At 47.6% G+C, this 144,179-nt stretch overlaps 1 long non-coding RNA gene across 1 annotated transcript; it reads right to left on the bottom strand.

The window, feature by feature from the left end:
* Positions 1-48,366: 48,366 nt before the first annotated feature.
* Positions 48,367-133,540, bottom strand: LOC138296006 (uncharacterized). The gene is made up of 4 exons (XR_011203727.1): positions 133,116-133,540; positions 131,273-131,522; positions 49,870-49,929; positions 48,367-48,548 (listed from the first exon to the last, which is right to left on the bottom strand). It is a non-coding gene; the product is annotated as an uncharacterized lncRNA (long non-coding RNA).
* Positions 133,541-144,179: the final 10,639 nt, after the last annotated feature.

Below are 144,179 nucleotides of genomic sequence, written 5' to 3'. Positions count from 1 at the left end.
ATAATGAAATGCTCTGTTTTAAGATATTGAAATTGTTTAGCAGTTTTTAGGGGCGAGCACAAAGCGCTCAGTCCCATGTTGTAATCTCTCTTTGGGATTCAAACCACACCCATGGCACGCCAGTCTCTTTCATTGGGTCGTGAGCTTGCCTTTTAAAATCTGCTTGCTTTCATTAGTGAAAGGCATGCATAAATCATGCTTTTTCTGGTGTCTAGCCCTCCTTGAGCGCAGCGACAAAGTACTGAAAACATACATGGCTCCACGTTTTCCGTCCAGTTTCTGGACTACTTTTTCTCTTTTTTTCACAGCGCGATCTCGCTTGGCAGAAGTCGAGCGCTTTGCATGACATCGACCCTGTTGCATAGTTAGTTGCACTTTTGCCGGTTACGTAGATAATGCACTTTTGCCGGTTACATGGATAATTGCACTTCTGCCGATATGTTTCACTACGAGTGAACTTTTATTTCCCTTTGTGTGTCTGCTTTGTACTCATGGCGGTCGTCAGCTCGCTTATGTGAAACTTTTACTTTTCAGTTTATATGGCAAGAAAAGTCCAGTTAGTTATGTGAAACTGTTTTATTTTCATTTTCAATTTATGTGGCAAGAAACGTCCAGTTAGGAGTTTACAATGCTAATTGCTCTAGCACAAGCAAACGTGAGACCCATTGCATTGCAAATGCTTGTTTAAAATGTTATTAACCTTGGGCTGTTTTGTCTTTAGATGTTTAGGTCAGGTCATTAATTCAAATACGAACAATTTGGCCGTGCACATATTGTCCTTGCTCAGTTTGCCCGTTTAAGTACCTCTCCGCAAAAAGAATGAACATACAGGCCCATACCATATGAACGAAGGACGATTTGCCTACTCTACATCTGAGGCCTGTGTGTACACGTTGTTAAATTATTTCAGTGTTAGATAGCTGTGATGGATATAAATCATTTTGATTAGCTTGATTCTTGCATTTGTGAACACCTTGAGGAGGACTATTGTTGTTCCAATAATTCCTCCCTCAGCTCACTCTGCCATTTCTTCCTTAGTTCCTTCAGATCACTTTGAATTGTACCCCTAATCAGTACAAGTGTGCAAAACTTAATTGGCCCATGTTTGGTCATCTTATATCCAGCAGCAGCTGATGCAAATCTCAAGGGGGAGGGGCGTGGGGAAACAACGGTGAGCCAAACACATGCGCACTTAGTGCACTCCTCTCATCCTACCCCCTCCCATGGCCAAGCCCCACGCCTCCATTCACATGATGACTGAGCTAGCAGCAGAAAATTGAAACAATAATGAAATATCTTTTTACTTTTTTGCTGCTGGCTCTTAGCCAGTGGGGCGACACTCCTCTGCCATTGTAGAGGAGCCATTGCAGAGGAGCCGACCCTGCTTACATTGTCTCATTAATCTAGGTGCTCTGACAAATGTTATGTAGGTCAAGCATTATCCCACTTGGATTCTGTAGTCTCTCTCGAACCTTCAAAAAAGTTCTGATTTCCCCTGTGGCATGCCTCTCTGCACTTACCAGGAATTTAAAATTACACCCTCAGTGTTGATGAAAACTGTAGGACTGGAATACTCAAGCCTATTCTATGCAATGATTTCTTGTTTGAAGCTCACCTTCCTTAAAATGTGAAAGTGATTCACTAGTTTAATGGAATCAAATTCTTTCTCATTATTAATAAAGGCTAATGCTAACTCTGGATATTCCAGGAATACTGTCAAGAATATGAAAATCCTCATTATGTTCGGGGAGGTGCTCCTGCCTTGAACAATCAAGCTCTGGTCTCTCCAGTATATAACCAGTCCAAGGAACATCAGCAGTAAGTGTGAAATTAAGGGGCTCATTTACAACCCCCTTGCATTACCGTAGTATCATTTTTTGGGATTCTAATGCAGCGAAAACAGTCCCCCACACAGTGCCGCATTTATACACTGGCGCAATGGGACCCTTGTGCCAGTTTGGAAACCCTTGCACCACATTAGACCTGAGTCAGGTATGATGCATGCAAGGGAGGAGTTTCCCTGCTAGGTGGTCCGCAGGAATAGTGCAGTGAAATTTACCATATTTCACTGCATCATTATAGCGTCATTCTTTAACGCCTCCTCAAGGGCAGGCTTTAAAGTGATGCTAAGCTGTTTTAAATGTGCCTCCCTGAGCTTTGCTTGACTAACATCAACATTTTTGACACTAGTTCAGCAAAGCACCACAACTGTGTCAGAAATTCAGATGCCGCTGTGCTAATGAGCGTCATGGTGCGCTGTACTGTAAATACAGTGCTACCATGGTGTTGATAGGGGGATGCAGGGCGATGCAAGCAAACTGGAGCATCTTGAACAATGCACCAGTTTGTTGTAAATGAGGCTCTAAGACTTTCCTTAGTATTTTTCTGTCTAGATTGAGCACTGGCAAAGGTCGATATGATGAGCTATCCAAGGGGCAATAAAAGACCTTTGATACTATTACAATAACAGCTTCATTGGTGGTGGGAGTGTTAGCGCGTCTGACCTTAATAAGTAAACTTACAAGCGGACTCGAATAGGTCGATTAACCTTTTGACTCGTAATTAAGATGTTCTTACCACAGCTCCAGTACATGAAAATCAATAGTCAATAACCAATACACAATATCAATAATCAACAACAATCAATAACAGTAATAATCAATAGAGTCAGTAATTGCCACGCGCCATGACCTTTCAGTCATGAATAACCACATCCTTTTAGTAGAAGTTAGAATATTTATTTCCCTATATTAACAATGCTAAGGTCATGTAGATTAATCTCAAAATCAAATGAAACACATACAGAAACATTACTGGCTGCCCAAAGCGTCGAAAGAAACGTAATCTATTCAAAGCTTGAACTATAACACATTCTAAGGTTATGATACAAATTAATAGCAAAGTCAACTGCGTCAAAGTGTTTACATACATTAGAATTCAGCGGAGAAAATCATCAAGCATTATTCCTTATTAGCATAATGTCATTAGTGAGGATACTCAACTAACATCAGATTAGCATCAGCATGTTGGGCTTCAAGCAAAACAATTTAGTAACACAAATTTGGAAAAACATCTAACTATGGCTCTATTAAAACAGTGCAGTTGGTACCCAGAAAGGAAAAGCAAATATGCATAATAATCAGCAGTCTATTACATAATACCTATCCTCAGTGTGAATCAGCAAGCAGAGTCAGTCTTTGTCCTCAGGACATCAGTTGATCAGCATGCTTCAGCATTAAAGCTAAAAAAATGCAAAGTCTTTACTCATTAAAGTTAAGCATATCTCTTGTCAAGACGCACAAGAAAATATTGACCTTCCCCAGTCAAAGATCTAGGTTTAATCCATCGTTCTTTTGCTCACCATGCCACCCCAGTTTGAACCCAGCCATATGCAAATCAGTCTTGACCCTGTTCCTCATGGGAACAGTCCAGCCCGAACTGCTAAGTCAGGTCCTCACTGGACCAGAAACAAGCATCCTGGAACTAGTTTCAGGGTTTCACCCTTCATCAGCCAGGCTAGATTGAATCCAGTGGCACAGTGTGCAAGGGACCCACGCCTGGGCATACCCTTCCCACTTAGGGCAACTTTAGCAACACAAAAGGATGATGGACGGAGTGCTGAACAATGCAAACACTCACCCCCAGTCACAGATCTGGGTTTAATCCATCGTTCTTTTGCTCACCATGCCACCCCAGTTTGGACCCAGCCATATGCAAATCAGTCTTGACCCTGTTCCTCATGGGAACAGTCCAGCCCGAACTGCCAAGCCAGATCCTCACTGGACCGGAAACAAGCATCCTGGGACCGGTTTCAGGGTTTCACCCTTCATCAGCCAGGCTAGCTTGAATCCAGTGGCACAGTGAGCAAGGGACCTACGTCTGGACATACCCTTCCCACTTAGGGCAACTTTAGCAACACAAAAGGATGATGGACGGAGTGCTGAACAATGCAAACACTCACCCCCAGTCACAGATCTGGGTTTAATTCATCGTTCTTTTGCTCACCATGCCACCCCAGTTTGGACCCAGCCATATGCAAATCATTCTTGACCTTGCTCCTCATGGGAACAGTCCAGCCCGAACTGCCAAGCCAGATCCTCACTGGACCGGAAACAAGCATCCTGGGACCGGTTTCAGGGTTTCACCCTTCATCAGCCAGGCTAGCTTGAATCCAGTGGCACAGTGAGCAAGGAACCCACGTCTGGACATACCCTACCCACTTAGGGCAACTTTAGCAACAGAAAAGGATGATGGACAGAGTGCTGAACAATGCAAACACTCACCCCTAGTCACAGATCTGGGTTTAATCCATCGTTCTTTTGCTCACCATGCCACCCCAAGAGGAATAGGGTCAAGACTGATTTGCATATCACTGGGTCCAAACTGGGGTGACGTGGCAAGCAAAATAACAATGGATTAAACCCAGATCTGTGACTGGGGGTGAGTGTTTGAAAAGTTTCAACACTCCGTCCATCATTTTATTTTATTTTGTTTTGTGATGTTGCTTTGTCCTTTAATGTCCTTTAATGTACTCATCATCCAGCTTGTCTGGTAACAATATTGTTGCAGCTTCCACTCGAGTCAGTATCTCCATTGTTCTCCTCCTGAGAAAGTCAGTCTCACACACATTACACACAAAATGTGACATTAGCAAGAACAGCATCTTCTATCAGTCGGTTCTCATAAGAACTTTCAGTTATGACCACATTAAAGTAATGCAAAATGGAAAATCACAGTTTAACTCTCTAGGACAGCCATTTATTAAACGTTAAGAACTACATTTTTTGACATGAGGCCTGGCAAGTAGGCCAAGACCTTCTGTAAGTTAGGGCCTACAATAGATAAAGCTAGGACATAATGCATAACCTTTAGTATGACATATTACTACATTAGTCAAACATATATTCAACATTGCACAGTATTAGACTATTGATAAGTACAATTTGTGAACAGTGGTGGCCACTCATCGTAATCACATTTCAAATGAGTGCATTAGTTTTCTATTTTATTATATTTTCTACACAAACCCTTTATTCAGAATACATGAACACTCATTAATAATTTTTATTAAACCACCTGCGCTAACAGGGGTAGGATGTTCTTGGCTACTCAAAAGTGCTGTCGAATTCAGCCAGCCCATTACAGCCAGTCCCCCTTCGTTGTGACTTGTTCCAATATTGCCTGTTTGAGTTCAGTCAACGTTTTTGGGCTCTGCAGCATTTCTTTTTGTTCATGTTTTAATACATTTCAATCAGTACTTTGTACATAATCATTAAAGAGCAAGTGTGAGTACAACAGTGCAAAGTATTGGACATAGACCTCATTGATGTCAGACTCTGTATGCAGTATTTACCATTCAGACCCTCAAATTGCTGATATCGTTGTATGTGACTCATCTTCATGAGCCACTTTACCAAGTAGTGTGACAGGCTATTACCCCTCAGAATGTACGCTAGCCACATATTCTCAATAATAAAAAAGGCATAGCCTACATTGCAGCTTTGTGTGGTGATCTTTGGCATTAATTTCACTTTCATGGAAAGTTAATCTGCAGCGAAAGTCTCCATGCTGTTTAATACATGCAGATCCCTGTTTATGTTTTAATATAAATGTACCTTGTATAGACTTTAAATGCTTCCATTTCAATTAATGATCAATCAATCAATCAATCAATCAATGTATTTGTAGAGTGCACTACCCACCTGTAAGGATCTCAAGGCGCTGAGGGGACGGGGGGTGCTGCTACTGCTCGAATAGCCAGGTTTTGAGGCGTTTCCTGAAGGTCAGCAGGTCTTCGGTCTATCGTAGGGGCAAAGGAAGGGTGTTCCAGGTCTTGGCAGTGAGGTGGGAGAAGGATCTGCCTCCGATGATCGTTCTTCGGATGCGGGGGACAGTGGTGAGAGCGAGGTTGGTTGAGCGGAGTTGGCGGGACTGGGTGTAGAAGGTGAGTCGTCTGTTGAGGTAGGATGGACCGGTGTTGTGGAGCACCTTGTGTGCGTGGGTGAGGAGCTTGAAGGTTATCCTTTTGTTGATGGGGAACCAGCGTAGGTCTCTCAGGTGGAGAGTGATATGGCTGTGGCACGGGGCATCGAGGATCAGACGCGTGGAGGAGTTTTGCATGCGTTGCAGTCGTTTGAGGAGTTTGGCCGGGGCTCCTGCATAGAGGGCATTTCCGTAGTCAAGTCTGCTGCTGACGAGGGCCTGGGTGACTGTTCTTCTTGTATCTCTGGGGATCCATCTGTAGATCTTGCGGAGCATGCGGAGGGTGTTGAAGCAGGATGAGGAGACAGCGCTGACTTGCTTGGTCATGGAGAGTGTTGAGTTTAGGATGACGCCCAGGTTGCGTGCGTGGTCTGTGGGTGTCGGTGCTGCTCCCAGATCGGTCGGCCACCAGGAGTCGTCCCAGGCTGAGGGGTTGGCGCTGAGGAGGAGGACCTCCATCTTATCTGAGTTCAACTTCAGTTTGCTGTTCCTCATCCATTCGGCAACGGCCTTCATTCCTTTGTGGAGGTTGGATTTGGCGGTGAGGGGGTCCTTGGTGAGGGAGATGATCAGTTGGGTGTCGTCGGCATAGGAGATGATGTTGAGGTTGTGTAGCCGGGCGACGTGAGCAAGCGGGGCCATGTAGACGTTGAATAGTGTAGGGCTGAGGGATGATCCTTAGGAGACGCCGCAGATGATCTTGGAGGCTTCGGATAGGAAAGGGGGGAGGCGCACTGTCTGGGTTCTGCCCGAGAGGAAAGAGGTGGCCCACTCCAGCGATTTGTCCCGGATCCATGCGTTGTGGAGGCGGGTGCATAGGGTGCGGTGGCAGACGGTGTCGAAGGCGACAGAGAGGTCCAGGAGGATGAGGGCCGCAGTTTAGCCGTTGTCTAGCATGGCCCTGATGTCGTCGGTGGCGGCGATGATGGCAGTCTCGGTACTGTGATTGCTGTGGAACCCTGACTGGGATGGGTCCAGGATGTTGTTTTCTTCAAGGTAGTGGGTCAGTTGTCTGTTGACGATTTTGTCGATGACCTTGGGCGGGAATGGGAGCAGGGAGATGAGGCAGAAATTCTTGAGGTCTCTCGGGTCTGCCATGCGTTTCTTGAATACGGGATTGATCTCAGCGTGCTTCCAGCTCTCGCGGTAGGTCGCGGTCTCGAAGGAGATGTTGATGACTTTGCGGAGGTGGAGTGCGATGGTGGCGCTTGTTTTGTTAAAGATGTGGTGCGGACATGGGTCTGACAGAGATCCAGAGTGGATAGTGCTCATGGTTCTGATTGTGTCGTCTTCGTTCACGTTGGCCCAGACAAGCAGGGGGTCGTAGTTGAGGGTGGGAGGAGAGTCTGAGGAGTCGGTGGTTGGTGGGGTGGTCTGGCTGTTGAAGCTGTCTTTATGATTGTATGATGGAAGCACGAATGCCTAAACCTTGCATGCAAGAACAATGCGGTCTTAAGAAAGACTGCATCTTTACTACGCATGCCTTTAAAATGAATTCTATTGTAAGAGCATGTATGGCAAAGGAAGATGCGAGGTAAATTCTCCCCCTTGGCTCTAACATCCCACCCCAGCCCTTAAAACGACCCCTGCCCCCCCTGAGTCATAAACCCCCACAGCCCTGAGCCCTAAAACGGATCACACTCTGCCCTTGAAACTACTCCAACTCATGTCCTAATGCTTAAAAGCTTGCACCCTACTTAAAACTACCCTGATCCCAGCGCCCCCACCCTGAGCCCTAAAACTGTCTACAGCCCTGCAACTTGCCCCTTCCCCCAGCCCTGGACCCTAAAACCCTAACCCACCCACCCTAATCCCTAAAGAAAACCTATTCCACCCCACCCCTAAAAACTAAGCTACCCCGACCCCCCACCCGCCCTGAGCACTAAAAAAAATACCCTGACCCACCCTGAGCCCTAGAACCTTCCCTCTAATAAGTAAACTACCCTGACCCCCCACCCACCCTAAGCCCTGAATCCTCCCCACCACTAAAAACTACCCAACAACCCTGCCCCAATCCCACTTACCTCACTGCGTCCTCTCCCGACCCTTCCTCCTCTTCTCTCCACCTTCCTCCTGCCCTTCCTTAAACCTTCCCCTTCCCTAAAAATTAAACTACCCACCCCCACCTTAAGCCCTAAAAAAAGAAATACCTAAACTCCTCCACCCCACCCCAAAAAAAAGAAAAGCCAGACCCCCACACCCTAAGCCATAGCACTAAAAAAATACCCAAACACCTTCACCCCTGCCCCTAAAAAAAATAGCCCAACCCTCCCACCCACCCCATGCCCTTAATCCACCCCTCAAATCTATCCCTCAACTCTTCCCTAGCCCCACTTACCTCACTGCATCCTCTCCTGATCCACTCTGCCTTTTTCTCTGCCTTAAGCATGCATATGCGTAGTTCAGCATATGCCGGTTAAGACACAGAAAAAGGCAGTCGTTGTTGCGGCAAGCGTGGTTACGCTTGCATGGGAAATATCTGTGTTGATCACAACGTGTTGTTTAGGACGTTTTCCTCAATGATTGTATGATGGAAGCACGACTGCCTAAAGCGCGCATGCCAGAACAACGCGGTCTTAAGAACGTCAGCATCTTTACCACACATGCCTTTACCACACATGCCTTTACAACAAATTCTGTTGTAAAAGCATATATGGCAAAGGAAGATGCAAGGTAAACCCCCCCACCCCTGTTCTTGGCCCTAACACCCACCCCAACCCTTAAAAATCCCCCTCCCCCCTGCTGTGGGTCCTAAACCACACCAACCCTTTGTCCTAAAACGGATCTCACTGTGCCACTGAAATTACCCGACTCCCCTCCTAACGCTGTTTGGGACGTTTCCCTCAATTAATATGTCACCCTTGGAACCAGCATTCACAAGGAAGTAATTTATTATTTAGTTTTATGACAGTTGCCCTGTAAGGCACCTTAATTAGTATGCTCAACTGAGGCCACCATCTGGGGATGCAAGTGTGTGGTTTACCTCCGTGCAAGGACGACAACATAAGAATGTGATTTCAAAAACATTTAGCTAGATAAGTGACGTTTGTTCCTTCAACTGCGTAGTGTAGAAAAACAGGTCAACATGTGTGGGAAGATCATTTCGGGAAAATATTAGGAGTATTTTCCATTTAGAAGGGTACTCAGCTCTCCGTGTATCGATCAAGCTTCACCATTGTGCACGTGTTAACAGTTTTCCAAACAGCTTCCCTGCAGGTACATGGCGGGTGTGACCCATACTTCTATGTGTTAATCATACCATTTCAATCAAGTAATAGCACCATGTGGTGTTGCTTCAGGAGAGTAAACATACAGTTCTAGAAATGCCACTTGCATCGTTTTTGGTGCATGCAAGTGAGGCTATCTGGCTACAGATAAGATGGCATCCAAAATGGGCTTTAAAAACTACTTCAACAATATAAAACAGCCACTCTAACTTTTCTACTACAAAAATTGCAGAGACCGAAAACAGGCCTAAATAAATCTTTAACATTGCATCGAGCTTTTTGGAATTTAAAACACGTGCTCATCTGGTCATACTGACCCCAATGATAGGCCATGAGATAAGCGATTTTTCAAGATACAAACAAACCTTGGTCCTACCCCAGCCTCGCCCACCGTTACCCTCCCACTGAGCCCACCCCAACCAATTCACTGATGTTGTTCTCATCACCTAGTGAAGAAGAACTGAAAAGCCTCCTTCTATTGTGTAAATCCGGCTCACCATAAGACCTATGCCCCCCAAATACTGAGACAAATTACAGAAGTCACAGGGCTTGTCTATGCAAAGGTGTTCAGAACCTCCCTTCAGACCGGCTTGGTTCCTCTGATATGGAAACAAACCAGTGTCACCCTGCACCCCAGACGTAGTGGGACCTCCTTCCTAGTATGCGCAGCCAAAAACCTCACAGTTCAGCTCAGAAGCATAGAAACTGAATCTGCCTTCCGCAAATCCCTAAAAACATATATGTTCAGCCACTCAAGCCCTCTCGCCTCTATCCCCCGCTACTCTTGGGGCAGTGCCAGGGCATTCAGTTGTGAATAGTTGTTTGCACTATACAATTAACATCATTAACATCATTCATACAGACCCAACACTTGTATTAGATTACAAAATAACTGTCTCTCTAACAAATCATACCTTCCTTCTGTGTACACATGTTGTTTCTTAGCCAGAAAGATGGCCCCAGTGCACTTTTACCAAATCAAAAGTAGAAGTTTTATTTATCAAAATTTACCGCATGGGACGGCTCCTGGTGGCCCACCGCCCTAGGCCCGCACCCAACCCACGCACGCAACCTCAGCATCATCCTCGACCCCTCCCTCGCCATGACACAGCAAATCAATGCTCTAAAATCCTCCTGCTTCAACACACTCTGCACTCTAAAAAAATCCTTCAAATGGATTCCCCCAGAAACCAGAAAGACAGTCACCCACACACTCATCAGCAGCAGACTAGACTACAGTAACGCCCTCTACGCCGGCACCACGCTCAAACTCAAATGCAAACTCCAGAGAATCCAGAACACAGCCGCTCGCCTCTTCCTTGGCCTCCCCCGCCATGAACGAATCTCACCACACCTCAAATCCCTTCACTGGCTCCCCATAGACAAGAGAATCACATTCAAGATCCTCATCCACGCACACAAATCCCTCCACCACACCGGCCCAACCTACCTCAATGAAAGAGTTAACTTCCACACTCCCACACGCAACCTCCGATCAGCCGACCTCGCCCTAGCCACAGTCCCCCGCATCCAACGCACCACCACAGGAGGCAGGTCCTTCTCCTACCTCGCCCCCAAAACCTGGAACTTCCTCCCCACCAACCTTCGCAAAACCAAAGACCTACTGGTCTTCAGAAAGAACCTCAAGACATGGTTGTTCGATCAGTGACCCTCCCTGCCCCCCCCCCCGGTCTCCCCTCCCCCAGCGCCTTGAGATCCTCACGGGTGAGTAGCGCGCTCTACAAATTTCTTTGATTGGTTGATTGATTGAAGGGGCATTTATTGAAGCAAAGGAAAGTGGAAATTTCTCTGCCTCAACAGGCGCATATCTCATGCCTTTTTTAGAGTGCCCATGCCACTGCTATTCCATGTTAGTAGTGTATATTCATGTGTTTGGGGCATCTTTATGTACTAACATGTCCACATCCAACACCTCCGTGTTAGTCATGTTCCTACTGTTAGCCGAATATAAAGTTCCTAATTTATGCAGCTTATAACCTGTGGCAAGCATCCTAATTATTATGAGCAACTCATGACAGCTAGCAGTAATGAAGATGTTCAACTCAATAGCAAACTTCATTAACATGAACCCCTCTCTCAGGATGTGACTAGAACTCGTCTGGAGCCCAAGCACATTTTAAAACCTGTGAAAATCTTAGTTACCAACAAGTGGTCTGGGAAAGGGAAGTTCAAAAGAAGAAGAGAGAAGGGACAGAGAGCTCAACTGTGTGGCTATCTCATGGCTACCACAAGGCCAGGGCCCCACAGGATTCACTCTATTCATACAATTAAGTTTTTGACAGAAAGTGCATACCTGATCATTGGAGAACATTACACTGGAAACATCACCAGCTCAGTTTATTACAGTTAAATAAGGTCACCTGCTGAGAGGGCATAATGTTTAAAGTGTCTGTTTAGCAAACGTTTTTGTTCAGTGAAATGAAAAATCTCAAAGTGGGAATTTGTTTAATGTGAACAATAAGTAAATGAGCTTGAAGGATAGGAAGTTATTTTCCTACACGTGTAGTTATTTTACATTTCCCCAGCCAATTTATTGCATTTCTACCCTCAATAGAGGCGTAGTCCTGGTCACTGTGACCCTGTGGGGGGCAAACCACATGTCACGGGTTACTGTCGGCGGAGTCAGTGGCAGCGCCAATTAGAGTGGGAAAGCTGCACGTTTGGCAAGGAAGGAGGACCACATTCCTTCCACACTGCTAAACCTTAATGTCTTAGCTGCTGGGCCTTTCCCCCACAGTGCTGAGCCCTTTTTTGGCTATTTGGGGTAGTTCACGCTTAGGTCTTCATAACTTTTTGTCCACATAAGCTATCCATGGCAAATTTGGGTCCTTTTTTCCAACATCCTAGGGACTCTAAAGGTACCCAGAGTTTGTGGGTTCCCTTGGAGGAGACCAAGAAATTAGCCAAAATTCAGCAAAAATGTTGTTTTTTCAAAAAAATGGGAAAAAATGGCTGCCGAAGAAGGCTTGTGTTTTTTTCCCTGAAAATGGCATCAACAAAGGGTTTGCAGTGGTAAAATCACCATCTTCTCAGCTTTCAGGAACAGGCAGACTTGAATCAGAAAACCACATTTTTCAACACAATTTTGGCATTTTACTGGGACATAGTCAATTTTTACTATTTTTGGTGCTTTCATCCTCCTTCCAGTTAGTGACAGGAATGGGTGTGAAACCAATACTGGATCCCAGAAGGCTAAGCATTTCTGAAAAGTAGACAACATTCTGAATTCTGCAAGGGGTCATTTGTGTAGACCCCACAAGGTTTTCCTACAGAAAATAACAGCTGAAATAAACAAATATTAAAATTGAGCTGAAAAAAACAGCCATTTTTCTCCACATTTTAATCTGTAACTTTTCCCTGCAATGTCACATTTTTTTAAAGCAATACACCATTACATTTGCTGGACTCCTCTGGTTGCAGGAATATATAGGGCTTGTAGGGTCATCAAGATCCCTAGGTACACAGAGCCAATGAATGGGCTGCACCTTGCAATGGGTTTTCATTCTATACCGGGTATACAGCAATTCATTTGGTGAAATAAAAAAGAGTGAAAAATAGGTATCAAGAAAACCTTTGTATTTCCAAAATGGGCATAAGGTAAGGTGTTGAGAAGCAGTGGTTATTTGCACATCTCTGAATTCCAGAGTGCCCATACTAGCATGTGAATTACAGGCCATTTCTCAAATAGACGTCTTTTTCACACACTGTCTTACATTTGAAAGGAAAAAATGTAGAGAAAGACAAAGGGCAATAACACTTAATGAGCTAGTCTGTGTCCCCCCAAGTCTCCTGATAAAAATGGCACCTCACTTGCGTGGGTAGGCCTAATGCTCGCGACAGGAAAGGCAACATGGACACATCACATTTTTACATTGAAATCTGATGTGCTTTTTGTGTCTAGCTGTAGATTTTGCCCTCTAGCTGAGGCGGCACCTAGGGAAACCTACCAAACCTGTGCATTTTTGAAAACTAGACACCTAGGGGAATTCAAGATGGGATGACTTGTGGGGCTCTCACCAGGTTGTGTTACCCAGAATCCTTTGCAAACCTCAAAATGTGGCCAAAAAAACACTTTTTCCTCACATTTTGGTGACAGAAAGTTCTGGAATCTGAGAGGAGGCACAAATTTCATTCCACACAGCATTCCCCCAAGTCTCCCGATACAAATGGTACCTCACTTGTGTGGGTAGGCCTAGCGCCTGCGACAGGAAATGGCACAAAACAAAACGTGGACACATCACATTTTCCTAAATAAAACAGAGCTGTTTTTTGCAAAGTGCCTAGCGGTGGATTTTGGCCTCTAGCTCAGCCGGCAACTAGGGAAACCTACCAAACCTGTGTGTTTTTTAAAACTAGACCCCTATGGGAATCCAAAATGGGCTGACTTGTGGGGCTCACACCAGGTTCTGTTACCCAGAATCCTTTGCAAACCTCAAAATGTGGCCAAAAAAAACACTTTTTCCTCACAGTACAGTGACAGAAAGTTCTGGAATCTGAGAGGAGCCACAAATTTCCTGCCACCCAGCGTTCCTCCAAGTCTCCCGATAAAAATGGTACCTCACTTGTGTGGGTAAGCCTAGCGCCTGCGACAGGAAATGCCACAAAACACAATGTGGACACATCTCATTTTCCTAAAAAAAACAGAGCTGTTTTTTGCAAAGTGCCTAGCTGTGGATTTAGGCCTCTAGCTCGGCCGGCATCTAGGGAAACCTACCAAACCTGTGTATTTTTGAAAACTAGACACCTAGGGGAATCCAAGATGGGATGACTTGTGGGGCTCTCACCAGGTTTTGTTACCCAGAATCCTTTGAAACCTCAAAATGTGGCCAAAAAAACACTTTTTCCTCACATTTTGGTGACAGAAAGTTCTGGAATCTGAGAAGAGCCACAAATTTCCTTCCACCCAGCGTTCCCCCAAGTCTCCCGATAAAAATGGTACCTCACTTGTGTGGGTAGGCCTAGTGCCTGCGACAGGAATAGATCACACAGCGGTCAATGTTGGTCCTTACATGAGGCAACTGTTGACCCTGGGGTGATTCATTCCTGACGCAGGCACTAGATACAGGCACTCAAGTGGGGTAGTCTTTTTATCAGGATGGGTGAGGAATCACTGGGTGGTAGAATTTTGTGGATCCCAGCATATTCCTGTAGTTTGTGTGACAGAAATGCAAGAAAAATAGAGTTTTTATTCAACATTTCAGCTTTGCAGGGTATTCTGGGTAAGAAAACTTTGGGGAATGCACACAAGTCACACCTCTGTGGACTCCCCCTGATGTCTAGTTTCCAGAAATGTTTGGGTTTAGTATGTTTCCCTATATGGCCGCCGAGCCCAGGACCAAAAACACAAGTGCCTGCCTTACAAAACCAGTTTGTTTTGTGATAGATAATTTGGATGTCTCCACAATACGATTTGGGTGGTGGAATTTGGGGCTGAACTAAATTGGGGAGCTCCCAAGAGAGCACTCTCTCTCTGTGCTTGCCGCCGCATTCACCTGCTCTCTGGGTTGGGCTAACACGCTATTGCCCCGTTGCACAGACTGTGCTTGTGAAGGGACAGCAGGACTGTCCTCATCACCTACCTCATAATTACTGGAAGAAGGTTATTGAATGGGACTCCTCCGACTGAAAATTCACTCCTAGAGTTTGCACCATTGTCCTATCCCTCAGATGCTGTCTCAGTATCTGCTGTCTTAGTCTCTGATCCTATGTCAGAGCTGTCCTCTATAACCCAAGTGAGGGCGTCAGCAGCAGTCATCCAACGAGATGCCATCTCTGCTACTGGCTAATCTGTTGCTCTAAAACACTTGCCTACGTAGGCAGTCACAAAATTGCTGGTGTGTGTGTGATACCTGCAACAGTAGAGGTCACCTTAATTGCGCTTCTTCCCTCAATCAGCACGTTCTATCAAGACACTCAAAAAATACCTTGTCACATACCATTAGTCACAGTCTTTAGCACCTCCCGCGCCCAGTCCAACAATCATTATTGGTGCTCCCACTCCCATGCCCTCCTCCTCGGATTCCCTCATTACCACCCAGCAAAAGTGCCCTTCATCTCTCCATAGCTGCCCCCCACCCCCGCACATACATTTCATTTGTATTATAGCGCAGGTAATGGCTGACTTTACTAATGTACTCAACTATTTACATAAAATACAGATTTGCTCTTTGCAATGGGCATATAAACGTTCTGCGCTTCTTTTTGGCACTAAAACTGCCACTAGACAAAAGTCTGATCCTTTTGTAGCAGAAACATAATCACAAGACTTACTTGACTTTTTTATTGCTGCCTAAAAGCTACAGTTGAAATGCGTCAGTTGAAGTCTGTGCGTTGCTTTGAAGACGCAAGCTGCAACTGCAAGTCACTTTTATATGTGGGTCTGGTTTTTCTGGGGGCCGATTGCAGCCCCCAGGGAAACCACACATGCATTGACAAAAAAAATCTATCTATCTATCTATCTATCTATCTATCTATCTATCTATCTATCTATCTATCTATCTATCTATCTATCTATTTATATAGATATATCTATCTACATAGATAGATATATCTATCTACATAGATCTATCTATAGATAGATCTATATAAATATATAGAGATCTATCTCTATCTATAGATATATCTATGTAGATAGATACATCTATCTACATAGATAGATATATCTATATATATATAGATCTATATATATATATATAGATCTATATTTTTTTTAGTAGTTGTGTGGTTTCCTTGGGGGCCAAAATGGCCCTGCCCACGGGTGACCCCCTGTCAATTTCTTTATTTTTTTAAAAAGAAATTAGCCCCAGGGGACACCTACCTTCATGTGAAAAAATATGCCCGGGGGGCGGGGGGGCATTTTCCAAGGGGGCCAACCCCCCCAAGTGAAATCCCTGGAGTCTAGTGGTGTTTCCTGGCCCTCAATCGCAGCAGTGCTGTGATCGAAGGCCAGGAAACACGTTCAGGAAGGCCTCGTGTGAAAGGGGAGAGTCTCCCTTTTCACACAAGGCCTTCCCGAATGTCGGGAAAGCCGTTTGGGACCGTTTTCCCCATCGGAGCAGGAAGCGGTCTTGCGGCCGCTTCCTGCTCCATTGGGGAAAACAACACTGTGACGTCAGCGCGCCGCGACGTCACAAAGGGGTAGGTGGGGGGAGACACAGAAGATCTTCTGTCTCCCGGGTTTAAAAAAATAAATAAATTATAATTCTCGGGTGCAGATTTGTAAAGATTTTTTAACCCCTTCCCTGGTGTCGGCCACTGGTCGTGACCCACACTGAGTAGTTTTTATTCTTCTTCTGCTGAGCCAGGTCGTTCTGCAAGGGCAAATACATGACATGTGAAGAGATGGGGAAATTCTGTCTCAGGTGTGAAGTAATTTGGACTTTCCGTTTGTGGACTTTGGGGATCAGGACATTTCTGGTATCTTTCCTCAATGTGACAAGCAGTCTGAGCCAACCCTCCCTTTGCAAGAAAAAGTATGGTCCTTTATTTTAAGAGAGTGGATAGATCTTGATCACCTGACAGATCCCAGATTCATACAAAGTGTATCTATTGGAAGATGGAAATTTGATTTGTCACATGGTAAGAAGATGAACAGAATTCTGGTGGTGTTACAGAAAAAACATTTGCAAGTCCAGAACATTCTTATCTGCTGCTGTAGACAAGAGAACTGAGGTGGTGCTCAAAGAGGGCAGGCCAAGTCTTTGGTTAATGACTTTGAAACTCTTACGAATTTAATTCAATAAGGTACACGTTGTTTGACTTCTAAGTTTTTCTTTATAAAGGAAAGACTCAACTGTCATTTTTTAATTTATCTTCCCAGGATAATCGCAGGCAAGTGAAAAGGAGAAAATGTTTTCAGCCTCGATCTTCTTAAAAAAATAAGTATTTTTCTTTGAAATCATGATCTCAAAAGAGTCAGTACTCCTGACTACCTGTCATTTAGAGGTAGTGTAAGATCCATTTGGAGGACATATACAAGACTTCCTTTCATCTTGGTTAGAGGGCTATTGAGGTACTGAGTATTTTACCACAAGGTTTTACAAGGTTTTATGATCAAATTCGCTACCAAGCCTTCAGAATCGGTATCCATCCCTACTCATGCTTCAAACACTCCAAGCAAATTAAAGGCACTTTGGAAAGGACATTTGAAAATTGTTGAGTGAAAGTAATGGTTCTGTTTCCGGTGCAGAAAGCATCAGGAGGGTACAAACCTTTGTTAGGCCTAAATACAGTAGAAAATGGGCAAAAACCATCCATTTCAAAATGAGTTCCTTACAAAAGATTGTCACTTTTGTTCAGCCAGGCGAAATTATGGTGAAACGTAATCTCTGGGACACATACCTCCATGTACCAATATTGAAAGAGCATCTACAGTATGTAAGATTTGCAGGACAGGGTCTGCGTTTTCAGTTTGAAGTACTGTCTTTCGGCCCAAAGTCATCCCTCAAGTCTTTACAAAAATTATGGCTCCTTTGATGTTTCGTCTGCATTATAGAGATATTTCTATAATCCTTATCTCGGCAACTGGCTTGTGCATGCCCTTTGAAAGGATATTACATACGAACATCTTAGTCATGTTATTTCTCTTATAAACAGTCATAGATTTCTGAGAATGTGGGAGAAATTTATCATGATTCTCAGATTCATCGGTATGAGATTACAAACCAAGTAGGGATTAGTTTCTCTTTTATGAACAGAGTATTCAAGTTCCAAGCATATATTCAAAGCTTGGGTTCCCCAAGTTCCAAGATCTGATTGCAAATACAACGTGATATGGCAGATAGAGGAGCCATAGTTCCATGGGAGAGATGTCATTTGGGAATTTTAATCTGCTATCTCCATGCATGGTGGGATCTTAAACTTTTGAATCTCCAGGCACTAGTTTTGTTAACCAAGAAAATGAGTGAAGAACTTGTTTGGAAGTTGATCATCTAAAGAAGGGTGTGGTTCTCCTTCTTCCCCCTGTAAGTTTATTCACAGCAGATGCCAGTGGATATGGTTGGGAACCCCATTAGACTCAGAGGAGACTCTGGGCAGATGGTCGCCTCTAAACAATTTACAGTCTTCCGAATGAAACAAAATGGGAGTGGTCACATTAGGCCCCTTGAAGTTTTCAGATCAAATCAGAATGACTTTGGTGGTGGTCAGAACTGATAATCCGGTAACAAAGCATTATCTGAACAAGCAGGTAGGCACCGGAGTACCATTTCTAGTGGTTCTATATGTATAAATTTTTTGCTTGGCAGAGCAGAACCTTTACTCTTTTACTGCAATAGATATCAGGGGAGTCAAGACTGTGGTGGCAAACAGACTCAGTTGAGTCTTTCCATCATCACAAAATGCTCATATCAGCCCAGCTGTGTTCAACAAGATTTCAACAAAAGTGTGTTCTGTGAGAAAGTAGCCTCTTTCTAGCATGATTACCCCCACTTTTGGCCTGTTTGTGAGTGTGTTTCAGTGTGTTTTGCCTGTCTCACTGGAATTCTGCTAGCCAGGACCCTAGTGCTCATAGTTTGTGGCCGAATATACGACGAAACAACGACTGCAAAAACAACTACTGCCTTAACAACGAGGTCGGAACACCAACCTCGTTGCTACTACTAATGATTTTACCACGAATGCCTTAACAACGATATTTCGTTGTAAAGGCATTCCTGATAAAATCATTAGAAATAGGCACCATTCACCCTACATCCCTCACCCCACCCCCCAACCCCACCCCAAAACCTAAAACCCCCTGACCCCCACCCACTCCCCAAAACCAAAAACGCCCCACCTCCCCAAACCCACCCCAAAACCGAAAACCCTGTGACCCCCCACCCACTCCCCAAAACCAAAAACGCCCCAACCCCACCCTAAAACCTAAACCCCCCTGACCCCCCACCCACTCCCCAAAACCAAAAACGAACCACCCCCCCAACTCCACCCCAAAACCTAAAACCCCCTGACCCCCCACCCACTCCCCAAAACCAAAAACGCCCCACCCCCCAACCCCACCCTAAAACCTAAAACCCCGTGACCCCCCACCCACTCCCCAAAACCAAAAACACCCCACCCCCCCAACCCCACCCCAAAACCTAAAACCCCCTGACCTCCCACCCCCTCCCCAAAACCTAAACCCACCACTTACCTTCGCCAAGTCCCTTCTTTGTACCTTAACCACGCATGTTCGTTGTTCAGAACATACGTAGTTAAGGCACAAAAAACCGAAGTCGTGGTTAAAAAAAGCGTTGTTGCGCTTTCGTTAACCACGACCTTCGTAAAAAAAAAGTTGTAAAAAAGGATGTTTCCCTTTGTGGCCTAATGTGCATGCCTGTGTAGTGCCTAACTGTGTCACTGAGGCTCTGCTAATCAGAACCTCAGTGCTTATGCTCTCTCTGCTTTTAAATTAGTCACTGTAGGCCAGTGACTTCACTTTACTAAGTGTGAGGGCACCTTTGCACTGGCAAAGGTGCCCCCACATAGTTCAGGGCCATTTCCCCGGACTATGTGAGTGCGGGGACGCCATTACACACGTGCACTACTTATAGGTCAATACCTAATATGTAGCTTCACAATGGTAATTCCGAATATGGCCATGTAACATGTCTAAGATCATGGAATTATGTATTGGGGGCCAATTCCATGCATCCTGGGGGCTCCACCATGGACCCCCAGTACTGCCAAACTAGCTCTCTGAGGCTTGCACTGCAGCTACAGCTGCTGCCACCTCACAGACAGGGTTCTGCCCTCTTGGGGTCTGGGCAGCGCAGTCCCAGGAAGGCAAAACAAAGCATTTCCTCTGAGAGCAGGGTGTTACACCCTCTTCCTTTGGAAATAGGTGTTACAGGCTGGGGAGGGGTAGCCTCCACCAGCCTCTGGAAATGCTTTGAAGGGCACAGATGATGCCCTCCTTGCATAAACCAGTCTACATCGGTTCAGGGACCCATTCTCACCTGCCCTGGTGGCAAACTGGACAAAGGAAAGGGGAGTGACCACTCCCCTGTCCATCACTACCCCAGGGGTGGTGCCCAGAGCTCCTCCAATGTGTCCCAGACTTCAGCCATCTTGCTATGCAAGGTGTGGGGGCACTCTGGAGGGCTCTGAGTGGCCAGTGCCAGCAGGTGACTTCAGAGGCCCCTACTGATAGGTCCATACCTGATAAGGTAGCCAATCCCCCTCTCAGGGCTATTTAGGGTCTCTCCTGTGGGTTCTCTTCAGATTCTGCTGGCAGGCTTCCTTCAGGAATCCTCTGCAACAACGTCAGCATCCTCTGACCTCGGATCAACCGTAGCCTGCTCCAAGAAACGCTGTAACTGCAACAAAGTGTCTACAAGAGACACTTTTCTTCAGCAACCTCAGCTCCAGGTCAGCAACTGCAACAGTTTCCAAGGTGTGCATGCTCTGAGGACTCCCTGTCTTCATCCTGCACCAGAAGGACTGAAGAAATCACCTGTGGAGTGACGGAGTCACTCCCCTGCTCTAAGCAGACACCTTCCAAGGTGATGACCAGTACCCTGGGACTCCTCTCACGGTGACGGGCGTGCTCCTAAGGACACAGAGGGTGGACATCATTGACGTAGACTGTCCTGAGGTCCTGCTGACGCAATTTAGAGGAGGTAAGACCTTGCTTTCTCTGAGAATGATGGTACCCCTGTGTTTTGTGTCTTCTTCACCTCCTGAGGCTTCTGTGCACTATTTGTAAAATTCCTTTGGCACATCCTGGCTCAGGTCCCCAGCACTCCACCCTGTGACACTCAACTCACTGAGTTGTTCTCCGGCAGGGTGGGACCTTCTTTTGCTGTGCTGCATCAACTGCATTTTGCACCTCCTTTGAACCCAGATCCTGTGGCTTCTGGGGGTGCTGGCTGGCATCCTGAGAGTTCTCGAAAGTGCTGAGAGCCCCTTTTTCCTCCTCACACAGAGTTGAGGCCCCCAGATCCTTCCTGGGTCCATCCAGCGCCATTTTGATGAAAAATGAACTTTTGCCGTAGCCAAGGCTTGTTGGCACCTTCCAACGTGAAATCTCATCTGCAACGATCTTCACGCCGTGGGACATCTTTTGCATCATGCAGGAACCCGCTGGCATCTTCCTAGGGTGCATTTCTGCAGTCTTCAACTAACCAGGGACTCTTCTTTTGCACCCTATTCTGGGTTGGCAGGGGCTCCTGTCCTTCCTGGAACTTCGTTCGACTTCTGGACTTGGTCCGCTTACTTTGCAGGTCTTCAGGTCCAATAATCCAGCAGTTGTTATTTGCAGACTTGGTTGGCTGCAGCAAAATCCCCAAAACGAGGTGTAGTGTGTCCTAAGGAAACTTGCAGTACTTTACCACTGCTTTTCTGGGCTCTGGGTTGGGGTAATTTACTTACCTTTACTGTATTCTTACTCTCGCAGTGATTCTCAACACACTACACTTGTCTAGGGGGGATTTTGTGATTCACATTCCACTTTTTTAGTATATGGTTTGTGGTGCCCCTAGTCCTATTTTCTCCCATTGCATTCTATTGGATTTCCTACTGTTTGCATTGTTCTATGACTATTTACTTGTCTAATTTTGGTGTCTAGTGTATATATTATGTATAATACTTATCTCCAGAAGGAGTATTGTCTCTAAGATATTTTTGGTACTGTGTCACCCAAATAAATACCTTTATTTTTGGTAACACTGAGTATTGTCTTTACTTCTGTATAAGTACTGTGTATTGTGTAACTATAAGTGGTATTGCATGAGCTGTGCATATATCTCCTAGTTCAGCCTAAGCTGCTCTGCTATAGCTACCTCGATCAGCCTAAGCTGCTAGAACACTACTACATTCACTAACAAGGGAGAACTGGACTTTGGTGTAAGGAGTAAGTACCCAAGGTACCCACTACAAACCAGGCCAGCCTCCTACATGTTCTCCTCAAGTATATCTTTTTACACATCTCAGAGCACTCTGCCTGAGATTCATTTCAAGGCTTAAGACACTGGAAGCTTTGCTATTAGATTCCATGGCTTGTCCGTGGCCAAAGAACCTACTCTGTCTCTTTTTCCCAATCCCTTTCATAGCGAGGGTTCTTGTGAGGATGAAGTGAGATTAAACCGAAGGTGGTGATGATATTTCCTTTCTGGTCCCACTCTTCCCGGTCCTCTCTTCTTCATAAGATGGGGTTGGATATGGAATGGGTTCTGTGTTTTTTCCCATCTCCCTTATTTGACCCGGTTTAAGCAGGGATATAATTTCTTCGCTACATTTGGTTGCTTGGAGGGTGAAAGACTAAATTTGCCAGAGAGGGTGACTGTCTGAATAGCTGGCCTTTGCAATCTATGCCTCTAGAAGGCTTTCATCTCTTCAACCCTATGCCTGCCATCAGTCTAAATTTCAGTAATGGTGTGCAAATAATGACTGTGATTAAGGCACAAACTGCAGCCCATCGCTTTAACAGGCAGGAATTGAGACACTATCAATATCAAGACAACTACACAAACACAGCTAAACTCCACAACTCAACGCAATGACATAAAATGCATACTAAATTGCATCCACAGCACAATATCACAAACATCACATCATAAAATGATAGAACAACAGTAAAATATTTCTTAACAACATTTGGCCAAGGCCAATCAATATCTTTGCGATATGGGGGACTCCGAGGCCCAATTTCATATTCTGTAGGGTGCCCATCATTTTACGTTAAACCACTGCTAGTAGTACTCCCTTCCTTTCCTGCTGTGACAATGACAGAGCCAACACTGCACTGCAACCCATTATTACTGGTGTGTTATTCTTCTGATATTTGCATTTATTTGTACACTTCTTTTTTCCCTGTTTTTTAGAATACTGGCTTCACTGTGCATTCATTCAGATAAGTCTTGTTCCCTCCCTTGTTATATCTCTTGCCTCTGAGGCCTTTCCACAACCCTCGTCACCATGTCCGGATGAAGATCCCTCCTGTTTCCTCTCTGCTTCTCTGGTCTACTTATCATGCTATCTCCTCAATGCCCTGTCCCTTCAGTGACACTCAATCACAATAGTGACTTGATATTATTATACCTATGCATAGAGATTTTAAATATTACAGAAACTGGCTATTCAATGGATGCCCCTCAGTCATAGAAGTCTCATCTTCCAACAAAATTCTATACCTAGCCTGTCCCATTAGGATGGGTATCAGAATTGCATTTTTATAGAGATTATCTTTCTAAAAAACATATTTTAGCTAACATTGCCAATTTATTAGAATCTCTTCTCTTTTTTAACAAACTGTTTCCATCGGTCTCTTATACTGGAACCTTGATCTATCACTGACACTGCTTAGACACTACTTCGGCTCTTTTCTAACTGAGAACCTGTCCACCATATCATGAATGTTTCTAAATTTTCCCTTGCTACTTCTGTATTTGCATTGATGTTCTTCAGAGGCCAGGTGCTGCCTCACTATTGGAATCCTGACAGATCCTGCTTCTTACTCAACTGCTCTCTTCCTCCATTCCACCCACATTGTAGATTCTATTTTTTGGCTTTCAATTTTATTTGGTTGCTCTCCTCACAGCTGCTTGTCTGGACAGATTATTTTGGTGTCCATTTCACGATCTGTACACTTGATGATATTAACCTTAAACTGAAATCCCTTCCGGTCGGCCTCTCCAGGTCCTTTTACAAATTTATGCAACAGTCCTTTATTTCTTCATTTGCCTTCTGCCATTTTTGGCCGAGTAGTTCCCTGGATGGCAGTGATAACGCGTCCCAGCTTTGATAATTTACTTACAATGGGACTCGTTTTAGGCCAATTCATCTTTTGACCCTGATTGGAGACTCCTCAGGACGAGATATCTATTTAACATCCCAACTGATCAATAACCAAATCAATATTTGCAATAACTAATCAATAACACTAATCATTGACATTTAATAAGAATGAAACACACCATGACCTTTCAACCATTGAATAACCACACACATCTGGTTCGATTTTGGATATTTATTCCCTATTAGTTACAACCTACTAGCATATTCATTAGTCTCAATACCAATAAGCACATAAAAAAAACTACAATATAACAACTCGAATAAGATTTTATCAATGCAAAGATCATGAACATTAGAACAAAACACAAAGTCAACATGTATCAAACTTTAGCGAAGGATTATTAGTACATTATTCAACAAAGCAAAGATTCAGTCATTTGCCTATTTGCACCCGATTTTAGTGATCTCCTTAACTAACCTCTAATTAGCATGAGCATGTTGGGCTTCATGCAAAACAATTTAGTAACATGAATTTAGAAAAACATCTAACTATGGCCTCTGTCAAAAGAGCAGTTGGTACCTAGAAAGAAAAGGCAAACAGACAATTACAATTTATCATCAGATTGTTACCAATCCCAATGGGGCGGCATACAGTGACAGTCTTCGTCCTCAGGACAGCAGTTGATTCCCCATCAGCCAGGATAAGCAGGTAACGCTCAGCAAGGTATAGCAAAGGCTCTTCCCTCATAAGGAGGAGAAGAAGTGCATATCAGGCAGGGGGTAAAGTGAGGATGGTTTAAAGTAAAAGACAAAGGGGGTCATTACAACATTGGTGGTAAATGCCGCTTACCGCCGTGCAGAAGACCGCCAACACACCGCCGCGGCCGTGGAATTCCGCCACAGCTATTACGACCCACAGCCCGGAATCCGCCAAAATCCAGACACCCACACAAGTCCGCCACACCAAAGGTCAGTGATAAACTGGCGAAAACAAAACCTCCACCGTCACACCAACAGGAATACACCCACACTATCACGACCCACGAATCCACGCGGAGGTCTTTCAACCGCGGTATTCCATTGGCGGCGGTACACACCGCCGCGATCAAAATACACACACATATCCAAAACACTACCACATTGGACAATTACAAATACACACACCTGATACACATACACACACCACTCCCACACATCCAATACAATATAAAACACACACCCACATCACCCACAAACCCTTACAACCACAATTGCTACTGAAGGCCAGAGAGAGACACCACCATCTACAAACTAGCATCCACGGGCACCCCACCATCACTCACACAACATCCACGCACAAAACACCTCACACCCCTAAACATCACCCCACACATCACAACACACACAAACCCACACATCACCCACACCACCCCATGGCACCGCAAAGACACCCCAGGTTTTCTGAGGAGGAGCTCAGGGTCATGGTGGAGGAAATCATTCGGGTAGAGCCACAGCTATTCGGATCACAGGTGCAGCACACCACCATAGCTAGGAAGATAGAGCTATGGTGCAGAATCGTGGACAGGGTCAACGCAGTGGGACAGCACTCAAGAAGACGGGATGACATCAGGAAAAGGTGGAACGACCTACGGGGGAAGGTACGTTCCGTGGTTTCAAGACACCAGATAGCAGTTCAGAGGACTGGCGGCGGACCCCCACCTCCTCCCCCAGAACTAACAACATGGGAGGGGCAGGTCTTGGCTATACTGCATCCTGAGGGCCTCACAGGAGTAGCTGGAGGAATGCACTCTGGTAAGACAAATCTTTAACTACTTCATCCCCCACCCTACCTGCATGCTATCACATACCCCCACCCTCGACCTCACCCCCATTACTCCAATTCCTCACACATGTCCCACTATCACAAACCCCACATCCCAACACCAAGCCCTGCATGCAACAACAAAGCATGGACACCCATTACCAATGCATGGCCACTGCACATACCCACACACACCCCTAAACATTTAGCACACAAGATCCTACACAACAATGCAAGCACTGGGGTACAGGGTCACCCACCCATTGCACACCATGGCACACACAGATGCAATAATCATGCCTTTACACCCCTGCAGGTCCCCTACCCAACGTCACAGGACAGGAGGTTCCAAACATGTCCACTCCACCCACAGAAGAGGCCCACAGTGATGACAGCAGCTCTGTCCAACTGGATCTAGATGACCAGCCGGCCCATCTGGGACCTCGGGACAGTCGGTTCCCCTCACACTGGCACAAGCCACAACAGAGCCTCCCCCCTCTGTAAACACCAGCACAGCACCCACCCAGCGGGCCCATACCTCTGTCCCCAGGACACGTCAAGCAGCAGTGTGTCCACCACTACGGGGAACCCAGGCTAACCCACCACCCCAACAACACCAGGGACCTGGGGGCAGTGGCAGTGGGCACACGGTTCAGGGGACAGAGGCACAGGAACACAGGGGAACTGGGAGGGTTGATGTGCGACAGGGGGAGGACAGGCCCAGGGAACCCACTCTCCACGAGGCCCTCTCCAACATCATGGGAGCCTACCACCATTCCCAGGAGACGATGGCAACGGTAATGGCCAAGTTTCAGGAGACCCAGCGCCTGCAGGAGGAACAGTATTTAGGGTTCAGGGAGGAACTCAAATCCTTCAATACCACCCTGGGAACCATTGTAGGGGTGCTGAAGGAACTCGTCAACATCAGGAGGGACACTGTGGCACAACAAGGGGCCCCTGACACTAGCCTGGACGATGAACTGCCCACCACCTCCGCCGGCGCTAGTGGACAGGAGGCACCGCCACAGGACCACGACACCAGCACCCTACCCCCTGCAGATGGGGAACCACCCCGCAAGCGGTCCCTGAGATCCAGGACAAAGACAGAGAACAATGCCAAGACCCCCGCCAAAAAATGAGACCACCCTGTTTGTCATCCTTCTGTCACACTTTGTCACCCTGTCCATCCTTAAACTGCCCCAGCTGCACTTCCTATGCCCCTTTGGACAATGCACCTGTGAGACTAATAGACTGGACATGGACATTCCTCCACCATCACCCCTGACCATTTTACAACACCCTCCACCATTTAGCACTTAAATAAACACCCTTAAATCACAAAACTATCTGGAGTCAGTCTTTGCTTTCGGAAATGTGTATTTGCAATAACTGTGAAAAACTGCTATATCCATTGTATGTCACACAGCTCTAGTCCATGAGGAAACAAAGCAGATGTCACACACTGGGACCCACATCTGTGAAATTGAAAGGGAAAGTGACAACTTAGGGTCCATACACTGGGTGAAAGTGACAGACAGATGAGAGGTAGAACAAGGGTATCAGATGTAGCAGGCAGTGATGTCTTCTTACCTGTGTCTCACTGGAAGTATTGATGGATCATTGTGTTTCTGTTGTCAATATCCTCTTCTTCTGCTTCCTCGTCTTCACTGTCCACAGGCTCCACAGCTGCCACAAGACCTCCATCTCGACCATCCTCCTGCAGAAAAGGCACCTGTCGTCGCAAAGCCAAGATGTGAAGCATACAGCAGGCCACGATGATCTTGCACACCTTCTTTGGTGAGTGGAATAGGGAACCACCTGCCAGATGGAGGCACCTGAACCTGGCCTTCAGGAGGCCGAAGGTCCTCTCTATAACCCTCCTAGTTCGCCCATGGGCCTCATTGTAGCGTTCCTCTGCCCTTGTCCTGGGATTACTCACTGAGGTGAGTAGCCATGACAGGTTGGGGTAACCAGAGTCACGTGCAAATGTCGAGGGAAATCTGTTAGACACACACTAACTCTTAGGGATATACCCAGACACCTAGTCACACTGTATAGGGTCCATGTACTCACCTAATAGCCACACACAGTGCCTCTGGAGTTGTCCCATCACATTAGGGATGCTGCTATTCCTCAGAATGTAAGTGTCATGCACCGAGCCAGGAAACTTGGCATTCACATGAGAGATGTACTGGTCGGCCAAACACACCATCTGCACATTCATTGAATGGTAACTCTTCTGGTTTCTGTACACCTGTTCACTCCTGCGGGGGGGACCAAGGCCACATGTGTCCCATCAATGGCGCCAATGATGTTGGGGATATGTCCCAGGGCATAGAAGTCACCTTTCACTGTAGGCAAATCCTCCACCAGAGGTAAAATGATGTAGTTGCGCATGTGTTTCAGCAGGGCAGACAACACGTTGGAGAACATAGGCTGGGACATCACTGATGCTATGGCCACTGTCGTCTGAAAAGACCCACTTGCCAGGAAATGGAGTACTGACAGGACCTGCACTAGAGAGGGGATTCCTGTGGGATGGCGGATAGCTGACATCAGGTCTGGCTCCAACTGGGCACAAAGTTCCTGGATTGTGGCACGGTCCAGTCTGTAGGTGACAATTACATGTCGCGCTTCCATTGTCGACAGGTCCACCAGCGGTCTGTACACCGGAGGATGCCGCCATCTCCTCACCTGCCCCAGCGGACGTGCTCTATGGAGGAGAACAGCGAGCAGAGAGTCAGCCAACACTAAGGTACGAAAACACAACTTTATTCCACAAATTTTTAAATCCGCTATGTGCCTGTCTTAGTGTGTATGCAAGGCCTAGATATGTGTGACGCATTTAAAATTGATGCCATGTGGCCCCCTGAAATGGCGGCTGCCTGACCTGTAATGTGGGACAAGGGGAAATGAGGTAACTGCGCTGGGGTTGTAAACCGTCGCGGTAGGCAGTCGAAGACCGTGGCGCAATCCTGCATTGCTTAACATTGGACCCTATGGGTCCCAGGAGCCAATGACGATGTACGCCGGCGGTGACGGTACGCACCGCCGCGGACGTGACCGCCATTCTCTCTCTGTTCACTCACTTGATACCTGATCTTCGACAGGAGAGGACCTACACTGCAAGTGCTGCTGTGAACTCAGTCTGGAAGAGATAATGGCTCATGTGTCTGGGGAAAGGGCCCCTGCCTTCAGCACGGAGGAGTTGGAGAAACTAGTGGATGGGGTCCTACCCCAGTACACGCTACTCTACGGTCCTCCAGACAAACAGGTAAGTACACTGTGAGCATCCTGTATGGGCAATGCCTGTGTGGAGTGGTGTGGATGGAAGATAGTGGGGGGGAGAATGAGGCGTGTATGAAATGACGGTGAGTGGATGTGCGTCATGGCAAGGGTAGGGATGCAGGCCAATGACTGTGACGGTGCGGACGGTTATATCTTCTCCTTTTCCCCTGTACTATTCCTGTAGGTCAGTGCCCACCAGAACAAGGATATTTGGCGTGCCATCGCCAAGGACGTCCGAATCTTGTGGGTTCACCACAGACGGAGCACCCACTGCCGAAAAAGATGGGAGGACATTCGCCGCTGGAGCAAGAAGACGGCAGAGGCCAAGCTGGGGATGGCCTCCCAACGTGGGAGGGGTGCCCGTCGCACCATGACCCCCCTGATGTTCCGGATCCTGGCGGTGGCATATCCGGAGTTGGATGGGCGCTTGAGGGCATCACAGCAGCCACAAGGGGGTGAGTACACTCTCATTCAGCTGATTCAGCGCGCATTGGAGGTGTCTGGGTGGGGGAGGTGGGCTGTGGGTTCCCCTAGACCAGGGCGTGTTTAGTAGACAAAGTCCCTTAGTAAGGCAGGCCATGTGGCACCCCCCCACCTGTGTTCAGAGGCAACTACACCTAGGCAGGCTCCTGTGACTTCCATGTGTGCAGCAATCGGGCATAGGCCTTGTAAACCATGTCCCTGTGATTAATTAGGGTAGTCAAAGTGCACAGCGTGTCTGTAGTGTCCGCCAACGGTAGCGATATTGCATGCACTGAACATGTCTTTCTTCTGTCTTCCCCCCCTTTTTGTGGTCTCCCTGTTCTTGTTTGCATTAGCATCATCAGACAGAGGAGCAGTGGCACCGGAGCAGGAGGGAGCTGCATCCCACATGGCCCTGGAGGGCGACACAACGGAGTCTGAAGCCACCAGTGGGACGGAGGGCGAGGGGAGCTCCACGGCGGGGACGGGAGCTGAGACCAGCAACACAGACTCCTCCTCTGATGGGAGCTCCCTTGCGGTGGCGGGCCCCTCTCTGCCCCCTGCATCTACAGGTACACCCGCCGCCCCCCCTACCAGCACCGCCCTCCCAGCAGCCCCTCGGCGTGTGTCCTGTGGCCGCTCACCCAGGAGGGTGGGCATCTCCTTCGCCCCAGGCACCTCAGCCCCTGCCCCTGTCATCCCTGCTGCCCTCAGTGAGGAGGCCATTGACCTCCTAAGATCCCTCACTGTTAGGCAGTCTACCATTTTGAATGCCATCCAGGGTGTAGGGAGGCAGTTGCAACAGACCAATGCATACCTGGAGGGCATTCATTCTGGTCAGGCAGCCCAACAGCGAGCTTTTCAGACTCTGGCCTCAGCACTGATGGCAGCCATTGTCCCTGTGTCCAGCCTCCCCCTCCAACTTCCTCCACCCAGCTTCAATCCCCTGTACCTCAGCCTATCCCAAGCACACCATCAGATCTGCATGCACACACCTCAACACACAAGGGAAGCTCTGGCAAACATAAGCACCTCACATCCCACAGGCACTCACACAAGCATCATACCCATGCACACATACCAACATCCACTGCCTCCACTGTATCCACCTCCTCCTCGTCTCCCTCCTCCCTCCCTGTCTCATCTCCACTCACACCTGCATGCACTACATCTTCAGCCACTATGTCCATCACCAGCACACCCATCACCACACCCCGCTCACGTGCACTCACCACCCCCTCTACCATTCACACATCCCCTGTGTCCTCTCCCAGTGTGTCTGTGAGCCCACCTCCCAAGGTACACAAATGCAGCCACACACCCACCCAACAGCCATCCACCTCACGACAGCCTCCAGCCCATGTACCTTCACCCAAAGCCAGCAAACGTACACCTCCTACAACCACTACCTCTTCCTCCACTCCCAAACCCCCTCCATCTACCCGTCCCAGTGTGTCCAAAAAACATTTCAAGTCCAACCTTGACCTCTTCCCCTCACCATCCACACCTCTTCAGTCCCCTAGGGTCCGCCTTTCCAGGTCCCAACCCAGCACCTCAGCCACCACATCACCGGGAACAGTGGTGCCAGCAGTAACCGGCTTCTGGAGTACGCCAAGCAGCAGGGCAGCCAGTGTGCCAAGGAGCCAGACCATGGACAGTCCTCCACCTCAGAAGCATAAAAAGTTGGCCACTGCCCGGCGGGAGAAAGGCAACACATCTGGCACCAAAAGATCTCCCAGGAGTACAGTTGGGAGTGGGAAGACAACTGCGCCACCATCCAAGGTGGGGAAGGGGCACAGAAAGAAAGGCAAGTCGCCGCGAACCTGCACGGCGGACAAGACCGCCACCAGCACCGCTGCCAAGGACACCGCTGCCACCAGCACCGCTTCACAGGACACCGCCGCCACCAGCACCGCTTCACAGGACACTGCCGCCACCAGCACCGCTGCCAAGGACACCGCCGCCACCAGCACTGCAGGCCAATGAGCGCAGAAAGCTCCGACGCTACTGAGGCCGCCACGAGCAGGTTGTAGCACTCTGGGCACAAAGCCCCCTCCAGAACCAGTGGAGAAAGACATCCACTACCTCTGTCCTTGGCAGGATGAAGCACTCTGGGCACAAAGCCCCCTCCAGAACCAGTGGAGAAAGACATCCACTACCTCTGTCCTTGGCAGGATGAAGCACTCTGGGCACAAAGCCCCCACCAGAACCAGTGGAGAAAGACATCCACTACCTCAGTCCTTGGCAGGATGAAGCACTCTGGGCACAAAGCCCCCTCCAGAACCAGTGGAGAAAGACATCCACTACCTGTGTCCTTGGCAGGATGAAGCACTCTGGGCACAAAGCCCCCTCCAGAACCAGTGGAGAAAGATATCCACTACCTCAGTCCTTGGCAGGATGAAGCACTCTGGGCACAAAGCCCCCTCCAGAACCAGTGAAGAAAGACATCCACTACCTCAGTCCTTGGCAGGATGAAGCACTCTGGGCACAAAGCCCCCTCCAGAACCAGTGGAGACTGTTATCCACTTGAGAGACTGTGGCTTTGTACTCCCCAGGATAAAGCAGTGGGCAAACCACCCACTTGAGAGACTTGTGAGACTGTGGCTTTGCACTCCCTAGGATAAAGCAGTGGGCAAACCACCAACTTGAGAGACTTGTGAGACTGTGGCTTTGCACTCCCCAGGATAAAGCAGTGGGCAAACCACCCACTTGAGAGATTTGTGAGACTGTGGCTTTGTACTCCCCAGGATAAAGCAGTGGGCAAACCACCCACTGAAAAGACTTGTGAGACTGTGGCTTTGCACTCCCCAGGATACAGCAGTGGGCGTGGAGCCCCCTCGTGGATCTGGCGTTGTGCACTTATCCGGCTGATCACGGTTAATATGAGAACAAGCAGCTAGGCCCAAACCCTTGCTAACTAAGGCCTAGTGAGCAATTTAGCAAAACCTTAATACATAACTCTCAATGCTAGTACTAAATCATAAATGAATACATCATTAATTCATTATTGATCAGTTTCATTAGTCATCGTATAAATTGGTGGCCACTCCCCGTGGGCACATTTCAAACGCGTGCATTAGTATTATTCTAACACATCTTCTATGTAGCTTCATTGTACATTATTTTGCAAACTTTTCATGTTAATATTGATTATAATAGGTCACACTCCAATAGCAATGATACATAGTACGGCACACCTAACAGAAACTTATTATGAATAATCAGTCTAGATGAAGAGTTTTTCTATGAATTAGATAATATGGGTAGAAGGTTCCTAGCTCGGGGCTACTCGAATAAGTTGGTTAGGCAGGCCCATCGCAAAGCCAAATCCCTAAAGAGATGTGACACACTAAAGAAGGATAACATCACTAAGAGGACTGATCAACCTAATACAGTTCGATTCATTACAGAATTTAATGATGCTTCATTGATTTTACAGAAATGCATGAATAAACATTGGAGTTTATTGTCCCAAGACGAATCACTGAAGGATATGTTGCCAGAAAGAATACCAGGAGCATTTCGGAGGGGCAGAAACTTAAAAAGCATATTGAGTCCCAGTTTTACTGCTGATCCTCCTGAGATTACATGGCTTTCTACAAAAATGGTCGGTTTTTTTAGATGTGGAGGTTGTGGAGTATGCCGCTGGGCCTGTCACAATGTGAAAGAGTTCTCGGATGGGACAACACAATTTAAGATCTGCTCAATGATCAACTGTAACACTACCTTTGTTGTATATATCATACGGTGCAAATGCCTGAAGATTTATGTAGGCAGCACAATTCGTGCACTTAAGATCAGAATTGGTGAACATGTGAGAGCGCTTAACAATGTTGACATGAAATATCCATTAGTGATACATATAATGAACTGTAACTCACAGACCAATCACAAGAGCTTTTAATTTTTTGGGTTAGAACACATCCCCAAAGATCCGAGGGGCGGCAATAGAGAACTAGCCTTGCGTCAAAGAGAGGCACTCTGGATTATGAGATTGAGGGCCGTGGAGTCTGGTCTCAACTCTGATAGGGAGCTGGAATTCTTCCTTGTAGAATAAGGAGGTTACCTATGCATCAATGTTATTTCAGGTTAACTCAATTATTCATTATTATTGTCATCTGTTTTCTTTTTTGAAATAGGATGTGCTGTATGGTGTATATCTGTTTCCCATTTCCTCATGGTTTATGGGTCTACAACATTGAGTTATTAATCAAAATCCTTCAACAAAGTCGGTAGGGTTTCTATTATACTTTGTTCAATCTCATACAGCTGGGAGAAGTTGGGTATTATTTCAATTTGGCTCCAGCATCAGAAGAATACATTTCTTGGTTTTCAAACCAGAGAGCATTGACCCGTTTAAGTGGGACTAGGTGAATATAGCCCAATTGCTCTGTTCATAGAGACATTAGAGTCTGGAAGGTTATATATGAAAAAACGGTTGTTGGGATGAATTGAGCTTATGGCTTTCAGAATCCCAGGTCATAGCCTGGCCTGGCTTCCCTAAGGTGGATTTACTGTGTTTTTCTCACTTGTAAGGGCGCCTTGGATTGTTTTCTTGTCTAAACCTTATATTCCTTTAAAAAATTGTTTACATTTAAGTGCACATTGTTATTACATAAAAACCCATTTTTTCTTGTTAATTAATTTTTCGTGGAATTTTGAACTCTTGAATTGTGGATTGAATAGGTTAGCATAGCCGGTGAATATCGGTGTTCTCCCCTGATATATTACGAGGTTACTCCGATTTTTGCAATCAATGTTAGTCTGTTTTTCAGTTTCATGTTGGTGTTTGCGTGTTTTCCGTTAGTCCGTTTTCTATTTTTATGATATCTTTTACATCTCGACTTCCGGGTCTTAGACGCCAGGCTTGGGAGTCGCGCACTCGCGTTTCTCCTATCTTACCGCTTTGGGAGTTGCGTACTCGCTTTTCTCTCTCTCTCTCCGTTGTTGGGGGTTTGTGGAGCTCATGGTGTTCGAATTTCGATACGGTAAGCATCGGTGCTTTCATTTTGTTTTATGAGGATGTTTGTTTTGCATGATAGATGACCCGGCTTTGGTCCTGTATTGTGTAAGTTAAGAATCTTTTCGGCAGCTTAATAGCCTTTTCTTACGATTTATTGCAAATGATGTTTTAATACTCAGGTGTCCTCTCTTTTTTACGTATTTAGATCAACAAATAGCTTTATGTCACATTTTGGAGGTCGTTCTTGGTTTAACATTATATTTTTTTAATGTGGTGTGCAGACTACTGTAAGGGGTATGCCATGTAGTTGCATTTATTTTGTTTGATTTCATGCTAGATCTGGAAGTGTAATAAAGACTGGTGTACCGGATACTTACTGATTCATGGATCCGATACCTGCATTTGATGTGTGAAACCGTACATTGGAGTATATAAACCGTGTGACAATAGGTAATCTTATATGTAAGCTTTTATAGACTCACTTTCACTTTGAGTATTTCTTGAGTAAGTAGATGTAAATAGCATTATTTTTTGTTTTCCAAGATCACTACCTACTTACCAATTGGTATCTCATGGACTTTGTTTGATGACGGTTGAAGTTGGTCAACCTTTTTGAGGATTAGGAGGTATAACTTACATACGTTGTTGCTTGTTAATTAACACAGTGGTGTTCTCTCACATGAATATTGGAGCTTGTGGCTAGTGCACGTTGGTGTTTGTTGTTCTATCGACCATATATTTTGTTTTTTTCAAGTTTAATACATACGATTTATGTACCTACGGGTAGCTAATACCCATTTCTATTTCCCTGGTTCTCATTCCACCCTTTGTTTTTGTTTTTGGGACACGTTTATCAGACACAAGACATTATGCGGTTAACATTTCGGTCATCTTGTTTGGGCTCTATTTGGAGTGTATACTAAACCTCTCTTTCCTTTTGATAACTTCAAGGACTAAGTTCTAGTATTTTGGTTACTAACTCAATGAATATATTTACAATTTTAGCCCTGAAGAAGTCGTTTGGGATTGGATTGGAGTTTTCCCAAGACGAAACACGTGTTGGCTTGAGTTGTATCATTATGGAGGTGTTGTCAAACACGGCTTGAGTTGTACCATTATGGAGACATGTGTATACTTATGAGGAACAACTATTCAGAACACTGAATAAGAATGGACTTTTCTAATATGTATTAAAAGTTGATGCTTGACTTTGTTTAATTATTTATTGATTATTCATAATAAGTTTCTGTTAGGTGTGCCGTACTATGTATCATTGTTTGTTGGGTTGTTCAAACCTGTAAGGGTTGGGGGTGTTCCCTTGTGCAGGCACCCTTGTTTTCCTTGCTTTCTTGCTTACTTGACCTGAATTTATGCCATTTATGATCCTGAGCGCCTACATAACCCCAATCTTTCACCCCACTATTAAAGTTTCACACTCCAATAGCAGTATCCCTCTTTAAATATTAAGTTACTTTATTTGATGGCTCCTTTTAAATCTACTCAATTGCTCACACCTGAAACTCCGTCCCATGGTATACTGACGACTTTGCTAAATACTTGGAATGCTCTGCTTTTCTGACTGTGGTCAATCAGACTAGGTCGATTCCCTTGCCACTCTGAAATCAAATAACCAACAAAATAGGCTTGTTTAATCTAACAACACAACTCATGAGATTTACAAAATCATTACATTATTTATTCTGTCATCCTGCTTAACAACCATCATCTCACCTTCTGAAGAGCTCTGGTGCTCACTCTTGGATTTCTTCTACGATAAAATTAATTCTATTTACTCTTTTTCATGGGTGAGTGCAAAGCGCTCCGTCCCATTCTGTAATCTCTGTTTGGGCTAACAACCACGCCCATGTTACGTCAGTCACTTACATTGGTTCGTGGGCTTGCCTTTTAAAGTCCGCTTGCTTTAATTTGTGAAAGGCATGCATACGTCATGCTTTTTCCGGTGTTTAGCCCACCTAGGCAGCACCGGTAAATTACTGAAAACATACGAGGCTCATTGTCTTCAATGTGGTGTCCGGACTACTTTATCTGTTTATTTCCACGCAGCGGATTGCGCTGCGTTTCTTTTCTTTACAACGCTAATAGTTCTAACTCGTTTATCTTAGTTCCCAGGCTTGGCTTTTTTTAATTGACCTCTTGCTTGCTGTTGAAGCATTTCTTTGTTGCTGGTGTTATTTAACAATCTTAAAAGTAAAAGCGCCTCTTGTTCCAACCATGTTAAGCTAGGGAAGGGTTTATTGTGAGCAGGATGAGATCTAAAGATAACCCAATCTTGTGCCATTTCTACAAATAAAGAGGACTCGGCAAGCGTCAACAAGGGTCGAAAGCACCCTGAGGCTACATTGCAAGCCTATGTGATGTTACAAGCTGTTAGCATGCTCGAGTAGAAACAGCGGTGGAGCACAACATTGCTTTTGATCCATGTTTCAGGAAGCTACCCTTTTGTTCGTGAAGCTTCCCTTTAAATTTTCATGTGTTGTTTGTGTGTTTTTTTGGCAGTAAAGGCTGAGATAGGAGAGTGTTTAAGGTGTAGCACGTGAGTAGTTTGTTTTGGTTTTGTGCATGAGGCTCGTAGGTTTCGCACCAGCAATGTTGCTGAAGCTATTTAGCTGTACTTCCTGCATGAGCTGAAATGCCTAACATTGTTAGTGAAAAGATTTCTATTTGCTGATACAAAACAGTGTTGTGTACTGAAACCAGCAAAATCCTCATTTAGGAAAAAAACAAGATTTTTTTACTTTTTGTCTTTCAGGTGATTGCTAATTACATTGGGCATCCTCGTGAACTGCAAGTAAGGGCTGGTGCGAATAGTGCTAGTCCTTACTTAGTCCACATTGTTATATTGTGTTTCGATAATTTCTTCATTGTTATTTATTTGGGTTATAAAGGTTTATTTCTGGGCACATTGGCTTATGTACTTTACAATTAAAACATTATACACATGTACTCGTATGTGTCTGCGTAATTGTCTTTCACCATTCTACTAGGGGATTGTTTTATCCCTAGCCCCATCAGAATAGCTTCAGTGATAGAGATGTTCTGGACTTCAGTGCTACTGTTGCATTTTGTTGTGTATTGCACCCTCCTTATTTGTGTCATTACACTACATTGCTAACACATTTCAAACACACAAAACAATTCCACAACACACCAAATACCTCCAATCCACACCACAGATTTCCACATCATGCCACACAACTTAACAGCACACCACATAATTCAACTCCACAACATGCCAAACCACAACACACAATAGTATTCCACATAATTAACTCCATAAAACACAACCTCACCCTACATAATTCCAGGAAACGTAATGCCATTTAATTACTATCCACAAAATTCCACAGAACACCATGCCACATATTTCCACTACACAACCTCACACCACACAATTCCATGCCACACAATTCCACCACAAACAATTTCAATACAACTTATCTTTCCCTCCCACTTCCACCAACCCTGTCATCTCTCCCCCGCACACCCACTGTCCCATCTCATCCCTCTCTCACACTCCCTGCCTCCTCTCCATACTGCATGCTACCCTCCTGTACCTCCTCATGCTGTGCACTGGTCCACCTCATCTCCCCCCCACCTCTTGGTGTCCCTCCCACTCATCCCTTTCTCTCTCTTGTACTTTATCTCACCCCTCTCTCTTGCTCTCTCACACTCTCTTCCCACCTCTCTCATGTGGTTGACTTCAGGTTTTCGAGCACAGTTTCAATCCTGTGCCTTTTCAAGGTCTCTGTCCCTCAAACCCAGGCTCACCTCCTCCTCTTGGGGTGTCTTCTGCATACACAGGCGCTCCCTCTTTATGTGTCTGTGGACTGCTCTACCCTTCTTTCTCTCTTTTTCACACACTCTTTCTGCATCTATGTATGGAGTTCATTCACCACTTCGTGCACACACTACCTACCCCTCTCTATCTTCCTTTTTATCTATTCTGTGCAGCTCTCACCCCTATTTATTCACCATACTACATAATTCCACAACACAAATACACTACACACCACACAATTCCACAACTAACAATTCCAATCCAACCCACATAATTCCTCTCCACACCATGTGCATCCACCCCTCTCCAAACCAAAACACATGGGTAAAAGACATTGGGGGTCATTTTGACCTCAGCGGTCTATTTTAAAGACCGGCGAGGGACCGCCGTGCGGAAGACCGCTAGTGGTGGCAGTTTGCCGTGCGGCCTATTATGACCGTTGGCAGCTCTCTGTCCTTTTAGGGGGGTGGAGGGTTGTTGTGTGGGTGCATGGGGGTGTGCGTGTGTGTATGTAGAGGGGGTATGTGAGTGCGTGTATGCCTGCGGGGGTGTTGTGTGTATGGGAATGAGTGCGTGTATGTCTGTATGGATGTGTTGTTGTATGTTTGAATGTGGGTGTGCGTGTATGACTGTATATGTGGATGTAGGCATGTATGTCGGCGTGTGTGCGTGTAAGTATGTAGGTGGTGCCTTCGTGCGTGTCGTGTGGGTATGGGTGAAGTGATGTTGGGGGGTCGGGGTGGGGAGGGGGGCCCTGCCACCTTTGGGGGGTGGCAGGGGTGGTGAGGGGGTAGGGGAGGGAGTCGGGTGGGGGTGGCGGGTGGGGGAGACCCCTATCAGTGCCAGGGAAGGAATTCCCTGGCACTGATAGTGCTTACCGCCATGGATTTCATGGCGGTTCAAACCGCTGGAAATCCACGGCGGTAAGCCGGGTCCAAATACCGCCGGCGGTATAGTGACGGCTGCCGGGCTGGAGACCCAGGTCTCCAGCCTAGCGGTCGTCTCCGCCCTGGCGGGAGGAATGGAGAACCGGCGGATGACCATGGCGATAACCGCCATGGTCATAATTCCACAAAGGAAGACCGCCAGCCTATTGGTGGCCTTACCGCTGGTTCTCCGCCTTCCGCCAGGGTCATAATGACCCCCATTGTCATTGGCATGTTAAGCATGACCTATCACTATCTACCACTCAAGTAGAGGTCAATACGTTATATTAATAAATGGCTAGAGCACTATGATGTCTGTGTCTGTATATGCTGTCACATAATTACCCATTTATGAAGAAACACGCAGTGCAACAGCTCAGCATGCTCTGCTGTGCAGCATCAATTCAAATATGCAGGCATGTGAACTTGTCACAGAGCATCAATGCATCCCTCTACTAACCTTGGTAATGCCTAAATATATGACGGACCTCACCAACATTGCCACACAACCTGCATGGTGTTGGGTGTCCCTCTTGCTGGTCCTAATGCACATTTGCAGGAAGGAACACATCCTGCTGAATCTGCTAACAGGAATGCTGCCTGTCACTTACAATGTTTGATGATGATTGCAACCCACATTACAACTAGTCCACTATAGGTGTACTACTATGTCTGTCCTTAGTACCACAACTACAATGCCACCCCTGATGTCATGTCCCAACATGATGCAACCACACATCAAAAAGTCTCAAAATGTATCAGTCCGCCTCCCAACACATGTGTATTTACAGAGTGATGGGAGTGGGTGGGCTTTCCACATGCATACTCCTAGCCACTTAGGCCCAGATTAGTGACAGAGTGGTGCAGTGCGGTGCAGCTCCAAAAATAGCAGCGCTGCGCTGTGCCACATTTGAAATGCAGGGATGCACCATATTCACAGGAATATGGCTCACCCCTGTGTTTCCCCCTGTGCCCGCGCAGAATGAAGCTGCATGCGCCAATGCAGGCATCCATGCACCATAGTGCAAGGTTGTCTCCAATGAGGAGATAGATTGTTCATGTGCAGGAAGTGACACCTTTCAGTACAGAAACAATCATCCATGGCATATTGCTAATGATATGTGCGCTGCAGAGTGCAACACACATAAAAAAAGCAAAAAAACAAGGAACAAAAGCATTCCACCTCATTTTGCCATGCTAACGCCACCCCTGGGGTGACATCAGCAATTGCTGCTACCACAGATGTACAATTTCCAGCAAATCTAGGGCAGCATCTAAAGCGATGGAGTTTGTGGTGGAACGGCTACTGCAGCACCCATTGCATGTTGCTTGGACGCAGAAAACTGCGTCGGAGGGGCCCGTATTTACAAGGAGGCATAACAACTACAAAAGATGGAATCCCACCTCCTTGTAAATATAGAACAGTGAAAAGCGCCACTGGAGCATTGCAAAAAGTGACTCTCCGGTGGTGATAGAGCCTTGTGAATCTGGCCCCTAGGGTCATGTGTTCTAAATCCTGCACCACACAACATAACAATGAACCATCTTGTGTGTGGGTGCAAACAGGAAGGTCTACCTTCCACCAAAACAACACTCAGTCCAGCAATGCAGCCACCTTTGCAGCAATGCAACAAGGAATGCTGAGATGCATGGATTATTGTTGTTCTGCAGGAATGGAAAAAATCATGTTTGCTCACATACACAGAATGTGGTTGAATCTCACAATGGGAGGTACAGGATGCTGGACACACCAAAAGTGGCTAGGAGGATGCATGTGGACAGCTCACTGAATACCATCACGCCAACCATACACGTAGGGTGGTAGATGAGACAGTTACTAACTCAAATATGTGTAAGAAAAATTTCCAAGTATTTCTCCACAGCGCCACTTGTGGTGGGAGCTCACATCCGGAACAACTCCCATGGCTTCCAAAGTAAACACTGTCAAGTCAATGAAAGGGGTACATATGTCGAAGACAATGTTCAAACAATCAATGTGTAACACAATGGAACTGAGGACTGGAAGATTGTGCAAATGGTAACTACACACAATTGATGTTCAGGTAGTACAGTGCACCATTAGGGGCTCACAAATGTGTGCCTTGATGTGGGGGTCTGTACTATGTCACTGAGTCAACACTAGCAAGTAAATGATGAGCCTTGTCAACAGGCACTACAGTCAGATGTTGACCTTTCATTATCCCATTGCAGAGGATGATGCCTTACCTCCTGCGGACCTGCCTGTCCTGGATTTTAAAGATGATATGGACAACCAGCTGCCGACCATCAATGATGACACTCTCCAGGATGTTCTGGGTTCCATCCAGACACCATCTCCAGTGGCAGAGAGGACACACAGTGTTTTTCGGGCTCTCCACATGACCCATCCAACTACCAACACACAGCACCGACCAGTCCTGCTACTGCCCTGAACTCTGAGGACCCAAACATTACCTTTCGGAGTTCAGCGGTAGGAGTCCAGCGGGAGCTGACACAGCCGGTGCTGGTGGAGATGGAGACCATAGCGAGCAGCCTAGAGGGAGTTCAGAGGTGCCTCAGTCCAAATAAGGACAACTCTGGTGCCATCAGAAGCACCCATTCCCCGCTACGTGGACTCCAGCAGTCCCTGGCCAACATAGCTACTGTTATGACAGAAGCTTGACCAATTGTCCTCCCAAAGTGCCAGCAGCATGACTGATACCAGACTGGGGGCTATACAAAAGTCCCTGGAGTCCATATTGCGGGATGTGGCCTACCTCAGTGAAAACATGGCTGCCTACCACTGTGATGTAGCAGCGGTGTTGCGAACCTAGTAGTTCCTCTTTGCTGCAGTGATGCTCTATGCATTCCCACAAATGGTAGCTGCTGGGACCTTTGATTCCACATCTCTATCCCCTGATGTGTGTGTGCCCCCCTCAACTTCAACAACAGCACCACCCATGGCACAGGAGGCACCACACACATCAGAGGATGAAGATGTGGAAGGAACAACATTCACACGAAAAACCACCCGGTAGCTCCAGTCTGTACCACATATACAGTATCTCTATAGTTCTGTGCTTAAGATCATGCCAGTGTTGTGACAGCTGGCAATGTTCCCTTTTCACTCTACCACTGTTGACTTATCATGTATGGACTGTCATTGTACAATTCCTACCTATTGTCAATTTGTGCACCTCCCCACTAATGCACACCTCTCCTACACATGTCTCATGACATGTCCCTCACCCTTAGACTCTGACTAAATATTCAATGGCTTGGGATCTCTCATGGGTTCAGTGAACAGTACATTGGACATCACTGGAAACAAAATTTGCACAAGTAAATAAATAACCAAAATCATGTGTCCTGCTTTTTTTCAGTGTTCCATCAACTCCTATAAAATGTATGCATTGTGTGAAGCTATGTCAATGAGTACAGAACCAAATGACATGTGTGGCTTACCATCAGACACAAAGGCACACACTAGGACTCAAACATGATAAAGGTGATGTTAGAAAGGGGGTCTCTAGTTGGCAGAGGTATACACTCTTGTCCAAGTAGGGATCACAATCCTAGTCAGGGTAAGTCACACACAATCCAAATTATCCTGTGCCCACCTTCTGGTAGCTTGGCACTGAGCAGGCTTAACTTAGAAGGCAATGTGTAAAGTATGTGTGCAATAAATCATACAGTAGCACAGTGAAAACACCACAAAAATACACCACACAGAATTAGAAAAATTGATGATATTTATCTCAATAAAATAAGGTCACAACGACAAAGATTCAATAAGCACAAGTTGAAATATCACTTTTAGAAATGTAAAAGAGTCTTAAATCTTAGAAATCAATAGTTGTATCTTGGTTACATAAAGTACCTCGTTTGCGTAAAAAATAACATGCGCGAAGACCGCAGAGGAGATGCGTGGAAAAATAAGGTGTGCGTCAGATTTTCCAATGTGGCACAGACATTGCGTCATTTCTTTCCACACTGCAAGGTGCTTGCGTTGTTTTTCAGCGTGCAGTCTTAGTTCTTCACTGCGATACGGGGATCTTTTTGATGTCAAGGGATGATGGGGGGAAATCCTGGATGTGTTGGAAGAAGGCACGGGCTGGGCGTTGATCCGGCAGGTGATGCGTCGAATTTCCCATTGCAAGGCAGGCGCTGCGTCAAATTTACACTAGTGAAGTCGGGCTGTGTCATTCCGGTTATGCTGTGCAGCGATTTCTCAGTCACAAGGCAGGCTGTGCATCGTTTCCAGCAGGCCGTGCGTTGATCTTCGGCAACAAGGAGTTTCCTGAAGAGATGAATTATTTTTGGCCCTAAGACTTCAGAAAACAAGAGGCAAGCTCAATTCAAGCCCTTGGAGAGCACTTCTCAGCAATGTCAGAGGCCAATAGGGCAGGATGGCAACAGCAGGGCAGTAGTTCTTCTTAGCAAAGCAGTCCAGATGAGTCCTTTGGGCAGCCAAGCAGTTCCTCCTGACAGGTTGCAGGTTGAGGTCCAGAAGTGTTTGAGTTGGTGGGGTCAGAGACCCAGTTTATATACCCAAAATGCCCTTGAAGTGGGGGAGACTTCAGAGAGTGGTTTTGAAGTGCACAAGTTCCCCTTTCAGGTGAGTCCTGTCTGCCAGGGTCCCAGTACGGGGTTTGGAAGTCCATTGTGGGAGGGCAGGCCACTAGCCTTTGAAATGTAAGTGTAAGACCTTTCCAGCCCAGGAAGACCCATTCAATATGCAGATGAGTGCACGTGTGACTGAGTGTCCTTTGTTTGTGGTTGTCTGGGTGAAATGCACAAGGAAGCTGTCAACCAGTCTAGCCCAGACGTTGATTGAAGATGCGCTGTAAGGCAAAGATGTTTTTTAAGTGCAGAGAAATGCTCACTTTCTAAAATAGTAATAGAAAATCGAACGTTACCAATAAGCAGGATTTTTTATTACCATTCTGGCCATTCTAAACATGACCTGGTTACCCCTTTCAGATGAGAATCTGCCACTCAAAAAGTATAGGAGGGCAGTCCTGATGCTAGCATATGAAAAGAGCAGGCTTTCACAGCAGTGGAAAACAAATGTAGGATTTTTTCAATACCAGGATGTGAGAAAACAGGGCTGATTGCAGAGGCCCCCTAACTTTTTGCCCCCATTTTCCACTTTTTGCTGGTGTTTTCCTGACTCTGATGGTGCCCTGGGTGCTGCTAACCAGTCCCAGGGCCTGTGCTCTGTGTAAAATGGATACGCAAATTAGGCTAATTATAATTGGCTAAGTTAACCTACCTATAAGTCCCTAGTATATGGTAGGGCATGTAGGTTTAGGGACCACAGCATAGGTGCTGCACACCTAGGTGCACTGCAGAGGTGCCCAGTGTCATTTTAAAGGCAGGCCTGCCTTGCTGGCTGCTTTTAAATTAAAGTTATATGCAAATTCGACTTTGGAATTAAAAGTAGTTCCAAAGTCTTAAACTACCTTATTTTTACATATAAGTCACCTCTAAGGTGTGCCCTATGTGCTCCTAGGGCTGGGTGCCATGTAACTATAAGCAGGGACTTTATAAAAATAGATTTATAAACCCTGGTGAGGTAAAAACAGCCAAATTCGTTTTTCCTTCATTGAAGTAAATGGCCTTCATAGGCTAGAAGGGGGAGACTTTGTTTTAAATTTTAAAGTCTCCTTAAATGTTGCATACCAAGAATTTGGTATCAAATTAATTGTTGTAATAAATCCCACAACTTCCAGTTGTGGGATTTAACATAACTTGTTCAGGTAAAAAGTTGTAGACTTTACCTAAAAAGTTGCCAATTTCAGCCCTGCATTGTTTTTGCTGCTGTGCTCTGATTGGCCAGCCTGCAGCAGCTTAGCCGAGCTGCCTTGATGAGGTGTGAAGTGGCCTGGCTTCACACAAAGGAATGTGCTTGTGGGAGAGAATCTCCCCTCAGTAGATGGTGAGTCAGGAAGGGAGAGGGCTGCCAAACTGGTCTTCAAAGGCAGAGAAAGACATTTGGAGCAACCAGCAACACCCCCACATCCTGCAACCCCAGACAACTAGGTGCCCCCTTGATTAGATTAGGAGAGGGCAGGAGAGGGGTGTGTTTATGATTTTTAGCCACACCAGTGGGTGGGCTCAGCCAGATGTAACCTCCAAAAATCAGATTCAGCCATGTTGGATTTTTAGAGAATGTTGCCCACTGGGATGGATTTTTGCCACACTTCCCAGGAAGTGGTCATCACAGGGGGACGACCCTGTACCTGATTGGAGAACCAGGACCCCCCTGCTTTTCACCCAGGAGCAAGGATAAAACTGGCAGACCTGCACCCACACCTCAGATCCCCACCAGATTTCAACAAGAAAGAACTAAAGGAGAAGAAGGACTGCCCTGCTGGACCCCTGGCCTGCACCTGGAACCTGCACTCAGAAGGACTGCACCAGCTGCACACTTGGGCTTCACCACAAGAAGGACTTTGCCTGGCTTCAACTGGTTCAAGGAGGGACTCCCTGTTTGCTACAGGTGAAAAATTGCTAACCAGAGTCCCCTGCACCAACTCCTGAAGAAGGCGACCAGCTGACCACTGCCCAGTGGCCAAAAAGGAGTTTGCGCCAGGTGCATTCTGGGAGTTGTAGTCCGCACCCCCCAAGGACCATCTCAGAACTTCTGGACCCTTGGGGTGAGCTGTGGACCCCAAAAGAACCTTAAAAGAACATCTGGGTGAAGCCCCGGAAGTTTGGAGAAGATTTGAGAATTTTTGTAAAAAAGCTCCATAGAGGGACCGACCCGCCGCGGAAATTCTAGCCGGCTTGCCTCAACCGCGACCCGGCCTGATTTGGTGGTTCGTCCCGGTAAAGAAAAATCTCCGAAAAAGAGACTAAGTCCGAAGGTAAAAAGTTGACCGGGACCTCCCAGCCATCGTATCTGAGAAGGGCTCCATGGACGTCGGATCAAGATCCAGGTTTACCCCGGTCGAAGGATTTTCACCTCGAAAAAACGACTAAGTCCGAAGGTAAAAATCTCCACCGAGGAATCCAGCATCGCGTATCCGGAGAAGGGCTCCAGGAGGTCAGATAGGACTGGCAGGTTCGTCCCGCTGAAGAAAATCTTCAAAATAAAGACTAAGTCAGAAGGTAACTTTTTAACCGAGGCCTCCCGCGACTTGTAGCCGAGTAGGGCTCCAACGCGGTCGGCCTGAAACTTTGACTTTGCCCCGGTCGAGGTGCAACCAGATGACCCGATTGGCGCTTTTTGTTTCTAAGCTCTAGAAAAATAATAATTCTTTAAAAATTCATATCTCCGGTTCCCTTTATCCGATTTTATTCGTTTTGGTGTCATTTTAAAGATAAAAATATAATCTATTTTTATGAATTGGTTTTGGATTTTTAAACTGTTTCCTGTGTTTTATTTAAATACTGTTTTGTGATATTTGAATGCTTTACACTCTGTCTCCTAAGTTAAGCCTTGACGCTCGTTGCCAAGCTACCAAGGGTTGAGCTGGGATTAATTTACTGAGACCTAACTGTACCTAAGTGGAGGTTGGTGGCTTGTTGCTAGGTGTAGGTACCTACCTGCCTTGGCAATAACCCCTTTTCCAACACAGGACATATAAAACACATATCTACATGTCTTGCCTTTTACCTATATTGCACGCTGCCCTATGGGTTACCTAGGACCTACCTTAGGGGCGACATATATGTAGAAAAAGGGGAGTTATGGCTTGACAAGTACTTTTAGATGCCAAATTGAAGTGGCTGTGAAACTGTACACACAGACCTTGCAATGGCAGGCCTGAGACATGGTTAAGTGGCTACTTATGTGGGTTGCACAATCAGTGCTGTAGGCCCACTAGTAACTTTTAATTTACAGGCCCTGGGCTCATGTAGTGCACTCTACTAGGGACTTATAAGTAAATTAAATATGTCAATTGGGTATGAGCCAATGTTACCATGTTTAAGGGAGAGAGCATATGCACTTTAGCACTGGTTAGCAGTGGTAAAGTGCGCAGAGTCTTAAAACCAGGAAAAACAGTGTCAGAAAAGTGGAGGGAGGAAGGTAAAAAGTTGGGGGATGACCACCCTAAAGCTGCCAGGTCTAACAGGTGACCAATAGTATAGCAGACTACAATCAACTATCTGAGGCTTCAAAGCATGTATCAAACAGAAATCCATGCAAGTTGACATATGGCATGTGTGGTTCAAAACACAAGTGACTGGAAATTTCCCTGATGATTGTACCTGCCCAACAAATATGTGAGAAACAGAAGAGGCACATGTAAGACTGTGAGGGGCAGCTGTTAGTTTGCCAGTATCCATTCCCCAAATAGGGTGGAGTTTAATCTGCTAAACTTTTCAAGAATGATTGTTACAGACCTTAGGGATGACAATTGATGTTACATTATTTCCTATCAAAGAATGTGTATTCATACACAATTTGAGTGTCAGAAACTGCGCTGAAAACTGTCCCGAGTAGCTGATGTCATACTGCAACCGATCATACAAACAGTCAATCATCATGGACACCTTATTATCTAAAACTAACTGGATTTATTGGTACTTAAAAACACAACCTATACTAACTTATCTTTACTTACCCCTACAGCTATCTATCCTAATATAAACATATCTCATACATGTAATGACACACAATAAACATTGTCCCCCATCACCCTTAACAGACAATAGACGAGTAGGACAACATGAACTAAAGCTACACATAGATTAACTTAACCTGTAGCCTAAACAAATACATGTAAAATAATGTATTTTTTAATTTTAATTTTTTTTACACAGAGCCCCATACATAACCCCTGCCCGAAACCCCTAACCAAAAATAAAAAACACCCCCAACTATACTATCAATGTCATACAACTAACGTAATCTACGCTATCTAACCCACCCAAAAACTCACTAAAACTATTTACAATATGAAATAGGGGACGGGGAGGAACTGGGAAGCTTTGCATTTTCTTATTCATAGCTTTTAATGCTTTTTCTTAATGTACTTCAATTGTTTGTAATTTCTGGCAACTTCTTGCTCCAGATTGGCCAACCTGACCTTTATATCTGCCATGTCCCTTTGCATGTCCGCCTCAAAGCTGGAGACTGTGGCAGCTGGTGGTGGCTGTTGCTGGGCTGCTGTCGAAGTTTGTGCTGTGGATGTGGAGGGGGTGGGACCGGCTGAGGCACCCCTGACCCTTGCCATAAAGCTAGATGTTTTTTTGGTGGTGGTTGCGGCCTGTTTAGGTGGTCCCCCAAGTGGGAATGCCTGCCAAGACCCCAATGACTTTTCCTTACGATATCTTTTGGCCATCTTCCGGTAACTCGCTTGCATTTCCAAAACATAGCAGTAACGCTCTGCCCTCTTCTCAAATGCACGCTTCAGTGCTGGGGTCATTGTGGCTGCTAAAACATGAGGAGAACATGACATAAAAAACTGCATTGGGTAGAATAACCATGCAATGAATACAGCATCTTCAGATGACACATGTTATCAACCAGACATACTACAACAATGTCAAGATCCAAATCAAAAATAAACTGCCTACCAGGTATCTACGGTAACATGTTCATGTCACAGGGATAACGGCTATCTAATGTTGCACATTAGGGCCCAGTTTTAAGTTGGACTAGTTCCCCCTTGCGCCACTTTAGTTTCATCATTCTGGTGAGGCTGATGTGGCCCAACAAGGCCAAAATCCCTGTGACATAGCGTTAATTATGCCAAGCATCATATATGCAAGGTAGGGTTCACCCAATAGGGGGTGCTGCTCAGAGCAGCCATTACAAGGGGAAACATGATTTTTTCCAATGGGGTCCGTGTATATTTCAGGGTTAGTGTTAATATATTTTGCGCTAAGCCTGAACAGTACATAACTATTTCTACAAATGTTACCCTATTGTCCCCTACCCTGTTGCATGGTGTGACGAATTTGTAATGCGGGGCACCCATGGAGAATGTAGGGGTCCGCTAAAGGGCAGAGGAAAAGTGGTGCTACACTAGCTGCAGCGTCAGTTTCCATTAATATTAACCTACTTGTGAACATGCCTTTTTACATCTCCTAAGTACCAGGTAAACACTCTCCATGCACATCTCATACACGTGTGATGTGGCCATGCTCACTCACAATTATCATGATGGGTAGATCATGCAGGTTAATCTGCACACATCTAATTTGCTACAATCTGTAGACATGTCTCACATCCATCTGGAGAAGAGCTTAAATCTTTATGTGTGCTCAACCGACTGCTGCCCATCAAAAAAAGCTTCTTGCACGGCCAGTGACTCACTTCATTTCTGAAGAGTAGTGAAGCACCAGTGGTGCAAGTATCTCATTGATAAGCCCCCTAGAGACCTCAACACATGTACATAATTTGTACCATGTCCAGAGTAAATTAATGCAACGTGTGGCACACAGTGCAGCAACATGTGCTGTGACAAATATGTTGGCAACAGCCATGCAGTTCTAAATACCAGCACCTCTGGCACATATCTTGACTGACATCACTGTGTTTGTGGACATAATTACCTTTTGCTAAGACCCACAATTCCATTGCAGCACACGTTGGCACATCCTCAAAATTACATCAGACATGATGCCGATACCCAAACTTAGATGATGGTATTTTAATTGACACCCATGCCATTTTTGACATGGCTTTGCACACATCATACCCTCTCACACACAACCCTAGACCTACACGTGACAAAAAAGGTGACACTAACTGGCTGCAACGTGGTCTTCAAACCAGGAAACCTCTTCAACAGTGTAGGGTGGAGGTCCACCTGCAAGACATGACAGGAAAACAGCTTTGTGATTGTTGAACAAATAAAAGCATGGACAACTGTTGCACATTCAACTTGTTTAGCTGAGTAAGCTAGTGAATTTAGTGTTAGAAATTAACAACTGCCAACTATTTCATGTGTGTCAGAAAGACAAAGGGCCAGATTTAAAATGCCCTAGCACCACCAGAGCGTCAATTTCAGTGACGCTCGGGTGGCGCTTTTCACAGCACCATATGTACAAGGAGCTGTAATGGCACTTTTTGTAGCGTAACGCCTCCATGTAAATATTGGCCCGTATGACGCAGTTTCCTGCATCAGAGGGGCGTGCAATGGCAACACCCATTGCTTTTGACACTGTCCCAGATAAAAGAGATATCGCAAATTAGTAGCAGCGCCAAAAACAAACACCACCCCAGGAGTGGTGTTAGCATGGCAAAACAATGAGGAATGCTTTTATTCCTCCTCTTTTCTTGCTTTTCTATGTGTTCCTAATTCGACGGCACACACAGAAGAAGAAAAATGCCAATGATGATTGCTTATCTGCAGGAAAGCATCCCTTTTTGCACATGTACAATCTTTTTTAAATGACGCTTTAGCACTACTATGTGCGCTGTATTTTGCAGCACACATAGAAGTTGCAAAACACCATTGTAGATTGTTTATATGCAGGAAGGGATACCTTCCTGTGCATAAACAAACACTCCCCTCAACGCAGACACACTTGCACTATGGCGCAAGCATGCCTGCGTTGGTGCAGGCAGCTTAATGCAGACGCACTCTTGGAAATATGGTGAAGCCCTGGGTTTAAAAACTGACGCAGCGCGGCACTGCTGAAGTTGGCACAGCACCACGTTGCACCAGTTTCTTGAATATCTGGTCCATAGTTAGCCCTAAATACCGTGTACAGATATGAGTGGCAGACATATATACAGGTTTCAAATACATTTCCCTGGTGGGTTTCCACGCCAGGGAAAGGCTGGCGGAAGGGGTGCACCTGCACTGCCCATGCACTTGGCATGGGCAGTGCTGGGACCCCTGTGCAGTGCCCCATCGCGCAGGTCGGGCAGTGATCTGCGCGACGGGTTCAGCTGCACCCGCTGCACAGAGGCATTTGCCGTCAATGTCCCGGCCACGCATTCTTGCAGGCCGGCGGGCGGAAACAATGTTTCCGCCCGCCGGCCTACAGGAATGTTCATTATACGACCGTAGATCCGGGGGCGCTGGCGGTCAGTAGTTTGATGATGAGGGACTATGTCATTATGGTTGCTCTTAGCATGTTTTGTACCATACATGCAGGCACTATACCTGCAAAGTGAAAATTGGCATTTTGATAACAATGGAATTGTCATGTAACTAACCTGCCTTAGGCACAAATACAAGTTGACTCCAAAAAAAGCACAGTGTAACCAACTTGATTTAAAGGCTATTTTTTCGTGTGCCACCTACGGCAGGAATACACACCTTGCATTCTTCAGGTCTGGCGCTGCCATCATGTGGCACCATGCTTTCAAACTGCCACAAACCTTGCACTGGCCAAAATTTACCATACATGCAGGCACTATACCTGCAAAGTGAAAATTGGCATTTTGATAACTATGGAATTGTCATGTAACTAACCTGCCTTAGGCACAAATACAAGTTGACTCCAAAAAAAGCACAGTGTAACCAACTTGATTTAAAGGCTATTTTTTCGTGTGCCACCTACGGCAGGAATACACACCTTGCATTCTTCAGGTCTGGCGCTGCCATCATGTGGCACCATGCTTTCAAACTGCCACAAACCTTGCACTGGCCCAAATTTGACATATGGTTAGGTAATAGTTGCCTCCATTAGCAACATTACCTTCAAAAACATAGACACAGATGTTGCATTATGAGGTGTTCTTGTCATGTCACCCTGCACATACATGACTCAAGGCACACACACATACACCCATGACTAACAATACTCCTGCAAAATGTTCATCATCACTTAAACATTACTTAGCACATTTTCACAGTTGTAAGGACCATGATGGACATGAACATTTGTGTCTGGGAAACATGAAACCTTACACCATTGCACATGTGTGTACAATATTTGGCACTTTATTATGTATATGTAAGACAGTAAGACACAAAGGGGGTGATTCCAAGCTTGGCGGGCGGCGGGAGCCGCCCGCCAAGCGGGAAACGCCAGAAGACCGTACCGCGGGCAAAAGACTGCGGCGGTCATTCTGGGTTTCCCACTGGGCTGGCGGGCGACCGCCAAAAGGCCGCCCGCCAGCCCAGCGGGAAACACCCTTCCACGAGGAAGCCGGCTCCGAATGGAGCCGGCGGAGTGGAAGGGGTGCGACGGGTGCAGTAGCGCCCGTCGCGAATTTCAGTGTCTGCTAAGCAGACACTGAAATTCTAAGTGGGGCCCTCTTACAGGGGCCCCACGACACCCCATCCCGCCATCCTGTTCCTGGCGACCGAAACCGCCAGGAACAGGATGGCGGGATGGGGGTCGGAATTCCCATGGCGGCGCAGCAAGCTGCGCCGCCATGGAGGATTCCCACGGGCAGCGGAAAGCCGGCGGTACACCGCCGACTTTCCGTTTCTGCCCGCGGCTGTACCGCCGCGGTCAGAATGCCCAAAGGAGCACCGCCAGCCTGTTGGCGGTGCTCCCGCGGACCACGGCCCTGGCGGTTTTTACCGCCAGGGTCAAAATGACCGCCAAAGTACTCAAAGAGGAATGTGCAATTTGTCTGTAACCAGTGCATTGCTGAGCTTTCATAGATGCCGGTAGGTTGTGACACAGAACTTCCTGTCCTGACCCTTGTCATTACCTGCTGTAGTTATCCTTATGTCCAACTGTCATGCACATGCAAATGAGGATGTTGCAATGTAAAAGGGGTACTTACCAACAGGTCCACCAAACCGAATAAACAGGTGATCTAGGAGATCTTGCTCATGGACAATGAGGTCTGCCCACCGGTGTTTAAGCTGGTGGTCCGCCCACTCCACTGCAAAGATCCTTTGAAGCTGGTACAGCACCTTGCCCCCCGCAGCTTCCTTGCCTCTGCTGGATAGCCCTGAAGACCCGGCAACCCATAGCCACCATGTTGAGGAGGTAGTGGCGCACCAACCAGATGAAACCTCCCAGTTCATCTCCACTCATGCGATGGGCTCTCCCATTCTCCAACATTTGCAGTTTCCCTCCAATGCAAAAATTATAACCCCCAAAAAAATAAAACAATACCCCACCTAACCCCAAATAGCCCAACAAACTACACTACCCCACGACAAACACCTGATAATTCAAATACAATAACAGGACAAAAAACTGCACAAAACTTACAAATCTAACCAATTGGACTTGACATAGACAGGAAACAGCACAAAACTCTTAAAAACTGTCACTCCTCAACCAGCACCAGCTCCACACAACTTCTCACAACCACAGACTAGAAGATTGTAAAATAAAAGTGAAAGTAAATTCACTTTACCATGCTTGCAGCAAGGAAGTACTGTAACATCACTTCCCAGGAGTATGTGACACGTTTAATGATATGTGTTGTTTGTTTTATGCATGACGGCCATGCATGGATTTTTTCCATGAAAGCTGACAAGGCTGTCGACTTACCAGGAATGCGTGGATTTTGGAGGGAAGGCTGAGACGACAAGACAGTTTAGATGCGCATGGTGCCAGGCGTAATTTTAGTGATTTGTGATGTATGGATAAGTATCATGTTAGAAATGGGGTCTTTGGTTGGCAGTCAGGTTACCCCCTGTCCAAGCAAGGACCCTCACTCTAGTCAGGGTAAGGAGAATCACCCTCAGTTAACCCCTGCACACCCCCTTGGTGGCTTGGCACAAGCAGGCAGGTTTAACGTCAGAGGATAGGTGTAAAGTTTCTGTACCAACACACACAGTAACTCAGTGAAAACACTACAAAATGACACAACACAGGTTTAGACAAATAGGAAATATTTATCTCAACAAAACAAGACCAAAATGACAAAAATCCAATATACACAAGTCAAGTTATTAATTCCAAAACCAAAAGAGTCTTAAATCCTTTTGTAAACAGTAAAACCACTGTTAGCGTTGAAAAGTATTTGGGTAGCGTCAAAATGACACACACAGGCGAGTGTGCATCAAAAAGGTTAGAGATGCATTAATTTGTCACCTGCAAGCAAGACCGTGCGTCGTTTCTCCTCCTCTGATCGGGTCGGCATGTGTCGTTTTTCCTCTCCGCAGGAGAGCGATGCATCGATCCGGGCAGCACTCGGGTCCGGGCAGGCGTTGCGTTGTTTTTCCGCGCCCAGCAAGGTTTGCGTCAAAAATCGTCCTGCACGGTATCCGGAAAACCGCGCTGTGTGGGTTGCGATTTTACCAGCCTCCGTTAGCGGTGTGGTGTGTCGTTTCTCCATCCACGTGCATCGATCTTCCAGCCACGCTGCAGGCGGTGCGTCAGTTTCAGCCGCGGAGCCAGCAGCGCGTCGTTTCTTCAGCCGAGTCTCGGAGGTTTGTGCGTGGATTTTCAAACTTGGTCTGCCAGTTTCACCTGTCACGGCCCCAGGAACTGGATAGGGCACCACTTGGCATGGCAGGAGTCTCAGCAGAGAGCCCAGGTGCTGGCAGCAGAAGTCTTTGATGGCCCTGAGACTTCAACAACAAAAGGCAAGCTCAGGACAAGCCCTTGGAGATTTCTTCACAAGCAGGAATGCACAACAAAGTCCAGTCTCTGTCGCCTTGAACAGGCTGAAGCAGCAACTGCAGGATAGCTCCACAAAGCACAGTCACAGGCAGGGCAGCACTTCTCCTCAGCTCTTCAGTTCTTCTCCAGGAAGAGGTTCCTCTTGATGTCCAGAAGTGATCTAAAGTCTGTGGTTTTGGATGCTCTTCTTATACCCATTTTGGCTTTTGAAGGAGGCCTACTTCAAAGGAAAGTCTCTCTTGTTTGTGAAATCCCTCCTTGCCCAGGCCAGGCCCCAGACACACACCAGGGGGTTGGAGACTGCATTGTGTGAGGGCAGGCACAGCTCTTTCAGGTATAAGTAACCAATGCTCCCCTTCCTCCTAGCACAGATGGCTCATCAGGATATGCAGGCTAAACCCCAGCTCCCTTTGTGTCACTGTCTAGAGAGAGGTGCAAACAGTCCAACTGTCAAACTGACTGAGACAGTGAATCCACAAACAGGCACACTCACAGAATGGTTTAAGCAAAAAACACAACACAGGTTTAGAAAAATAGGAAATATTTCTCTGAACAAAACAAGACCAAAATGACAAAAATCCAATATACACAAGTCAAGTTATAAATTTTAAAACCAAAAGAGTCTTAAATCCTTTTGTAAACAGTAAAACCACTGTTAGCGTTGAAAAGTATCTGGGTAGCGTCAAAATAACACACACAGGCTAGTGTGCATCAAAAAGGTTAGAGATGCGTTAATTTGTCACCTGCAAGCAAGACCGTGCGTCGTTTCTCCTCCTCTGATCGGGTCGGCATGCGTCGTTTTTCCTCTCCGCAGGAGAGCGATGTATCGATCCGGGCAGCACTCGGGTCCGGGCAGGCGTTGCGTTGTTTTTCCGCGCCCAGCAAGGTTTGCGTCAAAAATTGTGCTTCACGGTATCCGGAAAAGCGCGCTGTGTGGGTTGCGATTTTACCAGCCTCCGTTAGCGGTGTGGTGTGTCGTTTCTCCATCCACGTGCATTGATCTTCCAGCCACGCTGCAGGCGGTGCGTCAGTTTCAGCCGCGGAGCCAGCAGCGCGTCATTTCTTCAGCCGAGTCTCGGAGGTTTGTGCGTGGATTTTCAAACTTGGTCTGCCAGTTTCACCTGTCAAGGCCCCAGGAACTGGATAGGGCACCACTTGGCACGGCAGGAGTCTCAGCAGAGAGCCCAGGTGCAGGCAGCAGAAGTCTTTGATGGCCCTGAGACTTCAACAACAGAAGGCAAGCTCAGGACAAGCCCTTGGAGATTTCTTCCCAAGCAGGAATGCACAACAAAGTCCAGTCTCTGTCCCCTTGAACAGGCAGAAGCAGCAACTGCAGGATAGCTCCACAAAGTACAGTCACAGGCAGGGCAGCACTTCTCCTCAGCTCTTCAGTTCTTCTCCAGGAAGAGGTTCCTCTTGATGTCCAGAAGTGATCTAAAGTCTGTGGTTTTGGATGCTCTTCTTATACCCATTTTGGCCTTTAAAGGAGGCCTACTTCAAAGGAAAGTCTCTCTTGTTTGTGAAATCTCTCCTTGCCCAAGCCAGGCCCCAGATACACACCAGGGGGTTGGAGACTGCATTGTGTGAGGGCAGGCACAGCTCTTTCAGGTATAAGTAACCAATGCTCCCCTTCCTCCTAGCACAGATGGCTCATCAGGATATGCAGGCTACACCCCAGCTCCCTTTGTGTCACTGTCTAGAGAGAGGTGCAAACAGTCCAACTGTCAAACTGACCGAGACAGTGAATCTCCAAACAGGCACAGTCACAGAATGGTTTAAGCAAAAAAATACCCACTTTCTAAAACTGGCATTTTTCAAACACACAATCTTAAAACCAACTTTACTGAAAGATGTATTTTTAAATTGTGAGCTCAGAGATTCCAAACTCCACATGTCTATCCACTCCCAAAGGGAATCTATGCTTTAATCATATTTAAAGGCAGCCCTCATGTTAGCCTATGAGAGGGATAGGCCTTGCAACAGTGAAAACCAAATTTAGCAGTATTTCACTGTTAGGACATATAAAACACATTAGTAAATGTCCTTCCTTAAAGATACACTGCCCCCTGCCCATGGGGCTACCTAGGGCCTACCTTAGGAGTGTCTTACATGTAAGAAAAGGGAAGGTTTAGCCCTGGCAAGTGGGTACACTTGCCAACTCGAATTGGCAGTTAAAGTCTGCACACACAGACACTGCAGTAGCAGGTCTGAGCCATGTTTACAGGGCTACTAATGTGGGTGGCACAACCAGTGCTGCAGGCCTACTAGTAGCATTTGATTTACAGGCTCTGGGCATCTCTAGTGCACTGTACTAGGGACTTACCAGCAAATCAAATATGTCAATCATGGAAATACAATCAACAATACAATTTACACAAAGAGCATATGCACTTTAGCACTGGTTAGCAGTGGTAAAGTGCTCAGAGTTCTAAATCCAAAACAAAACAAAAACAGGTCCTAACAAATAGGATGCAGGGGTGCAAAAAGATTGGAGATGACCCTGTATAAGGAAAAAAGTACCATACCATATGCATAATTTTTTTTGACGCATAACGGCCTTGTGTGGATTTTTGTGGAAAGGCTGACAGTGCACCCAGATTCACATTCTTTATAACAGGGGCTATGCATTTATGTAGTTTGTATGGTACGGCTACATGTGTGTGAATGTGCATTTCATTGTATACAGGTAACATAGGAATGTGTTACCATATGTTTGTATGTGTGTGTGATGTATGCGAGGACTGGTACTGTTTGCAAATGTGCCTGTGTACGAAGACTCGTTGCCATATACATGTTTACACATGTGTACTGAGTGTACATATGTGATACTACTCATATTGTGGGTCTACCACATTGTCACGTCAGAATTCCAACTGTATGTTACAATACACAACATAAGATAGGAAGGGCCATGTGCAATATTTGTTCAGACATATGACACCCTTAAAAAATCTTTAGCAAAGGATGCTGTTGACTAAGGCTGGGATAAGATCCTGTAAGCCATTTCAATGTGAGTGCACGTATGTGCACACTCTCGTGCGTTGTAAGGAGCAGACTTCATGATGCAATGCAACACATGTAACGTACAGTTCTCCATGCATGCAAAATGTTGGAGATGGTGTGCTGACATTTGTCATTGTAGGTATATATGTGACATGTTTTGTGTGAAAATATATGTAACATGTCTGATAAGTGATGCATGATACAGTGATGTGTTTAGGGATTAGACACATACCAAATCTCGATTCCAGCTGTCTTGTATGTAGGCCATTGTCTCAAAGCTGTGTGCTCATATCTGTGTAAATTATGTTTCACAATGGGGGGACATTTGTACTGGTCATGATAAGCTGTAAGTTATCATGTGACACATATACGTTATCATGTAAATTGTATTCATTTGTCCATCCGCAACTAGACAGCACCAAGCCTGGTCCACCTAGCTGGGACATGGGTGGAAAACCTTAGGAATCATGTGTTAACAACATACATTTTGAATGTTCAGTGACTCAAACTTTATTGTTATTGGCAGATTGATAAAACTGTATACCATCTGTTTGGCAGGGGTGCTCTCATGCAGTGCTGGAACCTTAGTTCAGTGCTCCTGCGGCACTCTGAATGGCCACACAGGGCCATTGTTGCATGTATCAACACAGGTTGACTGTGGTCACCTCTGCTCAGTTCACTGTGCACAATCAGCAGGCCCCCGGACTGTGTCAACGGTCAATGCCACCACCTCTGGATCATCAGCACTGTGATGCACAGTCCCCTGCATACATACACCTGCACATTTGTGATCTTATGGCCAAGTATGTTTTGTTACCTTTGAGGTTCTTAATGTCAGGATTGCCCTATCATATACTCAGGACTGGCAGTTTGTTTATGTAGGACATGTCTCATCAATTCCCATGGTTTTACATGATTTGCCATAATAGGTGAGATTATTCCTAGGATGCTTGATTAGGTCATTGATATGTTGTGGAACTGGGTCTTGTCTATAGATGTAAAGCAAAAATGTATATACACAGTTCCACTACAAGGGTGTGAACTAATAGTTCAAAGGTTCCTGGGTGTTCAAATCATTGAAGCAAGAGCCCTCACTCACCATCTGGCTATGCTCCTCGTCAGACCGGCACTGCAATGCCTGACGGGCCCCACAGGGGGGCTCTTTGCCAGAGATCTTGTCAGTGGTAACCAGCCAGTCAAAAAGGTGTAGTGATGTAGGATTGGTATGAAAAAGAAGAGTGGTGTTAAAAATGACTAGAGGTAAAACATAATTTATTGCGATATCCAACCTCTGTCAAGATTAAAAACAGGAGTGAGGGGAGACAATAAATTAAGGTCTAAACTCCCCTGATCAAATACGAGATAAGTATCAGTAGTTGTCACTAATTCCCTAAATTTAGAGTATAGTGAAGTAGATTCAGGATCCCCTTTACTACTCTTAAAGCATGGTCAACATGTTTCTCGCTTAATAGTCTTAGGGGGTGATTCTAACCCTGGCGGTCGGTGATAAAGCGGCGGCCAACCCGCCAACAGGCTGGCAGTCCAAAAAATGGAATTATGACCCTGGCGGGAAGGGACCGCCACTTTAACACTCCGACCGCCACGGCGGTACAGACAAACAGCGCGGCGGTCACCGCCAACAGACAGGCGGCAGACAATGTACCGCCCACAGTATCATAACTCACCAATCTGCCACCTTTTCCGGGGCGGGAGCCCCGCCGATAAAAACACGGCGGAAACAGACTACGAACGGGAAAACGCTCACCTCTACGCACTCCACGAGGAAGGAGGACAGCATGGAACCCGAATTAAACATCCTACCTGCTCTCGTCTACCTGCTCATCTACCACGAGTACGAACGCCGGCGCAGACGACAACGGTGAGTACTGCACCTACAACACACGGGAGGGGGGAGGAGGAAAGCTTACGGCACACACATATGCGACCCCCACCCCCCCAAACTATGTACACACCAATGCAGAGCAACAAGTCACAGTGACACCACCCAAACCCCCCTGAAAAATGCCAAGACATAATTAAATTGTGAATAAAAATTTATGTACAAAATAGGCTCTGAAAAGTATTGGTCAACTAGCCAAAAAATCAATATCAAAATAATTCTATATACAGTGCAATGGATAACCGAGGCAATTAGTCCTGCACATCAAAAGAAAATCGAAGTGTCCGTGGGCCAAAGTGTAACAACACAAGGGCAAAGCCCACACAGGAGACCTGAGTCCTTTGGAGAGAACACTGCGGGGGCATCTGATGAAAAAACTACAGGCACCTCAGGGGGAAGGGAAGGGGGGGGCACCAAAGCCACATGAGTCAACGACGCCAGATCCACGAAGGGGCCACCATGCCTACTGTGCCATCCTGGGGAGTGCAAAGCTACAGTCTCTCAAGTCTCTACAGTAGGTGGGTTGCCCACTGTTCCATCCTGGGGAGTGCAAAGCCACAGTCTCTCAAGTCTCTCCAGTGGTTCGTTTGCCCACTGTACCATCCTGCGGAGTGCAAAGCCACAGTCTCTCAAGTCTCTACAGTTGGTGGGTTGCCCACTGTGCCATCCTGGGGAGTGCAAAGCCACAGTCTCTCAAGTCTATACAGTAGGTGGGTTGCCCACTGTTCCATCCTGGGGAGTGCAAAGCCACAGTCCATCAGGTGGATTACAGTCTCCACTGGTCAAGGAGGAGGCATGGTGGGCACAGTGAACCGTTAACAGTGCATGCAGGAAGGGCCCAGCGGAGCGGTGCTTGAGACGGCGGTGCCCAGCGGAGCGGTGCTTGACAGGAAGGGCCCAGCAGAGCGGTGCCTGAGACGGCGGGGCCCAGCGGAGCGGTGCTTGGTAGGAAGGGCCCAGCGGAGCGGTGCTCGACAGGAAGGGCCCAGCGGAGCGGTGCTTGAGATGGCGGTGCCCAGCGGAGTGGTGCCTGAGACGGCGGGGCCCAGCGGAGCGGTGCTTGACAGGAAGGGCCCAGCGGAGCGGTGCTTGACAGGAAGGGCCCAGCGGAGCGGTGCTTGACAGGAAGGGCCCAGCGGAGCGGTGCTTGACAGGAAGGGCCCAGCGGAGCGGTGCTTGACAGGAAGGGCCCAGCGGAGCGGTGCCTGAGACGGCGGGGCCCAGCGGAGCGGTGCTTGACAGGAAGGGCCCAGCGGAGCGGTGCTTGACAGGAAGGGCCCAGCGGAGCAGTGCTTGACAGGAAGGGCCCAGCGGAGCGGTGCCTGAGACGGCGGGGCCCAGCGGAGCGGTGCTTGACAGGAAGGGCCCAGCGGAGCGGTGCCTGAGACGGCAGGGCCCAGCGGAGCGGTGCTTGACAGGAAGGGCCCAGCGGAGCGGTGCTTGATACGGCGGTGCCCAGCGGAGCGGTGCCTGAGACGGCGGGGCCCAGCGGAGCGGTGCTTGACAGGAAGGGCCCAGCGGAGCGGTGCTTGACAGGAAGGGCCCAGCGGAGCGGTGCTTGACAGGAAGGGCCCAGTGGAGCGGTACCTGAGACGGCGGGCCCAGCGGAGCGGTGCTTGACAGGAAGGGCCCAGCGGAGCGGTGCTTGACAGGAAGGGCCCAGCGGAGCGGTGCCTGAGACGGCGGTGCCCAGCCGAGCGGTGCTTGACAGGAAGGGCCCAGCGGAGCGGTGCTTGACAGGAAGGGCCCAGCGGAGCGGTGCTTGACAGGAAGGGCCCAGCGGAGCGGTGCTTGAGACGGCGGTGCCCAGCGGAGCGGTGCCTGAGACGGCGGGGCCCAGCGGAGCGGTGCTTGACAGGAAGGGCCCAGCAGAGCGGTGCTTGACAGGAAGGGCCCAGCGGAGCGGTGCTTGAGACGGCGGTGCCCAGCGGAGCGGTGCCTGAGACGGCGGGGCCCAGCGGAGCGGTGCTTGACAGGAAGGGCCCAGCGGAGCGGTGCTTGACAGGAAGGGCCCAGCGGAGCGGTGCTTGACAGGAAGGGCCCAGCGGAGCGGTGCTTGACAGGAAGGGCCCAGCGGAGCAGTGCTTGAGACGGCGGTGCCCAGCGAAGCGGTGCTTGAGACGGCGGGGCCCAGCGGAGCGGTGCTTGACAGGAAGGGCCCAGCGGAGCGGTGCTTGACAGGAAGGGCCCAGCGGAGCGGTGCTTGAGACGGCGGGGCCCAGCGGAGCAGTGCTTGACAGGAAGGGCCCAGCGGAGCAGTGCTTGAGACGGCGGTGCCCAGCGGAGCGGTGCTTGAGACGGCGGGGCCCAGCGGAGCGGTGCTTGACAGGAAGGGCCCAGCGGAGCGGTGCTTGACAGGAAGGGCCCAGCGGAGCGGTGCTTGAGACGGCGGGGCCCAGCGGAGCAGTGCTTGACAGGAAGGGCCCAGCGGAGCAGTGCTTGAGACGGCGGGGCCCAGTGGAGCGGTGCTTGAGACGGCGGGGCCCAGCGGAGCGGTGCTTGACAGGAAGGGCCCAGCGGAGCGGTGCTTGACAGGAAGGGCCCAGCGGAGCGGTGCTTGACAGGAAGGGCCCAGCGGAGCGGTGCTTGAGACGGCGGGGCCCAGCGGAGCAGTGCTTGACAGGAAGGGCCCAGCGGAGCAGTGCTTGAGACGGCGGGGCCCAGCGGAGCGGTGCTTGACAGGAAGGGCCCTGTTCAGCGGCGCTCTTCTGCACGGCGGGGCCCTGTTCAGCGGTGCTCTTCTGCACGGCGGGGCCCTGTTCAGCGGTGCTCTTCTGCACGGCGGGGCCCTCTTCAGCGGTGCTCTTCTGCACGGCAGGGCCCTCTTCAGCGGTGCTCTTCTGCAAGGCGGGGCCCTCTTCAGCGGTGCTCTTCTGCACGGCGGGGCCCTGTTCAGCGGTGCTCTTCTGCACGGCGGGGCCCTGTTCAGCGGTGCTCTTCTGCACAGCGGGGCCCTCTTCAGCGGTGCTCTTCTGCACGGCGGGGCCCTCTTCAGCGGTGCTCGTCCAGTAAGTCAAGGGAGCCAGACCTGGCCTGGACTCCCTGCTCAGTCGCCCTCCGACCGTGCTGTTGCTGGACCCTTCGGTGACGGAGTCCTGGGCCCTTTGGTGTCCTCCCTAACACCCGGGATGGGGCTTGTGGGGCCCTCCTGCTCCGCGCTCCTGCTGGCTGACTTCTCCGCCCTGCTGCCCTTTCGCTCCTTAGATGGGGCTCTCGGGCCCTTGCCTCCCCTAGATGTTGTGGCTGGTGAAGTGGGCGAACTTTGCTCCTTGGGGGCAGCCGTGTCAGTCCTCTCACGGCGGCCCTTTAGTTTCCTGGTCCTCTTGCCTGGGGGGGGGGGGCTGGCTGTCCCCTTGCTGCTGATTGAAGTGTCACTGCTGGCAAAGGGTGGACTCCAGAACCCATGCACCACAGTGACACTCGAAGCTGGGCTGGTGGTGGCTGAGGTGCTCTTGGGACTCTTTGCAGATGGAGGGGGTGGGTCAGGGGAGGGAAAGAGGTTAAGATTAGCGAGGAAAAGTTTTTTAGGACCAAGGTAAAGGGTAGGAGAAGTGGTGATGGGAGTGGAGGAAGAGGATGTGGTTGTAGGAGAGTCAGGTGTGCTGTCTTTGGGTGCAGGTGCTTGTGCTGGAGGCTGTCGTGAGGTGGATGGCTGTTGGGTGGGTGTCTGCCTGCGTTTGTGTGTCTTGGAAGAGGGGGTGACAGACACAGTGGGAGAGGACACAGGGGACGTGTAAATGGTAGTGGGGGTGGTGACTGCACGTGTGCGGACTGTACTGGAGGGTGTGCTGGTGATGGAAGCACTGGCTGATGGTGGTGTGCATGCAGGTGTGAGTGTAGACGTCACAGGGAGGGAGAAGGGAGACGAGGAGGAGGGGGACACAGAGGTGGTAGTGACTGTTGGAATGTCTGCATCTGGGTGTTGCTTGGGTGAATGCTTGTGGGTTCTGTGGTGCTTGTGTCTGGATGAGCTGCCCTAGGGTGTTGAGGTGTGTGCAGGCTGGTCTGATGGTGTGGATGGGATAGGCTGAGGAACAGGAGACAGAGACAGGGTGGAGGCAGTCAGAAGAGGGAGGCTGGAAACAGGGACAATGGCTGCCGTCAGTGCTGAGGCCAGAGCATTGAACGATCGTTGATGGGCAGCCTGACCCAAATGAATGCCCTCCAGGTAGGCATTGCTCCGATGCACCTCCCTTTCTACCCCCTGGATGGCATTCAAAAGGGTAGTCTGCCCAACAATGATGGTCTGAAGGAGGTCAATGACCTCCTCACTGAGGGCAGCAGGGGTGGCAGGGGCTGAGGTGCCTGGGGCGAAGGAGACGCCCGCCTTCCTGGGCGAGCGGGCACGGAGCGTAGGCTGAGGGGCTGCTGGGAGGGCGGGGCTGGTGCGCTGGGTGGCGGCTGTACCTGTAGAGGCGGGGGGCCCGGATGTTGCCGCCACCGCTAGGGAGCTCCCATCCGAGGACGTGTCGGTGTCGCTGGTGTCACCACCGGTCCCCGTTGTGGTGCTCCCCTCGCCCTCCGGATCACTGGTGCCCTTGGTGTCTGTTCCTGGGCCCACCGGGGCCTTGTGACTTGCAGCTCCCTCGTGCTCCGATGCCAATTCTCCTCCGCCTGATGATGCTAATGCACACATGCACAAGAAGATGAAGAAGAAGGGTGGGGGGAGAAAAACGAAGACCAGGTTGAGTGCATGCAATGTCAACACCGTTGGCGGAGAGGACAGACACAGGAGCCTCATGCACTACGCCGCGCATTCGGGGTACACTACTCAGTACTTCTGACTAGGACAACAGGTCTAGAGACGACAAACGCGCACATGTGTGATGCTGGACCATCGATAGCTGTACTTGTCACCCTACAGAGGTGGGGGCCGGGAGCACAGGGCCATGCCTAAAGGAGAGGACTACACTACAGAAAGCGCCCTGGCCTAATGTCACCCACAACCCTCCTCCCCCACCCAGATGCCTCCACTGCGCAGAAAGATAGCAGAATGTGCTGATACTCACCCCCTTGTGTCTGCTGTGATGTCCTCAAGCGCCCATCCAAATCAGGGTAGGCCACCGCCAGGATCCGGGACATCAGGGGGGTCAGGGTACGACTGGCACCCCTCCTAGGTTGGGAGGCCATCCCCAGCAGTGACTCGGCGGTCTTCCTGGTCCCGCGGCGGATGTCCTCCCACCTCTTGCGGCAGTGGGTGCCCCGTCTGACGTGGACCCCCAGGGCCCGGACTTCCTTGGCGATGGCACGCCAAATGTCCACTTTCTGATGGGCGCTGACCTATTTGACATGTACAGGGTGGGAAGGAAAAATTCATCAATTTTCTGCATGTTAGATGTGATTGGCCCCCCCTCCCCAACCTTGCCATATGGCACATGCTCTCATCTGTCGTGCGTTGCACTCCTCATTCGCCCCCCACCCCACCAACTTACATCCACCCCACTCCACACAGGCATAGCCCATTCAATGTGCACCCAGTGTACTTACCTGTTGGTCTGGAGGACTGTAGAGTAACGCATACTGGGGGAGGACCCCATCCACAAGTTTCTCCAACTCCTCAGACGTGAAGGCAGGGGCCCTTTCCCCAGTCGCAGCAGCCATTGTCACTTCCAGACCGAGGTCACAGCAGCACTTGCAGTATAGGTCCTCTCCTGTGGATGATCAGGTCTCGAGTGATTAAGCAGATAGAAAATGGCGGTCACGCCCGCGGCGGTGCGTACCGCGACCACCGGCGCACCTCGTCATTGGCTCCTGAAACCCATAGGCTTCAATGTTAACCAATGCGGCTTCGTATAGCGGTCTTCGACCGCCTACCGCCACGGTGTGCCACGCCAGCGCATTGACCTCACATCCCATTGTCCCACTTCACAGGTCAGGCAGCCGCCATTTCAAGGGCCCACATGGCATAATTTGTACTGCGTCTCACACGCCTAGGCCTTGCATTGCCACACATACACGCCTTCCAATACATAGATAATCGTGTGCTCGGCATGCTGTGGTGAACGTACCTGTGATTTGCTTGACTCTGTGCTCCATGTTGTCCTTCCTAGGCACCGTCCGCTGGGACTTGCGAGGAGAAGGATAAATCCTCGCGTGTACCGACCGCTGGTGGACCTGTCGACAATGGAAGAACGCCATATCATACTACGATACCGACTTGACCGAGCCACTATACATGAACTGTGTGCCCAGCTGGAGCCAGCCCTGATGTCCCCCATCCACCAACCCACAGGAATTCCCGCTCTAGTGCAGGTTCTGTCAGTCCTCCATTTTTTGGCAAGTGGCTCATTCCAGACAACAGTGGCCATGTCATCTGGAATGTCTCAGCCTATGTTTTCAAAAATTTTGTCTAGAGTGTTGTCTGCCCTGACGAAACACATGCGGAGCTACATTGTATTCCCTGAGGAGGTTGATTTGGCCACTGTGAAGGGTGATTTTTATGCCCTTGGACATATCCCCAACATAATTGGTGCCATTGATGGGACCCATGTGGCTTTAGTACCCCCAAAAGACGATGAGCAGGTGTACAGAAACAGGAAAAGTTACCATTCTATGAACGTCCAGGTGGTCTGTTTGGCTGACCAGTACATCTCCTATGTGAATGCCAAGTTCCCTGGGTCAGTGCATGACGCGTATGTGATGCGTAATAGCAGCATCCCTTATGTGATGGAACAGCTACAGAGACAACGTGTGTGGCTAATTGGTGACTCTGGTTACCCCAACCTGCCTTGGCTATTGACCCCAGTGAGGAATCCCCGGACCAGGGCAGAGGAACGGTACAATGAGGCCCATGGGCGAACTAGGAGGATCATAGAAAGAACCTTTGGCCTCCTGAAGGCCAGGTTTAGGTGCCTGCATATGACAGGGGGATCCCTGATGTACTCACCAAAGAAGGTGTGCCAGATCATCGTGGCCTGCTGTATGCTTCACAATCTTGCATTGCGACGTCAGGTGCCTTTCCTGCAGGAGGATGGTCCAGATGGTGGTGTTGAAGCAGCTGTGGAGCCTGCGGAGAGTGAAGAGGAGGAAGACGAAGAGGACGACACAGACAACAGGGACAGAGTTATCCAACAGTATTTTCAGTAGCACACAGGTAAGAATCACCCACGCGATTTAACATTTACTGAAAGCCCCCTGCATCTTTACTTTGTGTATTTCCCCCCAGTTCTTTTAAACTGATGTTTGATTTTCCCTTCCCTTTTCAGTGCTGTATGACCCACTGCGTGACTTCTGCTTGGTTAGCCCATGGACTAATGCTTATTGACATCGGTATGTTGTCATCACAAAAATAACAGAACATTATTGATCAGTAATGTGTTATACATTTGTAAATAATACAGGCTGACTCCTGAATGATTTCAGTGCAATGAGTGATTTATTTTTAGTGCTAGATATTGGTACATGATATTAAAACGGTGATGGGTGAGGGTGGAGTTATGTCCATGGCAGGGCCCAGTTCTCAGTTTCACAGGTGCATTTTCCATATGCCTGTGGAAGGATGGAGCAGGGGCAGTTCAAGGTTGGACAGGGTGACACTGTGGGACAGTGGGATGACATCAGGGGGTATCTTATGCTGGCGGGGGTCTTGGCATCCTACTCTGTCTTCCTGTGAGATCTCAGGTTCCTCTTGCGGGTGGTTGTTCTTCAGCAGGAGGTGGGGTTCTGGTGGGCCGTCGTTCTGTGGGGGCCTCCTGACCACTAGCGCCGGCGGAGGTGGTAGGCTGTTCCTGGCTAGTGACAGGGGCCCTTTGTGGTGCCACATGGTCCCACAATGTGGTTTCTATCCGGTTGAGGGCCTGGACTATGGTCCCCATAGCGGTAGCGATGTTCCTGAGTTCATTGCTGAACCCCATGTACCGTTCCTCCTGCTGTGCCTGGATCTCGGTGAACCTGGCCAGTACCGTCGCCATCGTCTCCTGGGAGTGATGGTATGCTCCCATGATGGTGGTGAGGGCCTCTTGGAGAGTGGGTTCCCTGGGCCTGTCCTCCCCCCCCTGTCGCACAGCAGCCCTCCCAGTTGCCCTGTTTCCCCGGGCCTCTGTCCCCTGGACGGTGTGCCCACTACCACTGCCCCCAGGTCCCTGTTGTTGTTGGGGTGTTGGGTCAGCCTGGGTGCCCTGTAGTGGCGGACACACCGCTGCTTGACGCGTCCTGGAGAGCTGTGGCCTGTGTCTGTGTGTGGGGAACCGACTGTCCAGAGGTCCCCGATGGTCCGGGCTGGTCATCAGGTTCTAGGTCGACAGAGCTGCTGTCCTCGCTGGGGGCCTGTTCTGGGGGTGGGATGGACAAATCTGGACCCTCCGTGGCGGTGTGTTGGCGTTCGGGCCCTGCAGGGGTAAAGGAGTATGGTTATTGTTTCTGTGTGTGCCATGGCGTGCAGTTTGAGTGCCCTTGTCCCCCAGTGCTGGCATTCCCTTGTGGGAGGTGTTGTGAGGGTGGTGGGGGGGGGGTGTATGGGTATGTGCAATGGTCATGCTTTGGTGGTGGCTGTCTATGGTTTGTGTTGGCATTCAGGGGTTGGTGTTGTTTACGGTGGGTTGTGCTGGTGAGACATTGGCAGTGAGGTTGTGTGCTGGGGGGTTGAGATTGGGGGCGAGGGGGGGGTTGGCATGCTGGTGGTTGGGGGGGGTGAAGTAGTTGAGATTCGACTTACCAGAGTCCATTCCTCCGTGTACTCCAGCGAGGCCATCAGGATGCAGGATGTTTACTACCTCTTGCTCCCATGCTGTGAATTGGGGTGGAGTGGGTGGGGGTCCGCCGCCAGTCTTCTGCACAGCGATGTTGTGTCGCGACACCATCGAGCGCACCTTCCCCCGTAGGTCGTTCCATCGCTTTCTGATATCTTCCCGATTTCTGGGATGCTGTCCCACAGCGTGGACCCTGTCTACGATCCTTTGCCATAGCTCAGCCTTCCTTGCTATAGTGGTGTGCTGCACCTGTGTGCCGAAGAGCTGGGGCTCAACCCTTATAATTTCCTCCACCATGACCCTGAGTTCTTGGTCCGAGAACCTGGGGTGTCTTTGGGGTGCCATGGGGTGGTGTGGATGAGGTGTGGGGTGGTGTTTGTGGTGATGTGCGTGGTGATATGTGGTGATGTGTGCGTAAATGTGGTGTGGGTGATGAAGTTGGGTTCCTGTGTGTGTTGGGGTTTTCGATTGCTGTGCTCGCTCTCTCTATCTCTATCTCTATCGCCTTCTCTCCGATTTCCAACTAGTGGGGGTTTGTGGGTGATGTGGGTGTGTGTTTTATAGTTGATTGGATGTGTGGGAGTGTTGTTTGTATGTGTGTCAGGTGTGTGTATTTCAAATTGTCCAATGTGGCTGTGTTTTGGAGCTGTGTGTGTATTTTGAGCGCGGCGGTGTGTACCGCCAATGGAATACCGCGGTTGAAAGACCGCCGCGTGGATTCGTGGGTCAGAATGGCATGGGCGTGTTTGTGTTGGCGTGACGGTGGAGGTTTGGTCATCTCCAGTTTTCCGCGGCCCGCTGATGAGGCGGCCTTCCTTGGATGTCGGGTTTTTGGCGGTTTCACAGTTGGTGGTCAGAATGACCGTGGCGGTTTACCGCGGCCGCGGCGGTAGAATGGCGGACTTCTGACCGGCGGTAAGGGCCTTTTACCGCCGAGGTCAGAATGACCCCCTTAATGGTCTGTTGCGATTCGTCCGGACCAATACACCTACCTAATCCTTAGAAAAATAACCCATACTTGGGGGGATGATATTTAGCAGGAACCTAGAGTTATGAAAAGAAAAAACATGATTGGCAAACAGGTAGCGAACACTCAATTATGTGCAGTGAGTCTTGTCTATAAACCCAGGGTACAGATGCTGTCCTCCCTGGGCTTCCCTTCTTTGTGGATGATCACTATGGAATCCTGGCACTGTCCTAATGGGAGTACTCCCCCCTTCTCCCTCTCCTCATACATCTGCTTCAGGTGTGAGGCAAGCTTAGTGGCTGTCAATTTATAGGGCTCTATTGACCTCCCAGTTGGGCCCTGATGCTTTGCCAGGCTTCACATCCCCGATGGCTCATACAATTTACTCCGGGGAAAGTTCATCTTCTAAGGCTTGCCTATCCTCTGTAGTGAGGCTTTGGAGGGGGATGTCACCCAGGAGCTCGCCTGCTTTGCTTACTGTGGAAAAAAACCTGTCATAATTGATTTTCCCATAGTAGTGGGCTTAAGTTTGGACTATGGTTTGTTGACTACTAGCAAGTTCCCCTGACTCCTCTGGATCCCAGGGCCCCATCTATCCTCTGCCACCTACCTGTCCAGCCGGGCCAATAATGTTCCTGTCTTGTCCACCATTACATTATTGTGGTGTTGTGTTGCCCTATGGTGCATTTTAGTAGCTTCCTGGGTCATGTCTCAGTATATTTTTACTGAAGGGCTAGGATGTTGGCTCCCTCTGAGCCCTCCTCATGTGGTAATCTGAACTCAAGGGACAATAACTCACATTCTAGAGCCTTCAATTTGTCCCTTTTTTACTTTTTTTCCTTGTGCCTTCATGAGAAACCCACCCCCTTGATTATTGTCTCATAGGCCGTCCACAACATGAGTAGAGACTTGACTGAAGTGCTGTTTCCCTGAAAATAATGGTCTGTTGCGGCTAACATTCCTTCTCTAATTTTTGGTACTTCCAGGTACCAAGGTCTCAATATGATGTGGCTATTGTTTGGCCTCTCGCCCCGACCATGCACCAGCCACAGGGGAGAATGGTCAGAAATACCCCTGGTTAAGTTAGTGGTCTTCCTGACTTTTTACATCTGGGAAGTCGGCATGAGAAAATGATCAATTCAGGAGAGACTATCATGCACCCCCAAGTAAACGGATGAAGTCCTGGGTAAAGGGTACACCATACATCTGCCAGTCCCTGGACAGTGAGGAAGTCTGCAAATGGTCGTCCAGGGGCCTTTGGGGATGTTGGTGAATGCTATCAGTCAGCGTTGAGTTAAAGACCCCTCACATGATCAATTCCCCATCTGGAAGACTGTGTAGCAGAGTTGTCAGGGCTGGTAGTACTGAGTTGTGAAGTCATATTGTGATATATACTGATATTATGTTTAAGATTCCCCCATTCCCAGGTCCCAGAGAGCACCACATAGGGACCAAGCAGATTGGGCCATAATTGCCAAATGACCAGGGGCAGCGTTCTCCTCATCAAGATTGCTACTCCTCTAGAGGAGGTGGTATGGCCCACATCCCTCTTCAATGATGAATCCCCCTCTCTGTTACACTGTGCTGCAGAATCCAAACTGCCCACTCTCCAACTGCACATAGTGCCTGTTGCCTCAACCAAACATACTCCTAATTAGGAAAGCGTCACTACCACATTTTGCCCACCCCCCAGCCGCTTACTGGAAGGTCTTTACCAAGTTGGTGTCTCATACCCGCAGTGTCAATCGTCCCCCCAATCACCGATTGAGGACCATAGAGGGCTGCTCCCAGCTTACCCACAAGATGCTCTGAATGCATCTCCAGTGCTACATTTACAGTTCCACAAGCCCCTCTCATCTCCCCATGGGTCCCAAGATCTGTTCAGGTGATCGGGACGATGCCCCGGGCTAAGCAAATTCTTTTTGCCCTGCACCTCCACTTCAAGTGTTTCACAATTCTCATTTGTTATTCCACCACCTGGCACCTCTAGGGCGGTCGCAGAGTCTTGACCCTCCTGCCGCCTGACATTCCATCCAGCCAATACCGACCAGCTTCTGGGCTTCATAAAAAGTGAGCTTTGCACGCTGCGACTAATTAAAGCTATGCTGGATAAGTCATTGAATACTTGTTGTTCTGTTCCCTCAAAACGTCTTCACCTGGTGGAAACTGCGGCACAGCCTCTTGACCCAAAGACTGAAATTGGTGAAGAAGGAAACCTGAGCGTTACTTATATGCAATGGAGGGGCACTGCGAGCTACTTGGATAATCATGTCCCAGTATCGAATGTTTATGAGTCTTGCTATGATGGCATGAGGGTGTGCTCCAGGCTTTCAAGATGCACCTGGGATGCAGTGGGTTCACTCCACCTAAAAGATTTTGGAAGTCCACATGTTTGCAGCTGTTTCAGGATGAGATCCTCCACAAACAGGTCCATGGCCGGACCCTTGGTATTTAGAGGTACTACTAGTATCCGTGTGTTATTTCAGCAGGACGAGCCCTCCAAGTCTTCCAACTTCTCTCACAACTGTTCTACTGTGGTTTCACATAATTTGTTAAACATGGCCACATACTCACATTTGCATTCCACAACCTATGTAACATTCCCAATGAGTTTATTGTGGTACTGTGAATACTCATGTCAGCTTTGAGTAGAGGGAATGACACAATCAACCTTTCTATGTCATTCTTCACACATACAATTTGCCAAGGGTCCGTGACTTGCTAGGTCATTGCTTGACTTACGTGCACATTCCTAAATGATTGGGTGTGATACACCTAGACATTTATGTGTATTTGTCCCTGTACGTCACTCTCTTGTTAATATATGTGAATGGCACTGATAAGTATGTTCTCAGTACTCACGTGTAATATTGTCATTCAGACTTTGCTAGGTTACCTAGCAGATACAAGCCTACCATTGTAGGTAATTGCTAGCCTTTTACTACCTAGCCCATAAATCTGTACAGCAGACTTCACATATGTTTCAAGGATTGCCACAGGCACTTGTCAAGCCAACACACTTGTGTGATATGAATGCGACAATGTAAAATGTATTTGCTACAGACAATGCCTTACTTCCACCAACCCATTCATGTGGTAGTGAATTATTTTAAAATGTTTTTTGTTCCTGACTTTGGGGCAGATTGAAGAAAAGTGGCGCAGCAACCTCTGCAGGGCCACTTTTCTTCCCCTCTTTCGCACCTCCCTCCCGACACCATGTGTGTGCCATATTTTAAAGACTGCGCACCATGGTAGGGGGCAATAAAGTTAAGGTATTTGACACAATTGAGCTAACATTTTTGCCCTAACCCTGAACAGCACTTAGGGTCCCATTGATACCAATGATGTGCCCCCTTTAAACAGCTGCTCTAAATGTAGCAGCAAAATATGGCACAGTTGATTTTGTTAGATTCCACTGCACCATTTTGGCACCCCCCTACTGTCTGTACACCCACATTGCGTACGTAATGGCTGTTGCAAGCATTTTATGGCACAAGGTGTTACAAAGTGGTGCAATGCACACATTGCACCACTATGAGTTTCTGCTGCTTAGAGTTTGGCACATTTGGGCCACATTAGCATAAGATGTTTGATGCTAATGTTGCACAAGGATGCACTAGGCCCTCTTAAAGCAGGGCCTATGTTCCAAAGTTGTTTACAACTATTGTGATGTAGTCATGCTCTCTGAGATGTGGGCATGTTACAGATGGTATGTGATGGTGTAAATGAGTGCGCCATAAACATTCTGAGTTTATGGGATTTTACTGAATTATTTACATGTTGATTCTTGGAGTACAGTTCTAAGTGAAAACGTGTTGCACAATTAATTCTCTTTTGCGTACTCCAGCAGAATATTTTGTTGTTCCCCCTCCTCCAGTTGTACACCATTGTTGTCATCATCCTCATTGGGGACATCTACTTGTTCATCCCAGAGGACATGTGTGTGTAGGCAATTGTTATGCAAAATGGCACACACAAGGATAATTTTGCAGACAAGGGGTGGTGCATATAACTGTCCTCCTCCTGTAAGATGTATGCACTTGAACCTTGATTTAAGGAGGCCAAATGAACGCTCCACTACATTTCTGGTCCTTATGTGGCCTTCATTGTACGCCCGCTCTGCATCCGTTTTAGGATTTCCAAAAGGTGTCATGACCCATGGCTGAATGTTGTAAACTTTGCTGCAAATGAATGTGAGAATGTATGTCAATCAAGCAAATTAGTTAATTGCTGGGTGACATGATCTGTATTTATTTTGAGTGGAGTGTTGAATCAGACTTACATCTGGTATTGTGTGTGTTCCTGTTTGGATGGATGGTTGCATTGGTGTGTAGTGGTGCACTTTCCTATCATGGGTTGTGCCTTACGTACATGGTGATGGTAATAGAATTTTTTATCTGACAGGTCACCCAGGACAAATATGTGCGATTTTGTCTATATGTGAGCCTGGGGCCCCACATTTATGAGGCCCTAGCACCTCCTTGCACCACATTAGCCTCATTTCTATAGACACTATTGTGGGCCAACAAGACAAAAAACACACAGCGCACATTTACAAAGTGACACTACCCATGCAGTGCAACACTTAGTGACCCCTTGCGCCACATTATGCCTGTACGAGGCATCATGTATGCAAGGGGTATGTTCCCCCATTAGGCAAATACAAAAATGGTGAAGAGGACTATAGAAGGTTCCAATGCGCCATTGTTATCTGGTACTTTTGACGCCTGCACAGAACAGGCGTAAGTAAGGAGCACACCATTGCTTTCAATGTGCACCTATGAACTAAGCAGGATTTGCACCATAAATTTGGCATTACTCCTATACAGTCCATCTATGGCATCCATCATGTTGACACTATTGCACATACTCTGTGCTATGGTGCATCTTATTTTGATTACGGCACAAGCACTTTGGGGGTAAGGGTGCGCTAAGGTGTGCAATTAAAGTAGCGATGCTTTCAATGTTGCCCAACACTTTAGACTTGCAGAATAGTGATGCTGTGGACATGTGTACCTATTTGGGAGCTGTGTGCCATGTAACAGGTGCAGAGCCCTGTGTGTTGTATGTGAATCCCATCCCTTTCCCCTTGAAATACCACCCTTGCACAAAGTGTTGCTAACAACTCCTGGCTAGCATACGTATGTGCATGAGTTTCATAAGCCCAGTGTGGGACAGTTATATGGGATGTATTGTTATGTGTGCAAGATTTTTCAGACAGCTGTGGGACAGGACAGGGCATGCTGTGCTTTTCAGCACTGCCCTGCATCAGGGGTCCAGCCCTGCTAAGTTCCATGTATCCTCATTCATATGCATTTCTGGCCTTTCCCTGTACATTGTCAGAAGTTTATCTGCCACAGTCTTTTGTTGGTACCCTTGTATCATGTTATGGAGATGTGGGATTTACAGGTATGTTTGTTGGTGTGCTGTGAGGTGTCCATTCCTGCACATGATCTTTCATTGATGGTGATGTTGTATTTCTATGTGTGCTGCACTATGCACCACACAAGGGAAAGCTGAACACAATGAGTATATCTATTATCTTTTGCTGATATGTAGGTGGTGATGGGACCACTCAGGTGGCAATTGATATCAGTGCTGCCTGAGATTTCCACAGCATAATAAATGTGGGGCAGTGCCAATATATGAGTTGTTTGATGGTTGAATGGACACTGCAATTCACATAGCAGAGTGATTCCTTGTTATGTGTTATGTGTGAAGGATCTGTGTTTTGTTGTCAACCTGTGGTTACATGTAGTTGTTTGAGGCCAGCTTTTGTATTCATAGGGGACGTTGATCCACCTGTCTGTCAAGTGATGTGTCAGTCGGGTGGTGCCAGGGACTTGTAGATATGGGCAAATGTGAAGATGATGTGCATTGTATGCTGTGTAGTGTGGCATGTGTTGTGGTCTATACATCTGTGTTTTCCTGTCCATGTGTGTTTGGTGTGGTGTTTGTATTGTTTGTATTACAAGTTTACTGTGTTGCCTGTGTTGGAGCAGATATGCTAATACGAGAAATTTCTAATAATTTGTGTATACATACTAATGAGAAATATTGATAAAAGAAACTAATAATTAAAAATAACGTGTAAAGAGTAAAATGTGCCCATGGGGAGTGGTCACCATGTTTGTTAACAATGCTAAAATAATGAAAAATATTAAAAGTTATGTACTAATATGTCATATTTGAATGTATAACCTATGTTTTATGGTGCTTCACATTCTTAACTTAGCCGAACTAGAGGCCTGGTTGGCGCTGGGCCTTGCTTGCTTAAACGTGGAGACGTGATGAGCTCCCGAGGACTGGAACTGGAAAAAAGGACCTTGAACTGCAAAGAGTTCAGACGGGCTCTGCTAGAAATTTCTGCAAATGTACCAGAAGACAGGAGAATGATGAGGATAAATTGATACAATTATGTGTAGAGTAGGCCAAACGTACTTTCCCAAGACTTGAACAATAGAAGCACTGACTAAAAGACTGTGGGCAACAATTTAGTTACCTGAAGAGCCGGATGATGTTCTCATCGACAGAAGGACCAATCACATTAATGGAACTTGATGCTTGAACCGACGCAAACAAGTGGTAAACAAAAACTATAGGTTAGAATCATAACCCCTAATGAGGTTGATCAATTAGCTATTTGTGGGACGGACTGAGAGACCCTAATAAAAAGTCATGACAAGGGAAGGAAAATCAGAATGGAGAGGCAAAAGTTGATGACGTCAGGAGACGCTGTCCGAAGTGCTGATAATTGGGCTTACTCTCTGTGAGCCTGATACTTGCTGATGACTGATGAGCTGGAGATAAAGACTGACTCGTTGCTGATCTATCTTGGGTAGGTAGCTATATATCATTGTGACTGACTAGCGTGTGTGTTTTTTCTTCTAGGTACCAACTGCGCTGTTTTAAATTGTTTTTCTCTCTTTAGATAGATTTTTCAAAATTAATGATTTTTGTCTAAATTGTTTTCGCATGTAGACCCACATGCTGATGCTAATTTGAGTTACGTAGGCTGACAAGGGTGACTTAACGGTGACAGTTGACTGACTGACTTGCATTGCTGAATTATTCAAAATGTTAAAGAATTTGCTGACTTATGTAGATGCTCGTTTTTGCATATCAGTAATTCTTGGTGAATAGTGGTTATGATGCTAATATAGTTTGATTAATAATAAAGTTGAATAAAGGTTTTGATTAGAATTGTAACTAATAGGGAATAAAAACGATTAACCTTTTTGAGAGACATGGTATTTTCTTATTAGATAGGGCTTTTCTTGGTGTTCCATGTTGATTGATACATTTATTTTTGATCCATAGGTTACCGCTTGACTAGGATACTCCATGCGATCCGAAAGGTTCATCGACCTATACACGTCCCCTTGTAAGTTTACTTACTAAGGACTAGGCGCGCTAGCAGTTTTTGGTAGCAGCTTGATGGTTAGTTTCCTTGGGGAACTAGTTAAGTGGTGACTAGTGGTTATGGTAGTAGTTTAAATTAGGTACAGTTGTTTAACTTTTTATGAGATTTGAATTTTGTTTTTCTGAAATGGCAATGGTAGCAAAGATGATGTCCCCTTAAGCCCAGAAATGACTTTCCCAGATCCTGGATCCCGTTGGTAAGATTGGGTTTGTTTTCAGCATATTTTGGGATAGAATGAGATTAATAGGTTGCGCTTGCACAAGCTTGAGCTAATCGCAGGTGAATTGTGATGTATGTGAGGTAAAAGTAGGGAGCCTGCGTACTCCAGTTAAGGGCTAGTAGGAGTGTGGGTACGTACTCCAAAGTGTGAGAGTAGGGAAGTCGTCGAACTTCATGTGTGTGTGGAGCTTTTTGCTAAAAAAAATTGTCCATGTTTTTGTTGGTGATGTACCGACCCTGCGTGGTCTAAGACTCCGGAGTATATTGACAAGTGTAGGAGACACTTGGTTATATGTTGTAATCTGTCTGGTTTAGTAGGTTGATCGGGCATGGTCAACAAGTCGGAGTGAATGTTAGACAAATAAAAGAAGCTTTAACTGAGATTTGGCAAGTCCTATGTGCACCAGGACAGACCCATTGATCAGTTGGGAGTAAAGTTTGAGGGTCGAATTTTACTTGCAAATGTGGGGGACTGAAAAAGATGAATAGCTAAAGAGCTGGAAAGAGCCATTAGTGAAAATCTGTAAGGTCCCTGAAGCAATTGTATCCCTTCCTATAGTAAACCAGCAGGTTTGTTTTAGTTATTATTTGGTGAAGGCGCTCGCAATAAATTGCATTAGTTGAGTGAAATCGAGTTGAGGAGGACAAGCTGCAAGACTTTATCAGCGGCTGTGTGTCAGTGCCCTGGGATAGGTCGGTGAGTGAGAAGAGCCTTGACCGGATTGGCAGCCGTCCATAAGAGGCAATTGGTTGAGCAAACGGGTGAAGGAATTTCAGGAGTAAAAGTCATTTCATTTATTGAATTAGTACTACAAAAAAAAACAGGCAAAATGAAGTTTTTCAAAGCATTTAAGAGTGCAATTAGAGGCGATTCTTACATTAAAGTGTCAGTGGGGGAGCCAACCCCCCTGGAGGGTACTCCAGCGCATCTTGTGATGACGGAGAAAGGCATAGCTTTGTGTCTTTGGTTAAAGCAATGGAGTAAATTGACTAAGAATCAAGGGACATTAGCTTTTCCGGAGCATGGAACATTTAACTTGAGAATTCTGGACCAGTTGCGATTATCATTGTGTGACATGAAGCCGTTACCGAAACCGGCACAGTTTGAGGCTTCAGCAGTTTGGGAGCTAGTGGCCAGATAGCAGCAAGAGCTGAAGTTCAATAGAAGGATGAAGAAGGTAGAAAAGTCACTAGCGGAAGCTAGATGGGATTGGGAGCAGAAGAGATGGAGGATGGTGACTATGAAAGAGATTAAGATGTTTCCAGCAATCACAGAGGGTGATGACTCAGATAAAGGAGAAAGTGCGAAGGAAGAGGAGAGTGAGGGAAAAAAGAAAAGGAAGAAGTCTTATGTGGATGATGATGATTCTGATGTTGAGGATCTCATTACGCAGTTGCTGAGAGATACACCTCCACCTATGACGACCTATGCAGGGGGTCCGGGAACTAGTGCTACAGCCCCTCCTGCTACTCCTGGAACATCCCAGGGAGCTGCGGGAGCTGTACAAGCAGAAGGAGGACAATTACCAGGGGCAGTACAGAGTACACCTGTCGCAGGAACCAATGCTGTAGCTCAGGCGCAGGTACATACACCTGTAGTACAGAGAGTTTATCCAGACATGCCAGTTCTTGAGACTGTTTCAAATATCGTGGTGCAGAGGGAGCAGGTGCTTCCGAAGCCAATGTTGGTTCAGAAAGACCCGACACCAATGTTATTACCTCCGGCACAGACGCAGGTTATAACGAAGTTTACCTCGTTGACAGGGACTTCAGTAGATCTCACATCAGTTATAAATCAGGCAATAGGAGATCACTCACACAGGGTGCAGGTGCTAGGGCAGCTCCAGATGCAATATCGCTACCAATTACTGTTGGTCCAGCGGTACCTTTATATGTGCAGAAGAAAACTGAAGCAGGGGAACAGACTGGGATGTCACAGAGTTTGGTGAGAAGGGGAGCTGGAGATTCAACACAATCGACATCATCTGCAGGACAGGGTCCTGGTGAGCTTAGATCTCCTATGGGTTTTAGTCCTCTTGTAACATTGCTGAATGTGGCAAATGTCTCTAATGCAAATCAGAGCTTGAGACTCCTGACACCACAAGCCACGGGTACAGTGGCACATCAGCTGCCAGTCCCGAATGCGAGTAATATCTCATTGCAAGGATTAACAGCTCAGCAGTTAACTAGTTGGCTGGATAGTTTAAATTCTTTGCAAGGTGCACCAAAAGGGGAAGATCAGCTAAACCGAGTGGGATTAAATATCGAGGCTTATGAGTTAGTCGAGGGAACAATGGGACTGAATAGGTTAGAATCCTACACTGAAGAAGAGCTGACGTATTTATGTCCAAGGATCACAAATGAAGTAGGGAAAATACACCAGAAATTATCGGAAGTGGCAGAGAAGCATGACATTGATCTTAAAACAACGAAGCATTTGAGATGAAGTTACAGATTGTATTTCGAGGCAAAGAATTTTGAACACATGAGATCAGCTGGAATGAAGGCACATTTGAGGGACTTGCTGCAGAGTGCGCAAATCTGGGGAGCATTAGAGAAGTGGGAAGGAAGATAGGCAAGGAAAAAAGAGAAACAAAAATGAGATTCCCAAGAAGAAGCAGAGGGAGCCAAGAAAGGGGAATCAGTTAATATGCTTCCGATGAGAGAGATTCCAGGCGGTCAGTTTGTTCATGTCCCATGGCACAGAAGTGACATATTGGGGGTCATTCTGACCCTGGCGGTCGGTGATAAAGCGGCGGCCAACCCGCAAACAGGCCGGCGGTCCAAAAAATGGTATTCTAACCCTGGCGGGAACCGCCAACACAGGCCGCCACATTAACACTCCGACCGCCACGACGGGACCGACAAACAGCGCGGCGGTCACCGCCAACAGGCAGGCAGCAGACAATGTACCGCCCACCCTATCACAACTCACCAATCCGCCACCTTTTACGGGGCGGGAGCCCCGCCGATAAAAACAGAGCGGAAACAGACAACGAACGGGAAAACGCTCACCTATACACACTCCACGAGAAAGGAGGACAGCATGGAGCCCGAATTACACATCCTACCAGCTCTTGTCTACCTGCTCATCTACCAGGAGTACGAACGCCGGCGCAGACAACAACGGTGAGTACTGCACCTACGACACAGGGGAGGGGGGAGGAGAAAAGATTACGGGGACACACATGCGCCATACACCCACCCCCCCACCACAAATACCTACACCCCATTGCCGAGCAACAAGTCAGAGTGACACCACACAAACCCCCCGGAATAATGCAAAGACACAATTTAAATGTTCGAACAAATATATGTATAAATAGCTCCATAGAAGGAATGGCAAATATGCCATATAAAAGATAAAAAAATAAGGAATGAAGATAGTCCACAAGATATCCATAGGCAAAAAGTCCTGCACATTCCGTCAAAATTCCATAGTCCGTGGGCCAATGTGCACAAACACATGGGCAAAGCCCACACAGGAGACCAGATACCATTGGAGAGAACACTGCAGGGGCATCAGATGATAAAAGCACAGGCACCTCAGGGGGAAGGGGAGGGGGGACACCTCAGCCACATGAGTCCACAACGCCAGATCCACGAGGGGCCTCCATGCCCACTGTCCCATCCTGGGGGGTGCAAAGCCACAGTCCATCAGATGGATTACCGACTCCACTGTGATTGGAGGAGGCATGGTGCCCCGAGTGCTCCCTGAAGCCCTGCTCGACACTGAACCGGCAATGGGCCAGCGGTGCTTGAGATGAAGGGCCCAGCGGAGCGGTGCTTGACAGGAAGGGCCCAGCGGAGCGGTGCTTGAGATGAAGGGCCCAGCGGAGCGGTGCTTGACAGGAAGGGCCCAGCGGAGCGGTGCTTGAGATGAAGGGCCCAGCGGAGCGATGCTTGAGACGGCGGGGCCCAGCGGAGCCGTGCTTGAGATGAAGGGCCAAGCGGAGCGGTGCTTGAGATGAAGGGCCCAGCGGAGCGGTGCTTGAGACGGCGGGGCCCAGCGGAGCGGTGCTTGACAGGAAGGGCCCAACGGAGCGGTGCTTGAGACGGCGGGGCCCAGCGGAGCGGTGCTTGAGATGAAGGGCCCAGCGGAGCAGTGCTTGAGACGGCGGGGCCCAGCGGAGCGGTGCTTGAGATGAAGGGCCCAGCGGAGCGGTGCTTGAGATGAAGGTCCCAGCGGAGCGGTGCTTGACAGGAAGGGCCCAGCGGAGCGGTGCTTGAGATGAAGGGCCCAGCGGAGCGGTGCTTGAGACGGCGGGACCCAGTGGAGCGGTGCTTGAGATGAAGGGCCCAGCGGAGCGGTGCTTGAGATGAAGGGCCCAGCGGAGCGGTGCTTGAGACGGCGGGGCCCAGCGGAGCGGTGCTTGACAGGAAGGGCCCAGCGGAGCGGTGCTTGAGATGGCGGGGCCCTGTTCAGCGGTTCTTGGCCCGGTGGGGCCCGTTCAGCGGTGCTTGCCCCGGCGGGCCCTGTTCAGCGGTTCTTGGCCCGGCGGGGCCCTGTTCAGCGGTTCTTGGCCTGGCGGGGCCCGTTCAGCGGTGCTTGCCCCGGCGGGCCCTGTTCAGCGGTTCTTGGCCCGGCGGGGCCCTGTTCAGCGGTTCTTGGCCCGGCGGGGCTCATTCAGCGGTGCTTGGCCCGGCGGGGCCCGTTCAGCGGTGCTTGCCCCGGCGGGTCCCTGTTCAACGGTTCTTGGCCCGGCGGGGCCCTGTTCAGCAGTGCTTGCCCCGGCGGGGCCCGTTCAGCAGTTCTTGGCCCGGCAGGGCCCGTTCAGCGGTGCTTGCCCCGGCGGGGCCCGTTCAGCGGTGCTTGCCCCGGCGGGGCCCTGTTCAGCGGTTCTTGGCCCGGCGGGGCCCGTTCAGCGGTGCTTGCCCCGGCGGGACCCTGTTCAGCGGTTCTTGGCCCGGCGGGGCCCGTTCACCGGTTCTTGGCCCGGCGGGGCCCGTTCAGCGGTGCTTGCCCCGGCGGGGCCCTGTTCAGCGGTGCTTGCCCCGGCGGGCCCGTTCAGCCGTTCTTGGCCCGGCGGGGCCCGTTCAGCGGTGCTTGCCCCGGCGGGGCCCGTTCAGCGGTGCTCCTCCGGCGGGGCCCTGTTCAGCGGTGCTTGTCCTGTGTGTCTAGGGAGCCAGTCCTGGGCAAGACCTTCCTGCTCATTCCCCATCCGAACTTGCGGTCGCGGCGCCCTCCTGTGATGGAGTCCTGGGCCCGTGGGTGTCGTCCGTCACACCCGGGATGGGGCTGGTGGGGACCTCCTGGGCAGCTCGCCTGCTGCCTGACTTCTCCGCCCTGCTGCCCTTGCCCTCCTTCGCTGGAGCTCTGTGGCCCTTGCCTCCCTTGGATGATGTGGCAGGTGACGGGGCAAGGCTACTGTCCTTGGTGGCAGCCGTCTCAGGCTTGTCGCGCCCGGCCTTTTTCTTCCTTGTCCTCTTCCCAGGGGGGGGGGCTGGCTGTCCCCTTGCTGCTGGCCGATGTTCCTGCCCTAGGATCTGGTGGACTCCAATAGCCCTGCACTATGGTCACAGTAGATGCAGGGCTGGTGGTGGCTGAGGTGCTTTTCTTGGTCTTACCAGATGGAGGGGGTGGGTCAGTGATTGGAATGAGTTCAAGGTTGGAAAGGAAAAGGACTTTGGAAGGACAGGGACGGGTAGGTGTAGTGGGTTTGGGAGTGGAGGAAGAGGATGTGGTTGTAGGAGAGTCAAGTGTGCTGTCTTTGGGTGCAGGTGCTTGTGACGGAGGCTGTCGTGAGGTGGATGGCTGTTGGGTGGGTGGCTGCCTGCGTTTGTGTGCTTTGGAAGAGGGGGTGACAGACACACTGGGAGAGGACACAGGGGACGTGTAAATGGCAGTGGGGGTGGTGACTGCACGTGTGCGGACTGTAATGGAGGGTGTGCTGGTGATGAAGTACTGGCTGATGGTGGAGTGCATGCAGGTGTGAGTGGAGACGTCACAGGGAGGGAGGGGGGAGATGAGGAAGTGGGGGACACAGAGGTGGTAGTGACTGTTGGCATGTCTGCAGCAGAGACTCGGCGGTCTTTCTGGTCCCGCGGCGGATGTCCTCCCACCTCTTTCGGCAGTGGGTGCCCCGTCTGTTGTGGACCCCCAGGGCCCGGACGTCCTTGGCGATAGCACGCCAAATGTCGATCTAATGATGGGCGCTGACCTATGTGACATGTACAGAGTGGTAAAAGAAATCGCATCAGTTTTCTGCCTGGTCAATGTGAGTGGCCCCCCCCCTCCCCAACCTTGCCATGTGGCACATGCTCTCATCTTTCGTGCGTTGTACTCCTCATTCGCTCCCCTCCCCACCATCTTACATACACCCCACTCAACACAGGCATAGCCCATTCAACGTGCACCCTGTGTACTAACCTGTTGGTCTGGAGGACCGTAGAGTAGCGCATACTGGGGGAGGACCCCATCAACAAGTTTCTCCAATTCTTCGGAAGTGAAGGCAGGGGCCCTTTCCCCAGTCGCAGGAGCCATTGTATCTCCCAGACCGAGGTCACAGCAGCACTTGGTGTATAGGTCCTCTCCTGTGGATGATCAGGTCTCGAGTGATTAATCAGATAGAAAATGGCGGTCACACCCGCGGCGGTGCGTACCGCGGCGGTGCGTACCGCGACCGCCGGCGCACATCGTCATTGGCTCCTGAGAGCCATAGGGTTCAATGTTAACCAATGCTGCTTTGCGCCGCGGTCTTCGACCGCCTACCGCCACGGTGTGCCACGCCAGCGCAGTGACCTCACATCCCACTGTCACACCTCACAGGTCAGGCAGCCGCCATTTCAAGCGCCCACATGGCATGATTTCTACTGCGTCACACAGGCCTAGGCCTTGCATTGCCACTCATACAAGCCATTCAATGCATAGCGACTCGTGTACTGTGCAAGCTGTGTGAACGAACCTATGGGTTGCTTGACTGTGTGCTCCATGTTGTCCTTCCTAGGCACCGTCCGCTGGGACTTGCAAGGAGAAGGATGAATCCTCACGTGTATCGGCCGCTGGTGGACCTGTCGACAATGGAAGAACGACACATCATACTTACATACCGGCTTGACAGTGCAACCATACATGAACTATGTGCCCAGCTGGAGCCAGACCTGATGTCCCCCATCCTCCAACCCACAGGGATTCCCCCTCTGGTGCAGGTTCTGTCAGTACTCCATTTTTTGGCAAGTGGGTCTTTTCAGACAACAGTGGCCATATCATCTGGGATGTCTCAGCCTATGTTTTCTAAGGTTTTGTCCAGAGTGTTGTCTGCCCTGATGAAATACATGCGGAGCTACATTATTTTCCCTGAGGTGGGCGAATTGGCTACAGTGAAGGGTGATTTCTATGCCCTTGGACATATCCCCAACATCATTGGTGCCATGGATGGGACCCATGTGGCTTTGGTTCACCCCAGTGGAAGTGAGCAGGTGTACCGAAACAGAAAAAGTTATCATTCGATGAATGTCCAGGTGGTCTGTTTGGCTGACCAGTACATCTCCCATGTAAATGCCAAGTTCCCTGGGTCAGTGCATGACGCGTATGTCATGCGAAATAGCAGCATACCTTATGTGATGGAACAGCTACAGAGACACCGTGTGTGGCTAATAGGTGACTCTGGTTACCCCAACCTGTCGTGGCTACTGACCCCAGTGAGGAATCCCCGGACCAGGGCAGAGGAACGGTACAATGAGGCCCATGGGCGAACTAGGAGGATCATAGAAAGGACCTTCGGGGTCCTGAAGGCCAGGTTTAGGTGCCTGCATATGACAGGGGGATCCCTCATGTACTCACCAAAGAAGGTGTGCCAGATCATCGTGGCCTGCTGTATGCTTCACAATCTTGCATTGCGACGCCAGGTGCCTTTTCTGCAGGAGGATGATCCAGATGGTGGTGTTGTAGCAGCTGTGGAGCCTGCGGAGAGTGAAGAGGAGGAAGACGACGGGGACGACACGGACAACAGGGAGACAGTCATACAACAATACTTTCAGTAGCACCAAGGTAAGAATCAGCCACCCCATTTTACATTTACTGAAGGCCTCATGCGTCTCCACTGTCTGTGTTTCCCCCCAGTTCCTGGTAACTGATTTGTGACTTTCCCTTCCATTTTCAGAGCTGTATGACCCACTGCCTGACATCAGCTTTGTTTGCCCATGGACTAAAGCTTATTGAGATTGGTATGTTGTCATCACAAAGTAACTGGACATTATTGCACCATTATGTGTAATACATTTGTTGAAAATACAAGCAGACTCCTGTTTTTTTAAGTGGAATAAGTGATTTATTTTAAGTGCTACATATAGGTACATGATTGAGAAACGGTGATGGGTGGGGGTGGAGAAATGTCCATGGCAGAGTCCAGTTCTCAGTCGCACAGGTGCATTGTCCATATGCCTGGGGAAGGATGGAGCAGGGGCAGTTCAAAGTTGGACAGGGTGACAATGTGGGACAGTGGGATGACATCAGGGGGTATCTTAGACTGGCGGGGGTCTTGCAATCCTACTCTGTCTTCTTGTGAGATCTCAGGTTCCGCTTGCGGGTTGGTTCTTCTTCTGCAGGAGGTGGGGTTCTGGTGGCCTGTCGTTGTGTGGGGGCCTCCTGTCCACTGGTGCCGGCGGAGGTGGTAGGCTGTTCCTGGACTGGGCTAGTGACAGGGGCCCTTTGGGGTGCCACATGGTCCCGCAATGTGGTGACGATCTGGGTAAGGGCCAGGACGATGGTCCCCATTGCGGAACCGATGTTCCTCAGTTCCTCCCTGAACCCCATGTACCGTTCCTCCTGCAGTTCCTGGATCTCCTGGAACCGGGCCAGTACCGTCGCCATCGTCTCCTGGGAGCGGTGGTATGCTCCCATGATGGAGGAGAGGGCCTCTTGGAGAGTGGGTTCCCCGGGCCTGTCCCCCCCCTGTCGCACAGCAGCCCTCCCAGTTCCCCTGTGTTCCTGGGCCTCTGTCCCCTGGACGGTGTGCCCACTACCACTGCCCCCAGGTCCCTGTTGTTGTTGGGGTGGTGGGTCAACCTGGGTGCCCTGTAGTGGTGGACACACCGCTGATTGACGTGTCCTGGAGACGGAGGCATGGGCCCGCTGGGTGGGAGCTGTGCTGGTGTTCCCAGAGGGGGTTGGGTCTGGTGTAGCCTGTGGCTGTCTGTGGGGAACCGACTGTCCAGAGGTCCCCGATGGGCCGGGCTGGTCATCTGGCTCCAGGGAGACAGAGCTGCTGTCATCGCTAGGGGCCTCTTCTGGGGGTGGGATGGACATCTCGGGACCCTCCGTGGCGGTGTGGTGGCGTTCGGGTCCTGCAGGGGTATAAAGGTATGGTTATTGCTTCTGTGTGTGGTATTTCGTGTGATGGGTGGGTGTCCGTGTACCCAAGTGCAGGCATTTCCTTGTGGGGGCTTTTGTGAGGGTGGCTTGTGGGGGTGATGTGTGTGTGCAGTGGGCATGCTTTGGTGATGGGTGTCCATGCTTTGTGGTCGCATGCAGGGCTTGGTGTTGGGATGGGTGGGTTGTGATGGTGAGCCTTTTGCTAGGGGTTGGTGTGAGGGGGGAGGGGGTGAGGGTGGGGGTATTATTTGGCATGCAGGTGGGGTGGGGGTGGGAAGCAGTAGTGAAGATTTGCCTTACCAGAGTCCATTCCTCCGCCTACTCCTGCGAGGCCCTCAGGATGCAGGATGTGCAAGACTTCCTCCTCCCACGCGGTAAATTCTGGGGGAGTAGGTGGGGGTCCGCCGCCAGTCTTCTGCACCGCAATGTTGTGCCTTGATACCATGGAACGCACCTTCCCCCGTAGGTCGTTCCATCTCTTCCTGATGTCGTCCCGATTGCGTGGATGCTGTCCCACCGCGTTGACCCTGTCCACTATCCTTTGCCATAGCTCCATCTTCCTGGCAATGGTGGTGTGCTGCACCTGTGCCCCGAAGAGCTGGGGCTCTACACGGACTATTTCCTCCACCATGACCCTGAGTTCTGCGTCACTGAACCTGGGGTGTCTTTGGGGTGCCATGGGGTGGTGTGGTTGAGGTGCGGGGTGGCGTTTGTGGTGATGAGTGTGTTGCGTGTGGTGGTGTGTGGTGTTTGGTGCGTGGATTCTGTGTGGGTGATGGTGTTGTGTGCCTCTGTGTTGTGGGATTGTCTATTCTGTGCTCTCTCTCTAGCCTTCGTCAATGATTCCGGGTCGTAGGGGCATGTGGGGGATGTGGGTGTGTGTTTTCTATTGTGTTGGGTGTGTGGGAGTGGTGTTAGTATGTGTATCAGGTGTGTGTATTTCAAACTGACCAATGTGGCAGGGTTTTCTATGTGTGTGTGTATTTTGACCGCGGCGGTGTGTACCGCCAATGGAATACTGCGTTTGAAAGACCGCCGCGTGGATTTGTGGGTCGGAATGGTATGGGCGTATTTCTGTTGGCGTGACGGTGGAGGTTTGGTCTTCGCCATTTTTTCGCTGACCTTTGGTGTGGCGGACTTTTGTGGATGTCAGTTTTTTGGCGGTTTGCCAGTTGCGGGTCAGAATGACCGTGGCGGTTTACCGCGGCGGTGTTATGGCGGTCTTCTGACCGGCGGTAAGCACCTTTTACCGCCGAGGTCAGAATGACCGCCATTGTCTTTTACAAATGATTATCCCAGATTGAGAGAGAAGCCAGTTGAATGGTATCAGCAGACTGAGAGGTTTGTGAAACTCTCTAAGTGTTTGTGGGAAGACTTGAATACCTTATTCGAGATAGTTGTGCCATCCGACTTATGGGTTGAATGTAAGAGGGCAGTAGACTGGCCAACGAGTGAACCTGAAAGGAACAAGATTACAGGTGCACCATCACCTGAGGTAATGAAAAATTATTATAAGGTGATTGAGTTCCTGAAGACTAGGATGTCTCCTAAAAACATTGATTGGCAGAGGATTGACAGGACAGTCCAGGAAACTAAAGAGTCAATACATACTTATTATGAAAGGTTGTTAAAGGCCTTCAAGGAGTACAGTGGTAAGGAAGCGGTCAAACCAAAAGACATGTTGCATTTCGTGTTTAGATTTGTTGAAGGTTTGAGACCTGAAGTAGGGCAGATGATTAAGAATCATATGATTTGCTGACAGGCAAAGCCAATTGATGAGGTTCTGCAGTATGCTAAATATTGTAGTGATAAGATCGAATTGAAACAAAAGAAGTTGAAAGAAAAGGCAATGGTGATGCAGATTAAGGCAGCACAATCAGGAGTTCAAGGTGCTTTAGTACCACCGATGCCTCCGCAACAGAGAGCTGTCATGTTTCAACCTCAAGTGAGGGGTAGAGGACGCAGGATGGATATGATGCGTGGTCCTGATCTAAGCACTGTGGTTGTTCAGAATGACATGCAGGGCATGAAAAGGATGTTGCCATGCCATTTGTGGAGAAACGTGGGACACTGGAAGCAGGAGGGCCCATTGATGGTGCAGGAAGGATTGGTTCAGCAAAGTGATGTTGGTGCAGCTCAAACTGTAAGGGTCCTAAGAATGAGGGGCATAGTTCCGAATGCTAAATCGAGATCTGAATTTCTTGCCTGTACAACAGTTGCAGGTGCCTTGAGCACAATTTACTTCTCTATCACCAGTACAGCAGAAGGTTTCTATGGTGCCTAGACAGCAAATGCACATACCCCAAGCACCGATGGAGCAGCAACAAGTTATGCTTACTCAACAGGTCGCAGGTCAGAGACCAGACAATAGTAACAATACAGTACACCAGTTCCCATTTCACAGTGAGGATGAAATAAACGATGAATGGATGAGTGACAGTTCGGATGAAGGAGCTTGCATTCTTGCTGCGTCCCTAGAGGTAGATCAGAGAGGGTCTTTTGTGAAGGGAAAAGTAATGGGACATAAGGTCTCGTTCTTGGTTGACACTGGAGCCACGCGCTCCACGGTGAGGAGTGTGGAAGTCCCAAATGTACCCCTTTCCGGCAGGACAGTTCAGGTCGTGGGAGTGGAGAATAGGGAGTTAACGAACCCTATCACAGAACCAGTGCAAGTTGAAATTGGAAATTATTTGGGATTGCATAGATTTGTGGTGTGTGACTCAAGTCCTGTGTCCTTGATAGGGAGAGATGTGCTGTGCAAGACTAAATGTTCCATAAATTGCATAGATGCAGGGATAGAAGTCCAAGCAAATAGTGATGATGAGGAGGAACAGGTGTCAGCCATGGTACTCAATAATGCTTATGAAGAATACCCATTGATTGAAATTTTTCCGATGTTCACTATAAAGGAGTTGCATGCAGACTTGCAGGGAACCGTAAAGGAGAAGGTTTGGGATTTGACAGGAAAGGAAGTGGGATTGATCAAAGGAGTGGAACCTATTAAAATCACTTTGAAGCCGAATGTTGAGTTTCCGAAACGTACACAGTATAACATGGCACAGGATGTGATGATGAAAGTGGCGCAGATAATTGGAGATTTCCTAAAGCAGGGAGTTCTAAAGGAAGTGTTGAGCAGCCCATGTAATTCACCGATAATGGGACTGAATAAGCCATGTGGGAAGGTACGGGTTGTGCAGGACTTGCGAAAAGTGAATGACATGGTGGTTAAGTGTTGTCCGATTGTACCAAATCCAGCAGTGATATTGGTATTCCTTGTGAGGCAGAGTGGTTCACGGTGGTTGACTTGTCACAAGCTTTCTTTTTGGTGCCACTTCATGAGGATATTCAGTTTCTTTTCAGTTTCAAATTCCTAGATAAAGTCTATAGCTGGTGCAGGCTTCCACAAGGGTATACAGAGTCACCATCTTTGTTCAATCAGATTCTAAAGAAGAATTTGGAGTCATTGGAATTACCCTGCCAATCGACTCTCATGCAGCACATTGATGACTTATTGATTGCATCCAGAACAAGGGACGAGTGTAAGCACGACTCGATTGCCCTGTTGAATCATTTGGGAGAGTTTGGACACAAGGCCTCACCTGCGAATTTGAAGTATTGCCAGAAGTCTGTCATATACTTGGGTCATCAAATTGAGAAAGGGCTGAGAAGAATTTCCAGAGAGAGGATCACAATGATTTTGCAGAGAAGTCCCCTGACTTCCCAGAAGGATGTGCGCATGTTTCTGTGAATGGTAGGGTACTAGAGACAATGGATTCCGAATTTTGCCGAGATAGCAAAACCCCTACAGCAGTTGACACGCAAGGGAGTTACAGATCTCATTAGCCTAGATTAGGATCAGATGAGAGCCTTCACTGAATTGAGAGAGAGTTTGTGCAGAGCTCCAGCGTTAGGAATGCCTGATTACACAAAGCCTTTCACATTATTTTGCCATGAATGTGATGCTTGTTCTTTATCTGTTTTGACACAGGTCCATGGAGGTACTTATCGCCCAGTAGCTTATTTTTCAGCTACCTTGGACCCACTTGCAGCAGCTTTACCAGGTTGTCTGCGAGCAGTAGCCGCAGTTGGTCAAATTCTTTCCCAATGTGAAGGGGTGGTCATGGGATACCCAGTGATGGTAATGGTACCACATTCTGTTGAGATTTTACTGACAAGGACGAAAACACAACATTTAACGGGGCAAGACTGACAAGGTATGAGACGAGCATATTTGTAGCTCCAAATGAAACTTTGAAAAGATGTACAGTTTTAAATCCAGCAACATTATTGCCAAGTGATACTGTTGAAATTGAAAAGGAGGAGGATATAGAACATGATTGTCTTGAAGTAACTGAGCTATGTACAAAGCCTAGACCTGATATCAGAGATACTTGGTTAGAAGAAAATGACCAAATTGTCTTTGTTTATGGTTCATATCTTAGAGATGGAATGGGCACTTTGAGAGCAGGATATGGTGTATGTACTATTACAGGAACCCTAGAAGCATCATGGCTTCCTGGTGTATATTCAGCACAAGTAGCAGAACTGGTGGCTCTTACTAGAGCTTGTAATGTTTCCACCGGGCTGCAAGTGACATCATACACTGATAGTCAGTACGGATTTGGAATTGTTCATGATTTTGGTCAATTATGGTCACAAAGAGGTTTCATGACTTCCAGTGGAACCCCAGTACGAAATGGTGACAGGATAAAAGAATTACTGTATGCGATCCAAACGCCAGAGGAGATTGCTGTGGTAAAATGCAGTGCACATCAAAAAACCTAAGATTACATTTCTTTGGGAAATGGGTATGCAGATCAGGTTGCAAGGTTTTGTGCCCTGAACCGTATATCGTTTAAAGACAAGTGGGAATTGATGCCAGAAGAAGAGACCAGTTGTTCAAGTTTTGCATGAAAAATAATCAATGCTCTAGAAGAATTAAAAACATTGCAAGAAAATGCAGACAAGGAAGAGAAAAAGCTGTGGGCAAAGCTGCAGTGTGTACAGAGACCAGATTAGATCTGGGTATCTGAGGAGGGTCAGATGGTATTGCCGAATTATCTGCTGACTCAGATGGCTCGGTATTACCATGGTCAGGCACACATTGGAAGAGATGCCATGATTAGGCTGTTCAAGGTTGATTGGTTCAATGCAAAATTTAAGCAAGCTGCTGAAGCAGTGTGTCACAGATATGTGATCTATCAGCAGTTAAACGTAGGAAAAGGTACAGTGTTAAATCTGAGCCACATTGGAAGAGCAGGTGGACCATTCAGAAGAATACAATTGGATTTCATTGAGATGCCCGCATGTGGTGGATTGAAGTACGTGTTGGTGATTGTGTGTGTGTTTAGTCATTGGATTGAAGCATACCCCACACGCAGAAATGATAGTCTTACAGTTGCAAAGTTGCTACTTAGGGAGTTGATACCAAGGATCGGATTTCCGATCTCTTTAGAATCAGATAGGGGAACGCACTTCAATAACGAAGTGATTAAGCTCTTATGTGCAGCATTTAACATTGAACAGAAGCTCCACTGCAGCTATCGTTCAGAGACGTCAGGACTTGTAGAGCAAATAATGGTACTCTGAAATCAAGAATTGCCAAAATGTGCGCTGCCACAAATCTGAAATGGCTGGACGCATTCCCTCTAGTGTTGATGTCAATGAGAAATATACCTGACAGAAAGACAGGGCTGTCCCCACATGAGATTCTTATGGGAAGAGCAATGAGGTTGCCAGCAATACCAGCCAATGCTCTTGTCAATATTACAGATGATATGGTGTTGGACTACTGCAAGGGTCTAGCAGATGTGGTTCGATCTTTTTCTCAGCAGGTGCAAGCTGTTACCCTGCAACCTATCCATGACCCAGGTCACAATCTAAGAGCAGGAGATTGGGTTGTGATCAAAAAGCATGTGCGAAAGACTTGCCTAGAGCCACGTTGGAGAGGTCCGTATCAAGTGGTGCTGACAACCACAACAGCTGTGAAGTGTGCAGGTTTGCCTAACTGGATACTTGCGAGCCATACAAAGAAAGAGGTGAGTCCTCAGGATCATGAAGAAGTGTTGTTCAAGACGCCAACAGCAGCAAAGCAAATAGTTCTACCTGAACCAGAACTGGAGCAGGTCGAGCCGGAAATAGATCCAGAATTGGCAGAAGAAGGATCGATCACCCCAGTAAGAGACAAGGGTGTGGAAATTCGGGAGACAGAACAAGAGATCAACCCGGCAGAAGTGACAAGAGATCCATGCACAGGAGAGGTTCTCACAGAAGCAAAGAGTGCTGAACTGCAAAGAGACCAACTGTCAGAGCCTGAGAGGGAGAGAGTTGAGACAGGTCAAAGCCAAAGTGATCTGACTCCTCCTGAACTCATTGCAGGTCCATTAAGAGAAGGCACTACAGATAAGGCGAAAGAGAAGAGTCCAATCGTGAAGAGATTGTTGACAGAAGGGGCAAGAAAAGGAGACCACTGCCCTGAATCTCAAATAGGCAAGAAAAAGGACTTGGTTATGAATGAGACAATAGAGGAAGAAATAGACTCCACAAAGAAAGACGAATTGAGTGATGGAGAACTGACAGGAGAAAGAAAGTTGAAGAGAAAGAGAGTAGCAAGTCGAAGATACGCAGGACCAGAATGGGCATATGCCGCAACAAGTGATTGGCGAAACAAGTTTATGTCTTTTTGCTTTGACAGAGAAGTTCTGAATCTGTATTTTGATGCAACCTGAAGGAGAAAATCAGTCGACTGAGTCGTGAGAAAAGGAAAAAGAAACTGAGAATATTGATTTTACCGGAAGAGACACTAATAGCCTGATATGACACTTAGAATCCCGGAGGTGACCAGCTGCTAACCAATTTTGACAAAGGAAGAAAAGAGGGTCTTGCTGTGTGAAGCTGAAGCATGAGAAAGAAGTATATTTTTTATTTTTTATTTTTTCGTGTTGCATATTAACCCCTTCGCTGCCAGGCCTTTTCCCCCTCCTGTGCCAGGCCTTTTTTTGCCTATTTGGGGCAGTTCGCGCTTAGGCCCTCATAACTTTTTGTCCACATAAGCTAACGAAGACAAATTTGCGTCCTTTTTTTCCAACATCCTAGGGATTCTAGAGGTACCCAGACTTTGTGGGTTCCCTTGAAGGAGGCCAAGAAATTGGCCAAAATATAGTGAAAATTTCGTTTTTTTTTAAAAAAATGGAAAAAGTGGCTGCAGAAGAAGGCTTGTGCATTTCCCCCTGAAAATGGCATCAACAAAGGGTTTGCAGTGCTAAACTCAGCAGCTTCCTAGCTTTCAGGAACAGGCAGACTTGAATCAGAAAACCCAATTTTTCAACACAATTTTGGCATTTTACTGGGGCATACCCCATTTTTGCAATTTTTTGTGCTTTCAGCCTCCTTCCAGTCAGTGACAGGAATGGGCATGAAACCAATGCTGGATCCCAGAAACCTAACCATTTCTGCAAAGTAGACAAAATTCTGAATTCAGCAAGGGGTCATTTGTGTAGATCCTACAAGGGTTTCCTACGGAAAATAACAGCTGAAAAAGAAAAATATTGAAATTGAGGTGAAAAAAACATCAATTTTTCTCTACGTTTTACTCTGTAACTTTTCCCTGCAATGTTAGATTATAGAAAGCAATATACTGTTACGTCTGCTGGACTCCTCTGGTTGCGGGGATATATAGGGCTTGTAGGTTCATCAAGAACCCGAGGAACCCAGAGCCAATAAATGAGCTGCACCCTGCAGTGCGTTTTCATTCTATACCGGGTATACAGCAATTCATTTGCTGAAATATAAAGAGTAAAAAATTGCTATCAAGAAAACCTTTGCATTTCCAAAAAGGGCACAAGATAAGGTGCTGAGGAGCAGTGGTTATTTGCACATCTCTGAATTCCAGGGTGACCATACAAGCATGTGAATTATAGGGAATTTCTCAAATAGATGTATTTTTTACACACTCTCCTATATTTGGAAGGAAAAAATGTAGAGAAAGACAAGGGGCAATAGCACTTGTTTTGCTAATCTATGTTCCCCCAAGTCTCCCGATAAAAATGATACCTCACTTGTGTGGCTAGGCCTAGCGCCCGCGACAGGAAACGCCCCAAAGCGCAACGTGGACACATCCAAAATTTTGGGAGAAAACAGAGGTGTTTTTTGCGAAGTGCCTACCTGTAGATTTTGGCCTCTAGCTCAGCCGGCACCTAGGGAAACCTACCAAACCTGTGCATTTTTGAAAACTAGAGACATAGGGGAATCCAAGGAGGGGTGACTTGCGGGGCTCGGACCAGGTTCTGTTACCCAGAATCCTTTGCAAACCTCAAAATTTGGCTAAAAAAACACATGTTCCTCACATTTCTGTGGCAGAAAGTTCTGGAATCTGAGAGGAGCTACAAATTTCCTTCCACCCAGCGTTCCCCCAAGTCTCCCGATAAAAATGATACCTCACTTGCGTGGGTAGGCCTAGCGCCGGTGACAGGAAACACCCCAAAGCGCAACGTGGACACATCCTAAATTTTGGAAAAAAACAGAGGTGTTTTTTGCGAAGTGCCTACCTGTAGATTTTGGCCTCTAGCTCAGCCGGCACCTAGGGAAACCTACCAAACCTGTGCATTTCTGAAAACTAGAGACCTAGGGGAATCCAAGGAGGGGTGACTTGCGGGGCTCGGACCAGGTTCTGTTACCCAGAATCCTTTGCAAACCTCAAAATTTGGCTAAAAAAACACATGTTCCTCACATTTCTGTGGCAGAAAGTTCTGGAATCTGAGAGGAGCTACAAATTTCCTTCCACCCAGCGTTCCCCCAAGTCTCCCGATAAAAATGATACCTCACTTGCGTGGGTAGGCCTAGCGCCGGCGACAGGAAACACCCCAAAGCGCAACGTGGACACATCCTAAATTTTGGAAAAAAACAGAGGTGTTTTTTGCAAAGTGCCTACCTGTAGATTTTGGCCTCTAGCTCAGCCGGCACCTAGGGAAACCTACCAAACCTGTGCATTTCTGAAAACTAGAGACCTAGGGGAATCCAAGGAGGGGTGACTTGCGGGGCTCGGACCAGGTTCTGTTACCCAGAATCCTTTGCAAACCTCAAAATTTGGCTAAAAAAACACATGTTCCTCACATTTCTGTGGCAGAAAGTTCTGGAATCTGAGAGGAGCTACAAATTTCCTTCCACCCAGCGTTCCCCCAAGTCTCCTGATAAAAATGATACCTCACTTGCGTGAGTAGGCCTAGCGCCGGCGACAGGAAACACCCCAAAGCGCAACGTGGACACATCCTAAATTTTGGAAAAAAACAGAGGTGTTTTTTGCGAAGTGCCTACCTGTAGATTTTGGCCTCTAGCTCAGCCGGCACCTAGGGAAACCTACCAAACCTGTGCATTTCTGAAAACTAGAGACCTAGGGGAATCCAAGGAGGGGTGACTTGCGGGGCTCGGACCAGGTTCTGTTACCCAGAATCCTTTGCAAACCTCAAAATTTGGCTAAAAAAACACATGTTCCTCACATTTCTGTGGCAGAAAGTTCTGGAATCTGAGAGGAGCTACAAATTTCCTTCCACCCAGCGTTCCCCCAAGTCTCCCGATAAAAATGATACCTCACTTGCGTGGGTAGGCCTAGCGCCGGCGACAGGAAACACCCCAAAGCGCAACGTGGACACATCCTAAATTTTGGAAAAAAACAGAGGTGTTTTATGCGAAGTGCCTACCTGTAGATTTTGGCCTCTAGCTCAGCCGGCACCTAGGGAAACCTACCAAACCTGTGCATTTCTGAAAACTAGAGACCTAGGGGAATCCAAGGAGGGGTGACTTGCGGGGCTCGGACCAGGTTCTGTTAACCAGAATCCTTTGCAAACCTCAAAATTTGGCTAAAAAAACACATGCTCCTCACATTTTTGTGGCAGAAAGTTCTGGAATCTGAGAGGAGCTACAAATTTCCTTCCACCCAGCGTTCCCCCAAGTCTCCCGATAAAAATGATACCTCACTTGCGTGGGTAGGCCTAGCGCCCGCAACAGGAAACGCCCCAAAACGCAACGTGGACACATCCCATTTTTTGGAAGAAAATAGTGCCTACCTGTGGATTTTGGCCTGTAGCTCACCCGGCACCTAGGGAAACCTACCAAACCTGTGCATTTCTGAAAACTAGAGACCTAGGGGAATCCAAGATGGGGTGACTTGCGGGGTTCGGACCAGGTTCTGTTACCCAGAATCCTTTGCAAACCTCAAAATGTGGCTAAAAAAACACATGTTCCTCACATTTCTGTGGCAGAAAGTTCTGGAATCTGAGAGGAGCTACAAATTTCCTTCCACCCAGCGTTCCCCTAAGTCTCTCAATAAAAATGGTACCTCACTTCTGTGGGTAGGCGTAGCGCCCACGAAAGGAAATGGCACAAAACACAACGTGGACAGAACATATTTTTTCACAGAAAACAGAGGTGTTTTTTGCAAAGTGCCTACCTGTGGAGTTTGGCCTCTAGCTCAGCCGGCCCCGGGAGGGGGGGGGGCAGAAATGCCCTAAAATAAATTTGCCCCCCCCAGCCCCCACCCCCCCCGGAGCGACCCTTGCCTAAGGGGTCGCTCCCCCTGCGTGACATTGGCGCCAAAAAACAAATCCCAGGTGCCTAGTGGTTTCTGCCCCCTTGGGGGCAGATTGACCTAAAATCTGCCAATCTGCCCCCAAGGGGGGCAGAAATGGCCTAAATACAATTTGCCCCCCAGGGGAGCGACCCTTGCCTGATGGGTCGCTCCCCATCTCGAAAAAAACAAACAAACAACAAAAAAAAACACAAAAATTTGCCCTGAGCCCTGAGGGTTCTGCCCCCCACTGGGGGCAGAAATGGCCTAAAATAAATTTGCCGCCCCCACCCCCCCCCCCCCGGGAGCGACCCTTGCCTACGGGGTCGCTCCCCCTGCGTGACATTGGCGCCAAAAATCAAATCCCAGGTGCCTAGTGGTTTGATTGACCTAAAATCTGCCAATCTGCACCCAAGGGGGGCAGAAATGGCCTAAATACAATTTGCCCCCCAGGGGAGCGACCCTTGCCTGATGGGTCGCTCCCCATCTCGAAAAAAACAAACAAACAAAAAATAAAACACAACAAAAAAATTTGCCCTGGTGCCCTGAGGGTTCTGCCCCCCCCCCGGGGGCAGTTCGGCCTAATAATAGGCCGATCTGCCCCCAGGGGGGGCAGAAATGGCCTAAAATAAATTTCCCCCCCCCCCCCAGCCCCCACCCCCCCCCGGGAGCGACCCTTGCCTACGGGGTCGCTCCCCCTGCGTGACATTGGCGCCAAAAAACAAATCCCCGGTGCCTAGTGGTTTCTGCCCCCTTGGGGGCAGATTGACCTCAAATCTGCCAATCTGCACCCAAGGGGGGCAGAAATGGCCTCAATACAATTTGCCCCCCAGGGGAGCGACCCTTGCCTGATGGGTCGCTCCCCATCTCGGAAAAAAAAAAAAAAAAAAAAAAAACACAACAAAAAAATTTGCCCTGGTGCCCTGAGGGTTCTGCCCCCCCCTGGGGGCAGTTCGGCCTAGTAATAGGCCGATCTGCCCCCAGGGGGGGCAGAAATGGCCTAAAATAAATTATTCCCCCCCCAGCCCCCACCCCCCCGGGAGCGACCCTTGCGTACGGGGTCGCTCCCCCTGCGTGACATTGGCGCCAAACAACAAATCCCCGGTGCCTATTGGTTTCTGCCCCCTTGGGGGCAGATTGACCTAAAATTGGCCAATCTGCCCCCAGAGGGGCAGAAATGGTCTAAATACAATTTGCCCCCCAGGGGAGCGACCCTTGCCTGATGGGTCGCTCCCCATCTCTAAAAAAAGAAACAACAAAAAAAAAAAACAACACAAAAATTTTTGCCCTGGCGCCTAGAGGGTTCTGCCCCCCCCCCTGGGGGCAGTTCAGCCTAATAATAGGCCGATCTGCCCCCCGGGGGGGCCGAAATGGCCTAAAATAAATCCCTCCTCCCAGCCCCCCCCCCCGGGAGCGACCCTTGCCTACGGGGTCGCTCCCCCTGCGTGACATTGGCGCCAAAAAACAAATCCCAGGTGCCTAGTGGTTTCTGCCCCCTTGGGGGCAGATTGACCTAAAATCGGCCAATCTGCCCCCAAGGGGGGCAGAAATGGCCTAAATACAATTTGCCCCCCAGGGGAGCGACCCTTGCCTGATGGGTCGCTCCCCATCTCGAAAAAAAAAAACAAAAAAAAAAAACCACAACAAAAACATTTGCCCTGGTGCCCTGAGGGTTCTGCCCCCCCCCCCCGGGGGCAGTTCGGCCTAATAATAGGCCGATCTGCCCCCAGGGGGGGCAGAAATGGCCTAAAATAAATTTGTCCCCCCCCCAGCCCCCACCCCCCCTGGGAGCGACCCTTGCCTACGGGGTCGCTCCCCCTGCGTGACATTGGCGCCAAAAAACAAATCCCCGGTGCCTAGTGGTTTCTGCCCCCTTGGGGGCAGATTGACCTAAAATCGGCCAATCTGCCCCCAGGGGGGCAGAAATGGCCTAAATACAATTTGCCCCCCAAGGGGAGCGACCCTTGCCTGATCGGTCGCTCCCCATCTCTAAAAAAACAAACAAACAAACAAAAAAAAAATTGCCCTGGCGCCTAGAGGTTTCTGCCCCCCCCCCTGGGGGCAGATCAGCCTAATATTAGGCCGATCTGCCCCCGGGGGGGAAGAAATGGCCTAAAATTAATTTGCCCCCCCCCAACCCCCACCCCACCCGGGAGCGACCCTTGCCTACGGGGTCGCTCCCCCTGCGTGACATTGGCACCACAAAACAAATCCCCGGTGCCTAGTGGTTTCTGCCCCCTTGGGGGCAGATTGACCTAAAATCGGCCAATCTGCCCACAGGGGGGCAGAAATGGTCTAAATACAATTTGCCCCCCAGGGGAGCGACCCTTGCCTGATGGGTCGCTCCCCATCTCTAAAAAAAGAAACAACAAAAAAAAAAAACACAAAAAAAAAATTGCCCTGGCGCCTAGAGGTTTCTGCTCCCAGAGGGGGCAGAAATGGCCTAAAATAAATTGCCCTCCCCCCCAGGGAGCGACCCTTGCCTAAGGGGTCGCTCCCTTTGCGTGAAAATCTCGCAAAGAAAAAATTCCCTAGTGTCTAGTGGTTTCTACCCCCCTTGGGGGCAGATTGGCCTCATCAAAATAGGCCAATCTGCCCCCAAGGGGGGCAGAAATGGCCAAAATATAATTTTCCCCCAAGGGGAGCGACCCTTGCCTAAGGGGTCGCTCCCCACCAAAAAAAAAAGAAATGAAACATAAAAAAAAAAATACAAAAATAAATTGTCCCTGGTGCCTAGAGGTTTCTGCCCCCAGGGGGGGCAGAAAAGGCCTTCTCAAAAAAATGCCCCCCCTGGGAGCGACCCTTGCCCAAGGGGTCGCTCCCTTTTGTCTGTTTCAATAAAAAAAAAAAATCCCTGGTGTCTAGTGGGGTTTCAAAAGCCGGATTGCAAGCAATCCGACTTTTGAAACCCTCGGAGGGACTTCAAAGGGAAGGAAATACTTTTCCTTCCCTTTGAAGCCCCTCCGGGCCTCCCAAGTGATTGAAAAAGAAATGCTTTTGCATTTCTTTTTCAATCGCGCTGGAAGCAGAGCTTCCAGCGCGACTAGGGAGGCCCCTGTGACAAATCAGCGCGCGCTCGCGCGCTGACGTCACAGGGGGGGGTGGGAGGGGTCGGGGTGGAAGGGGAAGGTCTTCCCCTTCCATCCCGACTTGGGGGGGGAAGGGGGGTGCACGGGGGCGCGCTAGCGCGCCCCCAAGTTCCCCTGTGCCATGGACGAGATGATCTCGTCCAAGGCACAGGGGAACTGTAGCCTTGGACGAGATGATCTCGTCCAAGGCACAGAAGGGGTTAATTAAGAGCTAAATTCTTCTTTCTGATTCTTTACAGATCATGGCTGGATTAGATAATAACATTAGGAACATTAGGTATTGTATTTGAGTGTAGGAATGGCGATTGTGTGTGGAATATTGTTTATAATAATGATTGTTGGAAAGTCAATTCATGAGATGAGAGAGGCTAAAGTTATACCTGTACTTGAGACTACTACACTAATAGCTATAGAGAAGTTTAAGTTGGATGAGCAATATTTGCATGACTATACTAACGCAAAGGCAGAGCTATCTTCTAACTTCTTTTATCGTTTATTGAGTGAGTATGTAGAAACAATGGAAGCGAGGGATTGTCTTTTGTGTACGCAAATACCTTCCTCTGTGGAAGAAGGGGTCACTTACCATAGTCTACCTCTGACTTACGGTATAACTTGTAGTTTGCTGCTATCTCGATTCTGTAATCAGGAGTATATACAATATTTGTATTCAAATTATGACATGGTCTTTTCTTTTGTTCCTATAATTAGATATTTGAGTAAGATAGCTAAGGATCATGATATATTTTTAGTTAGAGGATTCTTTGAGCCTACACTGACCTTTGGCACAGCTTACGCGCATCATAACAATTTAACTTGCTTGTTAACACCTATGGAAAAGAGCTTTATTGGGCATACTGATGACAGGAGAAAAGCACTAAAAGGGAAACTAGAGAAAGGGTTAGAGAAAAGAACTTACAAGAATGATTATGCTTACACTGCTATCAAAACACAAGGGAATTTAGCCTTAGATGCATTGCATGTAGGGAAGCTGTGTATATATAGGCCAAAATCACGCACTGACACTTTATTTGTGGGAACGAGTGAATGTAGGCATGCGTTTTTGTTTCAGAGTAAATGGACTTTTATGCTGAATGGTGCAGACCCTGTGATGCCTGGAATTTATTATATTTGTGGACTTAATGCTTATTACCATCTCCCTAGACGATGGTATGGGACCTGTTACTTGGGAATAGTTTTTCCTAAGATTTATCAAATAGATGATTTGAAAAAGATACCGAAAATGACTGAGTTACACCAGATAAGACAAAGGAGAGAGACAGCTTCTGCAATTGTAGGGGATATTTTTGGAGCAATAATTCCTTCTGTAGGAGTTATATTGAATGCAAATAAGATACGAAAACTATCAACTATAGTAGATAATATGTTAACCAATTTTACAGGAGCCATACTTCTACTAAACACTAAATTAGCTGCAGCTAGAGCTATGCCGCTTCAAAATAGGCTTGCTTTAGACATAATATTGGCGAAGGACGGAGGAGTCTGTAAAATGATTAATGCAAGGCACTGCTGTTCGTATATACCTGAGAACGAGAAAGAGATAAAAGATTTGCTTACTAATTTAACTAATGCACGTAAGGATTTGAAAGAACTGAAGGAACCAGGAGTTTGGGAAAAGGTTGGAAATGGATTTGTAACTGTGGGAAATTGGTTTAGTCAAATTTGGGGTGGGATACTGTGGAAAATGGGAAGCATGTAAATTATGGCAGAAAATTAAATGAAATAGGGCTAAAAATGATCAGAGGAGGGAAGAACAACCCAGAAGAAGAATCTATAGGGAAAATGTAAGGAGAAGGGATCAAAATGTAGCTGAAAGTAATGTGTAATATTACTGACAAGGGAAAGGTGTGATGACATATTTAGTCATCAGTGGAGGGACTGTTGGAGCAGATATACTAATGCGAGAAATTTCTAATGATTTGCATATACATACTAATGAGAAATGTTGATAAAAGAAACTAAAAATTGAAAATAATGTGTAATGAGTAAAATGTGCCCACGGGGAGTGGTCACCATGTGTGTTAACCATGCTAAAATAATGAAAAATATTAAAAATTATATACTAATATGTCATATTTGAATGTATAACCTATGTTTTATGGTGCTTCACATTCTTAACTTAGCTGAACTGGAGGCCTGGCCGGCGCTGGGCCTTGCTTGCTTAAACATGGAGACGCGATGAGCTGCCGAGGACTGGAACTGGAGAAAAGGACCTTGAACTGCACAGCGTTCAGACTGGCTCTGCTTGAAATTTCTGCAAATGTACCAGAGGACAGGTGAATGATGAGGATAAATTGATACAATTATGTGTAGAGTAGGCTAAACTTACTTTCCCAGGACCTTAACAATAGAAGCACTGACTAAAAGACTGTGGGCAACAATTTTGTTACCTGAAGAGCCGGATGAGGTTCTCATCGACAGAAGGACCAATCACATTAATGGAACTTGATGCTTGAACCGACGTAAACAAGTGGAAAACAAAAACTATAGGTTAGAATCATAACCTCTGATGAGGTTGACCAATTAGCTATTTGTGGGATGGACTGAGAGACCCAAATAAAAAGTCATGACAAGGGAAGGAAAATCAGAGCGGAGAGGAGAAAGTTGATGACGTCAGGAGATGCTGTCCGAAGTGCTGATAATTGGGCTTACGCTCTGTGAGCCTGATACTTGCTGATGACTGATGACCTGGAGACGAAGACTGACTCGTTGCTGATCTATCTTGGATAGGTAGCTATAACAATGTGTCTAACGTGTGTGTTTTTTCTTCTAGGTTGTTTTTGCATGCAGACCCACATGCTGATGCTAATTTCAGTTAGGTAGGCTGACCAGGGTGACTTAACAGTGACAGTTGACTGACTGACTTGCATTGCTGAATTATTCAAAATGTTAAAGAATTTGCTGACTTATGTTGATGCTCGTTTTTGTATATCAATAATTCTTGGTGAATAGTGCTCATGATGCTAATATAGTTTGATTAATAATAAAGTTGAATAAAGGTTTTGATTAGAATTGTAACTAATAGGGAATAAAAACGATTAACCTTTTTGAGAGTGATGGTATTTTCTTATTAGATAGGGCTTTTCTTGGTGTTTCATGTTGATTGATACATTTATTTTTGATCCATTGGTTACTGCTTGACTAGGATACTCCATGCGATCCAAAAGGTTCATCGACCTATACGCGTCCCCTTGTAAGCTTACTTATTAAAGACTAGGCATGCTAGCACCTGTGTTATGATTCGTATGGTAGCTTAACTACAAGTAGGCCAATTCCATATTGTCCATCCTTGAATTCTTGGCTTATAGTGGAGTGCCTGAAGATGTAAGCTTCATGGACACTTCCAGTAAAAATTTGCAAGGATGTTTGAGATAATTCCCTGGTAGTCTACGATGGCTTGCACATTGATGGAGTGGGTATGTTTGCAGTTCCTGTAGAGGTGTTCAGTTGCTGCAGGAAGGACAAGTTGGACATGGGTGCAGTCCATTGCACCCAGCACATGCGGAAAGCTAGCAATTTGGTAGAAACCTTGCTCTTGCTAGGTCTCCTGCTGCAGTTCCTGGGTGTTGGGAAACCGGATGTGGTGAGGTGTGAGTCTAATGATGGCATCCAGGACCTTCGTAAGGAAGGCAGAGAGGGATGGTTGGGAGATCCCACCCACTTGTGCCGCAGTCACCTGGAATGAACTTGATGCCAGCAAGTGGAGGACAGCCAGGAGTTTGGGCATGGGTGGAATTGCTGTGTGACTCTTCACTATTGCTGTGATCTCTGGCGCAATGTGGTGGAGCAGACGTACAATGGACTCTCGCTTCAGACCTTCAGATTGTAGAGTCTGATTACCTCTTCTTCCCTGAGGGCCAGGACGGTCGCCTGCTGACAAAAGATCCTCTTCCGCCTTCTATGCTACCTTTGTGGGTGCTCGGGTGGTGTTTGCGATTGGTGGTGCTGGTGGCACTTTGTCTCATTGCTTTCACCTTCTCTGGGTGCTGAGATGTAGGAGTAACAGGTCCATGTTGTCCAGTTGCTTTCCAATGCTCCCTCTGTGTGTTTTCCTTATGTAATAGTTGGTTTGCCTCATTTTAATGCCTGGTCTGACCAGGTATACAAATTTTGATGCTAATCCGATTTACCATCATTTTTTGGACCCGGTCCTTTGTGTGCCTCGTTTTTCTGTTGTACACATGGCGCTGGCGTAATTTTTAGAAGGGAGCGCCTACCTTACATATCATTGTTGTTAAACGACGCGAGGTGAAGTGGAGCTCCCAAAAAATGACGCCCTAGTGACAAAATGTAAATATGCTGTTGAGTTTGCGCGGCTATTGAATAAATAAATGGCGCAAAGGCGGCGCTAACTTTTCTTAAATCTGGGCCTCAGTCTGATAATTGCTTGTTTCTGCAGTTAAGAAAACAGGTATTATGTTTTTGTTATTCATCCCACTGTTGTTAGACAAACAACACTTGTACTTCACTCAGCGGTTTCACATTGGAGAAGTTAAAAGGATAACTTGCAATTCTCTTTATCTCCTCTCTACTCCTTCTTGTGCAATGTCAAGTTCTTCATTCACTCATCACATTCTCTGATGTTACCCTCAGTCACGTATTGTCGCTAAAGGTAAACAGAGTCCTAAGTTCCACACCCTGCTATGAGGCCACACTATTGACAGAGGTTTTGTTTAACCTGCCAAAATAAATAGGAAGTAAATTACCATGGCTCAAGTTTCTCCTGGGACATCCCCTGGAACTGCCTCCTCATACCTTTAATATAAAAACAAGTAGCAGTTCAACACTGTGGACAGTGATGTGCAGCCATTAGTGACTTGCCTTCTTGCAGGCCAGCTTGAAACCAGTTAAACACTTCATACTCCGAAGCATTTGTCCAGACTCTGCCTGCCTTCCTTCTGTAATCAGCATACGATGAAGGTGCTTCCAGACATAGCAGACCAGGGCAGAAAACCTCCTTCTCCCTTAAGGTTGTGTCCAGTTTCACAAAAATGGGCAAATAGAACAGTGGGGGGGAGGCAGGGCAGAGTGCACATTGGAAAGTAGTGTGGGATGAACGTTAAAATGCAAGACTGGGAATCAGATAAGGACACCCAGGGGAAGGGTTACCAGATATTACTGGTAGCATGATTTGCACTACTGCATTTACATCATAATTGTTATCAGCAACCTCTGAATTATTTTTATTTTTCTAGTTTGTGTAGTGTATAGCTTTTCAATGCAAATGGCAACGACTGAGAACAACTACATGTATGTAGAAGCCCTCGCAAAATATAAAATTGCTATGCATGTTTCCAGTGCCAAATTAAGACACAAAGGGGAGGGTAGCACTAGTCACGCTTTTACTGAAAATAAGCTAAATTTGGATTAACATTGATGCATATGTCTCGATTTCCACCCCAAAATATAATCGTTTTCACAGACCTATGTGAAGTTTTCAAAGGGTATTTGTCCTTCTACTTTCGTTATCTTGTAGAGGAGTGCACTCTGATACCATCCAAGTGTCCAGGACCTGGAGAGGCACCTCTTGGGAATCAGGGAGGCCCGCAGGGCTCAGCAAGTTCCAGTTGCAGGTCCAAACTGGTACAAGTGCAGCAGGTCAGCAAAACAGAGAGGCCCCTAGTGCCTGTTGTTCCCCTGTAGCTCAGAACAGAAGGTCAGCCTACTGATCCTTGGAGTCACTCAGGCAGCTTGGGATGAAGGGAGCAGGTCCAATCCTCTTTCACAGAGAGCAAGGCAGGCCTCAAGCAGCAGAGGAACAAGGCAGGCTTTAAGCAGGAGGGCTGTCCACTAGGGGATAAACCTCAAGCAGTAGGACAGTCTTCTGGTAGAAGCAGGGCAGACTTTGAGGAACAAGGCAAGCCTCAAGCAGCAGGGCTGTCCTTTGGTAGCAGCAGGACAGTACTCTGAGGAACAAGGCAGTCCTTCTTCTGTAATGTCAGCAGGTCCTGGAGTGTACTAAAAAGTGGATCCATCCTTTGAAATTAGGAAATTTACTAGGCTAATATCAACCTAGTTCTGTAATGTTATTCTCTTTCCCTGCCAAGTCTCAAAGAAGCCTAGGACCACCAAAGACTGGTGTTACGTTTCTTTGTGTATGCTGGAGGCAAGCCCTTTGAAATGTATTTGGGGAAGTGAACAAATCCACCATCCATTCAGGATGGCCCATCCTGTCCACACTTATGCCCTGATTCTGAGTTTGGCAGATGGGAAGACCTGTCTGCCAACTGCCGACGGGGAGGTTGCCGCCTTACTGGCGACCTCCCCGCCAACCCTATTACAACTTTCCCACTGGGCTGACAGGCGTAAACCAAGGCCAATGGGAAAGTGGTGGCAGCATTGTAGCCGACCCTCAGGGGGCACCAGCACCCTAATACACACTGTTTGCACAGCAGACAGTGAGCGTTACAAGGATGCTGGGCAGAGGGACCCCTGCACTGCCCATGCCATGGGCAGTGCAGGGACCCCAATGTGGCCCCCTGCACCTGTTCTCCGCCAGCCTTTTCATGGTGGTGAAACTGCCATGAAAAGGTTGGCAGAGGACCAGGTCGTAATCAGCAGGGCGGCACTGACCTCAGCGCCGCTCTGGCAGATTATGATCTGCATCACCATCAGCCCATTTTACCTGCTGAGACAGTGGTCGTTTGGTGCTCTGACCGCCAAACTCTTAATTTGGCAGTCAGACTGCCAAACTGGCGGCAGACATGACCACCACCGTGAGCCTGCCGGTCAGTTGACCACCAGACACTTAGGCCCTCGTTATGAACATGGCGGTAAAAACCACGTGTTCATGCTGGCAGTCAAAACACTGACCGTCAACGTCCCTGGATCGGGTGGCCGGGACATGTGTGGAGCCGCCGCCAATGCCTCTGTGCGCACAGATCACTACCTGAAAATCGGGAAGTGACCTGCGCGATGGGGCACTGCACTGGGGCCCCTGCACTGCCCATGCCAAATGCATGGGCAGTGCAGGGGCCCCCAGGGGTGCCCTGGTGCACCCCTTCCACCAGCCTTTCCCTGGCGGGGAAACCCGCCAGGGAAAGGCTGGTGGCTGAGGAAATATTATCCGAGGGGCAGCACCTCTGCCCTGTCGGATAATGTTTCCGACCGCCGCCAGGCTGCGTGACGGAGGCAGCCTGGCGGTGAGTGAGGGCTGCCGATAGCGGCCCCCATGGGGTACATTATGTGGCGGTGTGGCCCGCCATGCCGGCTGGCGGTTTTACCCGCCACTGCCGGCATGGCGGGCCACACCGCTGTGTTCAGAATGACCGCCTTAATGAGGCCCTTAGTCGTCTATTATTCGCTCTCTGGGCCCAATATACATTCTTAATGGCAGAACCATTAAAAGGGCCAGGCAGCTGGAAAGCCCTAGAAGGCCTCTGAAACATTTAGGCAACAAAATACCAACTTTCTAAAAGTGATATTTTCAAAAGTGTTATCTAAAATTCGTCCTAAGCATTAAAAAGGATTTAAAATTACAATTAATTTGGATACACATTTGACATCCCTACCTGCTCCCAAACAAATGTTAGCATGTATTAAATGTAATAAGATAATCCACTGTTATCCAATGAAAGAGATAGGTCTTATAATATGTGAAAATGGGACCTTTAGGACTTACTTGAAGGATTACATATGTATTACAAAAGGAAGGTTTCGAAAATACAGCCTCCCTCCACTTTCTGTACAGCTTACCATCCTACCTCCCTCCTCAACTCTGAGATCAAGTCCTCAGCCACTGTGCTGGCGACTCAGCTCAAACGTGTCCTGCCCAAATTGAAACATCCTGATCAATGAGGATTCATACCAACCTGCAGCACAAGACATTGCATCCGATGCCTCCACGTGGCTCTGACCCACCGATGTTGCCTCAGGGCAGACATAGCATTACTTTTTGTTGACTTTTAAAAGATGTTGATGCAGTGGACTGGGGCTATCTGTGATCAGGACTGGAGCATGCTGGACTGGAACCCCCGGGTTCGTAAACTTGTGCAGGTCCTTTATTCCAACCTTACAGCGTAGCTGCAAATAAAAAGGATCCTATTCCAAGCCTTCCCCATCTGGTAGGGTACCTGACAGGGTTGTCCCCTATCCCCTCTTATATTTGCACTTGCGATCAAGCCATTAGCATACCTGATTTGCAACAACTCTCTAATCTGGGGACGGAACTGAGGACCACATTGCTCATATGCAGATGACATCCTCCTCTATTTAGCCAATACTACTTCCATTGGTCCCCGGTGTCTCCATATCCTTCGCTGTTTTGAAGAGACCTCGGGCCATCGAATGGACTCTTCCAAATCAATGTTAATGCCCTTGACCCCCTTCCTGGACTGCTTTGACTGGCAAACAGATATTCCTATCCGTCGTCTTAGCATCAAATATCTAGGCATCCCGATCACACTCCTCCCTGACCTTACCTGAAGTTTAAATCTAGAACCTCTTGCCAAGAAAACCAGATGACAGTCTCTTCTTTTAAATGTAATAGGCCATATTGCTCTCTACGAAATGATGATACTACCAAGATTCTTCTATGTGTTTCAAAATGCTCCGCTTACCATACCGCTGGAGTGGTTCTGAACACAAGATAGGATCGCAACCTCATTCCTATATCAAGGCTCTAGTCCCCGACTCACCCTTGAAAACTGCCAGCTCACCCCATAGGATGGAGGCCTAGGGATGACCAATTCATATCTATACTATCTAGCCTTCCACCTTCTAGTGATCCATGACTGGTTTAGTAGAGGCTGTTCAGACCCGTCTATTGTCTAGAGCTGTCTCTCCTAGGCTTCTCTCGAATCCTAGATATACTATATGGCTCACCGATCCCTCAAGATACTTTGCACATCACCAGGACAGCCCTATAGGCCTGGAGGGCTGCTCTGCGTCATACTCAATGGTCAAATAAACAAACACCTCTTTGGCAAGGCACCTGGCTTCGCATACCTGCAGGACTACAGGGCTTTGAGAAATGGGACCTCATAGGACTGTCTCAATGCAGAGACATCTGGGGCCAGATGTATCCAAATATTTTGCACTCGCAAACTGTGAAATCGGCCGTTTGCGAGTGCAAAATCGTGGTCTGCAATGCATCACAGGCATTCGCAGACCACAAAATAGAAATCGCAAAAATTGCGATTTTTTTCGTTGCGACCTGGATTTTGCAAATTGCATTTTGCGATTCGCAAAATCCAGGTCGCAAGGCAATTCTGCAAAAAATCGCAAATTGCGATTTTTTGCAGAATGGTATTTTGCACATGCAAAATACCATTGTCTGCAACCAGGTGGTAACCTGGTGCAAAATTAAAAAATGCAGTAAAACTGCATTTTTAAATGTAATATGTAAACCACACATGCCCTTTTGGCATGTGTGCACTTTACATGGTAAAAAAAAATATTGGGGTGCAGGAGAGGGGGCCTTAGGCCCCAGCACCCTGGCCTTCTGCATTTCCCAAATTGTGATTTCTGGTTCATAAATCGCAATTTAGGAAATGCAAAAAATTCGCAGCTATGGGCCAACAGGCCCATAGCTGCGAATGGGGCCAGTATCGCAATTTGCGATTCGGTAATTGCATTTGCGATTTTTAAGAAATCGCTATTACCGATTCGCAAATGTGATACATGGCCCTTTGCGATTCGGTAATAGCGATTTCCTAAAAATCGCAATTACCGAATCGCAATGGGCCAGAATCATACATCTGGCCCCTGGTCAGGTAGATACATGAGACCTTTTCAAAACTATAACACATGTACATGCTTACAAGCATGTAATTTTACGAATACCTTCAGCTATGTCATGCCATTCACATTCAAATCTCTCGGACAGACCCACTTCCAGAATTCAGCCCTCTAGAAGCCAAACTCCTTAAGGGAGCACTTGGCAAAGAAGGGATCTCCCAAATATACAGGACACTGATCATAAATACCCCAGGTGACCTGAATCATCCCAAGACTCAATGGGAGGCCTAGACAGGTCCCTTTGAGGAAGTTGATTGGAGGGATGCATTAATGGCACCAAGGACTCTTACTATTTCCTCTCACTTATGCCTGATCCAGACCTATTACCTCTCCCTGCTCAGACTCCATTGAACGCATCTTCTACCTGAACCCTTCTGGCCCCGATGTGGCCAACATTTACCACATGGTTTGGGTGTGTGACCACATCCAAAATGATTGGTCCAATATAGCGAGCAAGCTTACCCAAGCTTACCCAAGTACTATGGTGGGAAATCCCACTGTCCCATCTGGTGAATTTATTGGGGGTTCAGGAGGATGTTGGAGGTACAAGAGCTGACTGTGCAGGTCTGGGCATGGCCCTCCTGATAGCCAAGCAAGACAATGCAACTTATTGGAAAGCCAACACCCCTCCTACCCTTTTTCGGTGACCCCGGGGGTTGATTTGTTTGCCCAACAAGAAAAATCAGTCTACAAGGCCTGGGGTTGCCCCCTTAAACATGGTCGATAATGGGGGAATGTAAAGTAAAGTGTCATCTGATGACGGACCAAATGTGCGATCTGGTGCTACCATACCTGTTATTTGATAAGTGTTTTGTATTCTTTGACGAAAGAAGTAACCGCTTTATCCTATGTGCTGCATGCATAATCCACTATTGTTATTGACAAAATTAATAAAAAATTGCTATAAACAAAAGAAAGGTTTAGGCCTGTCAAAGGGTTTATTTAGTCAGGTCTAAATGGCAGTTTAAAACTGCACTACAGGCTGCAATGGCAGGCCTCATGCATGTTTTAAAGGGCTACTTTAGTGAGTGGAACAGTGAGTGCTGCAGGCACACTAGTAAGATTTAAGTTACAGGCCCTGGGCACCTGTAGTACCAATTATTATGAACGTAAAAAATAAATTAATTGGGCCAATCAGGTGGAGGCCAATTTTACCATGTTTAAAGGAGTGAATGCAAGCACTTTAGCACTGGTCAGCAACGGTCAAGGGCACAGAGTTCTAATGTCAACAAAACAAAGTAAAAAAAACAGGAGGGAGTGGAAGTGCAAAGTGTTTGGGGGAAGACCACAACAAGGATCTCAGGACTAATCTGTCTCCCCGGCTGAAATAGGGAGAACGAGTCACCCTCATGGGAGTTCTCATCACTAAGGCACAAAAACCTGGAAACACCATCAGCATTGGCATTGGAGTGGTCTGGCCCAGGGTACTGTTCCACCACAAAGAACATTCCCTCCTCAACAGTTTAGGAGTCTCACCCCTTATCTGCGTGAGCCATTTCAGAGGCCTATTATCTGTTTGAACACAGAAATGAGTACCAAAGACATGTAGACTTGTTTTCTTCAGTGTCCAGACCACAGCAAAAGCTTCTCTCTCAATAGCACTCTAGGGTGGAGAACGCAGACCTCTCCATAGCCCCCTTGGTTAGGGCAATCTGCCGATACCCAGATGTTAAATCAATAGTACTTAGGACCTTGGCAGCTCCCAACCTGCCTATGAACTCATCAGCTCAGGAGATGGGGTGAGCATCAGTTTTTGCAAGATAATTGAGCCCTCCATAATTCAGACGGAACCTGAGTTCTGGGGCCCAACCGGTAGGGTGGCTTTCGGTACCTGCACCACTGGACTGGACCAAGGCCTATTGGAGTGCTCAGTCACCCCTGGCTCAAGCATTTTGGATACTTCCACCTTGATGCTAGCTCTAACCTTATCAGACAGCCTGTAAATCCTGTTCTGTACAGGCATGCAGTCCCCATTATCAATATCATGGGTACACAAATGAGTGAGCCCAGGAGGTAGTGAGATTAAGGAAGCAAACTGCACAAGCAATTGGCAACAATCCCTCTGCTGTTCTATTGTCAGGGACTGGGAGAGGTTGAAACCTTCCACTGACCCATCCTGCCCCTTAAAAGATAGGAGGTCAGGGAGAGGTTCACTCTTCTCTTCCACTCATCATCTGTCCCCTGGAGCATAGTGACTTTGGACCTTTCATAGTGGAGCATGAGTTGATTGACATGGAGGAACCTTAAGAGTTTCCTGGTGTTCTTGAGCTCCACCAGGTAGGTGTCTGTTTCGTGTAGGTTCTCAGGGTAACAAGGCTACTGGATTTGGGTGGTAGGATCGCCTAGGGGGTGGGTACTGAGTACAATTACACATCTGGTGATACCTGTCAGCCTAATCCGGGGTTTCCGGCTAACTAGCAGAGCCCTATCCCTGACCGAGATGATTGTGGCAACTGAGCTCATGGTAAGATAGACTCCCCAGGGAATCGTGGTACATCAGATCACATCCCGTTCTCTCAGTTACTAAGATCTCACTCAGACCACAGAGACAGAATATATTTAAATGAGCATTTATTAAAATTTCTGCATCTTGTAGAAAAGCAGGTGCAAATCACTAACAAGGATAATGAAAGACAATAGGAGCAGGCATGTGACTAAAAATGTAAAACTCAAGAGCAGTCCTACCATGCTGTCTAAACGGGGGAGGGGGTAGATCTATAGCCCCTCACCTACGCTAAGTATGAGCACAGCATACTAAGCCTAATCTGCCCTTCGGGTTTTCCCCTGGGAGAACATCATCCCTCATACCTGAAAAAGAGGCCTGAGGTCTAAAAAGACACCGTCCCCTTCTGGATCAGAGCTCGGTCGTCTAAGTAGGTAGCTGTAGTGAAGCTTGCAGCAATCAGCATACAGTTGTGGCCATCTGGCTGGGATGTCCCTCTTACGTGTTTGGAACAAAGGGGTGTTTGATAATAAAACAGCTAACATTCTTAGAAATGGTCCCCACGTATGAGTGTTTGTTTTCCTGTGAATGTTGGAGACACAGCATACCACGTGTGTCGGCAACCCAATCTGAATGTAGCCTTGGAAAAAGCACAAAGTGAACTATATGTTATACTAAGAACGTGATGCTTCCCTAGAGGAAAGAACAACAAGACAGAGTGAAATAAAACAGCACTGTAAAAAAAGCTATTGCTAGAAAAATAAAGCGATGCTGAATACAATTTAGACAGGGGTAAAAGTGCACAGCAGCAGGCCTAGTTAGCTAAAACAACGTGCTCAGAACATGGCTAAAATAGCTACACAACAACTTCCTCCTTTCTCTTCTTCACTACATAAGGTCTCTCCTCATAATGCCCAGACAAGTGATCTTGTGGAGCCCTGGGCTCTACTGGTTCCATCACCCAGACTTTTTGGTCAGGCTGAAACTCGACCAGAGCGGCCTCCTTGTCATGCCTCAGCTTCATCACCTCCTTGCATGCTTACAGTTTCTCAGAGGCATTCGTCCTGAGAGCTAGCATTGTAGCTAACTACATCCTTAAGGGGGCTTCTTGGAAGCTTGTTCCCACACCACCTGCACCAGACTGAGAGGTCACATATAAAGGTGGGTCAACAGGAGCTCAAAGCAATTAAAACACATCCCTGTAGACAAAATGAAGTCATGGTAAAAGGACATCTTACTTCTGCATGAAGCGCTCTGGCAGGTCCATAATCATGCCATTAACGGCCTTTTTGAATCACTCAACAGCCCATTGGTCTAGAAGTGATAGGGAGTGGATAACTTGTATGTTACTCCACACTCATCCCACATTGACTTTTTGTAGGCAGACATGAAGTTTAAGCCCTATCAGATACTACTTTTTTGGGTAACCCCACCTGCGTAAAAATCCCTATCAAAGCACTAGTTACTGCAGGTGCAGTCATGGTCCCCAAAGCCATGGCTTCTGGGTACCCAGTGGCATGCCCTACAAACAGCATGATGAAACTGTTGCCTAAGGGGCCCAATGATGTTGATGCCATCCTCTCAAAGGAGGTGCAAATTACAGGTAAGGGAACAAGGTGAACCTTCAGCTTCTTCCCTGGCTTCCCACTATCATGACAGGTAAGACATGACCTGCAGATTGCATTTAAGGGCATATTCATCCAGGGCCAATAAAAGTGGGTGGCGAGACTGGCAAAGGTTTTGTCCTGCCCCAGATGTCCTGTCAGGGGTATGTCATGAGCCAAACCCAGTAGGAAGTATCTGTAGCACTGGATAATGGGGGTTTCAGGTCCTGATTTCCCATTCCCTTTTCCCTTCCTCTTCTTGGCAGCTACCTGGCCCATTTTTCCAGACTCTAGGTCTCTTTAACTACCCTCTCGGGCTGCCATGAGTCTTGTTGTCAGGAACACCCACCAAGGCAACCCTGACACCTCCAGGTGAGACTGGACATCCACCTCCCTCCAGATGGCGTGCTTTAAGTGCTTGGCATGCCCATATCGGTAGTATTCATATCAGGGAACCCACTCTTTTTCTGGTCAGGTTGGGACTGGGAATCCTTTACCTAAGAATAGGTTTGGAGACCTTTGGAGATTTAGTTGTTTTAATTTTTGTCTCCCCCCTCTTTGTTCTGTGGGGGACCCTGCCCACCCTTTTAGGGATCACCCCAAGAAGGCTTCTTGTGGACACCTTCTTGGTAAGCTCCTATCACCAATGAAATTGCTATCCACAAGGTGTTGGTGGATCTCTGTAAAACAATAGCTGAACATGTGCTCTCTGACAACCAAATTGTAAAGGGACCAACTATTCAGTGCCTCACAAACGTAATCCACAAAATCTACCCAGGACTGTTGGGGCAACTAATGGCTGTCCCTAAACTTCTGCCTATAATTTTCAGGTGTGAGACCATATTTTAAATCAAATCAGGATTTATAAAGCACAACTACTCACCTGTAAGGGTCTCAAGGAGCTATGGGATTTGCCCCCTGAGCTTCAGTTAAAGAGCCAGGTCTTAAGGTCCTTCCTGAAATGAGGAATCAATGGTGACTGCCTGAGGTGCAGGGCCTGGGTATTCCAGATATTTTCCGCAAGGTAGGCAAAGGATCTTCCACCAGCCGAGGTCTTTTGTATGCGGAGTACCAAGGCTAGTGATTGTTGAGCAGAGAAAGAGGTCTGGTGGGGGAGTGGAAGAGGATGCAGTGGTTGAGGTAGGTGGGTCCTAAGTCGTCGAGGGCCTTGTAAATGTGGACGAGGAGCTTGAAGGTAATTCTTTTCTCAATAGGAAGCCAGTGGAGGTCTCTTAGGTGATTGGAGATGTGTTTTGGACGGGGAATGTCCAGGATGTGCTGTAGTTTCTTCAGGTTCTTCTGGGTGGTACCGGCATAGAGTGAGTTGCCATAGTCGACTCTGCTGGTAACCGGGGCATGGGTTGCGGTTTTGCGGCAGTCCTTTGGGATCCATTTGTAGATCTTTCGGAGAAGTCGGAGTGTGTGAAAGCAGGAGGATGCGACTGAGTTGACTTGGTGGGTCTTGGTGAGCGGTGAGTCCAGGATGAAGCTGAGGTTGCCTGTGTGGTTTGTTGGGGTGGGAGGGGGTGCCGAGGCTCGATGGCCACCAGTAGTCATCCCAGGCTGACATGGATGGTCCCAGAATGGGGATCTCGGTCTTGTCGGAGTTGAGCTTGAGGCAACTGTCCTTCATACAGAGGGTGATGGCTTCCATCCCGTTGTGGAAGTTCCTCTTGGCAGTAGTGGGGTTTTTGGTCAGTGAGATGATCAGCTGGGTATCATCAGCATAGGAGACAATGTTCAGTCCATGGTCCCTGACGATGGATGCTAGCGGGGCTACGTAGACATTGAAGAGTATGGGGCTCAGGGAAGAGCCCTGTGGAACTCCGCAGCTGATCTCTGTGGGTTCAGATAAATAAGGTGGGAGTCTGCCTCTCTGTGTTCTGCCAGACAGGCAGGAGCGTATCCATTATAGGGCCTTTCCACGGACGGCGGCTGCGTGGAGCCTGGAGCAGAGGGTGTGGTGTGAGACCATGTCGAATGCGGCCGATAGGTCCAGAAAGATGAGAGCTGCTATATGGCCATGGCCGAGGAGCAAGCAGATGTCATCTGTGGCAGCGAGGAGGGTGGTCTCAGTGCTGTGATTGGACCTGAAGTCTGATTGGGAGGTGTCCAGGATGTTGTTGTCCTCAATGTGCTTACGGAGATGAGTGTTGGTGGCCTTTCCGATGATCTTGGCTGAGAAAGGTGGCAGAGACATGGGTTGATCATTCTCGAGGTCCAGGGGCTTTCTTTAGGAGCGGGAGGATCTCGGTGTGCTTCCAGTTGTCTGGAAAGGTGGCTGTCTCTATGGAGGAGTTGAGGGTGTGTGGGAGCTCGGTGCAAAGGATGTGTTGGCCTTGTTGAAGATGTGGTGAGGCCAGAGATTTGTAGGGGCTCCAGAGTGAATGCTGCTCATGAAGGTGTGGGTCTCGTCTGTGGTGATGGTGGTCCAGCTTTGCAGGGTCTGCGTGGTTCAATGGGATGGCTATGGGGCGTTATTGAAAGGTTTGGAGGGTCTTGGGATTCGAAACTGTCATATATGTCTATGATTTTATGGTGGCAGAAGTTGGCTAACCTGTCGCAGAGGTCTTGAGATAGAGGGATGCTTGTCGTTTCTGATTGGGTTTTGGCAAAATCTATGACCACGGCAAAGAGCTCTTTGGTGTTGTGAGCGGTGGCACTGATATGGTCCTGCAGGACGGCTTTTTTGGTGACTCTGATGAGATGGTGGTGGGATTTGGTGGCAGCTTTGAAAGCCTTAAAGCTGTTCCTCCATCTTTTCTCTAGCCATCTGCAGGTGCGCTTGGAGCCCTTGAGTGCGGAGGAGAACTAGCTTGCCTTTTTAAGGTGGTGTTTAGCTGAGATCTCACAGAGAGGTGGAGGGGTTTGCTGCATTCGGAGATCCATTGGTGGACGTTCCGTGCTGAAATGTTAACGTCTGCAGTGATGGGTGGGGAGGCTTGCTGAGGGTGTTGGAGAGCTGTTGCTCTGTGATCTGGTCCATGTTCTGCTTGGGGCTCAGAGTGTGTGGAGGTGGATGGTCGGTGAGGTGATGGTGAAATAGATGCAGTTGTGGCCAGTAAAGTGTGGAAGTGTTGTAGATGGTGATGTTGTTGCTGGTGGAAAACAATTGTGTTGAACATGTGTCCGATATTTGTTGATGAGTTGACCAGTTGCTTTAGTCCTATTGTGGCGAGGTTATTGAGCAGGGAAGCGGTGTTGGTGTTATTGCTGTTCTCAATGTGGTAGTTGAGGTCGCCGAGTAGGAAGTAGTTCGAGGAGGCGAGTGCATGTAGAAAAAGCTGAACGGGGGTAGGTGGCTTGTAGATGAGGGTGCCACGGAAGGTTGACTTGTGGGTGGCTTGTATCTGGAAATGGAGGTGCTCTATAAGGAGGGAGTGTTCTTCTGCGTTGGTTGTCAAGCGGAGGGAGGATTTGTGTACAATGGCCAAGCCGCCGCCTGGGCGAGAATGACGGTTTTTGAGGGGCAGTTTGTAGTCGCTGGGGATGACAATGGCGATGCCCAGTGTGGATGCTGGGTTTGTCCAAGTTTCAGTGAGGAAGACGATGTCTGGGCGGGTAGAGTCCAGTAGGTCCCAGAGTTCTATGGTGTGTTTGTGGCAATCCCAGAGTTCTATGGCGTGTTTGTGGTGTCCTTCATGAGGGGATGCTTCATCCTCACCCTGTTTCCCAGAGCCAGTGATGCATCCCTTCCTTCATTGTGCCTCTGAAGACTGGCTCCCCAGTACTCTCAGGAATCCTGTGCATCAATGTTTTGACAAAATATTGTATTAAAAATATTGTGTTGCAGAAATATTGTGTGAAGAGAGTTGGGATTGCAAATAGATCATGGACAGGAATAACGCAGGTAAAAATGATCTTTCATATTGATGTAAAAAATATTGATGGAGTAAATATTGGATATAATAGCATTTTGTAGTGTTAAATAGTATGTTACGTATTGTATTTTTATTGTATGTGTTTATATTTTTTTAATATGTTTTCATTTTTTTTAATGTTTTTAATTATCAAATTGCTTTAATTTGTAATTTTTAATGATTAAATATTTGTTATTGATTATTGACATTTTTATTAGCAGGATTTTGGGTTAATAGGGGATGAGGATGACGAGATTATTAAAAAAATGTATATATCAATTTTTAAATTGAGTTAATAATTTTGAAGATATTCACATTTTTCCTCTATTATGAAATGTATATTATATAAACGTTTTAGTTTTTAGGTTTATTGTGAAATAGAATATATTTTAATGTTTTTTTAGAAAATAAAATATTGAATGTTAAAACATATTAAAATATTTTGACATCTTTTACGAAGTTTTATATTTGTAACTATTTAGATGTTTAAATTAAAAATATAGTTGTTGATGTAATTGTTGTGATTGATAACTAAAGAGAACACAAAATATTTAGAAGGTAAAAATATTTTATCAATTGTTATAATGTAAAAAGATAAGAAAATATCTCTTTATTTAGTCAGAAAATATGATAATTTGAAGCAAATGTAATTATAGTTTTTAAAATTTAGGAATGGTCGAAACTATTTAGTTAAATTTTTGAAATGTTATTACTAAATACAATATATTTTTATTTTTTAAATTATTTTTTTTATTTTGAAAGTAGTTTAAATTGTGTGTTATAATATATTTCTGAAAATTGTAAACTGTACTAAAGTGTGATAATATGTAGTATTTATTATATATTTTATATTTGTAAAATATAGTAATCTAGGTGAAAAGTTTTATTTTGAATTAGATTTAATACATTTGCATTTATATATATTCTTACACCTTCCTCAAGTTTGTTTATGTTTGAGTGGGAAGAATTAATGTCACCCCTTTAGTGTCCAACACCTTGGATGAGTTGGTTTATATTGGAGTGGGACTAGTAAATGTCTCCCGTTTAGGGTCCAACACCTTCTCCAAATTTGTTCAGGTTGGAGTGAGAATAGTAAATGTCACCCATTGAGTGTACAATACTATCCCCTCAGTTTGTTTAGATTGGAGTGGGAATAGTAAATGTCACCCCTTTAGTGTCCAACACCTTCCCTGAGTTGGTTTATATTTGGAGTGGGATTGGTTTACATTGGAGTGGGAATAGAAAATGTCACCCCTTTAGTGTCCAACACCTTCCCTGGGTTGGTTTAGATTGGAGTGAGAATAGTAAGTGTCATTCCTGTAGTGCCCAGCTCTTTCTTCAGATTTGTTTAGATTGCAATGGGAACAGAAAATGTCACCCCTTGAGTGTCCAACGCCTTCCCCCAGTTTGTTTAGATTAGAGTGAGAATTGTAAATGTCATCACCTTCCCCCAGTGGGTTTAGATTGGAGTGGGAACAGCAAATGTCACCCCTTTATTGTGTAGGATCTTCCCAAAATGTATGATAATAAAAAAGATGTCACACATATTTTTTACATTTTATTTTTTGATAATTTTAATTTATTGTATATTTTTACGTTGTCAAATATATATTTTAGCAACTATAATAGCACTGTCAAAGTGAACTAAAATTAAATAATTCATTGTCCTAATTCTAAAAAAACAGAAATAAATCAGATTTTATACACATGTCTATATTTTACATACACACTTGTTATTTTACATTCATATATAATTTTTAAATATTTTGTAACATTTGTTACATATATTTTTTAACATCATTTAACCTATTTATAACTAGTATATATTAAACAATCATATATATTTTATACCATCACTTAATTTATACTTTACAAGTTTTGGGGCATTTTTTTACAAAATTGTTCAGATGTTTAACCTTTTTAATAGTTTCTTTGTACATTTTTTTATAACATTTATTAACCATTTAATTTTTACTATATTTTCCATTGATTTCTATTTGTAGTTTATTGATGTTATTTTGGGTCCTTTTTCCAGGAGTAAAGTCATGGTTAGGTGCTACTGTTCATCACAACAAGTAAGTAGGTTTTATGGGTTTATTTTTTAAGGGTTACAAGGGTAGGGAGATTTAGGAGGGATGTTTAATAGTTGGGCCTAGTGTTATTTAAGAGCTTCTGGTATGTTTAGATGGGTTTTTGTTAGTGTTTTGCACTATGTTGTCCTTTTGTGAGAGAGGGCCTCTTTTTGACATGGTTGTCCCCCCACTTTTTGCCTGATGTTGATATGTTCTAGAAATTGCAGTGCCCGAGGCCCCTACTAACCAGTTTCCCCTTTCCCAGAGCGCTTTCCCTAAATCTGTGGTGATGCTTTGGCACAATTGGATACACCCAGACTATAAGTACCTAGTAAGTGGGCCCCTATATGCCAAGGGCATGGGGAACTATAGGTAGGCCCCTGAGGGCAGCAGCACTGATTGTGCCACCATCTAGGGCCCTGCATCCAGATGCACCCAGCACTACCATTGCAGGTTGAGTGTTCTGGTGCAAACCTAAAACACAAGTTTAACAGGGCACACTACCTCTGTGCCCTGTCTACCATGCACCGCATTTGCTATGGGTAAGACACCCCTCTGGCAGGCCTTCCAGCCCTAAGGCAGGGTGCTTCATATTATATGTAAGGGTGTAGCTGCATGAGCAATATGCCCCCCCTTGTGTCCTTGCCAAATTGGGACATAATGAGTGAATACAGTATCCATTTTAATACATGTGCTGGACACTGATTAACAACTCAGAATGATAAATCCAAACTCGTACCAGTAGTGGATTTATCCTTAAATGTATCCAAATGTCACCTTAGAGATGCCCCTTGCAAAAGTTAACTATCCTGGCATGGTTGCTGACTGGTTCTATCCAGCTGCCACCTCCAGACAGCCAACATGCAAACCCTGGGGAAGAGCTCTGCCTCTCCGGTTTGTAAAACAAAGCCCTTCCTGGATGGAAGAGCATTGACAACTGCCAGGACAAACCCTGAAAGTAAGCTAAGTTTGGTGGCACTGCACCCCCTGGTGGCAGTACCGTACCAATATCCTGGGTACTGGTCAGTGGACCTTGGACACCCAGAAAACCAGCTCCACCAGAGCTGAAAAAGATTCAGGAAGAAGCTCCAGTTGAGGGACTTCAGGAACTCCCCAGACCGCTCGCCAGAGTGCCCCCGTTGTCCTGTAAGCTGCCCTCCAAGAGACTCACCTCCAGGTCAAAAGAACTCCGTTGCGCACAGCTCCTGGATCACCAACTCGCTTTACACCCGGCCATCCAGCGCTCTGCAAAGAGGAACCAGCTGTGCCCACAGGGTCCCACACCCTTTGTGACCTTGACACCCCAAGGGGACCCCAAGGCACCACCTTTAAATTTGCAAGAACCACCCTTTCCCAAGTGGTCCCCCTGAGTGTCCCTGCACCTGCTGCAAGAGACTTTTCAGCACTGCTCCCGCAGGAACCATGAGCCGCCTGATCCTCTACAGCTGGCGCAGTGTGGCCACCAACAACCTCGACCAACCTGCAAAAGAGGAACCTGGTAACATAACTGTGCAATTGTATATGCAATTTTAAAAGTGACTGAATATTGATTCCTAGGGTGCGTAATTACTCACAGAAAGACTCCATTTACTAAAACTTCAAAAATTCAAATCTAAAAAAGTACTTAACCAATTTTGATAATCTTTGTCTTAAAAAATATATAAAAATGTGAAGTATGTTTGTAAATTGGTCTTGAATTATTCCTTTGAGTGTGTGAGTCGCATGATTGATACTGTGAGTACAGCAAATTGCACTTCTCCAAGATTGGCCTAACTGCTCAACCAAGCTACTTCAAAAGTTAGAGCATTAGGTGGTCTAGTTTTTACCTCTGGAAACTAACAGGTGGTTGCCTGGACCTCCTGCACAGTGTGCCTAGTTTTACACACTACATAGAGGGCCAGCCTCCTGCACCTGTCACGTTTTTTTTAAATTGTATTACTAATGTGTGATTATGTCATTTTAATATATGTGATGTTACTTATGTTTTGATGATTAAGGACCTGATTATGACCGTGGCAGATGGGATACTCCGTCACAAGTTCCATTATATCCTATCGAACTTGTAAAACGGTGGGCGGGATATCCGTCATGTTTGTGACGGAATATCCCATCCACCAAGGTCGTTATCAGGCCCAAAATGTTATGTATGTGTATGTTTTGGACTGTAATATATTATTCGGGCGAGTGTTTAACATTTTGTTTAGAGGTTTTTGTCTATGAACAATTTCAATTGGAAGTTCGAGTTTATGTTAAAAGGAAATCTGTTTTGGTTTGTTATGAACAAATTGTTTTTTATTTAGATTTCCTTTTTGTGGGTTTCCTGGAGCAGTTATCATTTAAAAACAAAAATCAGGGTTTTTTACTGACTGTACAGACTTTGGATTGCTTCAAGGGATTTCAGTTGGATTGTTAATTTTTTGTCCTTTTTTGGGGGGCTTTTTTTATTTGTTTCTCAATTTTTTTGCTATGTGGAAATTTCGAGAGATCTGCAGCTACAAAACAGTAAATGTTATTTTATTTTTGTTGTGGGTGGAAAATGTGATGTTGTATTGTTCATGTTATGTGCATATTATGTGGAATTGTTTGGATTATGTATGTGCATTTTATATATGTTTAGATTATTAATATTTATATTTTTATTATATTAGTCTTGATTCATTTTTAGAGTGTATGTAATATTTTCATTCATGTAATAAAACATTCATAGTATTATTAAAAATATTTCTTTTGTTTGTTGTGTTAGAGTATTTTGTAGTTTAATATGCATTTTAGGGGATAGATTTGGCTGTTATTTCTAAGTAGTCTAGCACTTTGTTATTTATGAAGATTTTGACTTTATGTTGTAGCACGTCGTACATTTTTTTAGTTTGTTTGCAAAGTTTAGGGACAATTTGGGTAACAGATTGTTCTTTTCTCAGTTCTTGGTAGCTTTGTTTTTTTTTGTAATGCTTTGATAAATGTATATAAATTAGGTTGAGTTCTGCCTAGTTTGGATTGGAAGACATTGTGCCATTCTTCCACTGCATTGTTCGTTTTTGCTTCCTTTGCCAGGGTGCTGATATAGACATTCCACCATGGTATCTTGAATTTGGCTTTGCATCTGTGTCTTGACCAATGTAGTCTGCCAACTCAAGCTTCTTGAAATAGTCCATTAGGGGACTTGCGGCTTGATTGAGATGATGGCGGTAATGGTCCTGCTGTCAACCTTTCGACTGAAAACCCATCCGCCACTGTGACGGTGTGTGACGGTGTCCTATAACCAAAAGCCTGCATTTGAACTGCTGTTCTTTGCTCAGAAACACCGCCCAGGTCAATGGTGGGAGAGGGAAAAGTGGATTTCGGCGTAACCCCAGACATCCTTCCCGCCGTGCAGATTTGGATGGGCCTTACAGTCAAGCAAAAAATGGCGGTCTGACCTCTACTTCTGAGTTGGTGGAGGAGGGAAAGGGGGTGAAAACTCTCCTTTTTTCCCCGTTCCACCCCTGTCTACAACTGGACATGACTGGACAACAGCTGCCTTCACTGCTGCCACCGTCCCACTGAGAAAACACAATCGCAGGTAGGGATGCCACATTAACAACACAAAAGGATGATGGACGGAGTGCTGACAATGCAAACACTCACCCCCAGTCACAGATCTGGGTTTAATCCATCGTTCTTTTGCTCACCATGCCACCCCAGTTTGGACCCAGCCATATGCAAATCAGTCTTGACCCTGTTCCTCATGGGAACAGTCCAGGCCGAACTGCCAGGCCAGGTCCTCCCTGGAACAGAAACAAGCATCCTGGGACCGGTTTCGGGGTTTCACCCCTCATCAGCCAGGCTAGCTTGATTCCAGTGGCACAGTGAGCAAGGGACCCACGTCTGGGCATACCCTTCCCACTTAGGGCAACTTTAACAACACAAAAGGATGATGGACGGAGTGCTGACAATGCAAACACTCACCCCCAGTCACAGATCTGGGTTTAATCCATCGTTCTTTTGCTCACCATGCCACCCCAGTTTGGACCCAGCCATATGCAAATCAGTCTTGACCCTGTTCCTCATGGGAACAGTCCAGGCCGAACTGCCAGGCCAGGTCCTCCCTGGAACAGAAACAAGCATCCTGGGACCGGTTTCGGGGTTTCACCCCTCATCAGCCAGGCTAGCTTGATTCCAGTGGCACAGTGAGCAAGGGACCCACGTCTGGGCATACCCTTCCCACTTAGGGCAACTTTAACAACACAAAAGGATGATGGACGGAGTGCTGACAATGCAAACACTCACCCCCAGTCACAGATCTGGGTTTAATCCATCGTTCTTTTGCTCACCATGCCACCCCAGTTTGGACCCAGCCATATGCAAATCAGTCTTGACCCTGTTCCTCATGGGAACAGTCCAGGCCGAACTGCCAGGCCAGGTCCTCCCTGGAACAGAAACAAGCATCCTGGGACCGGTTTCGGGGTTTCACCCCTCATCAGCCAGGCTAGCTTGATTCCAGTGGCACAGTGAGCAAGGGACCCACGTCTGGGCATACCCTTCCCACTTAGGGCAACTTTAACAACACAAAAGGATGATGGACGGAGTGCTGACAATGCAAACACTCACCCCCAGTCACAGATCTGGGTTTAATCCATCGTTCTTTTGCTCACCATGCCACCCCAGTTTGGACCCAGCCATATGCAAATCAGTCTTGACCCTGTTCCTCATGGGAACAGTCCAGGCCGAACTGCCAGGCCAGGTCCTCCCTGGAACAGAAACAAGCATCCTGGGACCGGTTTCGGGGTTTCACCCCTCATCAGCCAGGCTAGCTTGATTCCAGTGGCACAGTGAGCAAGGGACCCACGTCTGGGCATACCCTTCCCACTTAGGGCAACTTTAACAACACAAAAGGACACAGATGGGGGCACACTGATACACAACACATACACACATCATTGTGGTGTAATTATTTATTATCAAATGAATTCTGGCACAACAATGACTGTACACTCACACTTGATAACGGTGTCCAAGTGTGCTCATTGCAAGGGGACCTGTACTGCTCGGTTTGTGCTATTTGTTATGTGTGTGAGTCAGTACATGTATGTGTGTGCAATTCGATTAGCTATTTGAGGTAGAGGGAGCTGGAGTGGGTGATGTGGTTGTGTCTGTATGTGTGTCACTTGCATGTGCGATTGATGTTACTGTGTATGTTGTGTTGGTGTGTGTCACATTCAGGTGAGTCTTGTGCGGCGGATGTTGCCATGATGTGTGTAGTTGTGCTTTTTATGTGAGTTTGTTTGTGTAGCTGAGTGTATATTTCTGTTGGTTGCTGTGGTTGTGTTGTGTATGGGTGCAGTGCCAATGGTGTGTGTGTTGTGTCATGGATGCATGTCAATGTGTGTTTTCGGCATGCACAGGTTGTGTGTGTTGGACTTGTAATAGATGATGGTGTGTCTGTGATATGTAGTGTGTAGCGCAGGGGGACACAAATGGTTAAGGGATAATGTGTGTGTGTCCCTTACCTGTGTTCCATAGCCCCTACCATTGTACGAAGTCCATTGGGTCCCGCCTCTGTCTCCCTCCATCAGCAATCCATCGCCAGTCCTCTGCTTGCAGAACTGTAACATCTTGAAATGGCGGGCAGAACACCGTCGACTTGACTGTCTTCTCGGGTCCGCCGCCACCGTGGCTTGGCAGAAACACCATCAAGATCGAAATCAGGCCCTAAGTTTGTCTTCATTTTGTTGGTAGAAAAGGCTTTCTATCAATAAGTTATAGTGGTTGACTACTTCTATGACAGGGACGTAAGCTAGTGCTATAATTTGTTTTCACTTTGGAGGTGAATTGACTGTTATTGGAATATTCTACACTTAGGACCTCATTACGAGTTGGGCATCCGGACCGCAGGACCACCATGATGATGATCTTTTGAACGGCGCCAGACCGGCAGTCCCAAGACCGCTGGATTACGAGTTACCCATGGGGGTGGTGTGACTGGTAGGGGGAGACAGGGGCAGTATTATGGAGCTGCTGCTGCCTATGCATCCCTATTTGTCGGCACAATGGGTGGGCTGTGCTCATGCACCACGTCATGCATGGGACACATGCTCTCCGAACTACAAATTTTATGGGGGACACATTGGCCCCACCTCACCTTCCATGTGGCCGTATCTTCTGGGGCCCCCATTTTGGATCCTTTATCTCTGACTGCCAAGCTTTCCATGGCAGTGGGATCGCCATTGACAGCTTGGTGGTCCTGCAGGTCATAATGGCCATGATTGTCCCAATGCCGGGATCTCCAAAAATTGTCTTTTGCGGTCAGGACCACTGCGGTGCCTACCTCACTGACTATGACGGTGCCAGCAGTCTACTGGCTGACTTCTGGTGGTCCAACTGCCAAACTCGTAATCCGGTGGTCAGACTGCCAAAGTTGCGGTGGTCGGACCAACACCACTACTATGGCAGTCCAGGGACAAACTCGTAATGAGGCCCTTAGTATAGATTATTGGAGATGCCATCATATACTTTGATTAAAGAGATAGTAACAGCCTTTTATGGCTGCCTGGGGGTCTATTTTTAGCATTGTTTGGATCATGGCTTGTTCAAAGTCTATGATTATTTATTGGAGGTCATAGTTATCTGCTTGTTGTTTTATATAATTTAGGAGTTCATAGTAGGTACTGCTTTGTTTATTTGGGAATAAAGTGTATACAAAAGGGATATTGTTTTTTTATATGCAATATGTATATCTGATCAAATGGTTTGGGACACATTTTAAAGATCCCATCCATCATCCAGGCTGGGCATTGGGTATGTTTCATTGGGTTGTTTGCAGTGGAGAAGATTAGGATTGGGTCTTCAATAATTTGATTGTCATGTAAAAGGAAGAGTTCCTCATTATGCATAATTGTTAAATGGTCTGGTATGTCTATGTCTTGGTATATTCCAGGTGCAGGTGGGGTATCGCTCATGTTTTTTTCAGTGAGTGTAATTAGACATGGGGATAGATGGCAGTTGGCCTTTTATGTGTTCAAGGATGTTTGGTAGTACTTTGGGTAGTATGTCTTTAAGTGTTTTGCTTGTGGGTTCCTGAGAACTAGTGCTTGCCTCTCTTATATCTTGTAAGATGTATCTCACTTCTATTTCTGTCACTTTTTTGGGGAGTGGTTGTGCTCTTTTACATTATTTACAAAACAATTCTTTGTAGTTTGAATAATATTTAGTATATTTCCATTTTATAGTTTCTGTTGATGCACTTTCTTGGCTTTAGGTGTAGCCCATGTGACTTAGAGCTTCATTACGAGTTTGGGGGTCCCTTGACCGCCATGGTGGAGATGGCAGTCTGACCACTGTCAGGATGGCGGTCGGACTGCCGTAATACAAGTCATGCGGGCCTATGGCAAAGGCTGCCATTGTACCGCCGGCACCGCCAGGCTGCAAAGACCGCCACAGTCTTGAGGCTGCACCAGCAGGCTGGTGGAGCCTGTGATTTCGTCAGACATATTACGAGGTGGCACACCACCATTGTGACTGTGGCGGTCCAACCATCACACCTCAGAAGTTGGAAACGAACAGTATGAAGGGAGAGACTCACCTGCAGGCAGACTCACTTGTCTGGTGTTGCCATGGAGCCCATCGCACATGTCCTGCCGCTGATGATGATCCTTGAAGGTACACAAAACGTCACCGTGGATGCCACCAACCGTAAGTACCACACCTACCTGTATCAGAAACCTCAAAAACAGATCGTAGTGCCATCGTCCACATGATATGCGGGGGCACACCACGAGCACCAGGTATATGCCACATCCCGTAATCAGTCTGAAACATACATCGAGACAGACACATTCACAGTCACACTACACCCTCTTTGGGCAGCTCACGCACACTTCACTGCAACACTACCCAAAACACATCTCAGGCACAGGGATATTGAGGGCTACACAAAATTGTCTCACACATCACCAACAACACACAAACATCACATCTACCAAAATAACTCATAGACTCACATTCCACACAGGCCAGGAACATATCGCCATGTCCTCACAAACAAAACTTAAGCTGACACACAACAGATGAATACGTAAGCCATATCAGGGGGACACATTGAACACCATACATGCTCACAATGGACAACACACAATGAAATACCTACCACAACAAACAGTATACAATGCCATTACACCACCATTGCATTTACACACACACATCCATACACTCAAAATATCCCCTTCTCTTGGGGGACACCAGCACTGCCCACAAAGTCAGATACTGCACACAACAGCAAATATAGCAGCAAGCAGGCTCAAACACACATTACCGTATCCACACAACACAAGTCACTCAGTAACAACATAAAGGTAGAAAAGGAATTTCAGGACAAATGTATGCCCAAATAAAACCAACTGGTTGGGTTTAATAACAAAGAAAATGGAAACTGTGCAAGGTCATTGGCCAGTCCATAAGCAAATGTTCATGCACATCACTGTGCTCAGACTTGACTCCTAAACTGCCAGGGAACCTCCACTTGAAGGGGCATCTAGGAGGCAGGCAGGCACCTCTGGGATTGTCCAGGGTGATTGTGGGGGGGTTTATTTGGGGGGTAGGGCTCAAAGGAATGTTCTTCTTCTTGGGGGGGAGGCATTGGAGGTGGAAGGGATGGCTGTGGAGGTGAGGTGGGGGGTGAAGAGAACAGGGAAAAGGTTAAGGTCAAACAAAAAAACTTATTTAGGGATACAGTGATGGTCATCAGAAGAGGTTTGGGATTTGGAGATTTAGGGGGTGGTTGTAGGCTGTGTTGGTGTTTATGTCATGGGTGCGTGCTTCTGGGAGGTATGCTTGTGTGTGGTGGGTGTCTATTGGGTAGGTGAGTGAGTGTGTTTGTATGTCTTGGGGGTACGGGAAGTGCTGGGGATGTGGGAGTGGTCAATGTGTGTGTGGCTGTTGGGGTGGTGACTGCGGGTTGGCTGAATGTGGTGAATGTCTGTGTGTCTGTGGTTACGGTGTCTGCGGGTGTGGTGCTTGTGGTGGATATCTGGGGGTCTGCTGGGGTGGTGTCTGTGGGTATGATGGGTGTAGTGGTTGTGTCACTGACTGTTGGTGTGCTGCCTGTGCGTATGCTGGATGTGGTGTATGTAATGCTGGGAGTAGAGGGTGTCCAGGGAAGTTGTAAGTGTTTCTGTGTCTGTGGGTGACTGTGGTTTGCGTGTGTGCCAATGTGGTGCTTGTGTTTGTGTGTGCTCCTCTTGACTATTAATGTGGATGCCTGCAGATCTGTCTGTGTGTTTTGGGTAGGTAGGGGAAGGGAAGATTTGGAATGAGAAGAGGGAGTTGGAGGGAGGTGGAAGATGGGGGTGACTGACTGTCATCAGTGAGGAGGCCAGAGACTGAAAAGACCTCTGTAGGCTAGACATTGCACCATGAATGTCTTCCAGGCATGCATTAGTCTGATGTAGCTGACTTGCCAATCCCTTGATGGCATTCACAATGACTGACTGACCCACAAACATACTTTTCAGGAGGTCAATAGCCTCCTCACTGAGGGTAGCAGGGCTAACAGGGGGTGGGGCGGGGATGCCTGCAGTGAAGGAGACACCCTCCCTCTTGGATGAGTGGGCACAGCCAACTGGGTGAGGAGCAACAGGGGTGGTGGTGATAGAATGGTGGGTGGCAAACAAAGATGGTACCGGGGGATGCCTTGATGGTCCACCACCACCAGGGAGAGGCCACTGGAGGAGGAATCCGATGATGTTCAGGATGTAGATCCAATCTCTCTTGTTTTCACTCTCTTCGCCCTCTGGTGCACTGGGTCCCTATGTGTCTGTGGTGTCTTGATTCGAGATCCTGTGGCCAGATGCTTCCCTACTTGGCTCTGTCCTGTCTCCTCCACTTGCCTGTGCTGATGCTGCCAAGACAAAGAGGAATAGGGCCATTGCATGTCCATGATCACACTTGAAGAACAGCTCTGATTAGCAGACATTACCATAATGTCAAGTAGGCCCCAGCAATACACTCTGGCTAAGTGGCCGATAAATGTGCCATACCATATGCATGCATGCCATCTGATTTATCATCAGCTGCCCACAGGAAAATCTGGATCTCACACAACTACAATTGCATGACTGAAGTTGTACAATTACAATAGCCATTTAAGAACTAGGAGGCCCCATCACCCTCAAAGTTCTGTCCCATGGAGCAGACCACAGTCACCTGTTGGCATGCAATTGTAGGCCAATGCAAAGTCCATTCCCACAGATCTCACATGAGCTCATGCACACATCTATTTGCCCCATACATAATGATCCAAAAATAAGAAATGATGCTCCAAAATTCAGCAAAAATAATAGCCTGGAAAAGGTGAGATGCAAATAACCATGTCACACTGGAAAAAATCTTAACAATATACACTTCACCAAGTGATATTTGTCCCAATAGAGTCAAGGAGGTAGTATCAATGTCATACAGATAGGCCACACAAGTGGCATGGAAATGAACACTGTAGACATCATATTCAATATGTCAGGGACATATGTCCCCAAAATACACCACACAATGAGTCAGCAAGAGCCAGGAATACACCACTAATGTCTGGCACCCCTTACAATGACATACTCTGAGTGCAACAGTAGAAGCCATTAGTCCTTTGCATGTTAGAGGGACACAGAAGTTACAAGGACTTGTAGAAGGCCCGGAACATGTTGTCCAATGGGAAGCAACAGCACCATCCCCATCTCGGTTATGCAAACCCAGATGTCTGTCTGTGGATGAATGCCTGGACCCAAACACATGTGTATAAAAGTCAAGTCACTCCATGATGCATTTTAACAGTCAGGGCACATACCGTAACCTTTACACATGTGCAGTGCATTTTTCCACCTGATGCCACATCAGGGTCTTAGATATTCACATTGTGGCTAAAAACACTAAGCCTACCTGTCATGTCCCTCATTGCTTCTGCAGTTGTACATGCCAAATGACATGCCATGACACTTTAGGTAATGTGTTAGCCAATAAACAACGGTGACACCCTCCTGTATGTGGCACAACATGAAATGTATGCCATTGTACTTGACATATTCCACACACAGGTTGCCAGGGACATATATGTGAGGGAATACAGACATCATCCCATTAACATAGGTAGACCATGCATGAAACTGCAGCTCACAAATGTTTTCTAAAGAGAAAGGGACACATGTTGATTCGTAGGCACAATGAATGTTGGCAACAGTGATGACATATAATTCATGTCAATTGACATTCCCCACTTACCAAGGGAAAGTGGTGATCTTTTGCTGTGCACAAAGAACATAGTAAGGCCTGTCACATGTATGTTGGACACCTTCACATTACAGACTGCAGTGAGGCACCAGCAACCATCATACACTGAGAAAACAAGCATCTGGGTGGCAGATGCCAACATCCACATTTACACATACACATGGCTGAGGACCGTGATCCATCACTTACTTGCCTGTGGCCTGGAACACTGAGGAGTAGTAGTCTGCTGCATAGAAAATACACACACTGTAACAATAAACAGTATATGATTGATAACTGTGCGCAGCCATATGTGGTCTTTTCAGAGCAAGTGGTGTGAGGATTCCATCCAGTTTTCTCCGTGGTCCCTGGTCCAATAGGCAAGGCACATCAGTATAAAGAACATGACACGTCAACACAAAAAATCTCTCCTCTACTCTGTGACACATCGCTCATCCCTAATTGTCAGTGGGAGCAGTCAGAGCATCACTCAATAATTTGTCAATGGCACAGGCAGGAAAATGCTATGTACTCACCCCCTTCTGGCTGCTGTGCTGCCCACAAATGCCCATCAAGCTCTGGACATACCACTGCCAGAATGTGGGCCATTAGGAGGGTCCTGGTGTGACAGGCACCTTTCGCATGTTAGGGGGACAGCCCGAGGTGTCTCTACATCTCAGGTCCTCCCACCTTTTTGCAGTGGGTGCTCCGTGGGCTCTGGACCGCCAGGGCCCGCACCATTTTGGCAATGGTTCTCCATATCCCTTTCATTTGATGGGCGTTGACCTGCACAGATGCAAAAGACAAATCAAGAAATCATGATTGCAAGTTTCATCACAAATGGTTCAGCCACGCCACATACCTGTCAGTTACATCAACCTACATGTTTCCATTTTGTCAATACTCCCCAAGTGTCACACATACAAGCCAATAAGTACAGGGACATGACTACAGACGGACATTTCCCAATCTACAGACCAACCCACCACCCTGCTCAGGCCCAACAATGACTAGGCAGGCTTACTGACATCTTATGGGACATGCTCTAGCAACCTGACTGAGATGTGAGCCACTAAGAGACATATCACAACTCTGTGGCTTCTGAAAGGTAGACTCCTTAGGCATAAATGGACCAACACATTCACACTCTGTGAGAATGACTCTCTGCATACAGTCCTTATAGGCTACTTGCAGAGTACAAAGTCAAACCTCATACATGGGTAACAATGAAGAGACTGGCAAAGTGTCTACCCTGTCCATGTATGGACATTTGCTATAACAAATGCAGGCTCATGCCACTTCAGGGGGTGGGGTTCAGTGGAATGTATCTGTGCCACAGGACATGCTTTTGGACGTGTGTCCATCTTACAGAGATGGCATCCAACAAAGGCATGGATTGACCAGTTTCTGCTATGTGACCAAGCTACTGAGTAACATATCATGGTCTCCCAGGAATCAAAACACTGTCTGCACTGTGGAAATGTCAGTTATGCAATCAGCCTGCACAGGAGAAATATGACCTGCATGAAGGTGACAACAGGGCTGTGGGAGTAAGGGACCTGTCAGGAGTCAGAGACACACATTGACAATGATGCTAAGTGCACATCTGTCACAGATCAGTAACCTACCCCTGTATCCATTCCCAATCTGATCAAAGGAAAGAGGCAATTTGGGAAGGGTTTAACACCAGAGCCTCTTATTCACCACATGACAGGATTTGCTGGGGTACAGGGAGTGGGCACAGTGCCACGGTTGCATAGCCATAGTGACTCCACCCCATCCTAGACAAGGACACATGCTGAGGGATATATGTGACAGGTTCTGGTCTCTGCTGGCTGAGCAGACACTCCATTCCAAACACTTCCATGCATGGCAGTTCATCATGTAGCCAACAACAAATTGGCATGTGGTGTGTGGCAACCTGGAGGGCAAAGAGAGTGATGACATGCCTTATAAACAACAGTCTAGCTAGGGCAGATGTGTGAAGACATCTCTGTGGCAACATACACATTACTCACAGCTGACACATACAAGATGCACACTCAGCTCATGCTGTCATGCTCATACATGTTGTCTCACATATACAACATTCATGAGGAAAGAGATGACAGTGGATGGCTGTAATGTGCCTTCACCTAGTTATGTGCACCCAACACAAGGTGGATCAGGAAATACATTAAAGACACATACCACAATGTGAATGAACTCACCATGTGGCACTGACCACCAATCTATACACATTGACTCTCCCATTGATGTCACAAAGACTGCACCTACAGGCACATGAGTATTCGATCTGCCACACATGGGCACATTCTAGCCTGCGAGGAGGGAAAAGATGATGAAGTGCAGAGAAAACTATGCACTTGAGGCACTTACCTGCTCCTCTGGGTGCACCATAGAGCTGTCCATACAGGGAAAGAACCTCAGTCATCAGCCTCTCCAACTCCTATTTGTCCGAGGTGTTGTTCTCAGGATCCTGAACTGTGGGCACAGGATCGTTGTCATTGTCCTAGGTACACAGGTTGGGGGGACGAATGGCTGCCTGTGAGGTCGAGGCAACCGGGCTGGGAGGTCCTGATATGGGCACACTGAGACTCATTGTAAGGGTCAGACCAGATTGCCCAGATGGGGCACAATCGTCATCCACGTCTAGATGTCCAGGAGTGTCATCATCACTGAGGGTTTAATCGAGGGGTATAGAGGCAGTCTCTGTGTGGCCTGTGGCAGCTTGACCTGTTGATGTGAAAGATACAATGTTACTGGTGGTATTGTGACATCTACCTCCAAAAGCTTACAGTGACATTTTGCAAAGCCTTTATACTTAGCTGATTTGCAGGTTATCCGTTTATGAAAGGTACCCTTGTATGGTATTGAGCTGACATTTGTGAAACATGGCAATTCAATTTCAGTTAAACAGTTGCTGAACTTAGCAGTTCTTTACCACTTGGGAGGATGGCCAGAGATTTACATCTTGCCAGCAGGGCATGTAAAACAGTGGCTGGGCAGGATGTGGCTTTGCCCACGTTGAGGCCAAGTTGAACTTTATGCAGGCCTTCCCAGACGTTGGTTGTATATGTGATAGGAATCATCATGTGATCAGTGCATTGTGAATGTGTCTGCAGCCAATTCCATTCTGGTGATGCATCTTAAGGCCTTGTTCATAATTTATGTTGCACACTGTGTAAGCTGTCCTTCCTGTCCTCAATAGTTTCAGCTTGGCTTAGCAGTTTAAGATTGAGCTAAGTGGCCAGCCACATCTCAGAGCTGGTCATGATCTGTATCTTGGTCCCTCCCAGGTGAGCAAACATGATTTGAGAGTGACCAGGCTAGGAATTTTGGACTAGTGACTACTGTTCTGCTATTTGGAGTCACTTGAACAGAGTCTCCTGGGAGTAGCATTCAGGTCACTCCCTTAGTTCCCGACACTAGACAAATGTGATCCTGCGAGGTGAGTAAACTTCCTTTGAGAGTTAACTGACAGATGCATTGGGGCAAGTGTACACTGGGCTGGTATTGGATTAGCAACATAGAGCTCATTGGGCTGTCCATTCAGGTCACTCAAACTAGCTCCCAACACTAGATAAATGTGACACTCCCAGAAGAGTAAACTTCCATTGTCAGTTAACGAATAAGGATATTTGGACAGGTGTAAATTGAGCTTGTGTTTTGAGTTGGAGAGACAGAACCCCTGACCTTAGCAGTCATGCCACTCCTTATACTTCATATACTTAAGAAATGTCATCCCTCTAGGTGAGTACACTTCTTTTATGATTTCCCAAACAAGATTCTTTGGAGAAGAGGACACTGGACTGGTGGTTGAAGTGACAGTAAGAGAGCCTCCTATGAGTTGCAGTCATGTAACTCCCTGTACTACACACACTGTACAAATGGTATCCTCCCAGGTGAGTACACTTCAATTGAGAGTTAAGACACACGGGTCTTTTGAGGGAAGAACACTGGTCTGGTGTTTGGAGTTGCAGTAACAGTACCCACTGTGAGTTGCAGTCTTGTCACTCTCACTACTCTCTAATGCTTGACAAATGTTAATCCCCCAAATGAGTAAGCTCCATTTGGGAATTGACAAACAGTGGTACTTGGAGAAGAGAACACTGTGTTGGTGTATATAGTCACAAATACAGGGCCTGCTGTGAGTGGCAGCCATGTCACTCACTCTACCACACGCTCTCGACCAATGTTCTCCCCTAGTGAGCACACTCCACTTGGGAGTTCATTAACATATGTATTGGAGCAAGAGAGTACTGTTCTGGTGTTTGGAGTTACAGAAACACTACTTGCTGGGAGTTATAGTCATGTCAGTCCCTGGACTGCACACACTGTACAAATGTTATCCTCCCAGGTGAGTCCACTTCGATTGGGAGTTGACCAACAAGGGTATTTGTAGCGGAGGACACAGGGCTGGCTGAGTGTAGTAACAGAAACAGTGCATCCTGGCCTTAACAGTCATGTCAGTGCCTGTACTACACACACTATACAAATGTTATCCTCCCAGCTGAGTCCACTTCAATTGGGAGTTAACTAACAAGCGAATTTGAAGCAGTAATCACAGGGCTGGCTGAGTGGAGTAACAGTAACAGTACCTCCTGCCCTTAGCAGTCATGTGAGTCCCTGTACTACACACACCATACAAATGTTATCCTCCCAGGTGAGTTCAGTACAATTGGGACTTTAGATGCAAGAGTATTTGGAGAAGTGACCACTGCTCTTGTGTTTGGAGTTACAGAAACATTGCTTGCTGGCAGATGTGCAAATAATGGAGGCACTCAATGTTGAGTCACACAGGGAACATCTATGGTTGCATTGAGAGGTCGGCAGGAGTTGGGAGATGCTTGCTAAGTTGACACTTAAGGCCTATTGTCAGAGGTTACATAGGGAGGGAGCTAAATCAAACTCTGATGGGAGGTGAAGTCTCCTCCCATATTGCATCTTAGGAACGCTGCAGGAGTGCTGCTCACAAGTTGGCAAGACATCCTGGCTGGGCAGGTGGATACCTTAGGCACTGTTTATTAGGCCGGCCCTGTGGTCCCTGATGGGGCATTGAATGGCTTTATTAAGAGAGTGGAGCTCCCTCCACTGGAACCTGAATATTTGTAGGAACTGGAAAAGGATATGTTTTTGGAGGGTTAGAGGTCACTATAAAGGCCCTGAACAAGTCCAAGGCTCAAAATCCCACCACGTTTTTCAAGCATACTCTGTTGTACTTCGGGAGAAACTATTTGAGGTTTTTCTGAGGCTGGTAGAGGGGTATATTACTGGAAACTGTGCTTCAGGTTATTATTTGCCTTATGTTAAAACTTTGGGGCAGCCTGTTGAACCCCTCTTCGTATAGGCCACTCACTATGCTTAATTCTGATGTCAAGATTTTATGTAAAATCCTGGCCACTAGGTTGCACAGGGTCATCCGTGCCCTGGTCCACGAGGACCAATGCTGCTTTATGCCAGCGCGCAGCACAACCTCTGATGTTTCATGTTTAGCACATGTGTTGCATGAGATAATGGGAGCAACACAAGAGATGGCGTTGGTATCTCTGGACCTGGAAAAGGACTTTGATACAGTGGAATGGGGTTATCTGATGGGCATGCTACAAGGTATGAGGTTTAGATCAAAATTTTGCACTTGGGTGCGGCTTTTGTATACTGACCCCTCTGTTTGTGTTCAAGTGGGTGGTGGTTTGTCTGAGACCTGGGTGGTAGGTAGGCGGACCAGGCAGGGGTGTCCTATGTCGCAGCTCGTATTAGATTTAGCAATTGCGCCCTTGGCTTTGTTGCTCCGTCGAGAAATGGATTGTTGGGGACTTTGGATAGGAGAATCTCCCCATGTCTTCTCCCTTTTTGCAGACAATGAGTTGGTATACCTCAGGTCGCCAGATGAGTCAGTACCCTTGCTGATGCATCTGTTGACAGAATATGGGAGGGTTTCAGGACCCAAGGTGAATGACCACAAATCACTTCTATTTCCTTTGGGAGGACTCTGTGGTCGGTCAGTGGACCAGCTGCCAGAAGTTGGCCTTTGTTGGGAGCTGGAGAGATTCGGATGCTTAGGTATCTGGGTCACTGGTTCCTCAATGTGAATAGGGTGGTGTCTGGCTTTGAACTCTCTGTTTTGTTTTGGAACAGACTGCCCCATTCAGTGATGGGTGGGGCTGCGGTTGCCAAGATGGTGTTCCTCCCACGTTGTTTGTACTTGGTTCAGAACTCATTGTTTCCATTGATCCCTCAGCTGTTTTTTAGACTGAAAAATCTGTTAGTCTCCTTGATATGGGCTGGGTGCCATAGTAGGGTGGCATTAACCACACTCCAAAGGGATTTGGAGGATGGGGAATTGGCTATCCTGGATGTTAAGCTAGACTGCTATGCAGAGCCTCTGCAGCATGCCACGAGGTAGCTGACTGAGACTGGCACGTGGAATAGGCGGCTCTTGCAGGGCATGCTTGGGGCAGACATGGTATCTCAACTTTTGATGAAGGCGGGGTCGCTTGAAATATCCAGTCCTGTATTTGGTCTTAACTACTGCGGCTCTATGGGAGCAGGTGTTGAAGGAGGTGCTCCGTCGGGCCCTGTTTGACAGGGAATTGCGATTTTGGATTTTCGTCCCGTTCCAGTCTATTGAGGATAATATGACCGTGGAGCAATGGAGAGTGGGGGGCTGTTTGGTGGCAGGTAATGTGTATCCTGGGGAGCTTTTCATCGCGTTCCAACATGCTCAGGATATGTTTGAAATAGGCCCAGGTAATTTTCAACACTATGCCAAACTGTAAAGTGTTGCAAGGGAGGTGTGGTGTCACTTCCTACTGCTCCATGGGCATTGGATTTATTGGGGGGGTCTGATTTGCTGGGGAGAAGGGCGGCACCTGTTAACTCTGTTTAATAAGGCACTCAGGGGGGATATGTCGCAAAAATCCTGTATGGCACATTGCGCCTGTGAGCCTGAACTGGAGGGCCCGATAGCTGATACTGATTGGGTTTGAGCATTGGAGTTGGGGCATACCGTCCCCAGCAATAATAGGTTTAAGGTGTTGCATTTCAGTTTTCTGCACCACACCTATGTGACTCCTTGCAAACTGAACATGTTAGATCCCTCCAGGGGAGACAAATGTAAGCTCTGCAGTGAGGAGGATGCCTCTTTCCTACATTTCAGTTGGTTATTATGTGAAGGGGTGCAACAGTTCTGGAGGGAGGTGGTCCCCAGGATTGTGGAGGTCACTGGGTTGGAGATTGCTCTAACCCTGATGGCATGTCTGTTAGGAGTGGCAGTCAAGCCTAGAGGGTGGAAGATTCCATATAGACTTGCACAGCTTGCCCTTTTATTGGCCAAACATGTAGTGGCCATAAAGTAGTCAGGCTCCAGGAGGCCGCAAGTTGACCACTGGCTTAGAGACCTCATGGGGAGGAAAGCAGTAGAGGAACAGCATATGCAACTGATGTGTACAGATGGTGTGGCAGCAGAATAGATATTGGTATGGGGACAACTACTTGATCCATTTAACAACGATGATGATTCTGCTTCTGATGTCAGCACTGATGCTGAAGACTGACTTATTTCACCACTCTGTTTATTCATGATTAATGTGGCAACCAACTCTGTTCATATTAGGCTCATTGCACTCTGACTGGGTTATTTGGCTTGGTTTATGTATTACACCCAGACGTACACTGCGTGATTATTTCAAATGATGCCTGGCCTGACATATACTGTATTACTCACCTATGGACCCTTGGTCCTCTCTCTGCAGGAAGACTTATCTATTTTTTTTTTTTTTTATATATTTTTATTGATTTTTCAAAACAAAAGCCATACATTTCTTGCATATACAGACATTAATAACGATTTGTCATTGGTTACAGATTGCCGTCTGGTTTTCCCGTATTAAGAACGATATATATAACAAAACTCCTAAGAACTTGTGTGCACTACCCGGTATGTTTATTCTGCCCAACACTTCCGAAGTTGCCACCGCATAGGACGAGGCGTTCAATTGCAATGTGGTTCTGTTGCCACTGGTGACAGGGGCCCGCATCGCCACGCGGGCGAGGGCGGGGGGGTCAGAAGAGCGTAGGGAGGGGGGAGGGGGGGCAAGGGGGAGGGGAATGGCACAGTGGAGCGTAGCGCTGGTGACTATTGGTTGAGTGTGCAGGCTTCTTAGTGCTGTGGCATGCATGCATTGGGAGGGGGGGCTGCTGTGTTATCCAAGTTGGCGAGGCATTAATGATGGATATATATGCTTCCCCAGATGTGGTGATGACTTTCTGCCGGGGGGTGGGCCCACAGCCTTCCACGTGGGTGCAGCCGTCTGCGATTCAGGGGGGTCTTTCATCGTTTTTGGCTTCTAGCCTGGACACTAAGACGCCCCAGGTCTCGCAGCCCGCCTGTCGCAGTCCCCTACGAGCTAAATTTGTTAATACCTGATGCTCAGCGCAAGCCCAGCGTAACGTGAGGGCGAGCCAGACTTTTAAGTCAGGTGTGTTGCGAGCCTTCCAGTTCATTACTATCAGTCTTTTGTACATTACATACGCTAGATCCACAAATCTGTGCAAGTGTTTATTTCTTTTCGTCCTGGTCCTTAGTCCGAGTAGACAGGATTTGGGATTCGTGTCCAGGTTGAGCCCCGTGATTTCCGCTAAGGCTGTGACCACTCCCCCCCAACCCCCCCCCAACCGCGGGCACTCCCAGACCATGTGATATGATAGAACTGTGCTGCTGGTATTTTGCATCTGGGACAGGCTGGGTCCGATCCGGGGAACATACGCTTAATCCTGGCCGGCGCCAGATATGTCTGATGTAGATAATTGAACTGTGTGTATCTGAATCTGGGGTTTCTTGAGACCTCGCGTGTGTGGCACAGAGCTTTTGGCCATTCTGTCTCTGAGGTCGGAGTGGGCAATACGGTATTCCACCTCTCCCTAGCTTTCTGCAGGTTGTCTTCCGGGGGTCTGTTCAGAAGTTTATAAAGGTTTGAGACTGCTTTTCCTTGGGGGTCCCAGTTCAGCATGTGGTGCAGGGTGACTGAGATATCAGGCTCTGCGTCGCCAGATGCCCACGTTTTCCTGATTGCATGGCATATCGCGTGGTATGCCAGGAATTGCCCCGGATTGATCTCTGTGAGGGCCTGTATAGCTTCGAAAGTCATTAATTTCCCTTCCTCGAAACAGTCTCCTACTGTGCTTATACCCGCGTCTGCCCAAGTTGTAGGTGAATATGAGCCGGCTTCCACCCACCCGGGGAGCCAATCCAATGGGAGGAGTGGTGAGTAGGGTAGCCTTTTAATTCCCTTTTGGATATACTTCTTCCAATATGTGTGTGCCACTATCATCAATGGATTTGTGCATGTGCTTTTAGTCTACTTGTCCAGCAACCACACTAGTATGGGAGCGCCCTGGAGTCGGGATTGCAGCCATATGGTTTCTGCCGAGCTGGGTCTATGGAGCCAATTTAAGATCCACTACAGCTGTGCGGCCGCAGAATAGAGCTCAAAGTTTGGGGCGCCCAGTCCACCCATTGCTACCGGATGATGCAGCGTGGTAAGTGCAATCCGCCTTCTGCCCTCACCCCACACCAGCTGTAGTAGGATGGAGTTCAAGCCAACGAAAAAGCTTTTGGGGATATTGATTGGCAGGGCCGCGAAATAATACAACAGTCTAGGTAATATCAGCATGTTTGCTATAGCTACTTTACCCAGTGGTGAGAGTGGTAGTTTATTCCAGAAGCGTATTGAGCTCTTAACAGAGGACACCGCTTTCCCCAGATTTCCATCCCTTAGATCTTCCGCCTTGTGGTAGACGTTGATCCCTAGGTATTTAAATGTGTCGAAGCACCATTTTAGGTGGCCTGATGGGGCGCTCTCTTGCCTCGCAGGGGGCCAGCTGGTTAGTGGGAATATACAGGATTTCCCCCAGTTAACTATTAGACCAGATACCCTTCCGAACTCGGATAGTAGCGACATCACTGGGGCCAGCGAATCCTCCACTCTGCGTATGTATATCAAGGCATCACCTGCGTATAATGATATGGAGTGGAGAGTACCGTTCCTTGACACCCCCCATTCTTCTTTTTTGGCCCGGACGCGTACAGCTAGTGGTTCCATCGCTAAAGCAAACAGGAGGGGGGAGAGGGGGCAGCCCTGTCTTGTTCCCCTGCTAATCGGAAAGGTTTCTGATATTACTCCTCCCGTCTTCACCCTAGCCTGTGGGGCAGTGTACAGAATACGTACCCAGTTTATGAATTTTGGACCAATACCCAATAACTGCATGGTGGCGAACAGGAAGTCCCATTCTAATGTATCAAATGCTTTTTCTATGTCCAGCGATATCACCACTTCCTCGAGTGCGGTCGGGAAGGTATCTCCCATCACACTGAGCAGCCTCCGGATATTTAGGAAGGTGTTACGTTTCGGGATGAATCCATTCTGGTCATCATGTACCAGGATATGCATGTAGGGAGCTAGTCTATTAGCCAGGATTTTGCCAAGTATCTTACAGTCTAGGTTCAATAGTGAGAGAGGTCTGTAAGACCTGACGTCAGTGGGGTCGCTCCCCTGCTTTGGAAGGACCACTATCATTGCCTCTCTCATTGAGGGGGGCAGGATACCGTTGATCCCTGCTTCTTCGAACGTTTTTAGGAGATGTGTGTTAAGGTGTGTCACAAAAGTGGAGTAGTATTTTGATGGCAGGCCGTCTGTACCTGGGGCTTTATTCCTAGGTAGTTGTTCGAGGGCCTTATTAAGTTCCCCTAATGTGATGGGGGCTTCTAGTGTCTCTCTGTCGACGTGCATTAGTTGGGGCAGAGGAGAGTCTGCTAGAAAGGACACAAGCTGTTGGATGGTGCTTGATGTGCTTTTGGTGTATAATTGTGTATAATATTCCCTAAACGCATCATTTATATTGACCTGCGTAGTAGCTATTGCGCCTGCGCCTGTTCCTATTGCCCCTATTGGAGGGCACCGCCGGTCCTCCCGCAGCAGCCACGCGAGCAGCCTACCAGATCTGTCGCCTTCTGACTGTAGCCTAGCCACGTGGTGTTTGTGGTCGTGGAGGCGTAATGTGGCATCAGCCTTTGCATGTTCCGCGCGCGTTTCCTTCAGAGCCGTGTATGGCGTTTCATTGCGAGGAACCGCGTTTTCTAGTACTCTTAGTTTCTTCTCCAGCTTGCTAACCTCTGCGTGAAGTGTGCGCATCACCCCCCATGTAGTGGAAATACAATGTCCACGGATCACCACTTTGTGTGCGTCCCACTCCATTGCTCTTGATTTTGTGGTGCCGGTGTTTAGTTCCCAGTACTGTTTTAGCGCTGTTCTCAGTGAGTCTGTGAATGCAGGGTCATGTAATGCTTCCGCTTGTAGCCTCCATGTTGGAATAGCCTGGCGCTTCCTGCCCCAGTCCAAGGCTATATTAAGCGGTGAGTGATCTGATAGTGTCTTGGCTAGATATTCTGTTCCGCTGATCCCTGTGCAGATCTCCTGAGTGCCCCACATCAAGTCTATCCTAGTGTGTACCTTATGTGGTGCTGAGTAAAATGAATACTCCCTGTGTCGTGGGTGTTTCATGCGCCATATGTCATGAAGGCTCATGTTACTAGCCCATGTCGATAATGGGCGGCTGAGGTGTCTAATGACTATTGAATGTGTGGGGGAATTTGACCTGTCCAATGCTGGATCTGGCGTGCAATTAAAGTCTCCTCCCCATATGGCGGGTGCTTCGGGGTTCGTTAATAACGCTGGAGTGAGTGTGCTCAGGAACTCAGGCAGTGCGCTGTTGGGAGCGTATACCCCTATAATTGACAATTGTTTGCCGTCCAGCTTACCCTCCACCACCACATACCTGCCCTCATGATCTATCTTGTGCGATGTTTGAGTGAAGGGGACACTTCCTGCTATCCATATGAGTACCCCCCTCGCGAAGGATGAATAGGATGTGCCCACAATCTGACCTACCCATTTACTACGTAGATCCTGCAGGTCTGGGTCCCGCAAGTGAGTCTCTTGTAGGATTGCAATATGTGTGCCATGGCGTTTGAGTCGTGTGTGCACCCTGGCCCTCTTGCCCGGAGTCCCCAGCCCCCTGACGTTCCAGGTGATTATGTCATATTTGTATGTGCTATGGGTTGTGGATTGGGCCATATTCAATTTGTAAATGTATGTCTTGCTCCCCGGGACCCGGGAAGCTCCATTGGGTCCCCACCGCCCCCGTCACCCCCGCGGGCGGGCCCCACACTGCCGGGCGTTTGTCCAGTGTTGTGAGCAGACCGGTAGTGCACAAACTAATAGTTACCCTCTTACCCTCCCCAACTGGATCCCAACCCCAACTGTGAACTTGCAACAGGCCACACACCCGTAGTGGGTGCGGGCTAAGGTGTATCCGTATGGATATCTGCGGGGGAGCAATAATACTATCCAGATGCGGCTCATTTTAGGGGCTCGCATCCTTCTGCAGACACGGTCCGCAATTAGCTTGGGGCGCTCCCAGGGCAAGGCCCTCCGCCCACCCCCCCCCCCGCTCTGCGCCACCAGCTGCGCACAATATGAATAAAGGAGTTATCTCCAGGAGCAAACATGTAAGGATACAGAAGTACAGGTGATATGATCACCTATTTCAGGAGGAAGTAGCAAAGTTCAGTTCTGTGCTCCGGCTGTGGTGGCTGGACCCCCCCCCAGGGGGATAGTTCAGTGGTTTTTGTTCAGTGTGCGTCTGCGGACCTGAGCTCCGGGCCTCTCAATGCCTCCGTTAATGTAGAGTCCGAGCTGATCGAGTCCGAGTCCGAGCCCTCCACTGGATGGGACCTAAGCGTCTCAAAGGAGTTCCGAGTTAGTAGGGGAGTTTCTTTAAGGGCCCTGGCTCTCTCCTCTGCAGCCTGTTCCTCCGTGGGTTGACCCCTGGCGTGCCTCTTAGATCGTTTCCTAGGTTTCGTCGTTGACCAGTTCTCGTCAGCACCGGCTGCCTCGCGTGGTTGGGCGAAGCCTTTGGCATGCATCCACGTCCAGGCATCTTCCGGAGAGGTGAACACATGGGTGCGTTCATCTGTTATTACGCGAAGTTTAGCGGGGAACATTAATGCATATTTTATGTCATACTCCCGGAGGCGTTGTTTGACTTGGGTGAAGGAATAGCGTTGCCTTTGCACATCCTGAGTGAAGTCTGGATAAGCATGAACAGTCGAATCCTCATACCTGTATGGGCCTTTGCTGCGGAACTGTTGGAGTATGGTGTCCCGGTCCCTGAAGTTTAGGAACCTAGCTATCAGTGGTCTCAGAGGTTGGCCCGGTGCCGGGGGTTGCCTTTGCACATCCTGAGTGAAGTCTGGATAAGCATGAACAGTCGAATCCTCATACCTGTATGGGCCTTTGCTGCGGAACTGTTGGAGTATGGTGTCCCGGTCCCTGAAGTTTAGGAACCTAGCTATCAGTGGTCTCAGAGGTTGGCCCGGTGCCG

The sequence above is a fragment of the Pleurodeles waltl genome, chromosome 1_2 (assembly GCF_031143425.1).
Source record: "Pleurodeles waltl isolate 20211129_DDA chromosome 1_2, aPleWal1.hap1.20221129, whole genome shotgun sequence".
In the NCBI taxonomy this organism is placed as follows: domain Eukaryota; kingdom Metazoa; phylum Chordata; class Amphibia; order Caudata; family Salamandridae; genus Pleurodeles; species Pleurodeles waltl.
Note: the sequence above shows the minus strand (reverse complement) of the source record. Positions and strands in the feature narration are given on the sequence as shown.